The sequence below is a fragment of the Vipera ursinii genome, assembly GCF_947247035.1.
Source record: "Vipera ursinii genome assembly, chromosome: 12".
NCBI lineage: Eukaryota > Metazoa > Chordata > Lepidosauria > Squamata > Viperidae > Vipera > Vipera ursinii.
Window position 1 is genome coordinate 8,575,368 of NC_139525.1, and position 108,362 is coordinate 8,683,729.

At 44.5% G+C, this 108,362-nt stretch overlaps 10 protein-coding genes across 15 annotated transcripts; 3 read left to right on the plus strand and 7 right to left on the minus strand.

Annotated features, from left to right (window-relative positions):
- Positions 1-5,037: 5,037 nt before the first annotated feature.
- Positions 5,038-12,082, minus strand: LOC310646122 (uncharacterized protein; the record flags this gene model as incomplete). The annotated part of the gene is made up of 6 exons (XM_083372370.1): positions 5,038-6,986; positions 7,969-8,110; positions 9,876-10,052; positions 10,371-10,559; positions 11,051-11,230; positions 11,987-12,082. 6 exons carry the CDS (start codon positions 12,080-12,082, stop codon positions 5,578-5,580), a joined length of 2,193 nt encoding a protein of 730 aa, XP_083228496.1. The 3' UTR covers positions 5,038-5,577.
- A 1,557-nt stretch (positions 12,083-13,639) lies between these two features.
- Positions 13,640-24,726, minus strand: TAF7L (TATA-box binding protein associated factor 7 like). Of its 4 annotated transcripts, none has more exons than XM_083371823.1 (12): positions 24,658-24,726; positions 23,631-23,704; positions 23,436-23,514; positions 22,175-22,308; positions 20,891-21,017; positions 20,593-20,651; positions 19,256-19,328; positions 18,532-18,648; positions 18,062-18,250; positions 17,840-17,949; positions 15,991-16,050; positions 13,640-14,637 (listed from the first exon to the last, which is right to left on the minus strand). In XM_083371823.1, the coding sequence occupies exons 1-12, from the start codon at positions 24,668-24,670 to the stop codon at positions 14,593-14,595; spliced, it is 1,080 nt and encodes a 359-aa protein (XP_083227949.1). In that variant the 5' UTR covers positions 24,671-24,726; the 3' UTR covers positions 13,640-14,592. The 4 variants fall into 4 exon arrangements, with proteins under 4 accessions (XP_083227949.1, XP_083227948.1, XP_083227947.1 ...); XM_083371822.1 differs by having other exon boundaries at positions 18,062-18,253; XM_083371821.1 differs by having other exon boundaries at positions 17,840-17,952; positions 18,062-18,253.
- A 3,278-nt stretch (positions 24,727-28,004) lies between these two features.
- Positions 28,005-33,380, plus strand: LOC310646125 (magnesium transporter NIPA2-like). Its single transcript, XM_083372373.1, has 6 exons — positions 28,005-28,114; positions 28,898-29,036; positions 29,656-29,712; positions 30,116-30,206; positions 30,459-30,619; positions 31,509-33,380. The coding sequence occupies exons 2-6, from the start codon at positions 28,898-28,900 to the stop codon at positions 32,186-32,188; spliced, it is 1,128 nt and encodes a 375-aa protein (XP_083228499.1). The 5' UTR covers positions 28,005-28,114; the 3' UTR covers positions 32,189-33,380.
- Positions 33,381-34,939: 1,559 nt separating this feature from the next.
- On the minus strand, positions 34,940-38,140 carry TIMM8A (translocase of inner mitochondrial membrane 8A). Its single transcript, XM_083371777.1, has 2 exons — positions 37,892-38,140; positions 34,940-35,918 (listed from the first exon to the last, which is right to left on the minus strand). The coding sequence occupies exons 1-2, from the start codon at positions 38,021-38,023 to the stop codon at positions 35,757-35,759; spliced, it is 294 nt and encodes a 97-aa protein (XP_083227903.1). The 5' UTR covers positions 38,024-38,140; the 3' UTR covers positions 34,940-35,756.
- Positions 38,141-39,189: 1,049 nt separating this feature from the next.
- Positions 39,190-56,878, minus strand: BTK (Bruton tyrosine kinase). The gene is made up of 19 exons (XM_083371779.1): positions 56,663-56,878; positions 54,123-54,315; positions 53,484-53,582; positions 53,008-53,073; positions 51,838-51,919; positions 50,424-50,552; positions 49,649-49,716; positions 49,343-49,524; positions 48,507-48,569; positions 47,389-47,443; positions 46,666-46,748; positions 45,973-46,100; positions 45,112-45,186; positions 44,265-44,436; positions 43,391-43,607; positions 42,600-42,664; positions 42,333-42,451; positions 41,344-41,501; positions 39,190-40,855 (listed from the first exon to the last, which is right to left on the minus strand). Exons 2-19 carry the CDS (start codon positions 54,261-54,263, stop codon positions 40,784-40,786), a joined length of 1,974 nt encoding a protein of 657 aa, XP_083227905.1. The 5' UTR covers positions 54,264-54,315; positions 56,663-56,878; the 3' UTR covers positions 39,190-40,783.
- A 2,324-nt stretch (positions 56,879-59,202) lies between these two features.
- Positions 59,203-64,207, plus strand: RPL36A (ribosomal protein L36a). Its single transcript, XM_083372234.1, has 5 exons — positions 59,203-59,331; positions 61,291-61,396; positions 62,594-62,661; positions 63,221-63,343; positions 64,053-64,207. The coding sequence occupies exons 1-5, from the start codon at positions 59,221-59,223 to the stop codon at positions 64,071-64,073; spliced, it is 429 nt and encodes a 142-aa protein (XP_083228360.1). The 5' UTR covers positions 59,203-59,220; the 3' UTR covers positions 64,074-64,207.
- Positions 64,208-64,327: 120 nt separating this feature from the next.
- GLA (galactosidase alpha) lies at positions 64,328-72,387 on the minus strand. Its single transcript, XM_083372233.1, has 7 exons — positions 72,196-72,387; positions 70,362-70,536; positions 69,447-69,624; positions 68,571-68,662; positions 67,771-67,932; positions 66,400-66,597; positions 64,328-65,803 (listed from the first exon to the last, which is right to left on the minus strand). The coding sequence occupies exons 1-7, from the start codon at positions 72,378-72,380 to the stop codon at positions 65,519-65,521; spliced, it is 1,275 nt and encodes a 424-aa protein (XP_083228359.1). The 5' UTR covers positions 72,381-72,387; the 3' UTR covers positions 64,328-65,518.
- Positions 72,388-73,359: 972 nt separating this feature from the next.
- On the minus strand, positions 73,360-75,552 carry PIN4 (peptidylprolyl cis/trans isomerase, NIMA-interacting 4). Its single transcript, XM_083371879.1, has 4 exons — positions 75,402-75,552; positions 74,731-74,804; positions 73,798-73,917; positions 73,360-73,540 (listed from the first exon to the last, which is right to left on the minus strand). Exons 1-4 carry the CDS (start codon positions 75,439-75,441, stop codon positions 73,382-73,384), a joined length of 393 nt encoding a protein of 130 aa, XP_083228005.1. The 5' UTR covers positions 75,442-75,552; the 3' UTR covers positions 73,360-73,381.
- Positions 75,553-76,077: 525 nt separating this feature from the next.
- Positions 76,078-103,903, minus strand: ENOX2 (ecto-NOX disulfide-thiol exchanger 2). Of its 3 annotated transcripts, none has more exons than XM_083371877.1 (15): positions 103,790-103,903; positions 95,688-95,810; positions 94,176-94,307; positions 91,619-91,774; positions 91,126-91,332; positions 89,817-90,050; positions 88,183-88,395; positions 84,439-84,545; positions 81,882-81,993; positions 81,506-81,687; positions 80,420-80,527; positions 79,392-79,448; positions 78,578-78,686; positions 78,130-78,215; positions 76,078-76,608 (listed from the first exon to the last, which is right to left on the minus strand). In XM_083371877.1, the coding sequence occupies exons 1-15, from the start codon at positions 103,851-103,853 to the stop codon at positions 76,474-76,476; spliced, it is 2,025 nt and encodes a 674-aa protein (XP_083228003.1). In that variant the 5' UTR covers positions 103,854-103,903; the 3' UTR covers positions 76,078-76,473. The 3 variants fall into 3 exon arrangements, with proteins under 3 accessions (XP_083228003.1, XP_083228002.1, XP_083228004.1); XM_083371876.1 differs by having other exon boundaries at positions 79,365-79,448; XM_083371878.1 differs by lacking the exon at positions 103,790-103,903 and adding an exon at positions 100,662-100,777 and having other exon boundaries at positions 79,365-79,448.
- A 1,825-nt stretch (positions 103,904-105,728) lies between these two features.
- Positions 105,729-106,721, plus strand: GPR119 (G protein-coupled receptor 119; the record flags this gene model as incomplete). Its single annotated transcript, XM_083372374.1, has 1 exon — positions 105,729-106,721. The coding sequence occupies one exon, from the start codon at positions 105,729-105,731 to the stop codon at positions 106,719-106,721; it is 993 nt and encodes a 330-aa protein (XP_083228500.1).
- Positions 106,722-108,362: the final 1,641 nt, after the last annotated feature.

Below are 108,362 nucleotides of genomic sequence, written 5' to 3' on the forward strand. Positions count from 1 at the left end.
GGTCAAGTAGTAGTTTAAGATAGCAGGAACTGAAACTGCTTTCATAAGAACTGATTGACAGATACCTTTTTTTTTTAAAAAAAAAAGACAATTTAAGGACGTGAAAAGAAAATTACGTTTAGAGATTAGGATATTGTGAAACGACTGCGTATTTCCATACCTAACACGCTCAGTGGAAAGAAATCTCACAGACTCAGAAGAGAAAGAATAGATTTTGGAAATACATCATTTTAGCCGCAGCAGCAGCAGCAGCCTTATGAGTGATAAGCTTTATAACAAAAAGCCTTATAGTTTTATTTGTGTGTGTGCGCACACACACACACACACACAGACACAGAAATACAATGTTGTCTATATTGTATTTAAGTGTTGTTATGGACTCCATCATGCATTAAATTCTAATCCCTGGTTGTATGTTTATTTTGCCTTGCCTCTTTCAGTCTGTTTCAAATGCTGATGAGTTTTGTTTTTAACGCAATGGAAGAAAAATCTCTGCTGTCTCCCCGTTTTTTTGCTTTAGCAGGGTTTTTTTTATAAAAAAAAAGCTAGATTTGTCTTTTGGCACTGGATTGCTCTCCACTGGAATGACTCTGGAGCAGGGAGATTTGAGGGCCTTCTTCCATCCCTCTGGTTGATCTGCACATTGCGGCATGAAGCCCATGGATCAAGGAGGTCAGAGAAAATGCATGGGGTGGGTTCTTCCCCTGCGCCTTCAGTACGGAGTAGAGTTAAGGCATAATTGATTGAAATGCTACTCAGAGTCTTGCGCCACCAACAACAGAGAATATCAATAGCTCAGTTTTGTACTGTGGAGTCCTCAGTGCTCTTCGAGCTGGCTTGCTTGTTTGCCTGAAGGTGTCTCCTTACCCAACTTGATAACATCATCAGTGCCAGAAGGGAATGGGGTTTTCTCCCTGTTTATATATAGTAGCTTGCCCTTCCAGTTTTGGTGGGATTGTGGTTTCTCCTTGGTAGTTTCTTTACTACGGGATTCTTTCCTTCTTGTTTGTCTGGTGGTAATCCCTGCTTATCTGGATGTCGGTTGCTGGGGAAGACTGTTTTGGTCCTTTTTTTGTTTCCTTCTTAGCTTTGTTATTGTCTCTTTGAACGGCGCATAAACATGCCTCATCTCTATGTGTCTTGATGTTCTCTAGCTGGGTAATGAAACACTTGCAATCAAACAGTCAAGCTCAGAGATCACCAAGGACTCCAGAAATTCCAAACAGATTTTCTAGAAACTGTCTTCTGAACAGACAGTTTTGTCTTCTTGGAAACAATCCTTTGCATATTTTATTTCTGTCATGGAAAATTACTGTTGGCCAGAAGGACCAAGAAGATGTGAGCATATGCACACACTGGATAAATTATGTATACTTATCACTGCTGGAGTGTAAGTTTAAGCCAACATGCTTCTGATTAGAATTATTCAAGATTTTTTTTTTAAATTTCCACTGATCTGTAATAAATATACATTGTTGTGTAAGAACAGAATGTGGAAAAATTGTTCCAAATTTCTCCAATTGAGACGGGCTAGGTGATACAGATTCCATTATATCTATGGGATAAAGAGAACAAAATGGACAAAAGTGTCTATATGAAAAACAAAATTCAGAAGTGGGACAAGTCTTATGTACAAGTCTTATGTACCCACATCACTCACATGCATACAGAGTCCCATTTTGTCACAGTACTGGTGTGCCAGTCAGGAGCAGCATCTATGGAGATTCTCAGTCATCCAGCACATGGTTGTCCCAAAGGAGTTTTTGCAAAAGGCAACTTGACTCTCTCTGTTTTTCTTGAAGATGTTTAGCTTTGCATCCAAGAAGCTTCTTCAGTTCTGTACCAATGGTATACCCATGATGGCTGTTGGAATATCTACTCATTAGGAAGCATGTATTTACAGCCCTGAATTAAAGCCATCAATGTGGGTTAGTTGGAGATTGTGAACTCTGATTTTTTTCTAAAGGAAACATCGCTTCTAGAGCTTGGGTTTTAGTCAAGTACGTTGGACGATTTGTGTAATGTCGAGTTTAGTGTGCAATGACTGGAACAAGATGTATATGGCATTTATCTTTGCAGAGCATGGACTAAAGAGCCGATAAAGAGAATATCGGTAGCTCAGGTTGAAAGGAGAAGTTCTTGGTGCTCTTTGAGCTGCATTCTTTTCTTGCAGATGTTTCTATATTACCCAACTGAGAGTGCCGGCTGGCGGCCCCCGGGGGAGAGCATTCTCTGTGGGTGCTCCAGCCCTTTGGAATCAATTACCGGTTGAGCTCCGGATGGCTCCTGACCTTCGCTCTTTCCGCCGTGATCTGAAAACTTACCTATTTGAACAAGCTGGCCTGGTCTAATGGGTTTGGGGTATTTTAATTAGTAATTTTTAATTATTTATTGTAATGGGCTAGTTCTATTTAATCTTATTTTTTAACTTTTGTATATTGTATTTTTATTGTATTTTTATTGCCCTGTACACCGCCCTGAGTCCTTCGGGAGAAGGGCGGTATAGAAATTAAATTAAATAAATAAATAAACTGGGTAACATCATCAGTCAACAGATCGTCAGTTCCCTGATGAAGTTACCTAGTTTGGGTAACGAAATGTCTGCAGGAAAACAAACTCTGAGAGCACCAAGGACTGATGAACATCTCTCTGTTCAAAAGGAAGGTGTGCTTTTCGAGGCCTCTCTTAGAAAGCTGCCCTGTTTGGGCTGCTTGCATGTTAACAATTGTTGCTTTAGCAATAGAAAGTACACTGGGTTTTAACTTTTCAGTTGATGATGCCAAGAACGGTTCTTCATTATAGCATGGTGAGTTGTCAGGAAGTCCACAGAGGTTGAAAGTAGGCTAAGCTGAGAAGCAGGCATATACATAGAATGAAGGCTACTGCTAAGCTTGTCAGCCGCCCTGAGTCTTCGGAGAAGGGCGGGATATAAATGGAATTAAAATAAAAATAAATAAAATAAATAAATATTGCAGCATGTAAGGTTATATTGTAAAGTGGAGGAGAGACTGCGGCATTTTGAATATTTGGGTAGTTCCATGCAGTAAATATTTAAAGACTGTCTGGGATGGTTGCTGGCTATAGAAGGAGGCAACTCTGGAGCTGCTGCTTGGAATTGCAGACGCTCTGCGGGAAGCCAGCTTGAATGGCAGCCTGAACAACAGATGTTAAATCAGCCTCCTGCAATTCATGGTTGCGTTCGGCTGCCATTCCCACTATTCTGCTCCTACAGCTGTCCAGCCCTTTCTACTTTTTTGCATTTCAAAAATCTTTTTTTTTTCCTCCAGGGAAACCTGGGGGACGCAATTTCACAACAGCGATTTTTTTTCCTGGCCTTCGTTTCATACTAATCTAGTAGAGTTTCCGCTTGATATGTTTGAAGCTTGTCTCAACTCCCTCTTGGAATTATTAGGATGAGGAACCAGAAGTTGACTTAGCGCCCTGTCAGTGTTGGTGAGAGTGTTGCTGGTTGACCCCAAGATTAATACTAGACCAACAATCAAGCAATAAACAACACCTCAATCAAGAAGTTCCCAACTCAGTCAAACAGTCAACAGCCTAATCAAATAACCACCAAGAGCACTCCTGCCAACGCTGACAGGGCAAGCCACTAGAATATAAATTAACCCCTAACCCCAGTCCCTTCCAGCACTGATGATGTTACCTAGTTGGGTAATTAAAGGTCTGCAAGAAAACGACCCAGTTCAGAGACAACCAAGGACCCAACAGGGAAGGACGTAGCAGCTGAGGGTGCCCTTTCAGTGTGTTGATAGGCCTGATCTTTCCATGGCATGTGGTCATTGCCAGGGCTGATTCTCTGGAGGTGCAGCATCCAAAGAGATGGCTAGCACGTTCTTCTCCTTTGATCTCCCTGGACATCTTTTGTGGTCCATCCACAGAAGAGGACCAGCCAAGAATAAACTCAGAATTCAGATTGTTTTGGTGATGGAATGAGGGGAGAAATCTCTGGGTTAAATCAAGTGAGTGTGGGAGGGAGGCTTTCTTTCTCTAAAGACCAGGAGCTAAACTAATCTTGACAGGTTATAATGTCTTCATCCGAGTCTTCTCCATTTCTTCTGTTCTGGAAAACGGTGACAATAAATTTGTATTTCTGCTGTATTTCTGTTTGGTTTGGTCTCTTGATTATGTTGGGATTATTGCTTGCCTTAGAAAATAGTGCCAAGCTCTGGGTTGCACCTTCTGTTCATAACGTGAAAATGAATTACAGGTAGTCCTCGACTTACAACAGTTCATTTAGTGACCGAAGTTACAACAGCACTGAAAAAAGGGACTTAAGGTCCGTTTTTCACACTTACAACCATTGCAGCATTCCCACAAACACCTGATCAAAATTCAGAAACTTGGCAACTGACTCGCATTTATGACCGTTGCAGTGTCCTCGGTCACGTGATCCCCTTTTGCGAGCCAATCACTGGGGAAGCCAGATTCATTTAACAACCGTGTTACTAATCTAACAGCTACAGATTCATTTAACAACCGTGTTACTAATCTAGCAGCTACAGTGATTTACTTAACAACCGTGGCAAGAAAGATTGTAAAGTGAGGCAAATACACTTAACAAATGTCTCACTGAGCAAGCTCCATTGTGCTCGTAAGTCAGTGTTTAATGTTTCTGGGAACATCAAATCGCCATCCTTCTCTTCCCACAACATCCAAAAAGGAAGTTTCTTCCACTTTACATTTATAAAACTTTATAAGAAGCTTCGAGGCTAAGAGTCAGTGAATTATTCCCCCTCTGACTGTGGCTTGAACACTTTATTTATTTTTTCTCAGGCCGGTGGCAGAATTCGAAGATCCAGATATTATTGCATTTTAAAGCAAAGGGAGACCTCTGCGAGTTGTTATTGGTAGGCAGAACATGAAATCAATGGAAAGCCGTCCAAATAATTCGTTTAATCTGATGAAAATGTGATTAAACCAACCTAAGCTTTTTACCCTAGCCTGCGCTTACTATTTTGGATAATGTAGCGCTCAAAGGTCAAAGTAGCCCAGCCGAGCCCAACATATATTGCACACTTTTATTGTAAAGCTTATTGGGTTTTAGCAATCACAATTTCATCTTTACTAATGGAAAACAACACCAGATTTACGATGTTAAAGGTCGCTCAATATTTAATTTCACAAAAACACTGCCGGACCAAGAAAGGCCAGCAAGGGGTCATGGTATGTTCTCTTGGGTTTAGATGCAATGAAATAGAGAAGAAAGAACTGCCAAGTGACTTGTTGGGATCATGAGACCTTAGAATTGGGATATCTATTCTCCAGAAGTCGAGGCGGCTCCTTCAGCAAAGGAGATGGGATCTTCACGTTGGCCCTGTTCCCAAAGGTAAGCTGGTTAACTGGCTCTCTCATCCTGTTCCTTTCAGACTATTTTCCTTCTTGGAAAACCAGTTTCCTCCTGCATCAAGGCAGTTTGACTTGGGATAGAGCCATCCTTTTGTCCTGCTGTTTCCAACCCAGCCGTCTTTCCCGAGTAAATGCTTGTCTTCCATCTTCTGTGCAGTACATGGAATTGATGCATTCCTGACATCTGAAACCATCCCCAATGACTTCTTCTCAAATTTGTTCAGTGCCTTCTCTTTTTTCAGGGTCTTCCCATGTGGCTTGCAAATCCACCTGCTCCATGTCAGAGGTTGTTCCTTGTGGTCCTATCTTTGAATATTTAGCTCCGGTACTGGGAATGAACTCCGCCTCAAAATATTCCAGCCCTAACTCATCCCATCCAACTTTTTCCCGTGTTGAAGAGTTGTCCACAATGTTGATTCTTTCCTTATCACATCCAGCTTTTTCTTCGTGGTTATCTCTTGCTTCCCTGTTAGCCTCTACGCTTGCACCAGAAGTGATGGCTATTTTCCCACTATCTTCAATGGCTGGGTTTGCCTCATAACAGTTTGCTCCATGCCTGCATAATTTCTTTTCTGGCTTGGAATGGTCACCAATTTCCCCTTTTTCCTTCCTCAGAGCTACTCCTTCCACCAAATCCAAACCATTTGACTCTTCTTTTCCTCTTTGGGACTTTTCTTGTCGGGCTTGAGAACAATCCTCCTCTTCGAAACACTTGACTCTCATACCTTCCTTGATGTGTTCTGATCCAACATCCACATTGGCCTGTTTCCAGGGATGGTTATGGGCTTCAGTTTCTCTGCTCTCACAGCTTCCTTCATATTCTCCCTTTCCAGTGGACATATCCAGCCCAATCTTCACCTCATTCTCACACTGCCCTTCTCTGGATCCTTCTTCTATGACATTCATGGGCTTTACTGCCATCCCATCAGAGTTACTAAGGTTAGCTCTGAGGTCTTGCTTTCCTGTCAGTGTTGTAGAATCTATTTCTCCATTTTTATCCCAGACCTCAGCATTCATCTCTGCAGCTTCAACCTCTACTTTTGCCTCCTGTAACCCTGGGCCTGATTGTTGTTCATCCTCAGAACCTTCTACCATGCAGTTTCCAGAACTGGGAAATAATTGTCTTTCCTCCGGGTCATCTTGTGTTCCTCTTGGTTTTGCAGTCGCTGTTTCTTCCCTTTTTTTCTGAGGGACCAAGTCTTCTTTCTTTCGTTCTTCAGCCTTTGCCAAGAGCCCTTTCTCTTCTTCAACTACATTTCCTTCATTTGTTCCACTGTTTTTCGCCCCGAGTTCTCTCTCGTACTTCGTAGCTTCTGGGTTGTTTTGTTTCTTTTCTGCTGTGAGGCCATAGCCAGCCTGCTCTTCTTGCTCCGCAGAGGTTTCCTCAGATCCCTCACTTGCCCCTTTTGAGAGAGGCTGCTGGAACAGATCTCGGTATCTCTTGCGGTCCTCCACATGTTTCGATCTCATCCTCTCTCCCAGGATCTTTAACTCTTTTCTCACTGCGGCCGCCAGTGAGGGATCCAGCTGGGCCACTTTCAAGAAATCGGCTCGGGCTTCCTTCTCGTTCCAAACAGCAGCGTGAGCTTTTGCTCGCTTGAAGTATGCCTTGACATTTTCTAGGAAAGAACAAAGATGGTTTAAATGTTCCTAAGCAAATCTTGTAAAATGTGATCATTCACAACCTCTTCTCCAAGGTAATCCTTTATGTTCAAGGACCATGGTTACTGAGATGAGAACACCACATCATGCAGAAATTAGTCTATTCTGTCACGCAGACAACATAATCTTATGGAAATAGGGCCGCCACCACAAAGTATAATGGGGACAGAAGGAATAACTTGAGGAACAGGAGGAAAAGCTGCAACAGAGGCAACAGTCCAATAAAAGAAATCTGAGTCCATGGTAGAAATGTAATTTGAGAAAACGAATGGAATGGAATGGAATGGAATGGAATGGAATGGAATAGAATAGAATAGAATAGAATAGAATAGAATAGAATAGGGTAGGGTAGGGTAGGGTAGGGTAATGTAAGGTAGGGTAGGGTAGAGTAGAGTAGAGTAGAGTAGAGTAGAGTAGAGTAAAATAGACTAGAGTAGAATAGAATAGAATAGAATAGAATAGAATAGAATAGAATAGAATAGAATAGAATAGAATAGAATAGAATAGAATAGAATAGAATAGAATAGAATAGAATAGAATAGAATAGAATAGAATAGAATAGAATAGGAATTGGAGTGGAATAGGAATGGAATGGTATGGAATAGGAATGGAATGGAGGAGTGGAGTGGAGTGGAGTGGAGTGGAGTGGAGTGGAGTGGAGGAGTGGAGTGGAGTAGAGTAGAGTAGAGTAGAGTAGAGTTGAGTTGAGTAGAGTAGAATAGAGTAGAATAGAATAGAATAGAATAGAATAGAATAGAATAGAATAGAATAGAATAGAATAGAATAGAATAGAATAGAATAGGTTGGAAGGGACCTTGGAGGGACCTTGGAGGGACCTTGCTCAGGCAGATATGACCTTCATAAATGATGGTTTACAACCACAACGGCTAAGTACATTAAGACAAAACCAGTCAAAGCAGATCAAAGGGATTGCCATACCACTGTGCTTCTGGAGGATTTCTGTGGTGTGTTCCAACACTTCATAGTATTCCTCCAACTCTAGCAGGCACTGGCAATAATTCAACACAAGAGGTGTGACGAGGTTCTCTAGCTTCAGCCATTCCTCCTCCCATGGCTTCTCCTGTTAAGAGTTCCAGGAAAGAAGGAAATGGTAACTGCCCCACGGGAAGGACACGGGAAGAGCTCCGATCAGACCATCCATAGGCTTGGGTCCCACAGAAATGCATCGAGAAGCCCGTAAGCCAAAAACGGAAGGACACTTCGATTCCCAGCATGGACGAATGGCTGCAAAAACTGATGAGACTAGCAGACAGGACTAAATTGCCTGCTTTGATTAAAGAAAAGAATACAATTAATGTTGTTTCTACTTGGAAACCGCTTCTGGACTTTGTGCTTGGTGTGGGGGGGACGGGGAATTGAAAACTTTGATTCTGGGTTTTGCTGATTAGATAGGTTGGTTGTTATATATTATTATGTAAAAGTAAAACGTTGAGGTTGTATGTTATTAAAAGGTAAAGGTAAAGGTTCCCCCGCACATGCGTGCTAGTCGTTTCCAACTCTAGGGGCCGGTGCTCATCTCCGTTTCAAAGCCGAAGAGCCAGCGCTTGTCCGAGGACGTCTCCATGGTCATGTGGCCGGCATGACTAGACGCCAAAGGCGCACGGAACGCTGTTACCTTCCCACCGTAGTGGTCCCTATTTTTCTACTTGCATTTTTACGTGCTTCCGAACTGCTAGGTTGGCAGAAGCTGGGATGAGTAACAGGCGCTCACTCTGTTACGCAGCACTCAGGATTCGACCCGCCAAACTGCCGACCTTCTGATCAACAAGCTCAGCATCCTAATCCACTCAGCCACCTTATTATTATTATTATTATTATTACTAGCATATTCTACTGGGCCAAAAGGAGTCGGAAGTCAACGCTTTTTTTTTCTTCTCCCCTTTACCCTCCTCCCTTTTTCCTCCCCTATTGCCTCATTATTTTCATTTTTCTTGGTCTTTCTATCTTTTACAGTTTGACTAAACTAATAACTAATAATGAGAGAAGCCCGTAAGCCTAGGCTGGAGACTGATGCCCTCTTCCATTATTTCTTCCCAGCAAGCAATATTGAAGATTGTACACGCCACCTATGATTTAGGGAAGAAAGGTCTAACTGGAGTTTTTCTATCACAGGTGTGGTTCCACTGAGGGACCGGAGAAAAGTCCAAACAAGTGAAAAAGAATGTAAAGTACAGAGTGTGCACCACCCCAAACCAGAAAATATTTAAGCTTGTGTTAACAACGGGCTTACTATTCTCCAATGAATCTCCATAGCAAGGCCAAACAACCAAAACGAAATATTACAACTTAAAAGGGCTGCAGGAACTTGAATCACATTCAACCATCTAGAGAAAATGTGACCATTTCTCCAGAACGGAGTCTTACAGAAGCTACTGGAGGAAGTATTTGAGCCTTGGTGGAGCAGTGGGCTAATGCCTCCTTAAGTAACACCAGCTGCCTGCAATTAGTGCAGGTTCGCGTCCCACCAGGCTCAAGATCGACTCAGCCTTCCATCCTTCCGAGGTAGGTAAAATGAGGACCCAGATTGTTGGGGGCAATTAAGCTGACTTTGTAATAATGCCGCTTGGGGGGGGTGAAAGCCCTAATAAGCAGGCATATACATAGAATGAAGGCTATTGCTAAGCACATTGGTTTGTGCTTAATTGTAAGCCGCCCTGAGTCTTCGGAGAAGGGCGGGATATAAATGGGATTTTTAAAAAAAGTATTTCATATCTGAGGTACTACTAATACTACTTTTCCTTGAGAGTGTAAGTCGCAAGAAGGCTCCATCTCAAAGGTCTTAACATCCAAGGCAGAAGTACATCTTATCCCCCTCCATCTCTCACCTTAACCTGAAGATTGCGCAAACAGATGACAGCTTCCTGATATTTCTCTGCTGCTTCCTTGAATTTCCTGGACAAGACCAGCCGGTTGCCCTCAGTGTGTAATTTTGGCACAGCCGCCAGCTTCTCATCATTGTTCATAGCCCATGTGTCTCTTCTGTAGGAGGAAGGGTCCTCCACCTTGAGAAATCAGGAAAACAACGGATGGTTATTAAGTTCTGCTTATCTAATTTACAACCCATCATATTCTTCACTACCTGTCAGGGCAAGTTACTGATAGAACAGCAAACCAGTCCATTCTGACACATAAATCAGCAGGGAAGCTACTTAAAATCAAGGTAAAGATGTAAGAAGAGATGCTGTGGAATCCAGCATAGAGAAAACGTTCCAGAGATTATAATCTAAGAAGGTCCACCCATCTTAAGGTTGCCAAGGTTGGGAAGAAAGAAAAAAAAACCAGTCTGAAGAGCTCAAAACACTTTTCTGAACTGAACTCACTTTGAATAGTTCCATGATGAAGATGAGGGGCTGAGGGGTCTTTTGTAGTTCATCCAGGTCTTCGTAGCCTGTGCTGTGATAGTCAAACATGTTGCCCATTCCACATTGGTGATTCTGTCCATGAAGGGGATCTTTGCCCTCAGCGATTTGCCTCAGGCCTTTGGAGACCAAGGCATACATTCCTGTATGCTGGAAACATAGAAGGGTGGAAAGATGGGGACCCATAAAAGTGCTCATGGATACTGGAGCAGATGAAGATACAATAGAGGAGGAGGAGGAGCAGAAAAACAGGTGACTTCCGATGGCAGCAGAAGAAGGAAACTTTTAAGCAGAGCTTTAAGTGTTGAAAGAAAGCAGGGGCAACATCTGGAGGACTACGGGTTCACCAACCCCTTTCCTTCAACCGCACCACCTCCAACAATGCTTAGATAACCAAGGAACCCTTGTCTATATTCCTTCTTATTCTGAAGATCGCCATCTAATCCCTTAGTGTCAGATATTATTATTTATATTATGCACGTATGACAACCCACAGCAATTGTATTCAGGCTTTCGGTGGGTCGCAGCCTAAAAAGCCATAATAATTACAATGAAAGATGTCAGAACCAACCCTTGAAAATGGACAATACATCAGGCACTGTTATTCTCTTCTCTTCTATCCTATCCTTAGTAACACTCACTACAGCATCACACCAGAACTCCGCCACCTCGTTGATCCGCATGGAGGTCAGTAACGTCTCCCACACTTCGATTTTGAACATCTTCCCCACAACAATTTCCATGGGAACCCCACTATTCCGGCTGTCATCAATTACTGTCCGCTCAAAATCATCTTTCAGGGTCTGGAAGTGGAAGGTGATCTGCATTGAAGGAAGGTTACAGTTAATCCTGGTTTGGGACTTGCCTGCCTAAATATAGATCTTTATCCCCAAGGTTGAGCAAATGTTTGTTTCTAGATGGAATCCCGATTGTATATTCTTCTTCTTTCTCCAGTAATGTGTGGATGGCATTGGCCCATAAATACAGCCTGAGAGATGCAACAGTCTTAATCCATCCTGAAAAAATCTGTGTGTGTGTCATGTTTTTTCTTTGAGAGTTCTGCATTGTTAGAACCACTCTCCCAGTTTAGGAGTCACAGCATTGAGTTCTCCTACCGCCACTGGGATGAGACAAGAGAACTTGGAATTGATGCCTCTCTGTCTATCTGTCCATCTGTCTCTCTGTCTATCCATCCATCCATCTACCGGTAGCTCTCTCTCTAGTCTACACAAACACTTCCTTAAAATAATTTTTCTAAAATTAAAAACTAAACACAAAGAAATATAAAAGAAACGAGGAGAAAGCTATAGAAGAAAAATGGGAAAGACAGAAAGATTAGAGAAAAAGTTAAAAAAAAACTCCTAAAGATTAAGATTAAGAAAAGGTAACGATTTAATCTTTAAGTAAAGATTAAAAAGATTAAGAAAAAGAAGTAAAGAATATTTCCAGACAGAAACTCCACTGCAAACTCTGCATTCCGAACGAATGGGATCTGCTCTCCAAAAAATAGCCCTTTGGCTATTATGGCTACTATACAGTTCCTGTCTTAACTCAACCCTGCTAGTTAGTGCATTTACCTTGCTCCCATCCTGAAAATGAGGCAGCTTCCCGTAACCTCCATACAAAATCTTTTTCTTGACTCCTTCCACGTTAAGGAGGTAGGTTTCTTCCATAGCTCTGACGTGGCGATTCTGGCGTTCCCTTTTCCTTCAAATCTGGATGAAGGCAATTCGACGTAACTAATTTCCACTTATTCGGACCTACATGCCACAACAGCTGTCCGAACAGTTTTGCTACCGAATCTGGACAACTATGTAGAGCTCCTTACAGTGTGAAGGACAATTTTTAGAGGCTGAGAACATCTTTTCAAGGGCTAGGTAGAATTTTAACTCTCTCTAATCTTCTTTCAGCCAGGTTAATGCAGGATTTGCCATCTTAACGATTTAAAATTAGATCAGGTTAAACAAAGGGTGCCACCAATAACTTTCTGAATGAGACTAGCCAATTCCTGCAAGGGCTGCAGATCTATGAAGATCTGACTCTTCCTGTAAGCATTGGGATAGGATGGGGAAGGTGTGTGTGTGTGTGTGTGTGTGTGTGTGTGTGTGGTACCTTTGTTCCCATGTTTCATGGACTGTTATTAACCATCTAGCATCATTGTATGAGATTGGCAGCCATATAAGTCCCCTAAATCAGGGGTCCCTAACCCCGGTTCATGGACCGGCACGTGTGTGTGGCATGGCAGAAACCATGCCACGCAAACAAAGCCCCATCTATGGGATGCAGGTAGCACACAAAACCACATCCCTATGGGTTCGCACAAAAATCTCTCTCCATGAAACCGGCCCCTGGTGCCCAAAAGGTTGGAGGCCCCTGCTCTAAATAAAGTTATGAGTGAGAAACTCAGATCTGGGATGTTTGCCTACTCCAGGTTGTAGGCAAAGCTTACGTTAACTGTACAGGTAATCCTCAATTTATGACTGCAATGAAGCCCAACATTTCTGCTACCAAGTGAGACATTTGTTAAGTGAGTTTTGCCCCATTTTATGACCTTCCTTGGCACACTTGTTAAATAAATAAGTTCTTAAAATTTAGTAACTTGGTTGTAAAGTGAATTTGACTTCCCCATTGGCTGCAAAAGGCGATAACATAACCCCAGGACAGTGTAAACGACATAAATATGAATCAGTTGAGAAATGGCTGAATTCTGATCACACAATCATTGGGTTGCTCAACAGTCATAAGTTTGAAAAATTGTTGTAAGTTGAGGACTACCTGTATATTACTGCATAGGACATTTGTATTAGGCAGGGCAAAACAATTCCTCTCTAAACGATGGAACTTCTTGAACAGACTAATTCTAATCCTAATTTTTCTTCCCCTCACTGTACTTTTGGACTATTTTCATGCTTTTATTATTCAATATAAGTCTAAACTTTGTATGTTCCAGTTCTTAGACCAAATCCCTTTTCAAGAGATGCCCTAACACGAGGACTCTTTATCATAAACAGAATTTTCGGGGATAAAAATACCTTGTTTTTCCCCCAGACATCTGGGAAGACTGCTGGGGAATTGTGGGAGCTGAAGTTTATACAGCTTCAAGTTGCCAAGGTAAATTTTCCCCACTATCCATTTTTGAAGCTGGAATTGTTTTTCGAGAATGATTGCTAGACAGTGGGCAGTTGCAGCCAATATACTTGCAAGAGCAACAGATAACCTGGGAAATATAGTTGTGATAACATATATACAGAAAACTTTATTTTTATTTCACAATGCCCTTGAACACAAAATTACGAATGGGTAAAAGTAGTGTAAAAGAAGCAAGCTGTTGTCTTTATCCGCACAATTAGTATTTACAGATAATGCAGAGCAGAGCGTGGTCCTCATTCATTCCAGGAAGAATTCATCTCATGCTTCTTAAAACAACCCAAAAGTGCAACATTGGCTCATCAGAAAATAAAGAGGCAAGCTGAAAAAAGAACCAAAGATTGTCCTGAAGCGGATTTTGCTTTCAGAAACAAACACTGTTTTTGTGTGGACACCTTCTAGAAAATTCCACTCTTCGCAAAGTATTCACGTTTTCTGCCTGTTTTCCACACGGTATTTGTAAGCCACAACTCCCGGAGCCTGGCTAGATGTTTATCTAGACCAGGGGTCTTCAAACTTGACCCTTTCATGACTTGTGGACTTCAACTCCCAGAAATCCTCAGCCAGGCATGCTGGCTGAGGAATTCTGGGAATCCACAAGTCATAAAAGGACCAGGTTTGAAGACCCTTGGTTTATATAGATCTTGTGTGATGTTGTCAGTTGGTCACGTGACTGATTGTTCACAAGGCGTGAAATTCAACTGGTGAGGTGGTCATTTCTGTCGTCGTTGGCTTGTTTGGATGGTCCAGTTTCTTATAGGTTAATACAGGGATTTTCAAACTTGGTCCTTTTATGACTTGTGGACTTCAACTCCCAGAATTCTTCCGCCAGCGTGCCTGGCTGAGGAATTCTGGGAGTTAAAGTCCACAAGTCATAAAAGGGCCACGTTTGAAGACCCCTGATCTAGACTTTCGAGAGGAACTTGCCAATAGGCTCAGACGTTATGACGAGTCTGCCCTGAAGAAGGTGCAGGCCACAGCACCAAGAAAGGAGCTTCTCAGTCAACATCAGAGCTGTTCTTGGAAGTCCAGAGGTTCACTTTTCCATTAGAGCTTCTAGCTGCTCTTGAAGAGATGCCAGCTGCAGAGCAAGCAAAAAAGAAAAAAAATGCTCTATTAAAGAATGAAATCTACCATCAGTCCCACCTTTCTCCTTCAAGTCACGATCCAAGGATCTTTCCATTAGTTCTCCTGATCTCTCTATCTCTAGGAAGACAATCTTTTTACTATTATTCCCAACCAGTTCAATAATCCTTTCCTCCCATTTTATAAAGAGTGTTCTCGTTAGGTCCATAGTTTCATCACAAGTGGGCTTGAGTGGGAGATTGCGAATGTGAAGCTTTTTTTCTGCAGAAATGTTGGGAACGTAGCAATGAAAAAGGGAAACGTCAAAGCATTCTCCTCAAGTCATGACCCTTGTTTGATTTCCTCAGGGCTGTGTAGACCAGGGGGTCTTCAAACTTGGCCCTTTTATGACTTGTGGACTTCAACTCCCAGAATTCCTCAGCCAGCATGCCTGGGTGAGGAATTCTGGGAGTTGAAGTCCACAAGTCATAAAAGGGCCAAGTTTGAAGACTCCTAGACAATGCCAACAGTCTCCTCATGGATTTCTCAACCATCGTCAGACCAGTCTGAGTTTCAAAAACAACAACAACACAGCAACCCAGAAGCAATTGCATCCAGCTTTGTCCAATTCACAAAACAGTGAATTTTAAAATTTTAATTTTAAAAAAATCTATTATAAGAGGTTATAGATATCACGCAAATGACCCCATGAATCCCAGCCAGCTCAGCCAAGCAAGATTCATTTGCGAAGCTGCTCTGATGGGTTGCCACTTAATATATGCAAAAAAGGATGAAAGTCGCAAACAATTCCGATCTAGCAATTTACAAGTCAAATGCTCAGTAATCACTTGTCGCCCCCTGTAAATATTTTCCAGGGCTAGAATGCTACACTTCTGCGTATTGCATCCCCAATAAAATTGCTGCTCCTTGTGGGTTTCCAAAACTTGCCTGTTTCTTCACCTTTTTTTAAAAAAAAAATTTTTATTGTTTTTTTAACATAAACACCTTAATATTTGGTAAACAGCGTGTTGTCTAGGTTTATATTTACAAAGAAATCATTAACAGTTAGTTTCTATATTCCAAAATCCACATAATAGCTTTGCTCAATTTTCTTTTCTTCCAATAATATTCTCTTTTGCAACCTTAAATTAATACAATTCTTATTAATTTGATAGGTAAGAGTTAAATATAGAGATTTTCCTAAAATTTCTACCAGTAATAATCACATCCATATCGTGCTTCTTTTCTTGGTCATCTCGGTTGCCTCGTCTTAAATCCTGTTTACGATCCTTGTTTAAATTTATTTTCCCTACAAAGTTCTTCCGCCTTTCTCTCCACTCGGCTTTGGTCAAAATGGCAGAAGTCTTACCTGCTGCTTCTCTCGCTCTTCTTGCTGCTTGAATTCATCCAGCACAGCTTGGAGGCGCGTCTGGAAATTAGACCGACAGAAAAGTGGTTACCTATTGCTGCAAGAATTCTATACTAAAAGGCTTTCAAAGGAAAAGAGCCTTGGTGGAGCAGTGGGCTAATGCCTCCTTAAGTAACACCAGCTGCCTGCAATTAGAGCAGGTTCAAGTCCCACCAGGCTCAAGGTTGACTCAGCCTTCCATCCTTCCGAGGTAGGTAAAATGAGGACCCAGATTGTTGGGGGCAATTAAGCTGACTTTGTAATAATGCCATTGGGGTGTGTGTGAAAGCCCTAACAAGCAGGCATATACATAGAATGAAGGCTACTGCTAAGCTTGTAAGCCTGAGTCTTCGGAGAAGGGCGGGATATAAATGGAATTAAAATAAAAAATAAAAAATCCCACCAGGCTCAAGGTTGACTCAGCCTCCCATCCTTCCCAGGTAGGTAAAATGAGGACCCAGATTGTTGGGGGCAATTAAGCTGACTTTGTAATAATGCTGCTTGGGTGTGTGTGTGAAAGCTCTAATAAGCAGGCCTATACATAGAATGAAGGCTACTGCTAAGCTTGTAAGCCGCCCTGAGTCTTCGGAGAAGGGCGGGATATAAATGGAATTAAAATAAATAAAAAATAAATAAGTTGGGCGTGCCTCAGTCTGCCCCAGCCCTGAGAAAGGAACTACAAACTCACTCTAGGGATGCCACATGCTGCAAAGCAGAGTTAAACGGCCTCAAAAAGAAATGAAAACAGTAGCGCTAAGTTTCTTCCTTCATGCAAGGTGCTTAAATTACTTTTGTTTCCTCGTCACTGGCTAGAAAAGGAACTATAGTTAATGTGGACTTTCTAGCTGCCTGGATAGAGGAAGCCGGGTTGTAACCAAGTTACTTTGTCCATCTATCCAAGTATGGCCTACTGCAGAGCGGCTGGGAACTTTAGGAGATAACATTCACGCAGAAAAGATTTCAAGAGTGGGGGAAAATGGCTTTTTTCCCCCTTTTACCTGGAAAATCCAAGAGCTGGACCTAAGACTTTTGGCCAAACATGTGCTTTACTAGTTTGCTATTATATATCTTGCAGAGACAGCTTTTTTTTTTCTTAAGGTGCCTTGTGGCAGAGAGACCCCATGAAGCTGCTGAAGTTAAGCTACCGCCACTAGAACTTCAGAGACACAGGTTCAAATCCACCATCGATCGTGGAAACTGTTCGGATGACTTAGGATCAGTCATTCTCGTGGGGGGGGGGGAGGGGGAATGATATGTGCTTCAAACGGAAAGAGGAGCTTAGGCATGCAGCCCTGAATTTCTGGGGGAATCTAAATTGTTCTTTCCAATTCCAGGCAAAGTAAGTCAGTCTCCGTCTAGAGCAGAAACAGAAGCCACTTTGGTCTAAGGCAGGGGTAGGCAACCTTGGCTCTTTTATGACTCGTGGACTTCAACTCCCAGAATTCCTGAGCCAGCATGGGGGAACTATGGCCCCTTCATGACTTGGGAACTTCAACTCCCAGAATTCCTGAGCCAGCCACGCTGAGGGGAAAGGGAGAGGTTTCCAAGCTGAGCCGTGCTGGCTCAGGAATGCTGGGAGTTGAAGTCCACGAGCCATAAAAGAGCCAAGGTTGCCTACCCCTGGTCTAGGCTGAGGTTAAGATGATGGCCTAGAAACTATGAAACTGAGTTCTCTCTCAAAAGGTTGTTTTTCTGGGGAAAACAGAGAAGAGGAAGGAATATTAGGTGTGTTCACTACCTTGAGTTATTTCTAAACAATAGTGAAGGGGGGGATTAAAAGCCAATTAATTCCAAACCATTCCGGAGTCACCTTGAGTGCCAGATTCTCCACTTTCATGATAAGGTCTTCTTGGCGTTTCCTGCGCTCCTGAGTCTCCTGCAGCTTCCCCTTCAGATGATCAATTTGCTTCTGGATCCCGGCTGCTATCAAGAGAGAAAAGCACTGACCCTCCTGCTAATATGAGAGCTGCCCCAAGGACTGTCCAAAATTGCCCAGACCCGCCATAGCTTCCTTCCCCCGCCAGTTCCTAACCGATTTGACTGCTTCCCTCGTTCTCCGGCTGCTGGGAGCTGGATTCGTTCAGCTTGCCCTGCAGTCTCCTCTCCAGGTCTTCCTCCGTATCCATCACATTCAGATCTTCGTCGTCATGGTGATCCCTCTCGTCTTCATCGCTGCTGCTGCTGCTGATTTCATTAAACATCTCGCGGAGCTCATCGCGTTCTGCTGGTTGGACAGAGAAGGAAAAAAGGAGCCAGCCATTCCTCAATGTATCCCCGCGTACGTCTTGCTGAGGAGGGTGGCTAGTCTGATCTCTACTCCCCCAGGCCCCCTCTCCTTAGACGAAGAGCAATTTGGTTAGGACTATCATGAGCCGACTGCGGAACTCCAGTTGATCACAAGGTAGCGACAGAGAGCTGCGGGAAACACTAAGCTTTTGCCGCCATCTAGTGGCTTTTCAAGAATTGGCAGCCCTGGGTTAGCATCCCCAAATGTGACAATACCTGACGATCCATGGCCTTGCTTATGTCCGGTCATGCCAGGAGAAGAAATATCCAGGCTTGAAAGTAACCCGTGATTCTCGGCTTCCTTTGTTTCATCTTCAGCAATGACTTCCCAGCCTGAATTCAGGCGCAGACACATTAAGGAAAAGTCAAATTGACTAGGGAAGCACATCATCGGGAAACAGAATGTGCATCCATGTTGGAAAAATATCCTGGCACTTTTCCCACCGGTCTCATTCCATTTGGTGAAGGAAGCTCTGCTTTAGAAATGTATGTCCCGAGAAGAGAATTCCAGTCAAATTCTCACAGATGGAATCTAACGCCTCTGACTTGACTTACAAGATTGATGCCTTTAGTGGCTTTCCATACTTCTATTCAAACTCACTGAAAGTTGGCTTTTCACACTTGCTGCATCCCCCACGGTCACATGATCAAAACTCTGGCAACTGGCATGTACTTACAACAGTTGCACCGTCCCTGGATCATCTCATTACCATTTGTGACTTTCCCAGCTGGCTTCCGACACGTCAAGGGGAGAAGCCAAATTTGGCTTAACAATCACATGAATCACTTAACTAACAACTGTGCCAAAAAAAAAAAAATCGTAAGTGGGGCAAAAGCCACTTGAATACTGCCTCGCTTGGCAATGGAAATTCTGTATTAAGTTTTAAGTATTAAGCTGAAAACTAATACTTCAAATCTTATGGGGAAAAAAAAAGGATACGGACGCTGACGGCTTCGGCATCTGTGCTGAGAAGACGCTTCACTTCTTTCTCTACATCTGGAGATTCAATATACTGGGCCAGAGGAAAGGAAGAGAAAAAGAGATTGCATACTACCAGCTGAGTTTCTGCCTCTAAGGCAGAGGTCCCCAACCTTTGGGGCACCAGGGACCAGTTCCGTGGAGAGAGGTTTTTCTGCAGACCGGAGGTGGTGTGGTTTTGGGTGCTGCCTGCTTGTTTCTACGGCCTGGTTGCTGGCATGCCACGGCCCTGTACCGGTCCACGGACCAGGGGTTGGGGACCCCTGCTCTAGAGCACCTTAAGAGTTTATTTCTCTGCTAAGTTCCTGCTGTAGGGCACATCTGCGCAGCCATCAACCTCACCTTTTGCATTCACTTCGATAGTTCAGCACAATTATGCAAGGGTTCACACTAGCATTCCGCCTTCCCACGTTGCAGGCCAAAGGTTCCTCCACCTCTGGCCACTGAGAGGCACAAAAACTAGTAGCTTGCTGCTGATCTACCCACCTTGCTCCAGTTGGTTTTTGGGGTGACGAAAACAGGAGATGGGGAAACAGGGTCAATGTAGAATGAGACCTGGACTACAAGAGGAAGGGATGAAATCTCAGGAGCTTGGAGGTGGGACCAAACGGGTGTTCTCAAAAGAAGCGGCTAGTCTAAAGCAGGGGTTCCCAAACTGGGGTGCTCGCAGCCCCTGGGGGTGCAAGACGATATTCCAGGGCAGAGGTTCTTGGTTCTTTTATGACTCGTGGACTTCAACTCCCAGAATTCCTGAGCCAGCCATGCTGAGAGGAAAGGAAGTGTTTCCAAGCTGAGCCATGCTGGCTCAGGAATTCTGGGAGTTGAAGTCCACGAGTCATCAGAGACAAGGTTGCCTACCCATTCTAGGGGGTGTGAAAACTTGGGTTTTCAAAATTATAGTGTATATGCATAATTCGCTGCCGTTATTTCAAACTTTTCTAAGGGGTGCGAGAATATATCAGAAGCGTTCCAGGGGTGCGGGGTATAGAAAAGGTTGGGAACCACTGCTCTACAGGACGTAATCTTCTCGAGTTGCACACAAGCCCCAAGGTGATGTGGGGGGCTGTGCATGGAAAGGGTCTCAAAGGAAGGGGCGATCGTCAGCCCTTTCAAGCTTTTTCTTCGTTCTCTGCCCAGAGGCCTTAAAACTTCCCATTGGGAATAAACTTCCTAGAACAGTTGTTAAGAATAAACTAAGATGCAGTCTATCCTTGACTGAAACTTCCAATTGTGCATGATATGTTGGCTCTGGCTTTCCGTACGCAGCCGATCTCTTAAGGCTCACTTATGTGGCTCACCTTCTTCTTAGCTGTCTTTCGGAACCTCCTCTTTCTGACGTTCTTCAACGGGAGCGTAACTGCAAGGAGACAACCAATTAATGCGCAAACGGAGCCGGTACAAATTAAGATGGGGCAGGAGGGCGCAGCCAGCAGCTCTTTGGGGATGCAGAAGAGATGCTAGCCTTCTGAACCAGAGAGAGGAAGAACAATGGGTCTCACCACCCTTCGTGATGAACGGTGAGGGCATGGAGATAGGGGACAATGCACAGATAAGGCTCACTGGTGTAGGGAGACGAATGAACCCAGAGCTACTTACTGCCATGATTCCAAATAAACTTCTTCTCCCGATCCTTATCTTTCTTCTTGTTGGCTCTAGCATCGGTACTCACAGATGGTTCCTCCAAAGGAGGATAGAGATCTCCATCCACAGTGCACACCAGCATCTGAACTCCGCAAGAGAACAAGAGGGCAACTGACTGTTATCGGAAAGAAATTCGAAGGCGGAAAAGCCCAAGGAAAATACTGTTAGATCGAACTAAAATTTTGTCAAGAGTGGTCAATCAGCCAGTTATCAGTGAGAAGTTTGTCGTATGAGCACAAAATTGCTCAGCATTGGAGACTGACTTTAATATCTTCGGAGTGACTCTTGAATCTTCCTAACTGGTTGTCATTGCCTGTTTTATTCACCCTCAGTTTGTCTCATCTCCTTCTCCAGGCTTCCAAGCTTCTATCAAATCTAGGGCAGGGGTGGGAAACCTTGGTTCTTTTATGACTTGTGGACTTACAACTCCCAGAATTCCACGTTGGCTCGGGAATTCTAGGAGTTGAAGTCCACAAGCCATAAAAGAGCCAAGGTTTCCCAACCTTGATCTAGGAGCTAGACAAGTTTCAAGCTCCCGGATGACCATTTAGTAGAAATCCTGCACCCTCAAAGAACTGCTAAATGTTTGTAATTCGTAACTATTTGTGGTACGGGGGGAAAAAATTGCAGGTTGAAAAGGGGGGAGCTGAAAATGAAGATATGGTCTACAAAAATGAAAAGCGAAATCATCTTGAAGCAAGAAAAGTTCATCTTGCTGATGGTGTTCTGTACCAGCCTGCTACCAGCCCTGCAGAAAAGGCAGGGACAACCCCTTTACAAACGGCAAGAGGCTGGAATAAAGCCTGCCAAATTTATTAACATAAAACAGACACCAACCATGAAACAGAAGCTATGAAACAGGAACTAACCAAGCGGTTGCCTTCAGCAAACCAGCCCTCCCACACATTCCCCTTTTATACAGTTCAGGGCGTGGCTTCTCTCTGCCTCCTTCCAAGGTGCCCCATTGCCTTCCTCTGTTTACTCCTGATTGACTGCCTCCTGCGTCGGGCGTCCTTGAACAGGGCCAGCTGTGGGTCATCTTCATCCACGCTGTCAGGCTCACACAGCTGGGTCTCCACCAGGTGGGAGGGGCCTGGCTGAGGGCTCTGCGAAGCCTCAAAGCCATCATCAGCAAGCTCTTCAACACCCCCCTCCTCCTCCTCCTCTGAGTCGTCCGACCCAACTGCCGAACCCACAGGCTGACCCTGAATCACAACAGATGGACGGAGGATCATTTACCTGGCAAATGTCAGCAGTCTTATAGAAGGTCTTCTTATCGATGGTTTTCAAGCTTTCCATGATGCAGGGCAAGTCCACCAACTTGGCAGCTAAGGGGACCCGGTCTACACGTACAATTCCATGACGGCCATCCGCTGCAGGGAAGTGGGAGAATTTCTATGGGATCCTTATCAAACATTCGGCAGTTGAATATTTGGGAAGGCACAAAACGCTTTGGCCTCAAACCGCCAAGTCGCTTCGCTGTACGGGCGACCCAGATTTGGAAGTAGTGAAATGTGTGGGCGTTTAAAAAAAAAAAAAGATATGATGAGAAACATTCCATTTATAGGACGTTTATTTTTAATTCATTTCCCCCCCCTCCCATCTTAGAAACTGCAGTGAAATAAGGTGTTAAAAAACATTCTGATGCTTTTGATTCTCAAAACGTTTGTCCCTAAAAGGCTAGGCGTAGGGTGAACTAATGAAGGTCAATGAACAAAAATAAAATAAAACAATCTGATACCATCAAAATATAACAACTCTGTGACCATTTAATACATGAGTGGGCTTTTATTGGACCAATCTGGATGTGACATAAATCTTGTGGCTAAGGCACAAAACCTGGCTATTAAAAATATGATTGCAGGACACTTGTCATTTTAAGAAAACGCCTGGCCAGTGTTGATCCAGGCTGCTAAGAAATAAGTGTCAGTAGCACAATATATAACAGTTGCAGAAAGAAGGGGGGAAATGACTTACGATAAACTGGAAAACTCCGAGTAGCCTTCTTGACATTTTTAAGATTTCTTGCTTACTCATCCATCCTTTATTTTTTTATATTACAGGTAGTCCTCAACTTATGTCCACGACTGAGCCCAAAATTCCCACTGCTAAACAAATCAGTTAAGTGACTTTTCTTGCCATAGTGGTTAACTGAATCACTCAGTTGTAAAGTTCGTAAGGCAACTGTCACGCGAGTCTGGCTTCCCCATTGGCTTTGCTTGTCAGCAGGTGATCATGTGACCCGGAGGCACTCCCACCATCGCAAGTACATGCCAGTTGCCAAGCCTCTTGAGTTTTGGTTTTGCTGCAACCGTCGTGTGAAAAAAAATGGTCACAAGCCACCTTTTTCAGTGCCATCGTAACTTTGAACGGTCATTAAACAAATGGCTTGTAAATCAAGGACTGCCTGCAGCTGATCTTTATTTTTTGCTTGTGTTTGTTTATATGCTTTCTCTTAAAAAAAAAAAGAAATTAAAAGCTGCTGATGTTGACACCTTACCATGCAATTCAATTGTGAGTCTGTCCTTCAAGTTGACGCTTCCGGACTGAACAGCCCTCCGCACGGTAGAAGCATACTCCTAAGCAGAGAGGCAGCGAGAACGAGGGTCAAGGGAAAGTCGGACCGTTCCAGACATAAGCATGAATCACAGCAAACAGTAGGTGATGTTAGCATTTACCCCCTAGGGGCCCTTACCGGAGGCAGCCGCAAAACAAACTGGCTCTCCAACTCATGGGGGATATTATCCTTGTTCTTGGTCATCTTCATTTCTTCCAGGTTGAGAAGACAAGAAAAAAAAACACAGTTACCCAACAGTTTAGCAAGAGCTTTTCCCGAGCGCCGCTATGCCATTTGCGGAGCTGCTGCAACTGCACAACAGCGGTGCGTACAAACGCATTCCATCCAGAAGCACCTTATTGGAGAGAACTAAGGCCTTACACCGTGAGTTGAAGTGAATGTCTATGGAGATTCTCAGTCATCCAGATCGTGGTTGTCCCAGGATGCTTTCCCAAAAGGCAACTGGACTTTCTTGGCTGTTTCCTTCAGAAGGATGTGAAGTGGAACATTTTCAAGGAAAAAAGCCAAGAAAGTCCAGTTGCCTTTTGGAAAAGCCCCTTTGGGATACGTGTTGAAGCCCAAATCCAGCCTTATAGATGCATCAGAAGCCAAGCCGTTAAATTTGAGAGCCGAAGGGTTTCTTTAGCTAAACCCACTCTGTTTATTTCCCTTATTTAACTAATGATGATGATGAGGCGGCTTCCACTTAAACCAGAATACATGAATGTTTTTACAGCTGCAGAAAAGGGCAGCTGTGCACCTGCTCCTCACTCTTACCCTCCCTGGCCGTTTTAAGCAAAAAAGCAAAGCTCCTTCTTGGCTCTTTCAAATAAGGTGCCACTGGGAGGCCAGAAGTACTGATTTGGAGCATTAAGAAGAACACAGCATAACTCAATTGTTTGAAGCATGAAAATGCAGACACTGGAGAAAAGATCTTGCCACTTGCTAGAGCACGTAAAGACAGACAGTGATCTGTTCCCATTAAACTAGCACGGTAACAGGAATGATTGATCCATGTTCGTAAAAGCTGGCAAAGCACGGCACATCACACCCCCAGGAATCTCCTGGGCATCATGTCAGAAAGGCAGAGTAGTCTTTGCGTCAAAATCAGCGCATCTTCTAGAGAGCTAAAGACCCACCACCAGAGAAACGTAAAACACATTACTTGCAGACGCCATTCTCCCTCTTCTTGATCCACGCAAACGTTTATAAAAACTCGTATCATTCAAAAATACTAAACGTAAATGCAAAGAAAAAGAGTTAAAAAGAAACAAAGGGTATCTACAGATCAACGTATTGCTATTTAAGGGGGTTTAAACACGCCATATGGCCTTCCTCTCTTCTGTTCCTGGAACGTTGTGTTATTTCTATAATAAAAACCGTACGGGCCAGTTCCTTGAATCTGTCTCCTACAGAATTTCGTGTTAAGAAATATATCACCCGCAAATCAGGAGATTCCCAGCTCTGCAGCATTTTCCCAGCAGCAGCAGCAGCAGCAAAATTTAAGAGGCGTGAACCAAAATGCTATTTTTTAATCTATACAGAACCAGTTTGGGACAGGAATGCAGTTTTGTAGATCCAAAAGCAGGCAAAACTCCTGAAACATCTTTGGGGAAAGGGGGCAAAAGACTGCATGGACTCTCCTGCATTAAACCTTGAAATCAACCAGGTTTGGTGGAACCATGGTTTAGAAGTAAGCCAGAACTACCTGAACTCAGACATATGCCCACTAGAAGGACCCGTGTAGGCTGTAGGGCCAGATGCGTTCCAGGGACAGAAAGCTCACGCCCTTACAAGCATCTCAGGATTTAACCCAGTGTTCCCCACTCAGGGCACCTTTAAGACCGGTGGGCTTGAGGGGTCCTTGTTGCTCTCTGAGCTTGGTTGTTTTCTTCCAGGCGTCTCATTACCCAACTAGGCAACATGGTCAGTGCTAGCAAGGAATGGGATTTGCTCAGAGTTTGCACTCGAATGCCTCGCCCTGTCAATGTCGGCGGGACCAAGGACCCCCCTCATTTCAACCCTGAGTTATACATATTCTCTTTTATTTATTTATTTATTTATTTTTGGGACTTATATGCCGCCCTATCTCCCAAAGGACTCAGGGCGGCTTACAACAGTCAAAAACAACAATCCAAAAATTAAAAAAAAACGAATTAAATAACAGCCCCCAAATAAATTAACTACAGTTAAAAATTAAAACATATTTAAAAACCCATCATCAATCCATCATCAATCCCTATAGGTGGACTTCAACTCCCAGAATTCCCCGCTCTCGGCCACTTCGGAACTGGCAAGCTGGGGGATTCTGGGAGTTGAAGTCCACCCGCCTTAAAGTGGCCAAGCTGGAGAAATCCCCAGCCCCAAATTAAGAGAAAATCAGCCTCGACCCCCAGATGGAGGGGGGAGAGAAGGAAGCGGGGGACCCCGGCCCTCCAAAGCCGTAGAATCCCCCCCAAAAAAACCCCCAAAGGGGCTTCTCCCGGGGGTCTCCCCTCCGCTGGGGCTCGCCCGGACAGCAGCCGAGGGACCCTTCCCCAAAGCCCGCGGGAAGCCCAGCCGCAGACCCGACTCACCAGCCGCTCAGGAGGCGGAAGCGGAAGCGGAAGGGGCGGAGCCTCGGCTAGAAAGAAAAAAAAAGGGAGGGAGGGAGGGAGGGAAGAGGAGGGGATGTACTGCGCATGCTCGCCGCTGCCCGGCTCCTCCGTCGGCGCTGTCCGACTTTCCTTCTGCCGTCCGGATCGGGAGCGCCGGAGTTGCCCGCCTCGCTCGGCTCTCCCTCTCTTTTGGGGAGGGGTCCTCTGAGTTGGGGAAGGAATGAGCCCGGGGTTGGGGTGAGGGTGATCGTTTTTGGCAGACGAAATGAAACTTTTTCAATTAGTGTCAGAGTAGTTGCTTTTTTATTGAGATGGAAAAACTGATTCGGCATTCCCCAAAATGTCAAATTTCATCGTACATCAGGGGTCTTCAAACTTGGCCCTTTTATGACTTGTGGACTTCAACTCCCAGAATTCCTCAGCCAGCAAAGCTGGCTGAGGAATTCTGGGAGTTGAAGTCCACAAGTCATAAAAGGGCCAAGTTTGAAGACCCCTGCTTGTGGACTTCAACTCCCAGAATTCCTCAGCCAGCGTGCCTAGCTGAGGAATTCTGGGAGTTGAAGTCCACAAGTCATAAAAGAGCCAAGTTTGAAGACCCCCTGTCGTACATGCTGTAAATCAGACATGTCAAACACAAGGCCCGGGGGCCGGATCCGGCCCGCAAAGTGGTTTCATGCGGCCCACGAAGCCATCCTGGAAACAGTTAGGGAACGGCCCCCACTGCCTTGGCCCTGGCCCAGAGACCCTCACTCTGCCAGAGACCCTCAGATCTGTCCCACTCCTGCCCAGGCCCCCATAGGCAGCCTTGATGTGAACTATGTAGAGCTGGCCATGCCCACCCAGTAGGCCATACGCACTCTAGCCACGCCCATGCAGTAGGCCACGCCCATACCCACCCGGCCCCCTGAGGGCAACCGCAATGCTGATGCAGCCCTCAATGAAATTGAGTTTGACACCCCTGCTGTAAATTATGAAATACGCTTTTCCGTGCTCTCGAATTCTGTCCTTCTGACTTGGGATTACTGATCACTTTGGGGAGTACACAGTAAAAATCGTTCGACTTAGGAATGTTGCCCTGCTGAATTTTTTTTTTTAAAAAAAGGAATTAATGTCATGGTTGGCTTATGGTTGAAATCTCATTTCAATTTTCCTTATTTTCTTCACAAAGGCATTAGTGAATATTTTTATTTTATTTTTTATTTTAATTCCATTTATATCCCGCCCTTCTCCGAAGACTCAGGGCGGCTTACAAGCTTAGCAATAGCCTTCATTCTATGTATATGCCTGCTTGTTAGGGCTTTCACACACACCCCAAGCGGCATTATTACAAAGTCAGCTTAATTGCCCCCAACAATCTGGGTCCTCATTTTACCTACCTCGGAAGGATGGAAGGCTGAGTCAACCTTGAGCCTGGTGGGACTCGAACCTGCACTAATTGCAGGCAGCTGGTGTTACTTAAGGAGGCATTAGCCCACTGCTCCACCAAGGCTCTATATGTACTCCAAATATCTATTCATGGGAAGCCCCTTTGGCAGTCTAATAAGAATTATCTTATTTTGGTCTAGATTGTAGTACTTGTATAATGACTTCACTAGTCAGAAACTGAACATGCACACATGGGTCGGCACAAGATATTTGGCTGCATTCACTCTTGCAAACTTTAGTGGGCAGAAATTGAAAGAAACGTTTGTGTTGCGGTTGTTCATGAAATAGCTACCTATAATGAATATTTAGCAGTGCCGCTTAAACAATGCACCATTTTTTGATTGCTGAAAAAAATTCTTCCAGCTGAAATTCTCTGTCAAATGCAGGGTCCTGCTCGTCCTGTATGGGGAGGCAGTAACTCTGGGTGGGTGGGGTGGGGGGCTGGATCTCTATGGAGGGAGGGGGGCGCAGGTAGGATGGGGCGAGGCTGGCAATGTCGGAAGGGAAGCAGGTGGGCGAAACGGACCAGACCGGGTCTTCCCCCGGAGCTTTCCTTTGTACTACAACACCCATCGTGCCCGGGCAAGGAATCCCGGGGAGGTAACGCTATGCCCAGGCCGAGAGAGAGCCCTTAAAAAGTCCAATGTTGGTTCAACCTTGTAAAAGTATTCCTAACGTGGAGTCCTTAGAACATTGAGTAATAGGGCTGGGAGGGACCGTAGAGGTCTTCTAGTCTAGCCCCCTGCCCCCAGAGCAGGAGACCCTCCCATCAGTCTGGATACATGGCCCTCCAGCCTCCTCTTGAGGGAGCACCCCTGACTTCTGGAGATGAGCCTGGCACTCAGCCAAATGGGCTATCAACAGACCCATGGAGCTCAACCACCTTTGCACACTATTCAAGAGAGACAATGAAAAAGCTGAGGAGGAAACGAAAAGAGCTGACACACCCAGTTAAGCAGGGATTAAACACCCGACAACAGGGAGAAAAGAAGAGCCCAACCAAGGAACTGCCAAGGGGAAAACATCAATACTAGCAAGTGTATAAACAGGGATTAAACCCCACACTCCCCAGCACTGATGATGCTGGGAAATTGACACACCCTGCCTTAAATTACATGGTAGAAACCCAAGTGGCTACTTTCACCCAATAGATCTAAATCAGCTCATTTCACAAAACGGCTACACACCCAATCTATTAGGAAATAGAGTGTTCTCATCTCGCAGCATACTTTCACGTAGAGGTAGGAGGAGGGTGGATGATTAATTAATGAGTCAGTTTCAGGAACTTGCACAATCCCACTCCAGAAGATCTAAGGCGGCATTTCTTGGATAGCCTTAACTCTGATTTCTCTCCCCCTGCTTTTTTCCTTCAAAACAATCCAGATGGGGACGTCCACGGGACATTACGAATTCTACGTTGGTGTGGCCTTGGCTATAACCTCCAGCCTATTTATTGGAAGTAGTTTTATCCTCAAGAAGAAAGGACTTCTGCGGCTGAGTAGCCGAGGGGCCGTCAGAGCAGGTAGGCTAGCCAAGTGAACATGAGAGGTTAAAAAAAAAAAAAGCAGAATTTTGGTGTTGCTGGGAGTTGTAGTCCTCCTGGGCCCTGAAGGTTTGTCAAGAAAATTGTTCTGAGGAATTGGAAAAGTCCGATTCCTGACGTTAGGGGCAGGACTGAAGGAGGAGTAATTAATCTGTTTTGGAAAAAAACGGATATATCTGCTCATTAAAAAAAAAGACACAGCACGTTGCCTGAAGAAGCTTCTTGGATGAGAAGTGAAATGTTTTCAAAGAAAAAACAAAGTCCAGTTGCCTTTAGAAAAAGCATCTTTGGGACACAGCCTGTTCTCCTTTGGCATAGATTTTATGATGCTGCGTAATAATGGGAACTCATTATTTCCTTTCGTTTTAAATCTGGAGGCTGGGATTGCTTGCTGCTTGAGGGATACGCGATAGTGTTCTCCTCTTTTGGATTCAGTTTTTTTTTAAGATAAACTCAATGTGTTCTGTTTGGCTTGGTTTTAAAGAAAGCCACTGGAGTCCACTGCCTAGCTTTCTAGAAACGTCAAATCTTTTCTCAGACAAGTTTTTCATTTTGTGTGATCCACTTTCTCAGTTTCTGATCACTTTTTTTTTCCCAGGCCTGGGAGGTCATGCATATCTGAGAGAGTGGCTATGGTGGGGAGGACTAATATCCAGTAAGTACATCTTGAGGCTTGTCTCTTTTCCCTTAACTATTTTAATTTATAGGACCAGTGGTATGTAGACGTTCTTGAAGGAGCAGCTTCCTCTCTCATAAAGATTGCTAAGAAATCTACAAAAGTGATTACCATCCCATTTAAATATTATTGTATTTTAGGGATATCGTCAACCTATAAGAAAAAAAAAGACACAAAGGGAAGTTCATGGATTTGCTTCAGGTCGTTATTTCTTCCTTATACCACCCAATGGACGCCAATCCACTTTGTATCCTGGGGGGGAAAAAAGTCTCATTTCCGATCGCAACCAAGGAGTCAAGTCAAACTCAGAACAAGCAACGACTGAATTGCATCATTTAGGAGTGTTTTTTTCCAGTTCTGATGAGTTGCTTTTATTTTACAGTGGGAATTGGAGAAGCTGCGAATTTTGCTGCCTATGCTTTTGCCCCAGCCACGCTGGTTACTCCTCTAGGAGCCCTTAGCGTTTTAGTCAGGTAAGTTCATGCTATAAAAGAGAATATTTGTAGCTCAGGGTTGAAATCAGGGGGTCCTTGGCGGTCTCTGAGCTTGCTGGTTTTCTTGCAGACGTTTCACGACCCAACTAGGGAACATCATCAGTGCTAGCGCTCAAATTCATGTTGTCAGACACACCTTAAGAGACGATTCCTTAACTTTCCAGGACCGTCTCTGTAGCTGCTGAGTGTTCTCTTCAAGCAAACTAATCTTTTCTTTCTTTTGTTCTAAAGTGCGGTTTTGGCCTCCTACTTTCTGAACGAGCAGCTGAACATCCACGGAAAGATCGGGTGCCTCCTTTGCATTTTGGGATCTACTGTGATGGTGATCCATGCTCCTCAAGAGGAAGTGGTTGCCAGTCTGGACTCAATGTTGGAGAAACTGAAGGATCCAGGTATAGAACACGTGGTTCCTATGCAGGTAGTCTTGACTTACAGCCACAATTAAGCCCAAAAGTTCTGTTGCAAAGCACAAAGTTTGCACCATTTTATGACTTTTCTTGCCATGCTTGTTAAGGGAATCACTGCAGTTACTAGGCTAGTAATTAGGGGAGACATGAAAGCAGTGTTCCAGTATCTGAGGGGCTGCCACAAGGCAGAGGGGGTCACTTTGTGCACCAGAGCACCAGAGGGAAGGATGAGAAACAATGGTTGGAAACTGATCAAGGAGAGAAGCAATGTGGAATTAAGGAGAAACTTCCTGACAGTGAGGACAATCAACCAGTGGAACAGCTTGCCCCCAGAAATCATGGGCGCTCCATCACTGGAGATTTTTAAGAAAAGACTAGACAATCACCTGTCCACGATGATGTAAGTCAGGGGTGTCAAACTCCCGGCCCACGAGCCAGATGCGTCACTGGGAAACCATGCCCACCCCATTGCCGGCAGTGGCGAAAAAACTCCAGTGCATTGCGCAATGTCGCAAGTTTGACATGTCTGGTGTAAGTTCTCCTGCTTGAGCAAGGGGTTGGACTAGAAGACCTCCAGGGTCCCTTCCAGCTCTATTCTAGTAACACGGTTGTTAAGTAAATCTAAATTCCCCATTGACTTTGCTTGTCAGATAGTCACAAAAGAGGGTCGCATGACCCCGGGCGCTGCAACTCTCATAAATACATGCCAGTGGCCAAGTGTCTGAATTTTGATCACGTGACCACGGGGATGCTGCCGCGGTCATCAGTGTGAAAAGCACTCACAAGTCACCTTTCTTCAGTGCCGTTCGAACTTCGACAAGAACAGCAGCCTCTGAGACACAAAACATCCCTTTATTTTTCCTTCCTCTTCCAGGATTTATTGTGTTCGCCACCTGCGTGGTGGCCAGCTCGGTTCTTCTCATCTTTGTGGCTGGACCTCGCTACGGGCAGAGGAACGTCTTGGTGTACATCCTGATCTGTTCCTCCATTGGCTCGCTTTCCGTCGCTTGCGTCAAAGGCCTGGGCATTGCCCTGAAAGAGCTGTTTGCCGGGAAGGCCACCTGGAAAGAACCATTGGGCTGGATGCTGTTCATTAGCTTGGTGGTCTGCATCAGCATCCAGATCAACTACCTGAATAAAGCCTTGGACATCTTCAACACGTCTGTGGTCACCCCCATCTATTACGTCCTCTTCACCACAGCCGTTATGACCTGTTCTGCGATTCTGTTCAAAGAGTGGCAGCATCTGGTTCTCATGAACATCATTGGTACCATAAGTGGCTTCCTTACCATCGTCCTGGGCATCTTCCTTCTCCATGCGTTCAGAGATGTGCCTTTCACCGTGGATCTACTGCCTCTCTTCCTGAGACGCAAACAGAAGGATCTACCTGCGGCTTCACGGAGAGAGGGAGACAAAGAACAGTCGTATCTTCACCAGCCTCTCCTGGATCCAGAGGACTTAGAGAAAGAGAGGTCAGAGAAACAGGAGAGTTACAACAAATTTATGAAAGCTAAGGTTGATTTAAAACCACTAGGCTCTTTTGGAAGTCTCTAAAGCTCTTACTTAAGGGACGTGGTGGCTGAGTGGATTAGGACGCTGAGCTTGTCGATCAGAAGGTCGGCAGTTTGGCGGGTCAAATCCCGAGTGTCGCGTAACAGAGCGAGCGCCTGTTACTCGTCCCAGCTTCTGCCAACCTAGCAGTTCGAAAGGACGTAACAATGCAAGTAGAAAAATAGGGACCACCACGGTGGGAAGGTAACAGCGTTCCGTGCGCCTTTGGCATCTAGTCATGCCGGCCACATGACCACGGAGACGTCCTCGGACAAGCGCTGGCTCTTCGGCTTTGAAACGGAGATGAGCACTGCCCCCTAGAGTCAGAAATGACTAGCACGCATGTGCGGGGGAACCTTTACCTTTACCTTAAAGCTCTTACCACTTCTCGCCAAAGAACTTTTTCCAGGCAATGCAGAATTATTTGGGAGCCGTTTTCTTTAAAAAAAATTGTATTTTTACTGGGAGCATACATGAATCCACTGGAGCGCTGTTAAGATTCAGGCTGATAAACAAGCAGTGCCTCCAGGATTGGGTGTAGTTTCTTCTTTCCAACTTCAAGAAAAGGGCAAGCTTTGCGTTCTAGGGTGGAACCTAGGACCGTCTTGATAGCCTCGAGACCTCATTAAGCCACTGTTGAAAGCATACATATCAAAAGTGGTTGGGTGAAGTGGTATGGGTGGGGGGTATTGTTTTTAAAAAATAGGAATACGAGTCCAAGAAAGGTTTAAGCCATCTTGTCGCATCCTAGGAATGGAAGAATGATGATGGGTAGGAGCAAGCGGCTGGCATTAGTTCAGAGGACCATGGAAAAGGCAATTATTTTTTCCCCTCCATCCCTTCTGAGTGACAGGTATGGACTGGAGGAACGCAGAGGGGGGGAAAAATGGAATGGTTGCTGACCTTGAAGGCAGAGTAACCATGAAAGCAGCAACAGTTTAGGTCTTTAATAGCAGCGTAAGATCCAGCTCAGATGGAAAAAGAAGCAACAGGCCAATCGAGATGCGTTCACAAACTTTTTTTTTTTACCCTGAAGATGCAGCTTTTTCTTACGGGAGCAGCTGCTCGCTGAGCCCACTACAGTATTTCGCTGCTTTTTGAATGTACAAAGCCGTTTAGGCTTTGCCTTCTGCTTTACAAATTATTTAAGATAAATATTTTCTTTATATGACTATGAAGTCATTTGCAAAATAGGTTGCAGACGTAAAATGTGACTTTTAAAAGCATTAAAGAATATTTTTCAAATGTGTGTCTTGGGCTGCTTGATTTCTTTTTCCTTAAAATAATAATAACCACTCCCTTATTTCACGTCTAGAAATGGACTTGCGCTGCCCTCTATTTTTTGTGTTGGCAATCAATCATTCGAGTGAATTCCTAGATCAGCTACCCTTTTCCTTTCTAGCAGCGGCAACGAAGGGTGGGCGATTGGCTATTTAAGTATAGAAAAATGACTTTGTGCAGACTTACGTTCGAGGATTTAGGAAAACCGAGGATTTAGGACTTCAGACTAGAGAGTGAAACCCTTGGTCCAAAAGTGAGGGATACCAGTGCTGAGTTTCTGATCTGTGATAATAAAGGCTACCGCCAAGTTTCCACCTTTTTCCATTTTTACTTAGCTCAGCTCCATCCCATCATATAGCAGAGACTTGACAGAAACTTTTCCTATTTACATTCATGTCCCCAAAATTTCTTTGCCTCACATCCAATGACTTGGCCGTTCTCGATGAAATCAACATTTCACGGTTTCTGGTAAGAAGGACTGCCCGCTTTACGAATTGATCGGCAATAGGTCAACGGCAAGGTATGACTTGCATGTAAAATTTACCTTTGAAAGTTTTCTTAGTTGTTCCTAGAAAACAGCTTCGATATGTTTATACTATAATGTCAATTTTGGGAGCTACAATATGATAGCCAGGCAAAGACTGAGGGTCTTCTATCAATCAGCCAAGGAGTTAACCACGCTCCGAGTGGGGGGAAAAACCCCACTCCCATATTCCAAGATCTCCTTTCCAAAAAAACCTGGAAGGTTAGTAAAAGTAGTGGTGGTATTTATGAACTTTTGGAAAGTGGGTTTTTTTTCCCCTCCATAATTTTCTGCTTTTTGACTAGGACAGCCGTAAATAAAGAGCATGGAAAAGAGGGGGGAAAAAGTCATAATTAACAAGCCCGGTGGAGGTAATTCATAAAATTGTCGAGATTGCCCCAGAAGAAACATTTAGCATGTGTCAGGCTTTAGGATACCGAAGATTCGGTTGCAAGAGAAATGTTTTCTTTCAGCCTGTTTTTCTCCTGATCAGTCACTGGTAGACCAACACAGCAATCTGTGTTGGAATCTGGAACGCTTACAGAGATTTCTAAGCTAGCAGAAACTTGACAAGAAACTTCTCCTATTTACATTCACGTCCCCAAAAATTCTTTGCCTCACCTCCAGTGACTTGGCCGTTCTCGATGAAATCAACATTTCACGGTTTTTTTGGTAAGAAGGACTGCCCGCTTTACGAACTGACCGGCAATAGGTCAATGGCAAGATATGACTTGCATGTATAATGAGAACGCTGAAGAGCACAGCATTCTAGTTCTAAAAAGAACCAGGACTCGTTCTCAGAACGATGCCGAGTCCAGAATTTAATCACACTCACTTTGAGAGCTCCACTTTTAGGAAGGTTTAGTCTGGAACGTGCAACTTCTACTAAAAGCATTCCCTTTACATCAGAACTTTGGCGAACTGGAAGGAATGAACCCAACTCAGAAAAGTTTAAAATGCATCCAATTGATGTTTATTCCACTGATCAGGAGGCAAGGAATTCAATGTAGAAAGTCGAGACTGATTTTAGTACTTGGCAAGACACGCTGGACCACAGGAGCGGCAACCCCTCTCAACAGCCACACGTCTGGGGTGTTTCTTTCTACTGTGCTGAGGTAGGTTTGACAAAACACCTCACTAAAGACAACAGATCTCTTCTGGCACCTTTTTACAAACTAACCCCGTGCTCCTCTGTCCCAACGGCAAGATCCACCCACCCGCGGTTTACAAAGGTTAACTCGGCTGCAAGTTCAAACAAGCGACAGTTGGATCGTTTGAAAGGGCAGTGCCTGCCCTTTTCAAGGCACGTTTGCACCCCTACTTTTTCCCTGGAGCTGCGTTAGCATTTGAGGCCTCCCAGTCCCCTTATCTCACAAAGAACATTTTCAAGTTTCGAAAGGGGTGTGTTTTCCCCACCTTACTGCTGGGTAAAGATAGTCAAGGCAACATTCTGTTATGAAGCTCCCATTATCCAGAGGGGGGAAAAATTAAAACCTAGGGCAGCAGAAGTCCGGGTTAAATAGCAGATGTGTGATGTCGCATGGTTATTAATGTTCACCCAGTGGGCATTTAACACCAGAACTAAACTAGGTGACCAGGATGCCCTGATGTCCATCTCAGACGTGGGGGCCAAGCTCCCTCACAGCTTATCATTGTTAGGAATCCTTTCTTCGGTGTGTGTTTTTATTTTTTCTCCTCCTCCTCTTCCATTCAAAGCAGCGTTCTCCTTTTGAAATGAAGGAAGCAGCACCAAGCGAGCGCTTCCGCTCAGTCAGAGAGACTTTCGGAAAAGGGCGACTTGGACTTCTGCGTCTGCTCCAGCCGATTAAGAATAAACTGACTGGTGTCAATGAAACGCTCGACACAGTTCACAAAGCAGGTCTCAGCTCGGCTGTCCAGCTTGGGGCCAGGTTTGTCCATGCATTTTTCCTGTTTGAGGGTTACAAAAGAGAAATCATTCAAGAGGCAGGGCACCCGCGCTTTCAGGCTTCAGACCTACGATGAGCAAAGACGTAAATCTGATGGGTCTGACTTTGTTTTTCTGCCTATCCGAAGGGCTGCCAAGCTTCTTGTTCAGGCTCGTATCCACCCACCCGCCCACAAAAAAACTTACAACGTGCACAATTGGCAACACTTGTCACAAATGTTGGTTTTGTACAAAGATGAGGTGCTTAGCCAGCTTAAGCGCAGAAGCCAGGCATCAATCTGGCAAACAAGCAGATTGGAAGACATTGTTGCATGGAAGTTCCCTTATTTTGCTTAGAGAAGCAGAAATGGGAAGAGTGGATTTCAATACAGGCAGTCCTCGACTTACAACAGTTCACAGTGACCGTTCCAAGTTACAACAGAACTTAGCCACTGGAAAAAAAGTGACCAATGCCTTTTTTTCACACTTACGACCTTTGCAGCCTCCCCAGTCGCATGACCAAAATTCAGAAGCTTGCCAATTGGCTCCCATTTATGACATTTTGCAGTGTCCCATGTGTGTGAGTGTGTGTGTGTGTGTGTGTGTGAGAGAGAGAGAGAGAGAGAGAGAGAGACGCAATCCCCTTTTGCGACCATCTGACAAGCAAAGCCAATGGGGAAGCAAGGTTCATTTAACAACGGTGTGACTAATTTAAGAACTGCAGCGATTCACTTAACAACTGTGACAAGAAAGGCCATAAAAGGGGCCAAAGCTCACTTAACCAATGTCTCGCTTAACCACAGAAATTTTGGGCTGTTAAGTCGAGGACTACCTGTAGTGGGGATCGCTGACACTGACACGGTGCTTGTAAAAGCGTGGCGCAGTGGCAGGCACAGATCCAAAGGAGAGCCACTAGATCACTCCACTCATGGGATGACCCCGAACCCCTGGCTCAGCCTAAGCGGTCCTTCTTAACAGGGCTGTGGCGTGATTCCAATTAGGGGAAAACCCCCGGCTAAGCTGCGAGCCTTCCAAAGAAAAACACGGACAGACACGCAAGACATAAAAGGCCAAGTGGCAATGCCCTACCTACCGGCACCCCAAGAGCTCCCAAGTTACCACGCTAAAGAATGCCACTCCGTGCAGCCTCTCCAATTCCTAGATGCCGCCCACAAGCCTGCTTGGCACACAGCCAACAGCTTTTCTCCCCATAGAAGCATCCTGCGATTGCCAGCAGCAGCTAAAACTCCACTCCTAGGAGACTGCTCCTGATCCTGGAGGCTCTATTCCAGCCTGTTCAAAACTGGTGCACCCCACACCGGGGGGGGGATTATTACCCCTGTACAGCCAGCGAGCCTCGGGGGTAGGGAAGGCTGCTGCAAAGGATGGCACCGATGGCCCCAGCGCCCCCATTCTTAACTTCCCCTGACCCAACCCGGGGCAGATCAACCGACAGCAGTGCGTCCCCCGGGGGGGGGGAAGGGAGGGGCTACAGGTAGTCCTCGACTCACAACGGTTCTCTTTCGTGGCCGAAGTTGCAAGGGCAGAGCAAACAGCCGACTTACGACACCTTTGCCGTACTTAAGACCGTTGCAGCCTCCCTGCGGCCGCGTGATTGACGGTTCGGACGCTCGACAGCCCACTCCCGTTCAGGATGGTGGCAGGATCGCGGGGGTTTCCCCCCCCAAAAAAAACCCGGGGGGTGGGTGGGTCACGTGATCCCCTTTTGCGACCTTCCGACCAGCGAACTCCCGGGAGGGAGGGAGGGAGGGGAAACCGACCCACTTTCACTTAACCAGCGCCTGGGCCAATTTCAGCGCTGCAGCGATGCCCGCGGCAGGCAAAGCCGTGCAAAAAGGGGGCGAATTTCTCTCACTTAGCCAGGTAACAAGTCCTGGGGCTCCCTTCCGGCCGTAGGTTGAGGCCTCGCCGTGCTAGGGGGGGTTCTCCCGCCCCTGCCCCCCCCTCGAGTGGCGGGGAGTCCCGCCGGCCCTACCCAGCACAGCTCCGTCATCTGGTGCACGAGCTGCTGGAAGCGCTGCTTCTGCGTCTCCACCTCGATGAAGTGCTGCACCTGCGGGTCGTTCACGGCCGCGCCCAGGTCCCCCGCGACGGACGACGGGTCCATGCCGGGCCCGGCGGGAGGGCAGAGCCGGCGGCTGAATGGAGCGGGCGGGCGGGCGGGCGGCGACCTTCACGTGCCTCCCCGGGCCGGCCCTCCGCGCATGCGCGCCCGCTGCTTCTTCTTCTTTTTTTCCCCCAGGCCCGCGAGCGCCCGCGCGCTTCCGTTTTCCGGCGGAGCATTGGAGAGGAAAGCGGCAGAAGGGCCGGGAGGGAGAGAGGGGAAAAAAAGAGGAAATCAGGCGTTGGGGCGCCCTCTCCAGTTTTGGAGTGGTATTCACTCGACGAGTGCCAACCCAATGTAATTAGCGTTGTAATTTTCTTACTGTATTATGTATATGCGTGTGATGTATATGTGTGTATGTATGCAGGGCTTTTTTCTCATTGAATGCTCAGAACGGAGTTCCGGCACCTTTTTTGGATGGAACCTTGTAGGGTAGGCAAGGCAGGTTGTAAGACATGTGTGAGTTCTGGCACCTTTTTCTTTTACAAAAAAAAGCACTGTATGTATGTATATGTATGTGTACGTATATGTATGTGTACGTGTGTATATGTATGTGTACATATGTATATGTGCATGTATGTATGTATGTGTATATATGTATGTGTGTGTAGATAGATAGATAGATGATAGATAGATAGATAGATAGAGATAGATAGATAGATAGATAGATAGATAGATAGATAGATAGATAGATAGATAGATAGATAGATAGATAGATAGATAGATAGATAGATAGATAGATAGATGATAGATAGAGGGAGCCCATCTGAAAGGTGTTTTTTTTAAAAAAAAGTGATTTATCTTTATAACTTTCTTTTCAAAGCCAAGCAAATAAAAAAAATGATCAAATCTTGTATGGAGACTTGCAATAACATTTTCATATCAAATCAAATCAAATTCATTTCATCCACTTTAAAGGATTGCTTTCTGGAATACAAGGAGTAACTGTGTTAAATCAGAACCAAACAAAAAGCCTTATGACTTGGGGTGAGGTAGCAAAGCTTGCAATGGTGGCTTATCCAGCAAACGGTGGTTCAATAATAGATGGCCAATCTGGGATCCAGGAAGCAGTTACAAGCGTGAGGGTAATTCACAATAGGTTGCACTATGAAGTTATTGAAAACACTTTTTTCAAATTCAGCCTTGCACAGTATAATCCTGAACCCTTTTATTTGAGGATGAACATACAAGCACACACATGTTCCATCTAATCATGTTAAGAGTTACAGAGTTGCTTAAGTCAGTCTCTGGCTCGCTCTCCTCCCTTTGCAGTGTGCAGTAATAAATAGACTGCATTGTAAGGCTATTTTAGGAAATCAGCCTTGACTTTGCATGTTATATACATATTCTCTACACATACAGCACCTCTGTGCACCGCTCAGGTTTATAGCTCACACATCAGCCTAAATGAACAGGATTTCCACGCAAACGAGAGCAAATTGATAGAAGAGGTGTAAGAAAAAAAACTAATAAGTACCAATTATAACTTGGAGCCTAAATTTTGTTTTCAAAATCTTGCAAAAAAGCAGTTTGGTCTACAACACATCCTATGGCCGACTCTTTTTTTTTCCTTCCTGTTTACTACTTCACTTTTCTATTTTCTCACTGCTTCAAAGCGAAACAGACTTCAGGTATGGCTAATTTGATGGGAAGTCTCGTGCGTTGCACTGCCCTATCCTTTCTCTTATATTGCATCAACATTTACCCATTTTGTGTTTTCTAAAAGAAGGGAAAGTTTTCTCAAAGTTTATCTGAAGAGTTCTAGAGTTTTTGCAAGCAGAAACTTTTTTCAGGACTTTGAATCTGATTTATAGGGGAAAAAGATATTTGGCAAGAAGATATAAGATTAGTCAGGCACCTTCTACAGTAAACAGAAATTAAAAGCAGATCTTTGTGTTGAGCAAAAGCACCAGTGAACAAGTCCCCAGGGATCCAAGAAAGAAGGTGACGCAAATGAGTTTATTTTCTCTTCATGAAATGCAACTCACTTTCCTATCGCTTCTTTCCATTTTTATCCATCACTGCCCAATACATTTTGGGGTAGCTGCATTCCCAAGAAGTTTATTAATTATCTTGTTCCAAGTGATCTTGGACTAGCTAGACATTCTTATACCAAAAGCCACTGCCATTTGCCTGTAATCATACCGTAGTTTTCTGCCTTTTCTGCTCCGTTTCAACAAGGCGCCTTCATCCCATCCAGCGGTGGGATTCAAATAGGTGAACAACTGGTTCTCTGTATGGATGCCGCTTCTGGAAGTCCATTCTGGGCTTGGGCAACAAAAAAAAATCTGCCGAAATGGTGCGAACCGGCTGAATCCCCCCACTGATCCCATCTAATACTAAGCAGGATTTTTCCGGTAATCCAAGGTCAATCTCCAGGTGGGCAAAATCTGGGAGTGATCATGGAGGGAAGGCAGAAATGAGGAAAGAAAATTTCACGCTGTTTTTCTTTTCTGCTGACTTGGGAATGGGATGATAACTCTTCAGCTCAACAGCTGGGGACAAACTGCACCTTATCCTGCCGGATGAGAAAACACCTAAACACCGACTTGCTGGCTTGTTAGTTTTGGCTGGCTTCAAGGAGAAACCCAAAGGCGAGTTAAAAGGCGACTTGAAGACAGTTCTCAGTTGATCGAAGTACACCGGTTGTGACGGCCTTCTTGCTGATTTTGTTTTCACCATGTCCATTCAACAAGTCTTCAGCAAACCGAGGGATGGGGCAGCAATTCACAGAGAAAAATTATATTGGGTAACCGATGGGATTCAGACATCTTCATTCGCTAAATCCATAATGTGCCCAAGCAGGACCTGGAAACTTGGACGCTCTTCTGGTTTCTGGAAGAAAGAAAGAGAGAGGAAATGGCTTATACAGAACAGTTTCTGAAAGAGATACACACGGGATCTTTCTCTGAAGTGCTTAAAAAGATAAGGTGCCTCTCAGCGGGCTGTCTAAAAAGAAAGAGAAGTTGTAAAGGGGTTATCAAAAAAAAATACAGTCAGTCCTTGACCACAACTGAGTCCAAATTTTCTGCTGCTAAGCAAGAGAGTTAATAAGTGGATTTTGCCTCATTTTATGACCTTCCTTGCCACAGCTGTTAAGCCCATCGCTGCAGTTGTTACAAGTTAGCAACACTTTTGTTAAGTGAATCTGGCTTCTCTGATGATTTGGCTGGTCAGAAGGTTGCAAAGGGTGACCTCGTGACCCTTGGGACACTGCAACCGTCGCAAACACGTGCCAGGTGCCAAGTGTACACATTCTGATCAAGTGACCATGGGGAGGGTGGGGATGCTACAAAGGTAGAAAGGTAGCAAGAAAAACTTACCTCATGCCAGCAACTGTACATGATGGCGTAGATCCTGTCGGAGGCCAGCTGGGGGCGGTAGAGACGCAGCCCTTTGGTGACCTGATCGGTGGTCTCGCTGTTGGTGAATCTCTCGTAGGGCATCTTCCCCAAAGCGTGAACCTCCCACATCAGAACTCCTGTCCGTGGGGAAAGCATCCAGAGCATGAGGTCAGAGCACCACTGCTAGTTTTAGCCTCTTCTGAAATGCCACTCAGCTCTGCGTCTAAGATTCCTGGCCTCTGGACCACAAAGTCTTTGCTCTCTTCCCCCAAATGCAGTTGCATGTACGGGACAAAAACTATGCAGGCAGTCCTCTACTTACAACAGTATGTTTAGTGACCATTCTGAGTTACAACGGCACTGGAAAAAAAGTGACTTGATGACCATTTTTCACATTTACGACCCTTGCAGCATCCCCAGGGTCACGTGATCAAAATTCGGATGCTCGGGAACTGGTTTCATATTTAACGACGGTCGCCGTGTCCCAGAGTCATGTGATTCCCTCTGGCAACCTTCTGACAAGCAAAGTCAACGGGGTTCACTTAACATCCGTGTTACGTACTTCACAACTGCAGTGATTCACTTAACAAATGTGGAACGGAAGGTCGTAAAACGGGGCTAAACTAACTTGACTAACGGTCTTTCCTACCAGCGGAAATTTTGGGCTGAATTGTGGTCGTTAAGTCCAGGACTGCCTGTATTATCAGGTGGGATTATGTTACATGAGAGATTATGTTGAGAGATGTTTTTCTGAGGTAGCTACACCTGGAGGGACAACATTCCTGGATTCTACTACCCCAACCTCTTAGAATTGGGTGCCAAACGATGGCCTTGGAACACCTTTTCCCCACATCTGCTCTGGGACCTAGGAACTTTTATCACTGGCAGAGACCATGGCCAAGAATACTTTGTCATTACATTCATCAGCCTAGATGGGTTCTCCCCAATTTCTCAACTTCCATGCTCACCAAAAGCCCAGACATCCGATTTGCTGCTGAACTTGCTGTAGAGTAAAACCTCTGGAGGAGACCACCGAACTGGAAATTTGGATCCCATGGAGCTGATGTAATCATCATCCAAGACATACCTGCAAGCAGAAGGTTGGGTTGGCCAACTTGACAGTGTACGCCTCAAACCAACAACTCAAGTGGCTCAAAGTCCATGGAAGAAAATAGACCATTTCTCAACCTTGGCAACTGTCCCAACCTGCCAGACCCACGGATGTCAAAACTCACCTGGAAAGGCCAAAGTCAGAGACTTTGACCACTCCTTGTTCGTTGACCAAGCAGTTGCGAGCAGCCTGTGGAAGACAAGACAAAGAGAGGAAGCGTCATATAAGTAGTGGGGTACCCTAATAAAACATATCACCGTTTGTTACAGCCATAAACCAGCATAAACCTAAAATTACTGTCTTCTGAGAATCAGGATGCCTAAGCGTGTTACAAGATTCTCTGGATAGAGAATTGACTGTAATAAATATTTTAAACAAATAAATTTGCTTGGGACAGAAGGAAGAGGTTCATACAGTGCCAGGGAGAGATAAACTCCCTGAAACCACCAAGGCAGGTAAACTATTCTGTCCCTGCATGCTGTGAATTTGGGGCCCCTGACGGCACTTTCACCCCTGTTCTAGAACCTCCATCATTACCCCAGTTTGAGCATCCCTGATGGCACTTCCACCCAGTTGTAGACCCTCCAACCTCCATCATCATCCCAATTTGAGGATATGGTAGCACTTTCACCCCAGTTCCAGTGTCTCCATCATCACACCAGATTGAGGGTCCCAGATAGCACTTTCATCCTAGTTGGGGGAATGAGACTACAGTTTTCCAGTATTGTCAGACATCTCCAGAATCCTGTACCGGTAGATACATTGGCTAAGTTCACAGAGATGTATCCTTCAGCAACATCTGTAAGGCCACAAGTCATCCATGCCTCATCCATGACAAAGTCACTGTGGTAGTACAACCCAAAACATTTGACTTGAGTTTTCTCCCTTGGTTGAGTTAAGCAGTGTGTTGCCTACCAAGTCTCTGTGTAGAAACTGTTTGGATTCCAGATATTCCATGGCCTCACAAACATCCTTGCACATATCCAAAAGCTCGGTGGCCTGGAAGGACCGCCGAGTATCCCGCAGGTAGGTCAAGAGGCAACCTTTGGACAGGTACTCCGTGATAATCAAGATTGGTCTTTCCTTAGTGCAAACCCCAAAGAGTTGCACCAGGTTGGCATGGGAAAGATTCCTGAAAAAGAAAGCAAGAGCCTCATTGGTTTAGAAATTCACCTTTGTCCTTCATCGCTGTTTTTCCCCTCAAGTGGCAGACAAAATAAGGAGCAGATCAAAGCCATCCTATCCTTTGTTCAACTTGGACTTAAAATGTCTCAGGAACTCAGCTGGGGTCATTCAGAAAATCTTCATGTTCTACTAAGCACCGACTGTAGTTTATTTAAGGAATAAATCCTGACTAAACCAACCTTGGTTGGCGTGGTGTGCCAACTCAGTACCCCACTCTAAACTGGCTTTTCGTATAAGTGGCAGGAAGGAAAAAGGCCCAAGAGGAACTTTCAAATCCATTGCAAAGGAAAGTCTTCCTTCTAGCTACAGACAGAATTGCCCTCAAGTTAATAGTTGAGAAGTATCTACCCAAACACCCTTCCTTTAATGACAGGGCTCCAAGAACTGGGTTGAAATAAGTCTGAGCCTCCAACATTTGTGATGGACCACCCTGGGCAATCTGAAAGTCCAGAGAGACTTTCAGAATTGGAACGGAATCCCAGCAAGCCTACCAAGAGGGGAAGGATGCTGGGAGTAGTAGTTCAGCAACATCTGGAAGGTTCCTCACCCCAATCTAAAGGAAAGTCTTGATAGAAGAAAGAAGAAAAAGGAGGTATCAGCTCACATCATGACTTTGGCCTCATCAATAAACGCATCTTCTGACATGCAGCCTTCTTTGATCATCTTGATGGCCACGTCGTATTGACCTCGCCACTTGCCATGTTTCACCACTCCAAACTGGCCTGTTCCCAGCTCTTTCAGAAATGTCAGTTCTTTCAGATCAATCTCCCATGCCCCTAGGAATGACACAAAACAGGGGCTGGGTGAAAATGGATAGCCGTGTGGAGGAGAAGAAGACCATATGGACAACTTCCCACCATGTCCCAAAGCATCTAACATAATCTCACTGAAGGGCCCTGTGGGAAGTGAATGGGTGGCTTCTAAGTCACAACCACACATCAGATATAATCTACAGGCTATGTTCACTCAATGTGCTTTTGAATTAACTGGTTTAATATTGGCTATTGAATTAACTGGGTTGGCACAAAACACCCAACATGAATTATGAGAGAGAGAGAGCACATCCCACTAAATGACAAGGGAAAGGGAGGGAGGGAGGGAGGAAGGAAGGGAGGAAGGAAGGGAGGGAGAGAGGGAAGGAAGGAAGGAAGGAAGGAAGGAAGGAAGGAAGGAAGGAAGGAAGGAAGGAAGGAAGGAAGGAAGGAAGGGTTAGAGCGAGAGAGGGAAGGAAGGAAGGGAGAGAGGGAGGGAGAGAGGGAAGGAAGGAAGGGAGAGAGGGAAGGAAGGAAGGGAGGGAGGGAGGAAGGAAGGAAGGAAGGAAGGAAGGAAGGAAGGAAGGAAGGAAGGAAGGAAGGAAGGAAGGAAAGCTTAGCAACTGCTAAATTGTTCATGGATCTAATTTAGTGAACCCAACCACAGGCATCAAGCAGTTAAGGACATTCAGGTATTACCATATCCAAGACCTGCAGTGGAAGGAGCAGATTTTTGTTGTGTTGACACTGGATACTTCAATCGGGAGATAAGTCCTGGTGGATAAAAATAAAGCTGTGATTAGGAGGTTATTCAACATAAGAAGAGTCCGTTTGGTGTAGTAACTGATGGTGCTGGGCTAGAAACCAGGAGGCTAGGAGTTCTAGTTCTGTCTTAGGCATGGCATCAACTGGGTGACCTCGGGCCAGTTCCTCTCACCCAGTCCTAGAAGGAAAGGGGCAAGAGGAAACTACTTCTGAAACTACTGCCAAATAAAATAAAATAATGAAATAAATAAAATAAATAAAATAAAATAATAATGAAATAAAATAATGAAATAAATATAATAATAAAATAAATAAAATAATAATGAAACAAAATAATGAAATAAGTAAAATAATAAAATAAGTAAAATAAACTAATAATGAAATAAACTAATAATGAAATAAAATAATGAAATAAATAAAATAATGAAATAAATAAAATAATGAAATAAATAAAATAATAAAATAAATAAAATAAAATAATAATAAAATAAAATAATAAGAAATAAAATATAAAATAATAAATATATAAATAAAGTAAAATAATACTAAAATAAATAAAATAATGAAATAAAATAATGAAATAAAATAATAAGTAAAATAAAATAATAATAATAAAATAAATAAAATAAGAAAATAAGAAATGAAATATAAAATAATAAAATAAAGTAAAATAATAATAAAATAAATAAAAGAAAATATAAAGTAATAAAAGAAAACAAAACCAAATACAACATAATAAAACGAAACGAGATTCAGGGCCTCGCGCAGGGAGTTACCTGAGGCGCTCCTCCTCACCTGCGGAGTTGTGTTGGTGATAGTTGATGAGCTCCGGGATAGTGTTGAAGTGATGCTTCTCGGCCAGGAAATATTTGTTCTGGGGTGTGGAGCACACCACATAATGGCGGATGGTGCCCTGAGGCTCCCTAAGGGGTGTTAAAAAGAGAGTCCGAGATAAGCGAAGATGGCGGCATGAGAAACTGGGACAACAGGAGAAAGGAGCCATTGCTGTAGGGAGAGAAAGAGAAAGGTCCACCCCAGTTTAGAAAGAAAGAGTGAGAAAGTTGGAATGGGGTGCTGAGGTCATCCAGTCTACCCCATTGTTCAGTGCAGGAATCTCTCCCCTCCCCTGATATTTAAAATTCTTAACGATTAATGATAAAATGGAGGACCTACAAGAAACAAAATTACATCATTACATTAATTGGGAACCTATAACTGGTGAAGAATCAATTATTATGCCTTTGTCCTGCATAATTGATAAGCTTAAGCCAGATGAACTAAAAGCCATCTTCTGGATGATCGTGATATTGCTGTATTTTTTTTTATTATCATTTTATTTGGTCAACTTTTCTATACAAAAACTACGGACCTTCAAACAGCCTCTCCCACTGTCAACCATAATGACGTTTCTCCTGCTACGGAGCTCTTCTTGAGGACTAGCCTGGTGTGGGATTCACATTTATTTTTTTATCAGCAGGTCACACTCACCCAGAGGACTTAGCAAACACAGAGACGGTGTATTTGCCTGTCTTGCTGACAGAATCTCGAACGATGAAACCGCCATCTTTGCCCTGGAATATAAAAATGCCTAATTTTTTCAGTTGTGAGGACTGGAGAATGATTAATTTTTCAGTGTAAGACAAGACCTGGGTCTCTTCACAAACCCCTGTTGTGAGTTTGCCCTTGTGAGTAAGCCCTTTGATAAAACTACACTGACCTAGAATGCCGGATTACTAGCCCTAGTAGTAGTTAGTACTACGGTAGTAAAATTAAATAGTTTTGCCTGAACTCTACATCCAAATCTATTACACCCTTCACAAGCAAAGAGAAATTCTTGGCATATAATTTAGGAACTTAAAATGAAATGATATACTAAACAAACTAGTTCCTGGTCATTAGCTACTCCTGATTGGATCCAGAAGCTAAATAAATAAATAAATAAAGGGTACAGAACACACTCAGTGTATTCAAAGTCACAGATAATCCCCCAAATCCTTACTTGATTTCCTTGCAGTGTTTCTCAAACTTGGCAAATTAAAGATGTGTAGATTTCAACTCCCAGAATTCCCAAGTCAATAATTTCCTCCCCCCCACCAGCTGGCTGGGGAATTCTGGAAGTTGAAGTCCACACATCTTTAACTTGCAAGGGTTGAGACACCCAAATTCCTTGCAATGAAAGGAAGAGGAGGGAAAACACACGCAAGACATTACCTCTTTCTTCAGCAATTCTTCTGCTTGTCTTCTGGTTATGTTTTTTAAATACCACCTAAAACGCGACAAGATAATTGTCAAGAAAGAACACCTAGGATGAAGAGCCTTGTGGGAGGAATTTATTTGGAATAAAGAATGAAAATGAAATTCTCCAGAATTTATTAGTGGTTCATTCCCAGAGCTGCCCTTCTGTTTGATGCAAATATGGGGGGGGGAACAATGTTGAGCATGTGTGTGTTTTTCTCAGCATGCCCCAGTTCCTTCCTTCCTACTCATCTTATTACTAGCTGATCTTTTTCCTCTGGAGTCCAAATGGACAAACTACATCTCAAATGATGGAGGAGGCATGGGACATCTAGAGGATGAAAACTGACCATGGGGCAGAAAATCCCGCACTTGAACTGAATGATGCAGTCCAGTCATGGAAGAGCCGAGGTGGCCTACCCCTGGTCTAGTCTTTTCTTAAAAGATCTCCAGTATATTGCCCAGCCTGCCCTCTCCCAGAAGGAGCATCCTCCTTAGTTCAGCACCTTGCACCTTCTTCCTCCAGGCAAGAGAATGATGAGAATAACTAGTCTTAATAATCAAATCCACATTTTCCACCCCTACCTGGAATATTGAGCCTTGGTGGAGCAGTGGGCTAATGCCTCCTTAAGTAACACCAGCTGCCTGCAATTAGTGCAGGTTCGAGTCCCACCAGGCTCAAGGTTGACTCAGCCTTCCATCCTTCCCAGGTAGGTAAAATGAGGACCCAGATTGTTGGGGGCAATTAAGCTGACTTTGTAATAATGCCGCTTGGGGTGTGTGTGTGAAAGCCCTAATAAGCAGGCATATACATAGAATGAAGGCTACTGCTAAGCTTGTAAGCCACCCTGAGTCTTCGGAGAAGGGCGGGATATAAATGTAATAAAAATAAAATAAAGTCTTCTGCAGTCTGGACTCCATTAGATGAGTTAGAGCAGGGGTCTTCAAACTTGGCTCTTTTATGACTTGTGGACTTCAACTCCCAGAATTCTTGAGCCACAAGTCATAAAAGGGCCAAGTTTGAAGACCCCTGGGTTAGAGTATATGTGGCATCTCCATGAATGGATCCAGCCCATGGATCAGAGGACACTCACTCAAATATCTCCAGAGAATCTCTTGTTTCGGTGATGTAATTGGAGGGGATGTAACCTTGTTTCCTGGATGGAAGGAAGCAAAGGGGGAAGGGGAAGAGGAAGAGGAAGAAGGATGGTAAGACCACTATGGTTCTCATGCAGGATGTCTCAGTCTTCCGTTATTCAATCTAAGAGAATGGCAAATCCAAAAACGAGAATCTTGATGCTCATATAGGTAAGTTGAATATAGGCATTGCCTTACTAAACATCCCAAACAACTGCTCAAAACTGACCTTGTTTGGGAATTTCCCATGATTAAAGAAAGTCAGACGTGATGGGGCAGATCTTTTAGTTGTGCGAGTAGATTAAAGGCATCTGTCTCCACCTCTTCAGAATAAACCCTTGGGAACTCTGTCTCTGGGATGCTAAGCCAACATCAATCTAGATCAGCAAGGCTGGCTGAGGAATTCTGGGAGTTGAAGTCCACACATCTTAAAGTGCCCAAGATTGAGAAACTCTGATGTAGACCAGTGGTCTCCAAACTTGTTGACTCCAACTCCCAGAATTCCTCAACCAACCATGCTGGCTGGAGAATTCTGGGAGTTGAAGTCCACACATCTTAAAGTGCCCAAGATTGAGAAACACTGATCTAGACCAGGGGTCTCCAAACTTGTGCACTCCAACTCCCAGAATTCCTCAACCAACCATGCTGGCTGGAGAATTCTGGGAGTTGAAGTCCACACGTCTTAAAAGAGGCCACATTTCAGACCCTTGATCTAGGCCATAAACCAAACCACAATGAAATCCACCCCAAAACACTCTGCCCATCCAAACATTGATGTCCTCCCATCTCATACCCATTCTGGTCTTGGGCTCGCCACCAAGATTCACTGCTCTCCTCCAGGATGAGATATTCTTCCCCTTTCTGTAGCTGCAAGTCTTGGTCATTCATGGGGGCGTAATCATAGAGAGCGATCACCTTCCTGGTCTTAGAAGGAATGCTGGGTGATGGCTTGGGTGGCAGAGGCTTCTTCACGACCTTTGGAGAGATTGGGAAAGTGAGGAGGAAAAGAGGGAGGCCTTCCAGGGATCTGGTCACAAGACTTGTGCACTGCCCAGGCATCGGTGGTGTCAAGTCTACCCACACCTGCCCATGAAGGTACCTGGTTCTCTTCTGGTGTCGGGGGCAATGGCTTTTCGGGCTTCTGAAGCAAACGTCCACTTTTGAAACCTGCAAGGAGAGTTGTGATTGATTGATTGATTGACTGATTGATATAGCTGATATCCTGCCCTTCTGTCCATAGGTTCCTAACCATTACAGGTAGATCTTGGCCTAGGCCAGGGGTAGGCAACCTTGGCTTTTTTTTATGACTTGTGGACTTCAACTCCCAGAATTCCTGAGCCAGCATGGCTCAGCTTGGAAACCTCTCCCTTTCCCCTCAGCTTGGCTAACTCAGGAATTCTGGGAGTTGAAGTCCACAAGTCATAAAAAAGAGCCAAGGTTGCCTACCCCTGGCCTGGGATCACAAATGGGACTAGAATTTCCATTGCTAATCAAGATGGTGGTTACGTGAATCCCGCCCGAATTTACAACCGTTTCTGTCACAGTCGTTAAGCGAATCACATGGGCCTTAAGTGAATCAAAGCTTCCCTCAAGGACTTCCTTTGTCAAAGGCGACTGGGAAGGTCGCAAAACCAATGACTCCGGGATGCCACAAGCACGCCAGCTATTAAGCGCCTAATTTTTGATCATGTGACTGTGGAGATGTGCTAAGTGTGAGGACCCAGTTGTAAGTCCCTTTTTCAGGGCTGTTCTAGCTCTGAACAGCACTAAACGAACGGTTATAAGTTGGGGACTACCTGTACAACAACAGGAAGAAAGAAGGATGGAGACGGAGATCAGAGGGAAGACAAGGAGAAGCCGAGGTGATCTCTTACTTTGACTTCTGCCTGCCAGAAGTTTGCAACCCATGGCCATTTTGGCAGTCTGGAAGCAGCAAAGATATTGTCCATCTGTCCAGAAACAAGGATGATACTTCTGCACCAGGTTGCTGTTATAGTAGGTCACTGCAGCAAGATGGAATAAGAGAGGAGATTTCTGAAGAGGGTGCTAAGAACTAACTCAGACATTGTGGTCCGATTTATTTGTCAAAACATTCACTTAGCAATTCAACATTAAGTTCATTACGTTCAGACCACTTTAATCCTGAGTGAACGAAACACAAGGACTGTGTTTGCTTATCATGCGATTGCCTAAACCAGGGGTAGGCAACCTCGGCTCTTTTATGACTCGTGGACTTCAGCTCCCAGAATTCCTGAGCCAACATGGCTCAGCTTGGAAACTTCTCCCTTTCCCCTCAGCATGGCTGGCTCAGGAATTCTGGGAGTTGAAGTCCATGAGTCATAAAAGAGCCGAGGTTGCCTACCCCTGGCCTAAACCAATCAATCTATGATTTTACAGCTTTTAACCTGATGGCCTGGTTCACATAACCTACTTGGAAAAGGTCTATTACCTACAACGCAAGCTATCAATTTAGTTGAGTCTGACATATTGTACAAACCCAGCCATTATACCAGTCTTATCCCTAGGCCCTTGCTTGGTGGCTACCATCAACCTCATAATAAATCTTTCTTTCATTTGTTTCTCCCCAACATTTTTATCCGGCCATCCAACAACAAAAATCCTGTGTTCAAACCCATTGTTGTTGTTAGCTGCAAAGTCGTGTCCAACCCATCGCGACCCTACGGACAACGTTCCTCCAGGCCTTCCTCTCCTCTACCATCTTCTGGAGTCCATTTAAGCTCACGCCTACTGCTTCAGTGACTCCATCCAGCCACCTCATTCTCTGTTGTTCAAACCCATTGCAACAGTAAAATTAAGCCATGGCTTTAATCACAATGAGAAAACCCATAAAAATCAGATTAGGGGATGCAGAAGCTGAACCTGTGAATTAGTGAAAGATATAAAGCCTAATAAATAAATAAATAAATAGATAGATAGATAGATAGATAGATAGATAGATAGATAGATAGATAGATAATAAATAAATAAATAAATAAATAAATAAATAAATAACAACAGGAAGCAGCTATAATGATAGACAGCACTGAAATGCTACTTTCAATTAAAGTCTTAGATCTTTAGAAAACTGCCAGGGTGTTTTGTTCAGTTTTTTAAAAAGAACTTTTTCCCCAAAATTGATGGTCTACAAATACATTTGGGTCACCCTCCCCCCCCCCCCCGAAATTCTGTGTCTCTGCGCTTTGTTTGATGGACACCCTGATACATTTCAGAGACGGCCCTTCTCTGATGCCACAGCATTACAGATGTTTCAACCACATGGACACTGACTGTTCTTCAGTTGGTGAATCCAGCGGGTCCGTAATTCCTCCATGGGAGAGAAGACATAAAGGGGTCCTTCATCATATACAACCTTGGGGACACACAAAGCAGAGATAAAGAACAGTGGTTAAAGTATAGATAGTCCTCTATATAAATGATGTATTTTTAATACCCCATCTTTTGTCAAGAAAATTTACCTAGGAGCGTGCTCGCTTGTCTGAAATGGTATAGGTTCTCCTGCTTGAGCAGGGGGCTGGACTAGAAGACCTCCAGGGTCTCTTCCAACTTTATTCTATTTTACCCAGATTAGGCTAAAGAAAGTGATTCTCTTAAGTCATCCAATGAGTTCTGCGGCCCGTATTCATACACAAACATTTTTTGGAAAGAAATTACACAACGTTACAAAATAATCAGAAGATGTCTAAGGTTAGTTGGTCTGAATCTTAGATAGATGATAGATAGATAGATAGATAGATAGATAGATAGATAGATAGATAGATAGATAGATAGATAGATAGACAGACAGACAGACAGACAGACAGACAGACAGACAGACAGACAGACAGATAATTTCATGCCTGCTTTGTATACATGGTTGTACTTTGACCATAAGGTTCCTTCATTCATTCATGGACCACTAGAGTAGTGCTACTCAACCTTGGCAACTTTAAGTTGCCTAGGCTTCAACTTCCAGTATTCTCTAGCTGGGGAAGTTCATGCTTCTTAAAGGTTGAGAAACGCGGCATTAAGAAGACACGACAACAGATCTTCAGAACCAAAAACATCTCCAATGATCAGGCCTTTGGTTATACATTTTCTAACTTCATTCACACAATATGCAGCAGCAAGCCATTTAAAGATCCCGGCACTATATTTTCCCAACTTTCTAAGCTTAGCTACTCTTGGCCTTGGCCTAGGCCAGGGGTAGGCAACCTTGGCTCTTTTATGACTCGTGGACTTCAACTCCCAGAATTCCTGAGCCAGCCATGCTGAGGGGAAAGGAAGTGTTTCCAAGCAGAGCCATGCTGGCTCAGGAATTCTGGGAGTTGAAGTCCACGAGTCATAAACGAGCCAAGGTTGCCTACCCCTGGCCTAGGCCTTAGCCTGACACAGAAGCCCAAGCTTCCTTGTTAACGATACATCAGTGAGGACCAGAAAGCTGATAGAAAAGAAACTTACTTGGAAGGGATAAGGAAACCGCTCTATAATGGAAATCTGCTCATGTTCATTTGCATCTTCTTTTCGCTGCATGCAAATTAATTTAATTTAATTTAAATTGAATTAAATTAATAAATAACACATACATACACACACATACATACATACAATGAGTACATCAAAGCTAATTCTATGCTTTCACAACACACATCTGGGAAAGTTGGAGCCTTCCTCCTGGCTCCCATATGCAAAATGCAAAAACATCTTAATTTTCATAATCTGACTGTAAAATTTCCCTCCTACCAAGCCAGTCAGACACCATTCTTTGTGGCTGGCTTTTCATTCCTAGCCAAGGATCCCAGTTTGGATAGAACAGCAAACAAACAAAAAAGTAAAAAAAAATGCTTTTTTAATCATTGGACTGGTAGCTTCCACCAGCACGCCACTCCTTTGAGATTAAACCAGCATTCTTACAAGAGGCAGCAACGTCTCCTTACCGATATCCGTCGTTCTGGAGGGGGATTGTTTTCTGGAACCACAATCTCGACACAAGTGATTTTATCGATGTCCACAGACCCTTTCTTACTTCCCCTGCGCTGCAGGAAGAAAGTGAAAATATTGGGAAGGGTTTTTTTCTTTTTTTTAAGAGGCCTAAAATTCCAGCCTACAATTTGTGCAGCTGGAGAGATGGGTAAGATACAGTGACCTAATGCAGGAGGGATCTCAGAAGACGGTTCTGCACAGCGACTAGATTATGTCAGCCAGATGATGACTTCATTCTTGAACCCCAAAATACATGCCCTTGACCCTGCATTCCTCCAAAATCCTTTTTTTTAAAAAAAAAAGGCAATAGAACTTTTCATGACAGTTGCATAACATTGGCTAGTTCGGGAGATCTGCACATTCTTCCATTCTCAGGAAAAGATTAAGCAAATTCCCCATCATCAAACACTTATATTTGCAAGAGAATTAAGAAACCTCCATACAGCACTAACAAACATAGGGATGAAATGGGTGATAAAGTGAGAGTATCCAGTTGTTCATATTTCAGAGACCTAATCCTTTTTGCCCTTTCAACAAATCTGGTTAAAGAAGACCTTGCACCAATCTTGGTTGTTAAGTTCTCCGGGACTCACCCCACGTTCGAAGTCATATTCATAGTAAGAGAGCTTGCTTTCTGTCAACAGAAACAGGCGCTTCTTGAAATTCAGCGGAGAAGTCTTTTTCTTTTGCTGGGAACGCTTCAGAAAGATGCTCTCTAGGATAACATTGGACATGGCTCCTCTTTTCCTCCTCTTCCTCCTCCGCGATCAATTTGCTGGACTGCCGCTGCCAACAATCATTAAAAACACTAAGGAAAATTGAACAGATTTGTTTCCATCCAATCATATACGGAAGTGCCACATTCTGCAGCCAGAAGTGCTCAATTCTGTAGAGTTGCTGGCATTTGGGTGCCACGTAGATTTAATAGTTTTTATCCTACTTATTCATTTCCTGCCTTTAGTATTTTTACAAATAATTCAACGTAACAAACATATTCATACCTCCTATTTTTCCCCAAACAACAACCCTGTGAGGTGGGCTGGGAGAGATTGATTGGCCCCAAGTCACCCAGCTGGCTTTCATGGCTAAGGCAAGACTAGAACTCACCATCTTCCACTTTCTAGTTTGTTGCTTTAATAATATGTTATTGTGGGTGGTTGCACAAACAATGGGATTTATTTCTGTCTAATTATATATATATATGTCTTTGTCTTTCAATCTATTAACCAGGAATGAGAGAGAGAGAGAGAGAGAGAGAGAGAGAGAGAGAGAGAGAGAGAGAGAGAGAGAGAGAGAGAGAGAGACATAGTGCTTATAGAATAGAATTCTTTATTGGCCAATTGTGATTGGATACATAAGGAATTTGTCTCCAGTGCATAAGCTCTCAGTATACATGCAAACAACGTCATAGATCATAAACAATAATTACAATCAATCATAAGATACGAACAACAACTAATAAATCCTAAGTTACCAATAGAAGGTGGTAGGAAAGATGAGAAGATAAGAAAGGCTGAGAAATGAGAAGATGAGAAAGATGAGAATATGAGGAGGATAATAGCAATACGGCCCTACTACATGGGTAAATATTTTTAAGTAGAAGTCAGTGCTGTGGGAATTAGGTGTTCAGCAGAGTAATGGCACAGGGGGAAAACTGCTTTTGTGTCTAGTTGTTTTGGCATGCAATTAGACTATGATTAGATATTAGACTCTAACATCTTGAGAAAACAGCTTGAATTGAAAAGGGGGAAAAGGAAGTGCTAAAGTACTTCCTTGAACCAGTTTCCTCCAGTCAGGGAAATGGTTATCATTTTGACATACCCTGCAAGCCCATTTTTGCACTGGTTCAGCACCTACTGTGTACCAACGTGCTTTATGAAAAAAATTGGGGCTATGCAACCCTAACATTAAGCAAGGGAAGTCTGGAGTCCTAAACCATCTCCCCTGATGAGTGTCTCTATTGTCAAAATGCTGCTCCTGCCAGGATGATTTTCATAATAACTGGAGTCTTCCGTCTAAAGTCTAACTTTAAGGAAAGGTTGACGCAAGGTGCCTTCAGATTCCAGAAAAAGCCCAATTGTACACTGCTAATCCTTGCCCTGATCATCTTTCCTTCAAGCTAACTGTAGCCAATATCTACCTTTGGTCTGCCCTTCTTTGCATCTTTGTGTTGGGGTTTAACTTCACAGATCATGTGAATTTGGCCACTGTGCTTTGCAAACCGCATATTACAAAGATGAGTGGCATGTATGAACCCAGCCAGAGCAGCTGTGTAGGAGACTGAAGGCTGAAATCCTACAAAAGTCAAGTAGACAGAACTTGCTTCTGAGTAAAACGGGGCCTCTACAAAATGTCCATGCCAAATAAGAAGAAAAGAGAGCTTCTCTCTTGAAAATGCACACATCTGTTAGTGAGTGCAGCTGCCTCTTCTGTGTAATTTTTTTTTTTAAAAAATCAAGAATCACCTTGCATTGCATGCCCTGTAGTCTTTTAGTCTGCCTATAGTGGACAGCTGCATTCTCAGAGATTTACAAGGCTGGGTTCCCGGAAAAGTGCCACGTTAGAGGAGCGTGCATCAGACAGATGTAAATATTATGTAAAATGTTTGTATTTATTTCTCCTCCGGGCATTAACCCAATACTGATATAGAACAATTGTTTTAATTGCTTAAAAGTTCTTTCTTTGCTAAAATGAAGAAAGAAAGAAAGAAAGAAAGAAAGAAAGAAAGAAAGAAAGAAAGAAAGAAAGAAAGAAGGAAGGAAGGAAGGAAGGAAGGAAGGAAGGAAGGAAGGAAGGAAGGAAGGAAGGAAGGAAGGAAGGATAGAGATGAGAGACATGATAAGAGGAATAAGTAGAGGTAGAAATAGAAGTAGAGCTATAGTGATACATAGATAGATAGATAGATAGATAGATAGATAGATAGATAGATAGATACAGTGCTTTTTTTGTAACTCACACATGTCATACAACCTGCCTTGCCTACCCTACAAGGTTCCATCCAAAAAAGGTGCCGGAACTCCGTTCTGAGCGTTCTGTGACAAAAAAAGCCCTGGATAGATAGATAGATAGATAGATAGATAGATAGATAGATAGATAGATAGATAGATAGATAGAAAGAAACAAAGTCACTTACTGGCTATTTCCTCTTTTTTCCTTCCGCAGATTACAGGCAATCCTTTCAGCGAGGCCCCCCCAGATCCTGGGAGATGTGACCCCCCACACACTGCCTTTCTGATATTTGAGCAGAGGGTGACAGCGATGACAGGAGCCGGAGACGGACTGGAAGAGCCACATTGAACAACATGCAGTCCAGCTCTCATCTCAGCCAACCCCACCCTTTCAGTTCCTCTTTTCGTAGTTTCTGACCGAGCTGTCTCTGTTTCCTCTCACCGAGAGGCCACACAGCTGTAAAAAAAAGAATATTTTAGTTTTGGGGGGAGGGAAGGAGAAATCTCTAGTCTTTGCTCCCCCCCCTCCTCTAAAGGCCATGAAATCGTCTCCAGGTGTGAAAGGACTGCTGGACAGACGTGGAAGCCAAGCATGGAGACCAAAAGGGACCAACAAAAGGTTTTCATCTAAAGTTGCACAGCGTTCTTCCTCCAACAGTTGGATTGGAAACATCCTGTGGAATTCAAAAGTTTGCTACGTTAGCTATGGTCTATCGAAAGAACGGCTGGCACAGCAAAGCACAAGAGACCAAAATAGCTGTGGTTGGCATGAGGAGTTTAAATGAAAAGGGGGATAATCCCAATAAAGGAGAATATTTGTACCTCATGGTTGAAATGAGGGATCCTTGGTGTTCTCTGCGCTTTAGTTGTTTCCTTGCAGATGTTTCATGACCCAACTTGAGAACATCATCAGAGCTAGCACGGATGATGTCCCCTAGTTTGGGTAAACACTGGATTCAATCACACACACATTAAGCCCTGGGATTGGTTTGGGTTTAGCTGTGTACTATGTGGTCCCAATTCATATTTTCCATACCCTGAAATGTATGGTTCCTATAACCCAACGAAATGAAGCTTATTCAGTAAACCTAGGGGTACGCCAATTATGGTTTGGTGTGTGGTACAAAGCCAGTCCACAGAGGAAATTCCTTTTGCAGCTTGAACTGGGGTTTAATGTTGGTTGTAAAAGGTCTGGTTATCAGGGTCTTGTGTAATAACTGTCTTTGACCCTGGGTAGTTACTGTGTTTGTTAGCCACTGATTTTAGCCACAGCCTGCCTTGTCTTTTTGCAATGAGCAAATCGATCCGAATTAAAACGTGGCTTTTCCAAACTGGTCTAATTCGATGAGGTCTCTTGTCGACATCGTTGACTTGGCTTCAGTAGGCTGGATTCTGACATGTCACTAGGCCACGGTTTGTTCAATCGTGACTGAAGTCACATCTGACTGATTTCAAACCACAGACTAAGCTAAAAATAAACCAACGACCTTCTTTCTGTGCATGTGGAGAGACACAAGCCTTGGCAAGCCTGGCCTCAACTCGGATGAAGTCTGGAAAGAAAGAAAGAAAAAATCCTAAGGTTGCAAAGCCATCAAGGCTTCCTCTTTTCACGAATTTCTCTACAAAGAAACGATGATCTCTTTTTTTTCCCCAGAAAAAAATGTCTACCAAAAAAAAAAAAAAAAGACAGGAGTGGGAAACCACCCTTCTGCTTTTTTGCGTGTCCGGCACGTAAATACGGTTCCTTCTCTGGTCATTTGAGCGATTTGAACCTAAATCACTGACAGCGCTTTCACAAAATGATGAAAAAAAGGGAATTATCCCAACCTGTTGCCTCCCGTTGATAGGGCGCGCAATTTAGGCATCCTCCTGGACTCACAACTCAGTTTTGAAGATCATATTGGAGTCGTGGCCAGGTTCGCCTGGTGCGCCAGTTGCGCCCCTATCTGGACCGAGATGCCCTACGTACGGTGACTCATGCACTCGTTACCTCTCGTATAGATTACTGCAATGCTCTCTACATGGGGCTGCCTTTGAAGACCACCCGGAGGCTTCAGCTAGTGCAGAATGCGGCCGCGCGGGTAGTGATGGGAGCATCCCGATACTCCCATATTACACCCCTCCTGCGTGAGCTGCATTGGCTACCAGTTGTCTTCCAGGCGAGATTTAAGGTGCTGGTACTTACCTTTAAAGCCCTACATGGCCTAGGCCCGGGATATTTGCAGGACCGTCTGCTACCGGGGACGACTTCCCATCGCCCAGTGCGCTCACACAGAGAGGGCCTCCTCAGGGTGCCGTTGGCCAGACAATGTCGGCTGGCAACCCCCAGGGGGAGGGCCTTCTTTGTGGGAGCACCAGCCCTTTGGAACCAATTCCCCCTTGAGCTTCGGATGGCCCCGGACCTCCGGTCCTTTCGCCGCGACCTCAAAACTTTCTTCTTCCATCAGGCTGACCTGGATTGATGATGAGTTTTTAAATATGTTTTAATTTTTAACTGTGTCGTTAATTTATTTTGGGGCTGTTATTTAATTCTTTTTTAATTTTTGTATTGTTGTTTTTTATTGTTGTTAGCCGCCCTGAGTCCTTCGGGAGATAGGGCGGCATATAAGTCCCAAAAATAAATAAATAAATAAATAAACCTCTTTGCCTACAGTACTTGCTGTCCTGTCGCCTGCACTTCCTGCTTTTTCGGACAGATGGCAGTCGCGGTTCCCTTATTTCCTCCAAACCGTGTTGGCTGGGTATGGCGCTCTATCCTCCAAGCTTCCTTCCTTTTTTTTTCCTGCTCTATGGTCTTTACTTCCGCTTCCAGCGAGAGGCTCTTTCTCTGGGCGCCGCTAACGCCGGCAAGATGGTGAGTTAAGCGAATCCGGTTTCATCCGCCGCCGGGACGGAGGGTTGGGGCCTCGGAGCGGAGCCGAGGGAAGCGGCCAAGGCCGAATGCCGCGGCTGTGGGGCTCCCGTGGGACGTGGAGAAAAGGAACGTGGTTTTAGGTTTGGCAAAGCCGGAGCAAAATATGGAAGGAATTCAGGCTTGGGCCTAGTTCTCAGTGCAGCGGCCAATCAGATCTCTCTCAAAGACTCGGTGATGCTTAAAAGAACTGATCCCTGAACTTCAGTTTTCCTTCTCCCTCCCTGTCCCGTTTTCCTCTTACGTCGTGCATTTCCCATTGTAATTCTTGGCCTGAGCTAGGGAAGCTTGGCTCTTTTATGACTTGTGGACTTCAACTCCCAGAATCCCTGAGCCAACGTGGCTGGCTCAGGAATTCTGGGTGTTGAAGTCCACGAGTCATAAAAGAGCCAAGGTTGCCTACTTCTGGGCTTAGCTCTTGATCCCCAAGTCCAGGGGTAGGCAACCTTGGCTCTTTTATGACTCGTGGACTTCAGTTCCCAGAATTCCTGAGCCAGCCAAGCTGGCTCAGGAATTCTGGGAGTTGAAGTCCACCCCTGCCCAAGTCTGAGTATATGCGCTCTGGCAAAAGTACGAGTAGTCCTCGGCTTACAACCACAGTGGAGCCAAATATTTCTATTGTTAAGTGTGACGTTTGTTAAGTGACTTTTGCCCCATTTTACGCCTGTTCTTACCACAGTTAAGTGAATCCCTGCAGCTGATAAGTTAGTAATACCGTTGTTAAGTGAATCTGGCTTCCCCATTGATTTTGCTTGTCGGAAGGTCACAACAGGGGATCACGTGACCCCAGGAGACATGGCAACGGTCGTAAATACATGCCAGGGTCCAAATTTTGATCACACGACCGTAGGGATGCTGCAATTGCCGTAAGTGTGAAAAATGGTCATAAGTCACATTTGTCAGTGCCATTTTGGCTTTCAGCAGTCACTAAAGGAACTGTTGTAAATCGAGGACCACCTGCATCGGCTGTGAATTTTCAGTGTTGGCTTTTCCCCACGTTTCCTGTGAGGCAGGGATGGAAAGATCCTAGGCAACTCACGGATCTCTGAAATGATCAGTGAATCTGCCCATCCAGATCCAATCCAGAAATGAGTGTGGATTGTGGGTCATTTTGCAGTGCAGTGAAAGGGTGAAAAACGGAGCTTTGGACAAAGCACATCCATCGCTCCAGGGCTACAGAAACGAGCTATTTCTCCTGCCTGGAGGAGAAAGAATGAGACAATTCCCTTGGGTGTCCTTATTTGAATACCTCCTTAAATAGAAACCAACAAACTGGGTTGAAAGTAGCTTTCTCCCTGCTGTGGTGACTATGAGACTTTATTGTCATTGTGGGGAACTGTTAATTGTCCCGAATGCCACAATCAAGAAACATTAGTCTTGACCCAGAATGTAATATTATTCTTACAAGGTGCTGAGATGATTAGCCGTGTTCCTAAAGTGCTCCCAAATGCAAAATATTTGCCTGTGTGTTTTTTTTTTTACTTGTAAAAGAATGACATCGTCTGCAGCAAGTTTTGCAGTTAACAGACTAGCTAACCATATGCCTTTTACAGAGGCAAGAGTTTGCACATGGTAGAGTAAAACTGAGGCTGGCAATTTGTCTTTCTGCTTGCTGCAGGAAAGACCCTTTATCTTAGTAAGCTGGTGAACCCTTTGCAGCCTTGAGTTATTTTATAAATTAATACAGGCAGGAATTGAAATCTAATAAAAGAAACCCTGTTTCTGATGAGCCAAAAGGGTGCTTTCCAAACTTAGGGACTTCAAAATTCCAAGCAACAGACCCATCGTTCTGGAATTGAAGTCCACATTCAGAAAGAGAGAAGTCTCACTGGAATATTTGCATGTTTTTCCCTATGTGGCCAGAGAGTTTTATTAATTGGTGTAAAACGGATTCCTTGACAGGTGAACGTCCCCAAAACCCGCAGGACTTACTGCAAGAAATGTGGGAAGCATCAGCCCCACAAAGTCACCCAGTACAAGAAGGGTAAAGAGTCTCTCTACGCTCAAGGTGAGTTGTGTTGTTTGGCGCATCAGTCTCTAGTTAGCCCTCCATGCATTACAGCACTGCATTCTCACTTCCCGATTTCTTTTAATTATGAAAGAAAGGGGCCTTGTTTCCTTTCCACGCTTTGATTTATTCTTGGGCACAATTGCCGTTTGCATCCGTTTCTAAATATATACACGTGGGTTTTTTTGTTTTGTTTTTTTATAAAAAGCCTTTGTTTCTTCTCTTCAAGAGGAGAAAAGAGCCACCCTCTGAATTCATTTCCATCCAAACAAGAGATACAGAGGACACACAGCTTTCACATTGTACTAAATTTCTCTTTGTAAAAAAAAAAATCTTTAAACTGCTTGTACGTATTAATAATAAACCTTTATTCTCAAAGTACAAGATGTGTACATTGAGATTAGCTGAGCCTCTCCCCGTGCTCTCTCCCCCCAATACACAGTGACAACAAACCCTCCATCCTACCACACCATGTGAACCAACTATACCACACACCGGCCTCCCAAGTCAATTCTGCATAAGTTCACAGAGATTATGTCCCATTTAAAAGCCTAACAGCCCATGGATAAAAGCTATTTTTCAGCCTGTTGGTACGGCTGGCTATATTCCTATATCTCCTACCGGATGGTAGGAGAGTAAAGAGATACCGTCCAGGGTGTGAGTCATCCCTGAGAATCTTCCTCACTCTTCCAAGGCAACGAGCCCTGGCGAGGTCATCCAGTGGTGTCAGGGAACAGCCCACAATGTCTTGTGCTGTGCTCACTACCCTCTGTAATACTTTCCTGTCCACGACTGTCAGACCAGCGTACCAAACCACAATACCATACGAGAGGACGCTCTCCTTAGTAGACCAGTAAGAGGGTCATTAGCCGTTGTTCTACCCTGTTCTTCCGCAAGACCCTAAGAAAGTGAAGCCTCTGTATTAAGAACAAAAAGCCTCAAAAGTAGGGGGGGCTGGGAAAATTGTGCAGTTGGGCATTCTGAAAAGCCCAGAGGCCAAAGGGAAGCATTGAAACATTCCATAAACAATAACTGGTGTGTAAATTTCTAACTTTTGGGGGCCGTAGTATACAAAAATTCAGTAAATAAGGATGATTGTGTTGAAGTAACTGGTCCTGTTTGTTCACTCGGGAAGCTGAGAGTTTTGCAGTTGAGAAGAAACAGACCGTGGTTTTATCTGAGGAAACTTTCTTTTAGGAAAGCGGAGATATGACCGTAAGCGCAGCGGCTATGGTGGTCAAACAAAGCCCATCTTCCGGAAAAAGGTAAGCTTCCATCTGGGGGGCCCTGTATGCTGCCCAGACTGTTGAATCTTATTTGAAGAATTATATGTTGGGAGAGAGAGAATTTGAGCCCTTTTCTTTGTTAGGATGCTAACAGAGACTGTCAAGGGAATAGGGGGATGGCCTTGAAGAGTTGCCATCAAGGCAACGGTCCGATAAAAGGATCTTGGGCCCAGGCCAAGAAAATAACATGTCCCCAGAAGCCCTTCCATAATTTACACAAAGATCGAGTGAAGGAGGAGAGCACATTCAGACACGCAAGATACATTTACCGCAGCTGCAATAAAAGTAGTCCTCGACTATATGGCGTTGCTGTCTTTAGTCTGGTCTACCTTGTTGGACCGTGGCATTGTTGAGTAGGCCCCAAGTCAAGAAAGATTTTCCAGAAAATCAAGGTTTAGTAGCTTTCAAAGTCTGAAGCTTCCACTTCTGCATCTCACCACTTTGCCTCGCAGCAGACGTGGAGAAGGCCGACAAGGGTAATGTTTCTGAAATGACCTGGCTTGACGTTGTTATGACACCTTCTCTTTCCTGCTTGCAGGCCAAGACCACAAAAAAGATTGTGCTGAGACTGGAGTGCGTGGAACCGAACTGCAGGTCGAAGAGGATGCTGGCCATTAAGAGATGCAAGCACTTCGAGTTAGGAGGAGACAAGAAGAGAAAGGTACCACTTGAGCTATGTTCTGGGCAGTGGTTGAGCCGTTACTTTAGCGCAGGGCTCTTCAAACTTGGCAACTTTGAGACTTGTGGACTTCAAACTCAGGGCTGGCTGAGGAATTCTGGGAGTTGAAGTCCACAAGTCTTAAAAGTTGCCAGGTTTGAAGAGCCCCGGTTTCGTGTTACCAAACAAGACTGGCCTGTTTGGATGATGATGTGCTTAGCAGTTCTGGGAGATGGCAGCTTTCATTTGGAACACCAGATTAGCCGCTGAATTGGGTGGAATGCAAACGATAAATAGAAAGCATTTAATAAGGAATATAGAGAAATGTGATCAATTTGAGTAGTTTTCTTTTACTAGCATATTTGAAGTTACATCTTTTGTTCTTTTTTAAAATAACATCTGTGTGGATATGGTGATAAAATAAGACAGTCCTAGAGTTATGCTGTCCAACTTGTCATAAAACCACAGGGAATAGGGATTGCAGCCTATCACACTTGGGGAAAAAAAATCCAGGTTGGAGAATGGTATCTGGGGCTTCCTAGAATCTCATCTCCCAAGATCCCGAATGCATAAATTTGTAATGAAGTCTGGGTATATTTTCAGTTTTCTAAGAGGAGGATTCTTTTCAAATTGAAAATTTATCAAATGAAATGTGTTTTCATTTGTCACTGTGGCAGATCCTCAGTTGATGTCTTTATTTCTCTTTTGACAGGGCCAGGTCATCCAGTTCTAGATACTCTTTGGTATGGTACCCATTAAAATTCTATCAGAACACAATGATCTGTTGTACTTTCTTTGTTGCTCATTGTTGGGAGATATCCTTAAGAGTTCATCTGATACGAAGACTGTTCTTCCCACAAAGTGCACATTGGTAACAAAATAAGGCATGTCATTAGCTGAAGAAACTGCTCCTGATTTGGGAAATTAAATGTGGGAGGGAAGGCTTCTTCAGTTGTCTCTTGCCTTTTGGGTAAGAGTTTCTGTCCAATTCCACCACACATTTTAATTTACACATTAAACTGTTTAGTACATTATATTCAAAAGCATATCATATTAAAGCATATTAAAATCTACTCAAAATAAGTTCAAAAGCAAAAAAAAGTAAAACTGCTCCACATTCTTTATTTTCAAGACATCCATTGCAATTTTTAATGTACATTTTTATTAAAAGAGCGCAATAGACTTATCTTCTGCTTGAAGAAAAACTTGCACAAAACTTTTGACCTTTTATTCTCCTTCTGCGAACTGGCTCAAAAGAATTGGTTAGATTCCTTTTGTCTTCATTCCTTCAAGCATTAACAGCAACTGGAATAAACGTGACAGTTTGGCTGACGTGATCATAAGCTGGGCCCTCAAGTCAGTGGCTGCGTTGGGGAAAGCTACCGGTAGCACACGCCAGTGAGGCAGAAAAGATTTATTCAGCTTGGAGCAAAAAGCATTTTAATGAACTGCAAAATTCAGGTTCAGACGTTAAGGGCTGGAATTCTCAAGGTCAAAGTGGGGTAGTGCCATTGGGAGGTAGGTGCAGACTTTAGAGACTTCTGCAACTCACCAAAAGTTGCACCGAGTTACATAGTACTTTTAAAATCTATGTGTTGGATTTTAGTGGACTGACAAAAGCGCGCCCAAATCCTCGTTAAGAATTTCTTCAGTTATTGCACAATCTGCCCGTAGAGCTATTGCAGGGGTAGGCAACCTTGGCTCTTTTATGACTGGCAGACTTCAACTCCCAGAATTCCTGAGCCAGCTCTGCTGGCTCAGGAATTCTGGGAGTTGAAGTCCGCCAGTCATAAAAGAGCCAAGGTTGCCTAACCCGGAGCTATTGCATCCTTGCATATTTTGAGCCAGTGATGGTGGAGAAGCAGTTGCAAGTATATACAACTGCAGTCATCTTTTTTTGTGTCCTGGCAAAGCCCACAGCACAGGAAAACAAGCTGCTATTGTACCACAACAGTTGTGTTTGTAAACAATCAGAGCTAATTTTGCTTCCAGCTGTGCCTCCAGAAAAAAAGAAATTCATCCTTTTGAGGTTTAAAATCCGAGAATTCCGAAAAGACCATCTCCGCATTTCTTGACCGTCGGCTTCCTGAGGGATTTTCCTTTGATTTCCTTTGGGAGGGTTTCTTAGGCTGCCTTAGATCCTCTTGAAGGCATTTGCAAGGGGAGAATGTTGTCACGTTACAATGGAAAAAGCGTGCTTGGGTTCACCACTATCTTCAGCAATACAGTCCCAGTTGGGTTCACCACCAGCTTCAAAAATGAAACCCAGTTGTGTAGCCCCAAATCTCTCCTGGTAGGAAGAATTTGCTGGATCAAACAACTGGGATTACAAGCTAAGCCGTTGCCGAGGATCATGGTAGCAAGGACATAGGACTGTGGCCCACCCATCTCCTGCCGGTTTATTACAGCAACAGCAAACGCTCCATCCGAGAGCGGGCGTTCCCACAGCTCAAAGCTTTTGTCCTAAGGAGAGTAACCTCAAGTCAGAAGAAGCACGAATGCACCCTTAGTCAGATTACACAGTAAGAGGCCAAGAATGGATGCATTAAACAAATCCAGTCTACCTCTTTGATCTTGTTACGGAGGGCATCATTTAATAATTGTAAAACTGATAAGCATTGAAATGTAACCTCCTTAGTTCTCAAAGTTAACCATCACCAAGGATACATAGAAGAATACTCGTAAGTTCGTATCAATTCCTTCTAACCAGGCGTGTATTTCAGAGTACATTTATGACACAAAACACATTAAAGCTAATGGAATGTTTCAGGGACGATGGATCTATTAATTTCTAAAATATGTCATTCATGGTGATCTTTTTTTATCATTTCTGTAATGGCACGCAAATGGCAAAAGGATGCAAGCAATGTAAACATAAACTTAAGGGCTTTGTCAAGGCTGCTTTGGGTGCAACGGGCTTATATGTTTATTCAAGGATGAAAATGTTGGTTGCATTCGAAATCCAATAAATAGGGGAGGGAGGTATCTTAAATCACAATTACAGTGTAATATAACTCTCTCCTTGACCTGCAAGGTGAAAACCCCAGGGATGGTCTTACCTTGGTAATTCGGTAGCCCTGCTTGCCCAGAGGATCCTGGTTGATCGCTATCACTTCCTTGTTCTGGAGGAGAGCCTTGGCCTTGGAGCTGATCTGACGCAGGTCATTGGACATCAGCAGCGGAGCTGCCATAATAGCCCAAAACGCCATCTGTGTTATTTGCTGGTCCCAGCTCAGTCCAAAATTTCCAACCACAAGCTGGAAAGAAAAGTGCCTTTCACACTACAAAATTCAGCTGGAGAGTAGGAACTGAGAGAGCCTGGCAATGAAAGTCTCCTTGCCCAGGCACACAAAAGGATCACAGAGGAGTTCCTGACTCAACCCCTGGGAGATTCCCCTTCAAAAAAAACCAAACCAATTTGCAGGTGATCTCTTGGAAGCTGGGTTCACGCATCGTGTTAAGCCAAAATCCAAAGAAACCAGGTTATGGGTTATTAGTGCAATGTCTGGAACGCCTTCCCTGCCAGTTTCAGCTCATGCTGGGCGGTGAATTCTTCTGCAGCTTTTACACTTGACGCAGAAGAAGGGAACAAGGCTCACAAATTCCATGCACTGGGGACGCGGGCGGGTCTGCCGCCGCTTTCCTCCAAACCAACTCTTGCATTTCACTAGTTGCTGACTGGGCCCCTTTCCTCTGCTCCCAGGGTGCTCTAATGGCTACTCTTGCTAAACTTACTTGGCTGAAATTTCCTGCCATTTTGAAAGAGGAAATAGGACAGTAAGCCTGACAGCAAGGGTTTTTTTTTGTCAACTGCTCAGGAGTTGCTTTGGTGAGACTGGCGACGTGGATGGTTTGATAAGATGAATAAACCTTTAAAAAGACCTCACCCACTTTGCCTCCCTGCCCTACTTCTGGAACACATCAAGTTCCCCAAAATGTCACAGGAACCCCCATAAAACTAGATACTGTCCATGGGAAAAAGCTATTACTTCAGCGCTCCAATTTTTAAACGTCTGGGGATTCTCAGTCATCCCAGTCATAGCTGTCTCAAGGTGCTTCCCCCCCCCCACAAAGGTAACTCGACTGTTTTTTTTCCTTGAGAAAGAAGAGGTTTGGCTTCTCGTCTAAGAAGCTTCATCGGTTCTGGCAGGTCCATCACCCCACTATCCTGCCAGAACCGATGAAGCTTCTTCGAGGAGAAGCGAAATGTCTTCTTCTCAAGGAAAAAAACCAATCCAATTGCCTTTTGCGGGGGGGGGGGGGAAATCACCTTTGAGATTCCAAGTGTTACAATTTAAAGCAATAATCAATCATGTGTCAGCCTACTGATTTTACTTTGATTTTACCATTTTGGTTTGATGAATAAGCAGGCCAATTAACAGAGGCATTTACACCGGCTTGGCAATTGGCCCCAGGGCAGGTTTTCTTACCATGTCTGGGTCATTCCAGCCGCCCGGCCCTGCTACGTCAACCAGAATGTCTTGCTGTGAAGAAGTCCAATCTAAGATATTCTTGATGCTGGTCCAGGCATCAGAGACGTCAGCATAATTCCTCCAGTAATTGCAGTATTGTTTAATTTCTGTATAGTTGACCTGCCAGGAAAAAAAAAACGCAAAGGAGAGACGTTAATTTCATATCTTCAGCCTTTAGAAATTGAGTAGAAGAGAGTCAAGAATCAGAAAAGGCTTTTCAAGTTGCAAGTGGGAGAACCTCATAAACAAACAGTAAGGTAAAGGTTCCCCCGCACATGCGTGCTAGTCGTTTTCGACTCTAGGGGCTGGTGCTCATCTCCGTTTCAAAGCCAAACAGCCAGCGCTTGTCTGAGGACGTCTCCGTGGTCCTGTGGCCGGCATGACTAGATGCCAAAGGCTCACGGAACGCTGTTACCTTCCCACCGTAGTGGTCCCCATTTTTCTACTTGCATTTTTACGTGTTTTCAAACTGCTAGGTTGGCAGAAGCTGGGACGAGTAACAGGCGCTCACTCTGTTACGCGGCACTCGGGATTCGACCCGCCAAACTGCCGACCTTCTGATCAACAAGCTCAGCGTCCTAACCCACTGAGCCACCGCGTCCCAAACAAACAGTACAACTGAACAAACTTGAGAAATTTTAGGAAGCTGCTTTAATACGGAGTCAGATCTCGGCTTGACACAGGTAAGCATTCTTTACCAGACACGTACAACCTGGTGACTGTTTTCTCCTAGAAAGATCAAAAGAATCCCCCCTTACCTTTTCAAAGGGTCTCTGGTAAAGTGGCCATTCACAGGAATAGACAATATTTCTGCCAGTTTTATTTAAAGCGAAAGACATTTTCTTATAACCTGGTAGGAGAAAGAAACACCCCGTCGTTAAAATATTCCAGCCTTTCCCAACATCTGCAACATCAAGCCAAGCTTGACTTCTCTGGACTACAGGTAGTCCTCCTTTAGTGACCACAGTTCAGATTGGCAACTCCATCATTACGTGACACCGTTGCTCAGTGAAACTCCAACCGTTACAATCTTGCATCAGCTTTCTTTCGCTTATAGGCCTCCCAAGGTCAGAAATGAAGGGACTGAGTTGCAAAATTGCCCTTGAATTGTAACTGTGAATGGTGGCTAAACGAGGCAGTTGCTAAATAAGGACTCTTTATTTAGACACAGAATCACAGGATTGGAAAGGGCCGTGGAGATCTTCTAGCCCAGCCATCTTCCCAGAAGATGGTAGAAGCACTCATTAAAAATGGCAGAAAATTTAAGACAGCATAGTGCCAGACAGGTGGCAGCAAAGCACAAATATAAATTGCCAAAGTCTAGCTGGTATATATTTATAAGGCTTTCCAGATAAACTAACAAACTAGAGGCCAACGGTGGCTTGTCAGCTACACTTTATCACAGAGTTGTCCAACCTTGGCAACTTTAAGACTTGTGGACTTCAGCTCCCAGAATTCCCTAGCCAACAAGTGGTCAATGTTGGACAACCCTGCTTTATGAGATATTGGTTGTGTGAATCCTTCCAGCTGTGGCTTATTCAACAGATCACAGGAAAAACCAGCCAAGGCTTAGCAGGTTGCATGAACTTCACAGTTACATCCTTTACTGACTCCGCTTCCTGTCGCAAACACACCTTCAGCCATCTCATCCAGAGTCCCAAAGTCACATCCGTCGAATTTCAGCAGATCCACCCCCCAGCTGGCAAAGGTCTCTGCATCCTGTTCGTAGTGGCCGTAGCTGCCGGGAAATCCAGCACATGTTCTATTCCCAATGTCGGCATAAATGCCCAGCTTCAGCCCTTTGGAGTGGACCTGAATCATGGATGCCAACAGGAAAAGCAAAGGCAAGATCAGAAAACAGCAGGCAAGTTACATTTCCTAAGCATTCCTCAAAAAAATAAAACAAAACATACTCAAGTTACTTTCTCAACCTGGCATTCTCCAGACGTGTGGGCCTATATACTCAAAAATCCCCAGCAAGTATAGAATGCAAAATTATAGCTCTAAAATATCTGCTTTTAAGGGGCCCAGACAGAGAGAGGGCGAGAAAGACAAAGAAAAATGCCGTCAATCAGCAGGAGCAGAAATTTAGATTACAGGCGCAGATTAGTTTTATCAACACATTCTAGAGGAAATATCCAGGTGAAACCACCACCCACAGTTGCAGCCTACCTCTAAATATCAGTTGCTGAAAACAGAGAGCAAGGGATCCGAAGTCCCATTATGGTCTGCCTTCAAGATTTGAGAAAAACAATCAGAGACAGAGAGTCAACCTCCAGCCCAAGTTAGAACTTTTTGATTTGATCCAGCAGAATGATTCTTATGGAATTGTGGAGAAAGTGAGTTAGGAGAGTAATTTATGGTTTATACAGAAGGCAAAGTAAAAATAGCTTTTGTTTAGAAAATCTCTCCCACCTTCTTTGGAGGGAAATCGTATTAACAACAGCAGCAGCAACAGTTGCCATCCACCTGGCATTCCTGACTTTTAACTTCCAGCTTCCCCAACTTGGAAGAAGCCCCCAGGAGAAAATTCCCAAGCACCCACTCACATAGTCTGCGAGTTTCTTAATCCCACTGGGGAAGCGTTTGGGGTCTGGCTGCAGCCGTCCCTGTTCATCACGGGTGGGAGCCATCCAACAATCATCGATGCACAGGAAGTGGTACCCAACGTCCTTCCATCCCTCCGACGCCATCCGGTCAGCCATCTGCATGAAGAGCTGTTCACTGGGAGCAGAGAAGGAGGGCAAAAGGTCAGAAGGGAATAAGGATGTACAAACTGGGGGAAAAAGAAAAGAACAGTTGTGTCTTTCATTCCCTGGGAAGCTTCAGATTGTCTGAATAGCAACAGGTCTGACATTTCCTACCCAAAGTAGCCACGTTCTAACCTAGCCCAAACCACTGATGTTCTGCATGCAGATATGGGCAGAACACTGCCCCCTTCCTAGTCTGAAGGCCAAGGCTGGCCTGATTGGTACATTGTAATTGGTTATATAGGTAGTCCTTGATTTACAACAGATCATTTAGTGACCGTTCAAAGTTACAATGGCACTGACCGTTTTTCACACTTACAACCGTTGCAGCATCCCTGTGGTCATGTGATCAAAATTCAGGTGCTTAGCAACTGGTTCATATTTATGCCGGTTGCAATTTCCTGGGGGGGGGTGTGTCACGTGATCAGTTTTTGCAAACTTCTGACGTGGAAAGTCAACGGAGAATCCTGATTCAGTTAACAACCACGTTAACAGGGGCAATGATTCGCTCAGCCACTGTGGCAAGGAAAGTCGTAAAATGGGGCAAAACTCACCTAAATGTTTCACTTAGCAACGTAAAATTGTGGTCGCAAATTGTGGTCTCCCTGCACTTGGCTTACTCCTGCTTGGTGAATAAACCAGAAGTGGCTGGATACACACAAGAAAGGTTGAGCAATATAAGAGGCCACAGGAGCCCTTTTCACCACAAAACACTTGGAAAGACTGTATCCTAGATTCCACTCAGAAGTTAGAAATTCCCAAACACAATCTCCACCATTCAGCTGGGGGTAATTACACAAGGGGGTAATTTGACAATATGCTGGAGTTACTAATCTGTGGTTTTGGTTTTTGTGGGAGTAATGACATTCAAGATCAGGAAAAGGAGTAATTGGGTCAAATAGTTTTAAGACCCACGGATCTATGGTAGATACGTATCTCTACTGCCATTGTCAACCTCCCATCGCCCGGTTCACTCCCACAGAGTCGGCCTCCTCAGGGTGCCTCGGCCAGCCGTGACCTGAAGAGCCAGTTGTTCCAGCAAGCGGGCCTGGACTGACTACGATTTTAATTAGCTTTTTACTGGTTTTTAAATGGTCATATAATTATTGTATTTATTGTTTAATTCTTTAAATTTTCTATTTTATGTTTTTAATTTTTATTGTTGTGCGCCGTCCTTCGGGAGAAGGGCGGCATATAAATTTAATAAAATAAATAAATCAAATAAATCCTGCTGAAGAAAAATCACAGCCTCCATTCAAATTGCCAGGATCGACAAAATGCCATGACTTTCAGCTGTTTGGTTGATGAAAACACTAGCAGAATTCCAGTGACAACCTTCCAGTCCTTTAAAAAAAAAATCCCAACATTTCTAATAAACTTGATTGATTCCCAGCATGCCTGGCTGAGGAATTCTGGGAGTTAAAGTCCACTAGTCATAAAAGGGTCAAGTGTGAAGACCCCTCCCAGAATTCCTCAGCCTGGCACGCTGGCTGAGGAATTCTGGGAGTTGAAGTCCACCAGTCATAAAGGGGTCAAGTTTGAAGACCCCTCCCAGAATTCCTCAGCCTGGCATGCTGGCTGAGGAATTCTGGGAGTTGAAGTCCACCAGTCATAAAGGAGCCAACTGTCCTACCTGATGCAGTCGCGGGGCTCCCGCTCGCAGTCCGTCTGGCAGAGGAAGCGCTCCCAGTGCAGCCACCCCATGGGCGGCGTCCGCGCCAGCCCGTTGTCCAACGCGGCGGCCAAACCCGCTGCCGCCGCCGCCAGCAGCGCGCTCAGCCACAACTCCGCGCCCCTCCGCTCTCGCCCTCCGGCCATTCCGGCTTCTCTCCTCTGAATCAGGCTGGGACTCTCGGAACGATGCGCTTCGGCCAATCGCAGCCCTCCGCTCCTCCCTCTTGACCAATCGCAGCCCTCCGCTCCTCCCTCTCGGCCAATCGCCTCCCGCAGGAGGAAAAGAAGCTGAAAAACTTCTCCCTCTTGTGATGGAAGTTGGGTCGTGTGACGCGCGTGTCACGTGACTGGGCAGAGTGCCCCCTGTTAACCAAAGGCTGTTCAAACTTGGGCCTTTTTATGACTTGGGGACTTCAACTCCCAGAATTCCTCAGCCAGCGTGCACTGAGAGGAATGAAGCTCTGAGGGGTGTGCCTCTGTCTGTGTGTGTGTGTAGATAGATAGATAGATAGATAGATAGATAGATAGATAGATAGATAGATAGATAGATAGATAGATAGATAGATAGATAGATAGATAGATCAGGGCTCTTCAAACTTGCCCCTTTTTATGACTTGTGGACCTCAACTCCCAGAGTTCCTCAGACAGCGTGCCTGGCTGAGGAACTCTGGGAGTTGAAGTCTACAAGTCATAAAAGGGCCAAGTTTGGAGGACCCCGCTGTTAACTGTTCACCTTCAGCGTTAATATAACTTCATTTTTGACCGGTGCAACGCACAATTATTGCCATTGCTCCGACAAAAAATAATCCCCAAGCAAAACTGTGTAACCAGGAAAATGCAGGATAAGTACATAAATGCATATGCACGTTTCAGCTTTTCTTTTGTTTGGATAGCTGGGGTAGATGGTCACCCAGACTCAGTTTCCGTTTGGGGCCACAAGTGGGTAACAAACTACTTTTTTATTTCTGTGCATACTGTGTCCCAAGACAAGTGACCTATTTAATGCAGAATAATGTCATATAGATTGGAGCAAGTTGATCTTTCAGCCACAACACCCCTTGAAAGAAAAGCCAAGTCCTTTTTGCACGCTTGACTAGGAGAGAAAAAAATGAGTCAAAAACTCCTGACATAGCGTCTAATGTTTATTATTTTCGCCCTTCCACCATGATTATGTGATATCCAAATTTGGTTTTAACAGGGGGGTCAGTGTACACCGGTTTGTCCATGCTGCTGACGGGCAAGGCAAACGCTGCATCCTGGAAGGGCCCCACCATGGAGCCTCTGCTCATCCAGCCCAGATCTCCCTGGAAAACAAGCACAAGGGAATGATTCAAAGGACAGTGAAAATGACCTATTCTGTAAATCATTTGCTAGAATATTCTATATTTACATGCATTATTTCTGCATTTCAGTTCTTAAGTAACTTAGGCAACCTAAGTTTGGGCAAAACAAGAGGAAAGGTAAAGTGATTAGTCATGCAACTGGAGAAAACGCTTTATTCGTCTTAAGAAATGATTCTGCAAATGCTGTTGCTCTACTTTGGAGAAACAAAAGGACATACCCCTTGTCTGGCTTTGTCTTCACTATACTGCACAGCTACCTCACTGAAACGTACTCCAGCTTTGAGTTTCTCCAAGGCTTCCAGAGCTCGGCTGTGTTTCTCACACAGAATATGCCTTACCTAAAAAAAAACAGTCCAAAACAAACTAGATACATATAGAGAGGTCCTTCCACATTTAGCTTAAGAATATTCATATAGTTACCTTTCTCAATACTTGGTAAGCCAAGCCACAATATAATTTTCCTTTTGCTGACTAATTCTTGACTTGATGCAGTTTCTAGTGCCCTAATTCAGTTTCGCAAAGATGGTGAGAGGCTAAGAAGAAAGCCATTTTAATCCAGGGTAATTGATTTCTGATTGTCAAAGAGTGCCTTTGAAGGCAGATAAAGATTCAAAATTTCATCTTCTTCAGATAAAGACTGAGTAATAAACAACCAGAAATTTGATTTAGCGGAACTTTATTTGGCAATAGTATCTGATTTTTCTCTCATCCCAAAGCATTGTTCAGTTATTGTTTAAATTTTCATATAAACATGCAGTAAAAAAGAGAGACCCAGCTTGGTGTAAAAGAACAAAAAGTGCATGAGTTCTACTCCTTTCTTAGACACAAAGAACGCTGGGTGATTCTGGACCAGTCCTTCTCTTTCAGACACTCTTTCAGGAAGTCATGACCAACTACTTCTGAAAAAGTGCTACCAAGAAAACTTGCGGGGAGTTGTCTCTAATTTTATTTACTAAACATAACCATATTAACACATTTGGGATATTGAGCATTTGGGGGGCAAATCCAGATCTCTGCCACTTTATCTCTGGACTTTTTCCCCTCTCTGAATTTTTTTTTTTGCCTTTGAGAGAATGACGCTTCATTCTACTCTCACACCCTGTTCGTGACTGGAATGGCATCCTCTCAGAGTGTGTGACCAGATGACCCACCTTCACGGAACTGCCCCCTCCTTTTGGCCCTTGCGCTTTCTTGTCAGCTGTGTCACTGCCCGAAGATGCTCCTCCTTTAAAGACACAAGAAGGGAAAGCAAGTGAATACAGGTGGGGAGTCTGATTGCACCGCCATCGGCTGAATCCGATGGGCACGGCTGGACTAAATGTTTTGGGCTCCAGGCTATCATTCCTCACCTGGTGGAATCAAGACAGCAAGCAAAAAATAAAAATAAAAGTCAGATCAATCATGCTTGTCATCCTCTGGGGCTTCCACCCCATGCACAAGTACCCATAATGACCATTTCACTTAGCATCCAGCCTAAAAGGGACATTTTTGACAGAAAAGCTTGTTCCTATTTTGTGAATTTTGGGCTGTCCTGATGGGACGAACGGAAGCCCTGCACATCCCAGCTGACTGCTTCTACCTTCTATATTCGATGCTACAAAAAGGGTGCAAGAGCGATGCATTTGTCCCAGCTAACCAGCGCGAGCCCCAATTCCAGGCAGAATCTGCAAGAACTACAACTCCCACAATTCCTTGCCTGGCCACCTTAAGGCGAGACCGCTTCATGCTGGGCGAGCAGAAATGGTCGGCTCCTCTCCCACTGGGAGTGGGAAGCGAAAACTGGGAAAGGGAAGAACTCGGAGGCCCCGGTCCCATCTCTCACCTTTTGCCGCTTTGCCGCCGCCCTTCCCTTTCGGAGGCATCTTCACGGGTTCTTCCTGCTTTTCTACAGCACGGAGGGGGAGTCGCTTCCCTATGACGTCACCGCACGCGACTGGGACAAGCAAGCCCTCCACGGCGCAACCGTCCTAGGGGATGCCCGCAGGCAGAATTTAATTACTAAAAAAAAAAAAAGGATCTCGGCGCCCGAGATTGCAAATCCGCTTCTTGTCCCCATTGATTCAGAAAAGCTTTTATAATTCAAATATTCCAGTGGTCGATCCCTCATTACAGGGCTATTTTTTTTTCTTTTCTTCTCCTAGTAGGGCATTACTGCTATTCCATTTCAGAAGTGGGACGCTGAGAGGTTATTTTTTAAAATACTTTCCCAAGCTTTTGAGGAACGGAACATACGTCAGAAGCTAAGTTTGGAATTTTTGTAAAAGCCTCCCGTTCCCTTCTCACTTTCAAGCGATTGATCTGGATTTGTTTTGCTTTTTTTTTTTTGCTCTGACCACCACAAAAGGTTTACTCCAAATTTGAACGTTTGAAAACTTCACTCTTTTGACACCGACCCCACAAACTCATATTTGTTGCAATGTTGCAGAAATTTCTGCTTCTAAATATTGAGCATCTCAATATTATGAAACGATGTGAGGCCATAAAAGAAATATCTCCAGTGTCATTATTTTATTTTATTGTATTGTATTGTATTGTACTTGTTTTCTTTTAGCTGCTCTCAATGGTAAAAACGTTAAACAGAGGCCTGAGTGTGTCATGTTCAAAGAAACTATTAAAATGTCTTTAGCCAACGGGAGTTGTAAAAAGTATCAGAGATCCAAAGGACAGAGTCAGTATAAACCCAAGAGTATGCATGACAGTCCATTGCAAAAGGATTTGTTAGGGTAATGAACAAACAAACAAAAGAACAACCACAGCCTTACAGTCCTTAAAAACTGGCCCCCAATTTTCTTGATGCAGTTCAAGGACTGGCTTTCCTAAGAGGAAACTGTATCTATGCGTACTGCAAATATTGCACATTCTGTTAAGAGTTCAAAGGACTCCTGGCTTCAAGTTCAGGTTATAGTCTTCAGTCCTTCAAAACCACAAAATTTCCATCTCTTCTCTAGGCTTGCTCCAACCCCATTCATCTCTTGTTTGAAAGTATGCTGGAGTCGTGTCATGAGGTTTTCCACTTCAGTGGCGCAAATCTACAAAAAAAAGAGAGAAGCAGCATGTCACTAAAACTTAACAAACTGGGATAATCTCTTGGGATGGTAAAATCGCCATCAAATGGTTAAGTCGATTGCCATGCTAGAGATCTGAATAGATAACATTTGTTTCTGCCTTCTGAAGAACATCTCACACAGGATCTTTTTTTACAGAACGGTACTGACTGATGAAAACTAGTCAGTCTCTATTGTTTAACCAAAAGGCAAAAGGTCCCCAGTCTTGGCCACTTTAAGACTTGTGGAATTCAACTCCCCCAATTCCTCAGGCACCCAGCATTCTGGGAGCTGAAGTCCATAAGTCTCAAAGTCGCCACGGTTGGGGATCCCTGCCATAGGGTGCTTAGGAAGGGTGCAGGCCTTTGTAACAGGCCCACAGCATCCTCAATTACTCAGTGTCTGAATTCACAACCTATCGTCTTAGCACACTGCTGAACAAACTACAATCAGAGGAGTTCACATTATGCTAAGCCAAAAACTGTGTCCTGTACAGCACTATGATGAGATCTGCATGGCACATCAAGTTATGCTTTGAGCCTGGCCTACTGAATAAACCAGACATTACAGGAAATGATAAGCCATGGTTTTATCAGATTGCATGAAATTAAAAATATTGTAACGTCTTAGGATGAGGGGCACACCCAGTCCATAGGGGTTCAGGTCCTCAACTTCCAACAGTTGATTTAGTAACAGTTCAAAGTTGCAATAGCACCGAAAACAGTAATTTATTTTCACTTGACCATTGCAGCATTTCCAGGGTCACGTGATCAAAATTCAGAAGCTTGCCCACTGATTCATATTTATGACCGTTGCTGTGTCCCGGGGTCATGTGATCCCCCTTTGCGACCTTCTGACAAGCAAAGTCAATGGGGAAGCCACATTCACTTAACAACCGTGTTACTAACTTAACAACTGCAGTGAATCACTTCACAATTGTGGCAAGTAAAAGGGGTTAAAACTCACTTTAAGAAGTTCCTCACTTAGCATCATAAATCTGGGGTTCAGTTGTGATTGTAAGTCAATGGCTACCAGTACTTGGCTCAAGAGGAACCACTCGGGTGGAAAAAAGGTAAAGGCAAAGGTTCCCCCGCACATGCGTGCTAGTCGTTTCTGACTCTAGGGGCCGGTGCTCATCTCCGTTTCAAAGCCGAAGAGCCAGCGCTTGTCCGAGGACGTCTCTGTGGTCATGTGGCCGGCATGACTAGACGCCAAAGGCGCACGGAACGCTGTTACCTTCCCACCGTAGTGGTCCCTATTTTTCTACTTGCATTTTTACGTGCTTTCGAACTGCTAGGTTGGCAGAAGCTGGGACGAGTAACAGGCGCTCACTCTGCTACGCAGCACTCGGGATTCCACCCGCCAAACTGCCGACCTTCTGATCGACAAGCTCAGCGTCCTAACCCACTCTAAAAGCAGAAAAGGCTCTTTGGGTAGCAAAAGCATGAGATGCATTTAAAGGTGGGTGAACCACCTAGAAGTTTACATTTTAATCTGCCTGCCTACCTTACTGTCCAGGCGCTGGAGGTAGGAACAGATGTATTCGATGCTTGCCCCAAAAGGATGAACGTGCAGAAAAGTTGAGATTATCCCTAAAAAAAAAATCGGGGAGGGTGTTGTTCCCGAGAGATGAGGATGCCAGCATAGAGCACACCGGAATTTCTTACAAGAGCCCCCCCTGGTATTTTGGAGGGCTAAGTGGGAAGGTTATTGGGCACAGAATAGCCATGCACAATCTCTATGGATGGAATAAAATGGGGCCCCACAGGCTTTGCTTCAGCAGATGTTCGATCACATTCAGATCCAAGGAGGAATGGCCCTGCGCCGTAGGCCTCTCTTAGTCAATATGTGGACCTCTCAGAGGTGACTAAATGGCACCTTGTGCAAAGCAGCGTCTGATGGTCCTAATTCAAATCTTAAACCTCAAGAATCCTGCAAACTCAGAATTCCTTACCCACTAGTAAAGCTTCCCTCTCCAATCTTAAAGGGTTGCAGTGAAGTCCTGTCTCCAGCAGTCTTTCCTTCTCTGGACTCTTTGAGCAAATGGTTGACAAGTCATTGTCCTAAAAGGAATTAAGGGGACCAACAAAAGAGTTTCTGTCAACAGTCAACATCCAGATAAGCAGGGATTAACATCAGACAAACGATCGAGCAGAAAACAGTATCCCAATGAAGGAATTACTAAGCAGAAAACCATCAGCAATGCAAGCTACTGTATATAAATAGGGAGCAAACTCCCTTCTCAGTAGCACTGATGATGTTACCTAGTTGGGTAATGAAACGTCTGCAAGCAAACGAGCAAGCTTGGAGAGCAACAAGGACTCTACAGAATTAAGGGTAATCATCATGTTACCCAGGGCTTTTTTTCTCATAGAACGCTCAGAACGGAGTTCCGGCACCTTTTTTGGATGGAACATTGTAGGGTAGGCAAGGCGGGTTGTATGACATGTGTGAGTTCCGGCACCTTTTTCTTTTACAAAAAAAGCACTGATGTTACCCAAGATTTGTCTCTTAACAACATGTTGATTTCTTAATTGTGCTCTGCGGACATTGGAATAACTATATTGCCATAGGCAATTAACTTAAATGACATCCCTTAAAAAGCAGGTTGGGAGAAGAAGCAACTTTATATTTCACTCCGGGATGAAACTCTCATTCCTTCTAACATAGAATAGCAAATAAATATATCAGGTGCAATAGATTCAAACAAGAAGAAAACAACATGCATGGTAAGTACTAACATGCATAATGTTCAGGAGACCACCTACTCGATCTTTAGCTTCCGTTGAGTCTTTCCCTGTGTCAGGTCCATCTGCCAGTTCTTGCTGCATTCGGTTGGAAAAAGGAAAAGTTATAATTTCCAGAGTGTATAATTCTTGATACAAGAATTCTTCTGCCTTCCTGATGATTCAAGTAGCTTTAGCTTTGCTGCCAAGTTTAATAGGGAATTTATCGGTAAGTTAATTTTGGTAATTCAAGGAAACAAAAGCTAACATAGCAGCTAAACTTTTTCAAAGTATACGTGTGCAGGGACCCGCTTCTTAATTGTACTAGTGACCTGACTGGGTTTGGATTTTCATTTTTGTAATGTCTATACTTGTTTCATTTCATTTTAATTCTGTTTGCCTTACAGAGTTCCTTGATGAGATAGGCAGCTGAGAAGCCTTCTATAAAAAGGCAAGCTGGTATAAAAAACAGTGTTGCTCTAAGACAAAACTAAGATTTCTGTATATGAAAAACATCCAAATTCTCCAGTGAAAATATTGTAGCTAACAGGCACTTAAGTGTTACTGTACTCAAATAATCAGACATATGAAACGTCTGCATTTATCCAAACTGAAAATTTCCTTGGCACAGAAATCTAGACCTTTTAGTACACAGTTTTTTTACTTTCTTTCTTTCTTGCAGAGGAAGTATAACCGTAATTATGGAATATGGGCCACCTACTTCTCAGAATATGTTGCCAAGTTCCATATGTTTGATTTCTGAGCTGTTACTGCTCACATATTTAAACTCATATTCTCTGAAATCTCAGGGGGACAGAAGTGTATGCTGCAAAATTATTTGTTTTTGGCAAAACTGCACGATGGACTATTAAAAGATCCATCAGAAGACACCACTGTCTATGACAGCCCCCTATCCTGAAAAAGCAGAGAATCACACTGTCCAAAAACGTAGCCTGTAAGATTGTAATGGCTGGCTGGGGAATTCCGGCAGCTGAAGCCCACATATCTTAAAATTGCCAAGGCTGACAAACCTTACCGCTGTAAGGTCATTAGCTAAGAACGATTGGTACCTTTTCCCTCAGTCTCTCAAGCAATTTGTCAAGCTGTAATTTTTCCTTTTTCGCTTTTTCCAATTCAGCATCTCTTCTTTCACAGTCCTCCTGCAGTTTCAGGAGATGCTGGAATGGAGGAAGAAAATGCAGTGTTAGCAATGTGCTACTTTTATATTACTACTACACCCCCTGGTAATTTCAGACAACTCTAATCCAGACAATGAAAAGTTAAATAACGCACGGATAAATAGAACGAAGGCCAAGCTTAGCTCTAGAGAAGATTATTACATCTACAGCCCCATCTTGGGAAGGAAGATTCAACCTCCTTTTCCTTCTTCCTGTGCATTTGTTGTTGTGTTTTTTAAATTATCCTCTTTTTTTGATGAGGAACTGGGGAGACCTCGAGCGTTTGCCTACTGCAGTGTGTCATCCGAGCTGGTCCTTAAAAAAAGGCAGAGCCCAGCTGCCTCTTTTATTTGGGAAAGAAGGTTTTCGATAAATTACAGGGAGGCCTCAACCTACGATCGCAAACTGAGCCCAAATTTTCTGTTGCTAAGCGAGACCGTTTGCTAAAGGAATGTTGCTCCGTTTCGTGAACTTTCTTGCTACAGTTGTTCGGTGAATCCCTAGCAGTCGGTAAGTTAGTAATACGGTCGTTCCGGGAACCGGGCTTCCCCGCTGACTTTGCTTGTTCAGAAAGTCGGCAAAACACGATCACGTGAGCCCGGGACACGGCAACGGTCGTAAATGCAGGCCACTTGCCAAGCCTCCGATGCTGCGACAGTCGCAAGCCTGAAAAATGGTCGTTGTAATGAACTGTTGTAAGTTGAAGACTACCTGTACCAATCTCCCAAGGAGACAAAGCTGTGCTCCAAAGAAGAGGGCAGAAAGGAACCATTTCAGGCAGGGCTGTCAAACTCGCCATGGCACGGGACGTGTTGTGACGTATCACAACTTTTTTCCCCCCTTGCCGGAGCTGGGATGGGTGCAGCTTCTGCATGACACTTCCGGCCCGCGAGACGGCACTCTGACACCCCTGATTTGAGGGACGTTTCCCTTCTGCATCACAAGAGAATCCTCTCCCCCCTTTCCCCCTTCCCCCACCTGCTGCATTCCTTGTAAAGTCTGCTGGAGGATTTTCAGCTGCTGATCCTTGCCGGGGTCGTCTTCTCGCCCCGCTCTGCCCTGCTCCTGCTTCAAGAGCTCGACCTCATTTCGGTAAGCGTCCAGCTGGCACCGTAAGCTGTTGTTTTCCTCTTTCAGTGCTTCTGTTTGTGAAACTAAAGCTGGGAAACAGGGAGGCAGAAAACCCGAGATGAGTTAAGTTTTCCTTACCACGAATTTCAGGTCAGAAATCCACTCTGCGCAAAATTATCTTCTTCTAAACCAGCCTATCCCAAGCATTGGGGGGGGGGGTTCCCTTCTGATGGGAAAACCAATTCCATGGATGGCTCAGCAGCGGCCCTATTGGCATGAATACCTGACTCTTCAGCGTCTTTGATCTCCGCTAACTCTGTTTCATCATCCGACATCTCCATTGCCTCCTCTCGGCGAATGTCCATCAGTTCATCGTTGTGAAGGTTACGGAGTTCCTAGGATTTAAAAGATGTTTTCTTTTTTTTTAAAGGTTTGTTATAAGCTACTTCGGGCAAAGTCCATCCTGAAAAATGGCATATAAACTGAAGCTGCAAAATATAAAACCAAACCAGTCCGCATTTGACTCACATCTCCCAGATATTCCCGTGTTATTCCAATAAAACCCTGTTTTCCTCTGGGTCTTCCAAAATCAAAGTCACTTCAGCAACCACTTGAATGCTTCCCTTTATCCTGTTATGCTGCCGTGCAGTTTGGCCATTGTGAAAACGGCTCTTGATTTGCGTTCGATAAGCCTCCCTGATCACAACTAGGCTTCCAGGCATGTGTTGGGAATCTAATGCCTTCCATCCTGGCTGGGAACAATGGAAGACATAGTTCCATAAATAGGGAAGCCCCCGCCCCCGCCGCTCCAGGTTAAGGAAGGGGGCGTTAAGGGGTGTCCCCATAAACATGATTGGAAAACGAGGCATATTTACTCCAATATTTGAACACCCTGTTCACATTTTTGCAAAGAGCCTTGATGTAAAATTAGGTTCGCTTTCATTCTGCATTTGAACAAGAATCAGCCACCAAAATGAACAGACCCTCCTGGGAACAGAGGCTGCTATTCTGTAAATATCCTGCTTAGATACAGAGGCTCCATCTAAGCTGAGTAGATTTATCTCAGAGCAAGTTCTCCAGAGACCTCCAGAAGTTTTGGATTACAGCGGCGGATTACAGGAGAGAAGGCCAAAGCACCTGGAGGGTGCTTAGTTATCTGATTAGCAAAGTTTCAGACGAGTATTTTTTTTCTCCCAGCTTTCCTAATGCAATACGTACATAGGCCCACAAACACCCACAAGCACACACTTCCCCCATTTTAAAACTTTTATTTCAGTCCAGAGCCAAATAATTGCAGAGATTTAATTCTGCGTGCAAAAAAGGTGCAAAATGCAGTAAATTGGGGATGGAAACCTCTAGAAAGCTGCTCGGTACGCAGCGTTTTTTGTTTTTTGTAATAAAATTAATAGCACCATCGCTGGGGAACAGCTGTCCCGAGAAAAGAATCTTCCAATCCTCTGGACTTGTTTTACCACACTGTTCCCCCCCCAAAATGTATCTTTTTCAAACCAATGCCCACTGTCTCTACTACAGCAACTTGTATCTTCCAGCTTACGTTCCATTGTTCATTTCGTTTTGTTCTTAATGGAATTGAGAGGTCCCTAGGAAGAAGGAGAATTGGTTCCTGTTTTTTAAAGAACAGTGAGTCCCAAATGTTTTTTTTTATAAAAAAAGAGAGATGAAAATGTTCTAGATATAAGCCTATTAAATCCTCTCTAGGCTGGATCCGCATTTCGTTCAGTTTTATTCCCGCTCAACCTTTACCGAAATAGAAACAATGAATTCTTACAGGCAAAAGCCTCGCCCTGAAGGACAAGTTACCTGTCAGACAACTTACCTGAACTTTCTGTTGACTGCAGTCAATGTCTTCATTCTATATGTGATTATTTTAGTTGGCTTCACCTACTGATTCCCCCCCGCCCCCGCCCCCCAGGGATCAGCTGTGCAGTTACTGATCCTTCCCAGGCCAGATGAAAAGGCCTTTTGATTGACGGCTGTCACCGTGACATGGACGTCAGCAATGCTACTTTGGACAAAACTGACTGAATAAAGTGCTTGCACAACACACTTAGCCAAATCACTTACAACCTAGTGGCTGCATTCAGATGACAGCACGGTTGAGCTGGGCATCTGCTTGTTCAATGGCTTAGCCTGATGCCTGCACCCTGGCCATACTGATTAGTTTATGGAATAATGTCAGATCCCCAATTACAGGGGAAGAAACGGCAGAACCTGGCAACATGCCGGCTCTGATAAACTCTGTACACCGCTTAGAGAGGGTTGTGAAGCACCACGAAGCAGTATATAAGTCTTAAGTGCTACTACTAGTGCAATTAGGAGCCCTGGTGGCGCAGTGCTAGAATGCAGTATTACAGGCTAACTCTGCCCACAGCCTGCAGTTCGATCCTGACGGGGGTCAAGGTTGACTCAGCCTTCCATCCTTCTGAGGTTGGTAAAATGTGGACCCAGATTGTTGGGGGCAACAGGCTGACTCTATAAACTGCTTAGAGAGGGCTGCAAAGCACTACGAAGCGGTATATAAGTCTAGATGCTACCAGGGCTTTTTTTGTCATAGAACGCTCAGAATGGAGTTCCGGCACCTTTTTTGGATGGAACCTTGTAGGGTAGGCAAGGCGGGTGGTATGACATGTGTGAGTTCCGGCACCTTTTTCTTTTACAAAAAAAGCACTGGGTGCTACTGCTATTGGTTTGTGTGTGTGTGTGTGTGTGTGTGTGCTGCCACTTACCTTTGCAGGTCCAGGCTTTAATAAGTCCATCCTTTATAAGCCAACCTAGAGGCGCTACTGCAGCTAAGGAGAAACGCACTGGAAGGTACCCACCTCAGCTTGCTTGCACCACACGCTGATGTTCTTACGCTGCGCTTTCGTAAAATGGTCCCACGCCTTTTGTTTGCAGGCAGAATGGTACACGGCCACTATCTGCTCGACTGCAGGTTCAAAATCAGCAGGCAAAACCGGACCACAATATCATCCAAAGGGGGAAGGGGTGGGGGTGGAGGGGGGGGCAAGAAAAAGGAGTAAAGGAGTAAGAAAGCGTAATTTTTATTTTAAAAAAAATACGATGTGTGTTAGAGAAGGTGGAGTCCCCGGGGGAGAAAGATTCAGAGTTGCAGAGGTAGCATCGCCAGCAGCAGCAGCAGCAGCGTGGAGCACCTGTAGGAATTTGATTTGAGGGGATTTGGCCCAGTCAGGGAGACATAAAAAAGAGAAGGAGGGGGAGATAGAGGGAAGAGTAGTAGGAAAGAGAGGGAGAATAAGGGAGAAGAGGAGGAAGAGGAGGAGAAGAGGAGGGGAAGGAGGGCGGCAGAAAAAGTAGGGAAAACAATGTATGGGAAAAGGAGAAGGGATGTCTCTGAAAACTGAAGAGGAAGGAAGACATTTGGAGAAAAAAGCATTGCTTAAGCCAGGGGTAGGCAACCTCGGCTCTTTTATGACTCTTGGACTCCAACTCCCAGAATTCCTGAATCAGCTGACTCAGGAATTCTGGGAGTTGAAGTCCATGAGTCATAAAAGAGCCGAGGTTGCCTACCCCTGGCTTAAGCAGAAAGAAGCTCCCGTTTGCAAAAGTGACGGTAAAAGTTTCCCTGTCCAGTCGTGTCCAACTCTCGGGTACTCATCTTTTGTTTCTTAGCTGAGGCATCCAGGGTTGTCCGAAGACAATTTCCACGGTTTTGTGGTCAGCACAGGCGACACGCCAAAGGTGCACGGAAGGCCGTTGCCTTCCCGGTGAAATGGTACCTATTTATCTACTCACATTTGCATGCTTCAGAACTGCTAGGTGGGCAGGAACTGGAGCTCACCCCATGGCGTGGAGCGAGGGTCTCAAACCCGGGCTCTCAGCTCTCCAGCTGGCAAGCTCAAGTGTCTTTAACCGCTGAGCCACTGTGCCCGCGTTTGCAAAAAAAAAAAAAAAAAGATCGTACTTAGGACTGGGAAAATTGGAAAAGACTGGACTTGCAAATGCAAACCCCCAGCTCCATTACTATTCAGTTTCCACGCCCATCTTTTGCCTGTCGGGATACAATTAATGAACGCAATTTCCAGCAGGCAGTCGAAGCCCACCCATCTTCTGGGGTTGAGGAACACTGACTTACACCTACCAGCTCATCTGAAGCCCCGCCCATCAGCCTTACAAAGGTGAGCTTCACGAATGGTTCCTTCCTCAATTTCTGTCTGTCTCAGATTACAGCAGGAGGAACCGACTGCAGCTTGGTGCGCGGGGAGGCTCCCCATCCTAGGGCACCTCGGGGGAGAGGCTTTGGACCTCTCCACATCCTCCTTTACCCCCATTATCTCATTTGGGGGCCTTCCTCCAGCTACGACAACTGCAAAGTCTTCACTTGGTGGAGCTAGCTGTCCCGAGCAGTTTTGTGAAGAGTGAAGCAGTGTACACTTCAGACGGTTATTCCATAATAATCCCATCTCCCCCCCTCCTTTTTTGGAAAACTCAAAGCAGCTTGGCCAGGCAAGTCCTTCAATTTTACCCTTTCCCCAACAACTGTATAAAGGCGGGACTGGCTCGGGGTTATCCAAGGGGCAACGTAGTCCGGGGAGAACGTGGCCTTGCATGGAGGGCTCTAGCCACTCTCTGTGGATCTTAAGAGGATGGATGCCAGGGAGAAAGGGAAGAGTGAAAACTGCATAGCATCGACAAGGGTGGAGAAAGCATTAAAGGACCATAATAGGGTTCAGAACGTGGAAAAGGAGAGGGGGGGGGGAAGAAAAACCACAACGCAATTACGTTACCTGGAAGTCTCAAACCTCCCAATTAGAAAAATGACCTGCAGATCTTCAAGTGACAAGGTGAGGGGGAGGGGGACTGGGCTATCCACCTACCTTGGCTGCCTAAGCCCCTTTCCAGTCAGCAGAATTTTAGGGAAGATTGCGGGAAGCCCCATCACTAAGGCAGAAAACAGAGCTGAGACATTTTTTTGGGGGGGGGAAGACCCGCGTGGCCTTAATTCTGCTCCTAGAATCACTCAGAAATTAGTCTGGCAAAAAACACAGCTGCCTTCCAGATGTGGCCAGCTGCATCACCCACGGCAAAAAAAAAAGCATAGCATTCCTCAACTTATAGCCATTTGTTTAGTGAATGTTCGAAGTTACGAGGGCATGGGGAAAAAGTGACTTGTGACCATTTTTCACACTTACGACCGTTGCAGCCTCCCCGCGGTCACGTGATCAAAATTCGGACATTTGGCCACTGACTCACATTTATGACGGTTGCAGGGTCCCAGGGTCGCGGGATCCCCTTCTGCGACCTTCTGACCAGCAAAGTCAGCAGGGAAGCCCAGTTTCACTTAACCACCGTGTTAATCACCTGGACCGCTGCAGTGACTCACTTAACAACGGTGAGAAGAAAGGTCGTAAAGTGGGGCGAAGTTCACTTAACGCACCTCTCGCTTAGCGACAGAAATTTTGGGCTCCATGGCGATTTGTTAAGTCGAGGACTGTCTGTAGCCGACCCTCTGATGGGGTGAATGGCTTGGAAGAAGAGCACTGTACATCTGCTGAGCCTTTGGGTATCTGCCTTCAAAAGTCAAGTGCCTGAAGAACGTGGCCTTCACGTACCTTAGTTCTGGAACCGGCCATCGCGTCTGGCCTCAGTGGAAAAGCAGTGGGGGTCACGTCATCAGCAGAAGGGAAGGAAGGGCACAGATTCTGCAACCTACACGTTTTCCTGCTCGGAAAGATCTTTTAAGCTGGAGGATTTGGACTTTGAGGTTGTTGTTTTTCCCCCCTTACCCATCAAAAATTGGGGAGGAGGGGTAGAAGGGAGAAAACCTGGGATCCGGAAGACACTCCACGTATCTTATCTCTTTTCTTAGGATGGCAGAATATGTTAGACATGCACAACAGATGGATCTAAGCACCTTCCCTAAGCAGATACATGCATAGTTTAGATCAGGGGTAGGCAACCTTGGCTCTTTTAGGACTCGTCTACAAGTCACAAAAGAGCCAAGGTTGCCTACCGCTGGCCTAGGCCTAGGCCCCTTCATGACTTGTGGACTTCAACTCCCAGAATTCCTGAGCCAGCCATGCTGAGGAGAAAGGGAGAGGTTTCTATGCTGAGCCACACTGGCTGAGGAATTCTGGGAGTTGAAGTCCACAAGTCATAAAAGAGCCAAGGCTGCCTACCCCTGTCCTAGGCCTAGGCCACTTTATGACTGGTGGACTTCAACTCCCAGAATTCCTGAGCCAGCATGGCTCAGCTTGAAAACCTCTCCCTTTCCCCTCAGCGTGGCTGGCTCAGGAATTCTGGGAGTTGAAGTCCACCAGTCATTAAAAGAGCCAAGGCTGCCTAAGCCGCTTTATGACTCGTGGACTTCAACTCCCAGAATTCCTGAGCCAGCCACGCTGAGGGGAAAAGGAGAGGTTTCCAAGCTGAGCCATGCTGGCTCAGGAATTCTGAGAGTTGAAGTCCACGAGTCATCAAAGAGCCAAGGTTGCCTACCCCTGGTTTAGATCTACCACCTCCTCTGGCTCTTGTCTTGCCTTAACAAAGCAACGTCCACGTTTTGCAGGCTAAGCAATTCACCCTGGTTGCGATTCTCCGGCACTTACACTGAGCAAGAATCCCCGACAAAGCCAGTTTGAATTTGTCCTTCGCTTCCTCCACTTCCTTGTCGTGGGCCGCTTTTTCGTTCATCAGCCGGCGGATGTGGCTGTTAACGGATTGGACCATGGTGTAGAAGCTGTTGGCCGTCCGCCGGTTCACTTCCCCCCGCTCCAACCAGGCCAGCAACGTCTGAACTGCTTCCAAAAACTTGGCATCCACTGGACGAAGAGGAAAACCCCAATTCAGTTATAAGCACAGCCTTGTCTGCTGGGCACGTGGATTAAAGCAAGTCATCCCTTGGTGAGGGATTCCTCACAGGGGGCCATTTAGGTGGAATTGTCCACTCAAGCAAAGTGCAAAGTTGGGTGAGGAGGCTCACCTTCTCGCCACTTGCAATGTTCTCCTCTATATGTCAAAGCCCGAAACTTTGGCAGCTATGTGCCTCTGCATTTCAACTTGCCTTTATGTAGAGGGGAGGGGAGGTGTTACTCTCAAGTGGGTAGAAGGAGAAACGAAACTTCGATTCAGCTGCAGACGGTGGGAGCCTGAAGCCTTGTCAAGGACACCAAAACAGGTGTGGATCTGAAGCAGACGGTTCCCATAACAAAGTTGATATGGATTACGTAAGACGTTGGGGGTTTGGCTGGGAAAAGTATTGTTTAAGTCTATGAATTGGTGTGGGAACCTCAGAGTTAGTTTTACTTCGACATAACCACCCAGTGTATTCAATAAACTAAGATTTTCCGAAACGGAATTAATCTGGAAGTTTATTTGGATTCTCGAGATGGATGTGGACACTATATTTATGTGCTGAGCTGCAAAACTCAGGGATAGAATCTCTGCAGAAGGTCCTGGGTTCAAATTCATAGCATTCCACTCCAAAAAAAAAGGCGGAGCGCAGCTAATGAGGAGATTTAGGGTCTCCGGCTTGAGCAGGGGGGGTGGACTGGAAGACCTCCAAGGTCCCTTCCAGCTCTATTTTGATTCTGATCCCTATTGGAGATCCTGGAGAAGTATCAGCTGAGCTCACCCACTGCATCATGCCCAATCAAAACTAAATCTAATACATCTTGAGAAAAATGGGAACTGGACTGCTATGGTCTGTAAATGGCACACAAGTCCTCCTTGTCTTACAACCATCCGTTTAGTGATCATTCAAAGTTACACCAGAAAAAAGTGACGTAGGACTCTTTCCCACAATTACAATCATTGCAGCGTCCCCAGAGTCAGGTGATCAAAATTTAAATGCTTGGCAACTGGCAGGGATTTGTGACGGTTGCAGTCCCCCGGGGTCACGCAATCACCTCCTGTGACCTTCTGACCAGCAAACTCAACCAGGAAAGCCAGATCCACTTTTGCTAACTTAACAATTGCAGTGATTCACTTAACAACCGTGGCCAGCTGGGTGGTAAGATCAGACAGAACTCACTTAACAAGCGTCTCACTTAGCAATGGAAATGCTGTGGGCGATTGTGGGGCGTAAGCCGAGGACTACCTGTCATAGGTTGGGTGAACCAGCCAGTGGAGGTTCACCAAGAATGAGGATAGGTGATGCTGATCACCGTCTGCTAAGTGGACAGAGGCCAAAGTTTAGGCTTTCAGGACCACCTTCCCGATGTACAGTACTTCCAGCATTTACCTTTTAGCTTCTCAACCACCAGGCTGCACTCGTAGTCGGAATAGTTCGCCACGGGAGGCGGGGAGGGTGGGTGGAACCGTTCTTCCGTCTTTCTTTTGCGATGACGCTCTTCTCTGGCCAGCATCCGCTGCTTGCATTCCCACTCGTAGAGATCGTCCCGGGCTTCCGCAAAATCCACGTGGAGGCGTCCCGTATCCTTTTTGTCGGTGCTGGATCCCAGCCGGATGCGATAGCCTGGTGGACAAATTAATTAGGTCTCTTGCAGAGGGGATATTTAAAAATTAGATACTTGTCTGAATGTGGCTGAAGAAATAGAAAGATTTTAGATTAAGAGGGATGACCCCCCCCCAATGTAAGATAGTATTCTTTCTTTTCTCTTTTTTTAAACTTTTGTTTTTTTGATATGAGTAACATGAAAATGTTTGGGATGGTCAACATAAAGGAAATGTTTTAGATATTTAAATGTAATTGGCTTTAAGAAAATCCCAACGGATAATTTTAAAAAATGTTTTGTATAGAATTAAAACATTAGATGATTGGATTTTTAAATGGAACATCTATAGATTAAACATATGTTTAATTATGGGTAAAAAAGATAGACAGATAGATAGATAACCTTTATTGTCATTTTTGTTTACTGTGGGCACAATGGCACACATTTAAAATGAAATTTAGTTGCTTGCTCTCAAAGTACAGATACATAACACACATTTAAAACATGCTATATACAACATATGTTTAGACCCACACCCTTACATATAAGTAATATAAATATTAATCACTGTCCATCTTGAATACCTAACGGAAGGAGGAAGCTTTAGAGTTCACAAGGTTAATGCTGTATGGAATGAAACTATGGCTGAATCTGAATGTTCTGCTACAGATACCACGAAGCCCCCTCCTCCCAGAAGGGAACAAGGAAAACAGGTTGTGAAGAGGGTGTGTAGTGTCCCAGACAATCTTACGGACCCTGGGCAAGCAACGCTTCTGTGCTATGTCCTGGATGGGAGGGAGGGAACTGCCCATGATCTTTTCAGCCATCCTCACCACACTCTGCACCACCTTCCTGTCTGAATCAAATCAACCTTTATTGTCAAAGTACATGTGTACAATGAGATTGGCAGAGCCTCCCTTCGTGCACCCCCCCCCCAACACGATACACAGTGAAGACAAAAAGCAGTGGTGCTTCCAAACCAGACTGTGATGCTGTAGGACAGGATGCCCTCGATTGTCCCTAAATTATACCTAAATTATGGAGAAAGTGTGTTCCCTCTCTGAACAATCTGAAGTGCTGACAATAAATACTCACCAGACAGATAAACTGCTTTATCCACCATATATTCCTCAGCAAAACGGATATGGCAGAAGTGCTTTTTGCTTTTCCGAAGAGCTACGATCTCCCCGCACTTCCCAAAAATCTCCACGATGGTCTCTTCCGTCCCATTTTCCGGCAGTCCTCCAACAAACACCGTCTTGCACCCAGGAGGCCTCTCCCTTGTCGTGGGAGGCGGAAGGTCTAAGAATACGAGAGGAAAGCCTTCCGTGAGCCAAAGGAATCAGGTGCTCATTTATAAGCTGACAGCAACTGCTCCGTAGCCAGGCCTGCAGCTGGTGTCTCACACACACACACACACACACACACCCAACTCCTTCAAAGATCTCTGAAACCAGATCTCTGTAACCTCATGATCCTTTTCTTGATCTACTGTTAATCCCAGGCAAGAGTGGCGGCTGACTTTCTAATTCCAAGGGTCTCCTGCAAGCCCTCCGGGTGCCGTCCCAAGCATTCAAGCCAAGCTCACTTGGATTGGGTGGAAAGAGGGTGCAGCTTTTGCAGTGAATGATCTCCTTGGCCAACGGCATGTCAGACAGGATAGGCGGCGGCACAATTCCCAAGCCGGGCATCAGTGGATTAATTGGCGGGATCCCCGTCATCATGCCAAGGGCAGGGTCAAAGTCTGAAAGACACAAAAGGATTTCAGACGTAAGCGCAGGAGAATGCCAATGAAGAGTCCAAGCAGATTACGTGTCCATTAAGAATCAAGAGGCCCAAGATTGTGAGAGATTCCTAAGGCGACGACCAGCTTGGGAAAGCCAAGTTCGTTTGTCAGCATGGAACCATCTCATAAAACTGGACCTTCCGGTTTTGGGAAGAAAGAGGAGGAGATCTGGAAGAGGAAGCACCCCCAGTTTGTCTAGTCCCTTCTCAAGTTGCCCTCCATCCTTTCTTCCTACTGTGCAGCTAAAATGAAAGCTGGGGTTGCCAATATGCTGAACACCAGAATGGGACAGCTTGTAGTGCCCAACTCCCTGCAGTCAACTCGCCAGGGGACAATTCAACCATTCAATTTAATTATTTTTAAAAAAAATATTTTACTTTTTGTCATTCGCATTTCATTTTGTCCCTCCTTTGGCATCCTTTATTTAATGGTTCTATTCCACCCTTTCTTCAGTATTAGTGTAATTCCTCTCCTCCAGCGAGTTGGCCCTGGCGAGTTATCCTAGACCCGCTGAAACACTTGCTTAGTTACTTTCCCATCTTCTTTTTCATCCCGACGGGTTGCTCTTTCTGCTGTTTAAAAAATAAAGACTCACAGAAGATGGCTTCCAAGCTGGAGGCACCAAGAACCCCAACCCACTTGAAAGAAGAGAGGAAAGCAAACTGGAGCTTGAACTGGGGAGAGTAAAACAGCCTTTTGCGCATCAAAACGCTGCCCAAACCAGCATTTTCAATACCCTCTGATTAGAATCAGTACGACAAAAATTGGTTAAGATAAGAATCACCGAGGTACAGGCTACCCACAATATGGATAGTTCTACCCACCAAGAAACCAAGTACAAAAAAACCTGTCCATGCATATGAATAGCCCATCATAACCTGAGCTAATGAACCAAGTCACGAATTGCAGTGAAACTAAGTAGGAAAAAAAAATAGAGAACAATTTGTAAGTGGCTAAATATCTCAGTTTATGAATGAAGGCGAATCTACGTGTCCCAGGATAACATTGCAGGATCCAATCTGGGCCGGTCACTTGGACCAGAAGTTTTGTCTTCTGAGCTTCCGGATCCATGTTGGAGCCCATCTTCAAGGGAACTTGTCTCTAGGCTAGTTTAGAGAGACGTTCTCTGACGATGGGCTGGAGAAGTTCAAAAGCTCAGGAGACAAAATCTGTGGTCTTAGTTTCCGACGCAGATTAGATCCCAGTTTAGACTTGGTTTCCTAATGAAAATGAGATGGGGAGTAGGAAAGCCTTGGTGGAGCAGTGGGCTAATGCCTCCTTAAGTAACACCAGCTGCCTGCAATTAGTGCAGGTTCGAGTCCCACCAGGCTCAAGGTTGACTCAGCCTTCCATCCTTCCGAGGTAGGTAAAATGAGGACCCAGATTGTTGGGGGCAATAAGCTCACTTTGTAATAATGCCTCTTGGGGGGGGGTGAAAGCCCTAATAAGCAGGCATATACATAGAATGAAGGCTGCTGCTAAGCTTGTAAGCCGCCCTGAGTCTTCGGAGAAGGGCGGGATATAAATGGAATGAAAATAAAAAATAAAAAATCCCACCAGGCTCAAGGTTGACTCAGCCTTCCATCCTTCCGAGGTAGGTAAAATGAGGACCCAGATTGTTGGGGGCAATTAATCTGACTTTGTAATAATGCCGCTTAGGGGGTGTGTGTGAAAGCCCTAATAAGCAGGCATCGTCCAGTACGCTCACACAGAGAAGGCCTCCTCAGGGTACCGTCAGCTAGGCAATGTCGGCTGGCGACCCCCAGGGGGAGGGCCTTCTCTGTGGGAGCACCAACCCAATGGTATCAGCTCCCCCCTGAGCTTCGGATAGCCCAAAACCTCCAATCCTTTCACCGCGGCCTCAAAACACACCTGTTCCACCAAGCTGACCTAGACTGACAGTCATTTTAATTAATTTATATTTAGTATTTTTAATTCATTTTTAAATTCTCTAATTTTTTATTGCACTGATGTTCTCAATTTCATTTTATCTTGATTTATGTACTTATTATATGTTTTATTGTTAGCCGCCCTGAGTCCTTCGGGAGATAGGGCGGGATATAAATCCCATCAATAAATAAATAAATAAATATACATAGAATGAAGGCTACTGCTAAGCTTGTAAGCCGCCCTGAGTCTTCGGAGAAGGGCGGGATATAAATGGAATTTTTTTAAAAAAAGAAAGCACTGGAGTATCGCCAGCGCTTCTGCAACATGTTAGCTCAAATATATTTATTTTTCCTCAAAGAAAGAAGGGCTCCATCTTTCAGGGAAGAGATGTCAGGCATCTCAAAGGGTATTCTCAAAGCACAATGACATTTGATCCATTTGCACTCTTCTGGATCAAGAGTCTACTTACTAGGTAGAGGGGGATCTGCTGTCATCCCGATTGGAGCCATTCCTAAATTATTCATCGCGGTGTTCCAGGCTGTTGGGTCAGACATGCCCAAGTCCATTGGAGAAGAGTCAAGACTCAGAGGTTGGATGTTGTCTGCAGAGAAGGTCATTATTAGCAAAAGGGGCCAAGGTGCTTTTCAACCTACTAAAAATGAAGGGATATAATATATTTAAGCTGGTATTTTTCTTCGGGGGAGGATGTGCGATGGAGCCAGAGAGAAAACATTATTTGGATAAAGAGCAGGGACGAACTCCAATTACAGAACAGAATGTAACAAGAGATTCAAAGTCCTCTACGCCACAAGAACTTCATGGAAAAGATACACCCCCTGACTCGAATAAGGACGTGGTCTTCACAACACCAGAACTCGAAGTGTCAAGGTACAAGCTCAAAATAGATGTTTACAAAACAGAACTTTGCAGACACCTCTCATGGCTTCTAATGTTCCCCCGGTTGGCAGGTGCACAACCCCCTAAAACGCAGGCCACGATCCAGAGCAGCGCACATGTGTTATTTGCACCCAAGAAGCCCTTTGGCAAAATTCCCTTCGAGAAGGCTTCTTGCTGCCAAACTCTGGATCTGAAAAAGCAGACTCAAATTAAGAACAGAGAAAGATCGTCTCTGTTCTACAGCGTTCTACAATTCACACGGATCCAAGGGATGGGAAGGGAAAGAGCTGCTGTGGTGATTTTCAACCATAGGACAACAGCACAGAATTTTTGCCTTCATCAGGAAAATATTTTCAGTTTCTTTCCATTATTCTTAAGAGTTCTCTTCTTGTTCTGACAGCAAAGAGAAAGCATTGGGGCCTGACACTCTGCTCAGGGATGCGTCAGGTAAGATTTTGCCCTCTGGATTTCTGGCCCATACGTTTAATAGCCTGAAGGGCTAGAACACAAAAGAAGATCCAGTGGTCTTCCGGTTATTTTGGGACTCCTGCTTCCATCCCAGCCTTAAAACACATCTTTTTGGAGAACTGCACAAACCTCAGCCACCAAGGAACTGTCTTCTCCAATCAACTGTTTTATAGCAGCCAACTCGATATCAGTTTAGGATAATTTATTAGACGGTACCATTTCTTCTTTCCTACTTTGTGGCACCAATAGAGTAAATGCTGTATTTTTGTACCCAGTCTCTGTGGCGCTTTGGGGGTCTTTCCAAATGAGGGGTAGGATCACAAATCCTTTCATTTTATCCAGTTGATCAAACTGACCAATCAAAATAAGCCCAGGTATACAGACTGAAGCATGGACAAAGTTTTACCTTGTTGACTTCTAGCTAACGGGTGACCAGCAAAAGAAATTTCAGAATTCAGGCCGTTGAATGAGCTAGAAATATTAAGACTCCCTTCTTCTCAATTCTGAGAAGGCTGTATTCCTTATATCTCCCCACTTTGCTGTCAAATGTCTCCAAGGAACACGCTCAGCTCGTTTTCTACATTCCCAAAACAGGCAGCCTAGTTTACCACTTTACCTGGCAGCAGGTTAATTCTCTTCCGTCTCTGGCTTGTCTGCCCTCCATTTTCAGCAAATCCTGCCCTGCTGTTTGATGGCACGAGGTGGCTGTTTCCAAGGTCAGAGGGCAGCTGGTTTAGCCCTAAGAGAGATGGAAAATGGGCTTACCAATGTTTCCCAGGTAACCTACACAGCAAAATTAAAACATGCAAAAGTCTCTAAAGAATTCAAGCCAGGGCAGCCAAGATAAAATAATCAAGGAAGGTCATACAATTGGAGAAGCAGAAAATGTCAAAGTCCTAAAAAGAGGGACATAAACAACTGGGTGCATCAAGAAGGTTTCACTTGGCGCCCCAAAGAATTTGGGGGTGAGTACCTTTAGCACGAGTTACCTTATGACAGACATGTCAAACACAAGGCCCGGGGGCTGGATCCGGCCCGCGAAGTGGTTTCATGTGGCCCGCGAAGCCATCCTGGAAACAGTGAGGGAACGTCCCCCACTGCCTTGGCCCTGGCCCAGAGACCCTCCTCCTGCCAGAGACCCTCAGATCTGTCCCACTCCTGCCCAGGCCCCCATAGGCACCCTTGATGCGAACAATGTAGAGCTGGCCATGCCCACCCAGTAGGCCATACGCACTCTAGCCACGCCCACCCAGTAGGCCACACCCACCCAGGCCATACCCACCTGGCCCCTTGAGGGCAACCACAATGCTGATGCGGCCCTCAATGAAATTGAGTTTGACACCCCTGCCTTATGATATTAATGTGCCCCCCCCAAAAAACCTTTCTTTTGATGACCTGCAGGTTCCTTGCCCACTTGCCTTTCTTAACAAGGATAAACAAAGTCAACTGAAAGCCACAAAGCAAAATATCATGAAGCAAAATACTAGCCTAGCCATAGAGCTATTTGCAGAAATGCCTTTGGTCCCACATCAGTCTCACTCCAAGATGCAAATCTGGTGACTGGCCACACACCCACCACACCTTCTCCAAATTCCAAGTGTGCCTTCTGCTCTAAAATGTTGCCTGCCTCTACTCTGGAAGGTTGCATTCAATTCCCTGGTTGCTTCATAGATACCCGTCAAATCTCAGGTCTTCAGAAGCAGCTATAGAAACATTTCTAACAATTCCCAAATATGAGAACGGGCAACCCAGCTGTTTCCAGATGTGTGGGCTCTTTAGTGATGATGGTGTAGCCTGGGGTGGGTGGGTGTTAATGAAACATTTGCAAGAAAACAACCAAGCTCAGAGAGCACCAGGTACCCCACAGCTCAACCCAAGGTTACAAACCTACTCTTTGATTAGTTCCTGTTGTCCAGGGTTTCAATGGCTTAAAAAAAAATCCACTTTTCTCTTGCAGCCTTGCATTCAGTCACCTGAAATGACACCCTCTGGAACTTTCATTGCACTTTAACTTGGGTATCTCCAACAACACCTATAATTTAGCTGATGTACAATGCGAGGACCATCACCTGGTCAATTCTGCAAAGCTTGGAAAGCTACAGCAGGGTCTCCAACCCCCGGTCCGTGCACCGGTAGCAGGCCGTGGCTTGCCAAGAACAGACAAGCAAAGCCCCATCTGTGGGATGCAGGCAGCACACAAAACCACGCACTCTCTGGTCCGTGGAAAAACTTCTCTCCAAGGAACCGGTCCCTGGTGCCCAAAAGGTTGGGGACCTCTGAGCTACAGGAAATCTTCCTTGACTGAAGCTCACGCTGGGAGACCACCAATGCCAGAGAAGGTGTCTGGATAAACGGGCGTTCTTGACCATTTCTTCTCGGAATCTACTGAAATGACCCCCTGGAGGGGAAGATCTGCTGTCAAGTCCCATCTCAACCAAACCTGCCTCTTGCTGACAGAATTGTACATGGTGGTGTCAAGTCACACCATGCTAATCCTGAAGCCCTCAAGAGAGAAGCAGCAACGGCCTTCAGCCATGCCTGGAATGGCTGGAGAGACCACTTCAGAATGATAAACATTTACTATGAGAATCAAGCCTCGGCTTCCCGTATGGAATCGAAAACGGAGGAAGCGACTACGTCTTCTCTAGCAAAGAGCAGACGTGATTAGAATGAATGACCAACTTATAACCAAGGGCTGCCTACAAGAGGAGCTGCGACCGACCTCTTGAATACGTCTTAAGTCTTAAAAAGTCTTCTGACTTTGCTATCTTCAAAGTGGGGGGGAAGAAGCAGAAACATAGCTATCTGCAGTGGAGAGATCATTTCCAGAGCTACATCTGGAGAGATATCCAGAGAAAAGGATACCCATTTGCCAAAAACTCCTTTCAGTTCACACGTGCTGAGTCTTTTAGCATCTGCCTAAGGTCACACCATCTTCCATGACTCTTAATTTACAGTAACTGCTTTTCGGTCCTTCTCCATCAAAAAATTCCAGCCACAAGGCTTGTGTATAGAAATGGGCTCAAGACGACAGATGTTTGGGTTGTTGTTTTTTTTAATATTCACACAAATAGTCCTATACAGGTAGTCCTTGACTTGCAACTCTTCATTTAGTGGCCAAAATTACAACGGCACTGAGAAAAGTGATTTTTGACTGTTTTTCACACTTAACGATCGCTGCAGCATCCCCAATGATCATGTGATCAAAATTAAGACACTTGGCAACTGACTCGTATTTATGACGGTCGCAGCGTCCCAGGGTGTGTGGGTGTGTGTCACGTGATCCCCTTTTGCGACCTTCTGACAAGCAAAGTCAGCGGGGGAAAGCAGATTCACTTAACAACTGTGTTACTAATTTAACACCTGCTGCGATTCACTTAACAACTATGGCAAGAAAAGTCATAAAACTCACTCAACAAATGTCTCACTTAACAACAAAAATTTTGGGCTCCATTGTGGTCGTAAGGTCAAGGACTAACATATATAGCATATGGTAACCGGTTTGCATTTGTAAAAACTTCTAGTCTATCATTCCATGATATAACAGCTTAGGATAAGAGGGAAAGATACATACTTGTCCAAGTTAGTAGTAATTCTCGCCTTACGATCACAACTGACCCCAAATTTTCCATTGCTAAGTAACACAGTTGTTAAATGAGTTATGCACCATTTTCCGACCTTTCTTGCCACAGTTGTTACTTAGCTGTAGAAAATTCATACTGGGAAAACTACAATATGCGGATATCAATGCCTGAATTTAAATGTTAGTCGTGTAGCTGTTCTAGAAGTCAGATAATATTTACTGGGTCAGTAAATGACACAGAATTCTTTCTCTTAGAGCTGTGTTTAAAAATTGGGAGAGGTGGAAGGGTGAATTACACCTAAGTTGTTGTTGTTGTTGTTTTCCAGTAAAAGACAACTGGAAAAGAAATCTTTCGTGGATCGGCTGAGCTGTCCAGGCATCTAAGAACTACATTCTTAGCACAAATTAGCAGCAAGAGCTTTACATTAAATCACAGCACTGAAGTACAACAGGGCATCTTCCTCTAATTCAGTAATTTTCTCGGCAGCTAATTTTGATATTCCCTAAAGGAAAAAATATAATCATTGATAAATGACAAGTCAGAATAACTAATGCTAACTATTTTCAGCAATGAACATTCATTATAGCACCTTCATCATTTTCTTACATTTTTTTTCCTTGGTCAGCATCTAAGACTGATATCACCTACATGCAATAAGTGGGAGTAAAATCCAGTAAATTTAGGGAGATTTCTATTTGACTGGCTAGAACCTTTTGAAGTAGAACTTAAAACTGTTACTTATTGCAGTTTCCCTTACAAAGCTTTATTCGCTCAGTATTTATCCAAATCCTCTTTTTTCAGGCATTGTATGAATTAGAACGTGACCTTCCACCATTTTCAAAAGGTTCTTAGGAAAAAGATATTTATGACCTTTGGATTTCTATTACCACTTTGCTGATCTCTACATTTTTCAGCCAGAATATCTTATAACGAACACGACTAGTCTACAGCCTAAGGTGGAGTTGACACAGCAGTCCACTTTTTTGTTTTAAAAATAGTTTGTTGAACAAACAACGGTAGCTAGATGCAACCCATAATTAAGCCAGAAGCCATGATTTACCAGCCACAATGACTGGTATCGCAAATCATGCTAATTCTAAATTAATCAAAGTACATACAGTAATGGCTTAGACTGGCTGACGTCTGTAGAAGCTGGCTAAAAAAAAACACCTTTAGGACATCTTAACTATACACTTTAGAATCTGTAAATCTGTAGGGTTTATTGCCTATCATCAAAACAGCAACAATTTTCAGAGAAAAAAACCCTATGATATTCATACTGCAAGTTTGTGAAGAATGGAATCAGCCTTCAAGATACAGACCCTCTAAGATAACTTTATATCTTTGACAGTTATTTATCATGGAGCATTTCCATGGCCTACTGCATAAAATATTTAGTTTTCAATAGGAGTGATTTAAAGAAGGCTGAGCTCTTTGCAAGTATTTATTTCTCAATATTTGAAATTCAAAGTTTAAATTACCTACTTCCTTCAGTTCTCTGCACTTCAAGCCCCATCTTGAAATATCTTCCACCCAACATCTATCTGTGCAAGAGAAACAGTTAAAAGGGATTTTAAATCCCTTGCTGACACACATCTCAATGCACAAAGAATCAAGAAATGTAAAAGGCTATGACACAAAAAAATTGAAGTTAAGAACGTTCTTACGGAACATTCTTTTGAAGATAAAACCCTCTGTAAATCCAGAAGTGATTTGGAAAGTTAAAAGACGGGAACTCTGCCTTCAGGATGGCGTAATTACCAATTCAATCGAGTGCAGGTTTAATTTAATAATGTTACCTTTAAATGGTACTCTTGCAAAATTCGTGTAATCTGAGAATAAAGAGCAGGGATCAAAGACTAAGTATTACACTTGAGGGCACACAGGCACTCTACGCGGAATAATGATTTTACCTGGTTTGGCTTAACATCACCAGCCCTTGATAAATACTGCTAAAAACCAAGACTTCCTGCTTTATCCCACTCTTCCAGAATTCGCACCCTTACCTGTGAACTGCACCACAAACATGGAGCGGCCCTGCTCAGGCAAACCTTTCAGTCCCAGGGAATATTTTGCAATATACCCAACAACATACAAACATCATTCAAAAGGATCACACTCCAACCCTCGGCTGGACACATCAAGTATCCAGAACTTCTTTAAAAAAAAAAACCAAGTGCCAGGAATAAGAGTAACAAGAGCAGAGCTTAACGTCAATAAAGCCACAGCAATAGCAGCCAACTGGACACACCAGGATGCTCTGGACCGCTGCCCAGTTCCGCATCTGTCCTTGTCAGTTACCAATCCGTGATACTTTGCAGACCGAGTCCTGGAGTATTGCGGAGAAAGCAGTCAGAGAGCAGGTGGAGAAGCAGTTAACAGGATGCTTATCTGTGAATCTGCAAAGGATTTGATTTCGGACCTTAAATTACTGAAAGACAGAAGGCAGTTGGCAAGCCCTGATCTCACTCAGTAAACTTGCAAGCATTCATCTTTTCCTTTTTTTAAAAATTGTATTTTATTCAAATACAGATAATACAAACATAACACATATAAATCTAAATAAAAACAATATAAAAAATACAAATACTACAGTGCACCCACACCCCTGGAGACCATTCTTATTACCTATATTTCTTCTCATATAACAACTAACAATATACAGTATATTTCAATTGTGCCCTTATCCCGTCCAAAACAGCATATATTCTTGAGCAGGCCTTCCACCAAGACTGTTTTCATAAAATCACCCCATATTTCATTATAATTATTTACTTTAATCATCCCTTTTTAAAATTTACTTTCCGTTGTTAATTTATCATTTATTGCAAACGTTCATCTTAGCGGACAAGCTAAACCCTGACTTGACAGCCCAAAGAACCCAGGGCTTTTCAGTGTGAAATTCAATGTTCAAGTCACTGAATTTAAATTTGCAATTCAAAACCAGAGTTCTCCACACCCCAAATGTACTCCCCTGGAGTGGGATATAGGCAAGAGAATCAAACTCTACTGATCAACAGATGCGCAAAGTTTAGCATCATGGGATTGGGGTGCAAAAAATACTGTTGCAGTTATTTATTTTCCCTTTTCTACTAGCATCCACAATGCAAAATACACACAATGCATCCTGCTCATCCTGCTCCTATCGTGTATGGGAATTTGGGGTGGCTTATTAAAAACTCAGGAAGCATTTGCCACGTTGTGTTGAACAGAATCAATACAGGAAGGGAGAAAGGATGGGTCAAAAAGTCTCAATTATCCATTGGGCTAAGTAAGTTTCATTAGATGGACTTATTTGTAAAAATTATGGGCCACCCCACTTACCGTGGAGTAATTCTGGACTTTTATAGAAATGGTTGTATATCCTAATACTGATAATAATTTCAAAGATTAAGGCCAGCACATTTAAAATTAAAGCCTTCCCCATCTCAGGGTCTGATTTCAGACAGATGCCATGCACTCTTCGCAGATTAAAATTGGAACAGGTGTAACTATCCAATTATCATGCCAAGAATATCAAAGTTTCACAGTTCACACTATACACTGTGTAGAGTTTTATCCTGCATTCTTAAAACCTCATAAAAAAAGGGGGTCAAGATATCAAATTTGACATTCTGGTCAGATTATATCTACAATCAATTACTATAACATGCTCCAAAGGAAAGGGTTTTTGGAAACTGCACTTGCTCAGAATGTAGCACCAAAGTTCCTAGGTCTTGCACTGAGCGGCATTATATTAGGTCCGCACTGCTTGTCAATATTGTTTCCAGGTTCGATGACAAGGCCTTTTTATAATATTTAAAGTCTTAAATATCGTTAAGTATGATAAGCATCAAAGTATCATAAAGTCTAACTTTTGAACTTCTTAGCCCTGGATGGCATAATTGGCACTCTTTCTTATAGCAAAAACCTTTCTGTTTGGACCCGTTATATACCCAAATGTTATTTTTATACCACTTTGATTCTCTAATGCTGACTGATACTGAATTCAGAAGTGGACAAACAGAATATAAATCTTTAAAAAACTGAGATATACTGCATGTACTTTTGAGCACAGGATGAGAAACTGTGGGCATCTTATATGTGCTTTTACAGAGTACTCGCATAAAACCACATTAGCCATTCAGGAATCTGACCGTTGCTGCACCCAATTTGATGCTCTTCATATGTGTTGAGTTCTGTGTCCCACCAAGACAACCAGTTGTTAGACAGATGAGATAAAAGTCCTTCTGAAGGGACCAGGGTAAGGAATGGATGTCTACATACAGAAAGGACTTTAGTAATATAATCCTTCCCCCTAACTCCTGTATAAAATTGATAAGCTACTCCTGCAGGAACTCCACAAACTGCCCACGGATCTATCCACAGATGATGATGATGATAAAATATATTCAGGAGCGAGAACAATGACGCATCCGTTTGAAACCGTAAGTGCTGACAAAATCACCACCAGCCAATTGCAAAGGGCAGCTTACATCCTGCGAGGATACTTTTAACACCCATCAAACAACATCTGCCTACCCCAGGTCCTTGGGAAAGGACTCGATAGGTGGCTTGAAAATGTACAAATCCAACCAAGCACAATAATAATAATAAATTAAACCTCTATGCCGCCCAACTCTCAACCCCTTAGGAGACAGGCTGGCCTAACAGAGAATATAAATCTTGGTTAAAGTCATCCACGGATTTTTACAGGATCTGAATTCGGATCTCTCCATCTCATTTGGGGGGGGCGCACCAAAAAAAAGTGCCAAAACTGCAGCATCCCTCCCCATGGACTGGAAGTAACCCCACAGAAGGTGGCAGTGAAGGAGGCAAGCCTGCAATGCAGGAGGCCAGACGGGCACACCTGGGCACGCCTTCTAGATGCAACCAGGACTACAAAACCCACGCTTCCCAGCCAAAGGAGGCAGGCCGTTGGGGAATAGCGGGCCCCTGCCAGGAGCGCCAAGACGGCAGCTCCTTACATTCCCCCCCGGCGAGACCCGCAAGCCTTCCTCCGGATCCGCCCTGGAGGGCTGTGGACCAGGGGAATTGTAGTCCCGCAGCACCCGGAAGGTCGGGCAGCCGGCTCAGGCCATTGGAGCGTCCCCTTCGGATGGGAGGAAGGACGTTCCCCGCCAACAGCCCTCACCTTGCCTTCCCACGCGAACGCCGACCGGCCCCACCGGCTTCCGGCCGCAACTCCCCAGAGACATCAGGCTCTCCGCCCGCCGCTCCTCCGCGGCTTCCGCCTCGCCGGCCAGGCCTCGCCCACTCCCTTGGCCCCGCCTCCAAGCGGCCTGCGCGCGCCCCCATTGGTGCCCGGTCTCTAGGGGCGTTGACCGAGAGTGACACCCAATGATGGAAGCGTGGCCGACGCGCGGCAGGAAAAAAAAAAAAGTTCTATTCCGCGCTCGCTGATTGGTCCATTCGAGAGGCTACGTAGCCGCTTGGTTTCAGGGTTTCTGGGCAATGTAGTTTAAGAAAAAGCGCTTGAGGGGGTGAGGAAGAGAGAGGGAGAAATAGGCTTTCTTCACCTCATGGGGAGATTGGGCGTTTTGGTCACTTTCCTCACTTCCTCTATGGTGCTAGTCTTCCTTCCTTATGAGGAAATCCAACAAATCCTTAAAAAGGGTGGCTGATGTGGCCTCCAGCTAGAAGATTGGTACCTTGGGAGCATCATTTATCTAGGACGGGGTAGGCAACCTTGGCTCTTTTATGACTTGTGGACTTCAACTCCCAGAATTCCTGAGCCAGCTATGCTGGCTCAGGAATTCTGGGAGTTGAAGTCCACAAGTCATAAAAGAGCCAAGGTTGCCTACCCCTGATTCTAGGACATGTGAGGCTGCACTTCAGAACATGCGCAATTTGGAGCAAGGCAGAAGACGCCTTGCCGACATGAAAAGACTGTATAGTAAATACAAAAGGACAGTCAGAGGAAGAAAAGGATTGTGTGGGAAACGTAAAAGATTTTAGAAAGTGGTTTCCTACAAGAGAGCTTAAAAGATTTCTTAAAACTGTCTATGAAAATGTCCTCAGTGACTGTGGTCCTTCTAAGCTCCTACATCTTGCCTGAATTGTTGCATAAGGGTGCTGAAACCTGGTTCTGATATCCTTCAGAATTGGGCCAGTAGTTCCACCACAGCTCTGCACCTGTTCTCCTTGCAGAAGAGTACGGAGACCCCTTGTTGATGTCTTCTGCATTTGGGAGGATTGAAAAAAGAATGGAAAGGAGAGTAGATGTAAACAACGAAGAGGTAGCGAGCAAGTCCGTTGTCAACTTAGTTCATAAACTCAGACTTGGTCCGAGTGTTGAGAAATCACGGAAGAAGTGTTTCAACAATTTGCCCCCTTAATGAAGACGCTTGTCATAGGGGTAAGAAACTACTCTTCTCAATTTCCAAAATTCTGTATTTACACCCAGCTAACCATTAAATTCGACTGGAGTTGGTCGGTCAATACGTTTAAAGGAATACATAAAGGTATGTTGTTGAAGTCAGTATAATTCTTTTCCAGCTATGTGGGAACTCAAAAGTTTCTGAAGAAATAAAATGAGAATATGAGGCAGTCTTTGGATGTGGTGCCCCCCCCAAAAAAAGAGGGGGGGGTGTTTCTTCTAAGGAGGTGCCTTCTTTTTATCGGGGAGCCTTTTAGAACAGGTTTGCTCCTTGTGTTAATTCCACAGAATTCATTTTAATGGGTAAGGGACATAATAAACCCATTGATGAGTTCAGACATCTGCACACACGTACCGGGAGGTCATGTGTAGAGGCCAAACACCATTTTTCAAATATACTTGAAGAGCTAAATGCAGGAAGTGGCTTCTCTTCACGTTGTCTGGAAACCAGGGGTGGGACTAGGCAGAGCATTAGTAGCCCTACCGTATGTACTCAGCCGAAGGCTGCAGAAAAGAGCAGGCTAGGTCGGCTAAGGATGCACTCAGCCTTCCATCTCTTGAGTTCTGAACGTTTACCAACTGGCTACCCAACCTGGAGAACCTTCTTGAAAGACGGTTCAAGAAGGGTCTACATTTAGACTGGTTTCTAAGGGATTCTACTACGCCCACCTTGCTACAGAAAAGAATCATCAACATGGGAAATATTACCTTTGGCGTAATCCTTGCTGTGCTGGCTTCACTGATCATGCTAATCAATTGTGTGGTGGTTCTTGCACTGGTGCGGCTGATATGGAAAAACCATTGCCCTGGCCTACGCTTTGTTTTAAACCTCGCTATCTCTGACTCCTTGGTGGGCTTCACCATTACGGGTCTGGTTAACGAAGAACTGTCTGGTCCCGAGCACCAGACCCCCCAGCAATACTGTGTCTTGAAAATGGCTTCCATCACCTGCCCTTCCGCTGCCTCCATTTTCACAGTGATTCTGGTCACCTTTGACCGATACCTGGCTATTACGCATCCTTTCCGCTACTTCAGAATCATGGGTAGCCCAATGGTCGGGATTTGTATCGGAGGCCCCTGGCTGCTGGCCTGTTTGATCGGTTTCATACCTGTGATGGTCCACAGCTTCCAGGAGAAGGACTACCAAGGTCTGTGCACTTTCTTTGCAGTATTTCAGCCCACGTATACCCTGGTGGTCTTCTGTGTCAGCTTCTTCCCAGTGTTCTTTATCTTCCTCTATTTCCACTGCCGCTTGCTCAAGGTTGCTTCTTTGCACATCCAGCACATCCGAGAACTGGAACCTGCCGGGCTGCCAGCCACCTGCCCAGCCTCTCAGCCTGCCAATGATACCAAAGCATTGCGTACCGTGTCCATCCTGGTTGGTTGTTTTGCCTTCTGCTGGTCCCCCTTCTTTGTGGTTAGCATTGTCCAGATTGCCTGCCAACGCTGTTACCTCCATCGCCTGCTAGAACACTACCTCTGGGTATTGGGCGTGTGCAACTCTCTAGCAAATCCCCTAATCTATGGATATTGGCAGAAGGAAGTTCGCCTGGAGATCTGTCAGATGTGTTTGTGCCTGAAGAACAAAATCTTTCCTCTTTTTCACTTTGACAGCCACCCTGATGCTGCTGTCACCCAGCCTGGGGGACCACTCTATATCATCTCACTAGCCCAACTGAAGGACTAATGTAGGTTTTTTTAAAAATGTCACTCTGAGAGCATCTCCTGGTAAGGTTCTTCTCTTACATGTTTCACCAAGTCTTCTGTCCAGGAGCAATGTTATTCCATGGTAAATGGGTGCAGAAATCAACTTTCCTGATTTGTTTCCCCCCCCCCCCCCATAGCAGTAAGAAGTTCAGGGCCACTTTGAAGACTATATCTCCAACTTACAAAGCTATTTATTTTTTCTTAACTATGCATTATGACTAAGCTCTAAAAGGCAATGGTGGCAGTGCCAAGAGACTCCCAAACTCTAGTCCTAGCACTGGAAAGGAATCAAAAACCTTGGTTCCAAAGAAGCTCCCATTTTAGATCATCTAGAGATGTTTGGATAGTTCTTGAAGATATGCGGCCATTTATTGGTTCATGGGTTCTGACAGAGTAACAGCAGCTTAGTCATAATGTACAGTTGGTTATCTATAGACGGTGAACTGCTGCTTTTTACAAGAACAGGGTCAACTAAGGATGCATCCTTATGGTCAGTTGAGGTCAACAGCCTTGAGGTTTTTACTCTTTGTCTCCCATAAACATACCATAAAAAGAAAAACGGGGAGAAATGATGAAAAAAGAAACACAGTTTATTTCTACAACGCATCCAAACCAACGTGGAGATCCACTCCATTAAGCTTATAAAGTTGGTTATACTTTTCCGCCATTCATGAAGAGATCGTATCCTGATGATTCCCTGTCGAATTAGATTGGCAGATGGAGCTTATTTACTCCCCCCGACCATTAATAGCTTGGATCCTGATAAATGAGCCTTGGAAAAACAAGAAATGGAACCTGGAGATTTCAAAAGCTGTAATTATATAATGCTTGCATTTCTTCTCTATGGAAACGGAGGACAGGAACCACACTTTGCTGAACGCAAACTAGATTAGCCTTGTTTGTGCATTAACAGTGACAACATAGGCCACGTGGTACAGCAGGATCAAGCAAGCCAAATTCATAAAGGCCAAAGTGGGAAATGTTCCAATTCATGTCTGGTGCAGTGTGAGATTAAGGTGGGGATTGTCCATCTCTTGGATCAATGGCCATGTTTTAACATTGGAAGATTTTTCCTTCCCTATGGCAGAGTTTTCAGTTGATGCCCAAGTATTTCAAACTGATATATTTGCAGGATAATTTTAATTCATTTGCATCTCAGAACGGCAGCAAACTGTCAGTGGAGACTCCAAGACCCACCAAAATTAGGGGGCTAAAGTTTGCTCTTCCTGGATGAAGGTCAGACGTTCCTGGCTTGTGCTTTTTTTTTGCCTTGGCCCATCCTGAGCAGAAGGCCTTAAGCTAATCTACTGCACAATGTTGTGAGGGCAAAAGGAAAACAATTAGGTCCATTGACATTCTAACTCCTGGGAAGAAAACCAGAAAAAAATAAGCATGCGAATGGAGAATGGGAGACAGGCTTAAGGCAGGGGTCTTCAAACTTGGCAACGTTAAGACCTGTGGACTTCAACGCCCAGAATTCCTCAGCTGGCTGGGAGTTGAAGTCCACAAGTCTTAAAGCTGCCACGTTTGAAGACCCCTGGGCTAAGGTCAATGTTCTCCAAATCTTGTAATCCCATGAATAGGGATGCTTTATTCTACCCTGCAGATTGCAGCCTAGAAG

Coding starts and splice junctions, on each gene's coding strand:
- TAF7L (XM_083371821.1), bottom strand. Junction 23,515..23,630: donor TTGTTTTGCGGCTGCCTCCG/GTAAGGGCCCCT, acceptor CTCTCTGCTTAG/GAGTATGCTTCTACCGTGCG. Junction 18,649..19,255: donor TGCCGAAGCCGTCAGCGTCC/GTATCCTTTTTT, acceptor GCCTGAATTCAG/GCTGGGAAGTCATTGCTGAA.
- LOC310646125 (XM_083372373.1), top strand. CDS start 28,898: ATGGGGACGTCCACGGGACATTACGAATTCTACGTTGGTGTGGCCTTG. Junction 29,713..30,115: donor GTGGGGAGGACTAATATCCA/GTAAGTACATCT, acceptor TTTATTTTACAG/TGGGAATTGGAGAAGCTGCG. Junction 30,207..30,458: donor GCCCTTAGCGTTTTAGTCAG/GTAAGTTCATGC, acceptor TTTGTTCTAAAG/TGCGGTTTTGGCCTCCTACT.
- TIMM8A (XM_083371777.1), bottom strand. CDS start 38,023: ATGGACCCGTCGTCCGTCGCGGGGGACCTGGGCGCGGCCGTGAACGAC. Junction 35,919..37,891: donor AGATGACGGAGCTGTGCTGG/GTAGGGCCGGCG, acceptor ACCCTCAAACAG/GAAAAATGCATGGACAAACC.
- BTK (XM_083371779.1), bottom strand. CDS start 54,263: ATGTCCAATGTTATCCTAGAGAGCATCTTTCTGAAGCGTTCCCAGCAA. Junction 53,074..53,483: donor CTCCAGAACGACGGATATCG/GTAAGGAGACGT, acceptor ATTTGCATGCAG/CGAAAAGAAGATGCAAATGA. Junction 45,187..45,972: donor TCACCAACACAACTCCGCAG/GTGAGGAGGAGC, acceptor TTTATCCACCAG/GACTTATCTCCCGATTGAAG.
- RPL36A (XM_083372234.1), top strand. CDS start 59,221: ATGGCGCTCTATCCTCCAAGCTTCCTTCCTTTTTTTTTCCTGCTCTAT. Junction 61,397..62,593: donor AGAGTCTCTCTACGCTCAAG/GTGAGTTGTGTT, acceptor ACTTTCTTTTAG/GAAAGCGGAGATATGACCGT. Junction 63,344..64,052: donor GAGGAGACAAGAAGAGAAAG/GTACCACTTGAG, acceptor CTCTTTTGACAG/GGCCAGGTCATCCAGTTCTA.
- GLA (XM_083372233.1), bottom strand. CDS start 72,380: ATGGCCGGAGGGCGAGAGCGGAGGGGCGCGGAGTTGTGGCTGAGCGCG. Junction 69,625..70,361: donor TTAAGAAACTCGCAGACTAT/GTGAGTGGGTGC, acceptor TCCATGATTCAG/GTCCACTCCAAAGGGCTGAA. Junction 68,663..69,446: donor TCTGGATGAGATGGCTGAAG/GTGTGTTTGCGA, acceptor TTCTCCTACCAG/GTTATAAGAAAATGTCTTTC.
- PIN4 (XM_083371879.1), bottom strand. CDS start 75,441: ATGCCTCCGAAAGGGAAGGGCGGCGGCAAAGCGGCAAAAG. Junction 74,805..75,401: donor CGGCGGCAAAGCGGCAAAAG/GTGAGAGATGGG, acceptor GTGTCTTTAAAG/GAGGAGCATCTTCGGGCAGT. Junction 73,918..74,730: donor GAGGGGGCAGTTCCGTGAAG/GTGGGTCATCTG, acceptor GTTTTTTTTTAG/GTAAGGCATATTCTGTGTGA.
- ENOX2 (XM_083371876.1), bottom strand. CDS start 103,853: ATGTCTCTGGGGAGTTGCGGCCGGAAGCCGGTGGGGCCGGTCGGCGTT. Junction 91,333..91,618: donor CCTCTTTCCACCCAATCCAA/GTGAGCTTGGCT, acceptor TCGTATTCTTAG/ACCTTCCGCCTCCCACGACA. Junction 80,528..81,505: donor CTTTACAAGGAATGCAGCAG/GTGGGGGAAGGG, acceptor CCTCCATTCCAG/CATCTCCTGAAACTGCAGGA.